Source organism: Oryctolagus cuniculus, chromosome 1 (genome assembly GCF_964237555.1).
Source record: "Oryctolagus cuniculus chromosome 1, mOryCun1.1, whole genome shotgun sequence".
Lineage (NCBI taxonomy): Eukaryota > Metazoa > Chordata > Mammalia > Lagomorpha > Leporidae > Oryctolagus > Oryctolagus cuniculus.
Window position 1 is genome coordinate 7,491,407 of NC_091432.1, and position 140,047 is coordinate 7,631,453.

Sequence of the window (140,047 nt, forward strand, 5' to 3'; positions counted from 1 at the left end):
TTACTGTCCTAAGCAGGGGGTCCACGCCGGGTCTGAGGCGGCCTTTTCCTCCGAAAAGATGCATTTTAGAGAGGGGACAAGAAAAAGCTGAGCTGATGGAGAAAGAACAGCCGGCAGACAGCATACTGCCCGCGACTATGGGGGTGGGGATGCGTGTGAGATTAATGGGGCATTTAGAAATACGCATAACTGAATTCTACGCATAGCCTAAAAGGGCTCCGTAGCAGAAAGTGTATTTGAAACCATTTAGTTTATTAATATTTCATTTTGTTATTTTTGTTTGTTTCTCCTGGACTGGATTGCCAAATTCAAAGCCTTCTCCTTACATCTGGTCAAAATGTTTGAAAGGATCATAATCCCTTTAAGGGGGTGGGGGAGTGTGTCCTGGACAGAAGAAAAATCAAGGCTGCAGGCTTTTTGTTGCTAAAGCAGCAATGGATGGCCCGAAGCGTAATCGCGGGGTCTGCGAATCCTGCAAAGATGCGACCTCAAGAAGGGTGAGGCGGTCAGCCTGGCGGCCATGGAGGGGAAAAGCAGACCAGAGAAAACCGAGATCGGGCTGCTGGGCACATCTGCCCTTGACAGTCCTTAAGGTCAGGGGTGTGGGGGGAGGGTGAAACAACCTCTTGGCTGGATCTTCCCCCAAATAACCTCATGATAGATATCTTACCCTGGCACTGCATCTGTCCATAATGCAGCGAAGTGTCCCTGGGATGACAAAGGGAAATCTGAGCCAATCTGATAACCGAGCCAGTTAGCCACCCATTCTGACACAGGCCTACCTTTAACAACATATTTAAGTGCTAGATGAGAAACGATGCTAAAACTCATGTGGTCTGGGTGGTCTCTTAAGACCATAATTTACATTAACTTTATTTAAAAAAAAAGATTTATTTATTTATTTGAAAGTCAGAGTTACACAGAGAGAGGAGAGGCAGAGAGAGAGAGAGAGAGAGAGGTCTTCCATCTGCTGGTTCACTCCCCAACTGGCTGCAATGGCTGGAGCAGCACAGCGCTGATCTGAAGCCAGGAGTTTCTTCCGGGTCTCCCATGCGGGTGCAGGGCCCAAGGACTTGGGCCATCTTCCACTGCTTTCCCAGGCCACAGCAGAGAGTTGGATTGGAAGTGGAGCAGCCAGGTCTCAAACCAGTGCCCAAATGGGATGCCGGTACTTCAAGGCCAGGGCGTTAACCCGCTGCACCACAGCGCTGGCCCCTAACATTAACTTCGTGCTAGGTCTTGAAATGGTCTTTCCTTCCTGCTTTCTCTTGCTTGCTCTATCTTGGTTCTTCTGTAGAATGTTCCATTTTTGTTCCATGAATATCTACTGACCATCTGCTGTATATTTGCTATTATCCACAGAATTTAGGAAGGACCCCCCAAAATACTTTGTTCGTCCTGTCTTCAATGAGCTTTCAAACTTGAGCATGGGGAGTACTCACATAAAGTCAAATAATACAAATTAAACAGCAATCAAAACCAATCTCATACAGCACAAAATCAGGAACTTTTGCTTACGTGGCCAGTGGCCTGTCTGAATTTGAGATGGGAAGGAACCCGTGTGGAAGGAGCTGTAGTGGCTCGGGAAGCTTTTATGCAGAAGCTCCAAGTTCAGAAGGGGTTTGGACTTGTAAGGAGGTTGTTAGAGGCTGGGAAGGGCACAGTGAAGTGGGCGTTGTTTTGTGCGTGTTCGCAAAAGGGCATCCTCCTGAGCCGAGGAATCCCGGACAGCCCCGTCTTCCTCCCAGCATGCAGTTCAGGCTGCCTGCCTGGCAGAACCTGTCCTAGGTTTGATGGCCTCTCGCCCCTCCCCTCCGCGGCTGCCTTGGGGCGACACAGACTGTGCAGCCATAGGTGGTGGCTGGAGGCTCTGAAGTGTGATCATGCGTGTGGTGTTCTGGGTGTTGGTTAGATCAGGTTGACTGGAATTCAAAGGCTCGAACTGAGAGAGAAGATATGGGGACAAGATATGAAATGGGTTAAATGCGTCGGGACTGAAGCAGTGAGGAGGTATGCATTTGGTGCCAAGGTTAATGACTGCATCCCACGTCAGAGTGCCTGGAAAAGTCCCTGCTTCGCTTCTGAGTCCAGATTTCTGCTAATGCACACACTGGGGAGCGGCGAGTAGATGGCTCGAGTAGTTGAGTCCTTGCCACCCATGGGGGAGACCTGGGATGCGATCTGGACTCCTGGCTTCAGCCTAAGTCTAGCCCTGTTTGTTGTGGGCATTTGGGGGAGTGAACCAGCAGATGGAAGATTTTTCTCTGTCTGCTTTCCAAATAAAATAAATAAAACATTTAAAAATAATTGGGGTCAGGTCGGCACCGTGGCTCACTAGGCTAATCCACCGCCTTGCGGCGCCGGCACACCGGGTTCTAGTCCCGGTTGGGGCGCCGGTTCTGTCCCGGTTGCCCCTCTTCCAGGCCAGCTCTCTGCTGTGGCCAGGGAGTGCAGTGGAGGATGGCCCAGGTGCTTGTGCCCTGCACCCCGTGGGAGACCAGGAGAAGTACCTGGCTCCTGCCGTCAGATCAGTGCGGTGCGCCGGCCGCAGCGTACCGGCCGCAGCAGCCACTGGAGGGTGAACCAACGGCAAAGGAAGACCTTTCTCTCTGTCTCTCTCTCACTGTCCACTCTGCCTGTCAAAAAAAAAAAAAAAAAAAATGGGGTCTCATCTTAAGGCTGATGGAGACTCAGTGAAAGTGTCAGGGCAGGGACCGGCTGAGGTGGCGTTTTCAAGCACTCACTGGGGCAGAGCCCCTTCCCAAGAGTTCCATTGAGCAGCCTCTCCTGTTGGCACTGTGCCTTTGGGGTCTGGTCTTTTCAGGCAATCTCCCACCTCAGCTTTTTTTTTTTTGACAGGCAGAGTGGACAGTGAGAGAGAGAGACAGAGAGAAAAGTCTTCCTTTTACCGTTGGTTCACCCTCAAATGGCTGCTGCGGCCGGTGTGCTGCGGCCAGCGCAACGCGCTGATCCGAAGCTGGGAGCCAGGTGCCTCCTCCTGGTCTCCCATGGGGTGCAGGGCCCAAGCACTTGGGCCATCCTCCACTGCACTCCCGGGCCACAGCAGAGAGCTGGCCTGGAAGAGGGGCAACCGGGACAGAATCCGGCGCCCCGACCGGGACTAGAACCAGGTGTGCCGGCGCCGCTAGGTGGAGGATTAGCCTATTGAGCCGCGGCGCCGGCCCACCTCAGCTTCTAAGCCATCTCAGGACCCTGCTTTTCCTTGATTTTTAGGGAAAAAAATGATAGACTGAAAAAACTAGAATACGTTCACATTTATGCACACATAGGTTTGCAAAATGTTCATGCAAGTGCATATTATGCAAAAACCATACAAGGATTTCAAGATTTTTGCACCAAAATAAACTAATCTTTTAATTCAATTTGAAGTACCCTTGTAATATGTGTATTTATGAGTACGCATGGATTTCAAAACTTTTTGCATCAAGCCAAATGTATGTTTTTAAAACATTTTACTGAAATGCAGTAGGCATACCAAAAATGCACATAAATGTGGGGCCGGCACCATGGCTCACTTTGTTAGTCCTCCGCCTGTGGCGCCGGCATCCCATATGGGCACCAGTTCTAGTCCTGGTTGCTCCTCTTCCAGTCCAGCTCTCTGCTGTGGCCCGGAGGGTAGTGGAGGATGGCCCAAGTGTTTGGGCCCTGCACCTGCTTGGGAGACTAGGAGGAAGCACCTGGCTCCTGGCTTCGGATTGGTGCAGCGTACCAACCGTGGTGGCCATTTTGGGGGGTGAACCAACAGAAGGAAGACTTTTCTTTCTGTCTCTCTGTCTCTCTCTCTCTCACTGTCTAACTCTCCCTGTCAAAAAAAGAAAAGAAAAAAACCTAATATCCCAACAGTCCTCACTATTCCGCCTCCATTACTTTTTTTTTTTTTTAAGATTTATTTATTTACTTGAAAGTCAGAGTTACGCAGAGAGAGAGAAGGAGAGGCAGAGAGAGAGGTATTCCATCTACTGGTTCACTTCCCAACTGGCAGCAACGGCTAGAGCTGCGCTGATTCGAAACCAGGAGCCAGGAGCTTCTTCCCAGTCTCCCACATGGGTGGGGCTTGGGCCATCTTCTACTGCCTTCCCAGGCCATAGCAGAGAGCTGGATCAGAAGTGGAGCATCCAGAACTTGAACTGGTGCCCTTGTGGGATGCCAGCACTGCAGGCCAGGGCTTTACCCCACTGTGCCACAATGCTGGCCACAGCGCTGGCCCCCCTCCATTACTTTTTAGTGTGGGGGAAAAAAAGAGTATATTGTCAGGGCCAGCGCAGTGGCATAGTGGGTAAAGCTGCCGCCTGCAGTGCTGGCATTCCATATGGGCGCCAGTTCGAGTTCCGGCTGCTCCACTTTTTATCCAGCTCTCTGCTATGGCCTGGGAAAGCAGAAGATGGCTCAGGTCTTGGGCCCCTGCACCGTGTGGAAGATCTTGAAGAGGCTTCTGGCTTTTGTTTCAGATTGGTGCAGCTCTGGCCGTTGCAGCCATCTAAGGAGTGAACCAGCAGATGGAAGACTCTCTCCCTCTCCCTCTGCCTCTAATATTATTTAAGTCAATCTTAAGAGAGTATATTGTCATTTACATGGTCTGATTCAGTTAAGCAATATTTATAACTGTAATTATATATATTAACTAACACAAATAAGAGAAAACAAGATATTTGTCTTTTTGGGTCTGGTTTATTTCATAAGGATCTAATTGCATCCATGTTGTTGCAAATGTCAGTTTCATTCTTCTCTATGTGTAAACTTATGTTTTAATTACATTTCCCATGAGCTTTTTTAAAAGGCCCATTTATTTATTTGAAAGGCAGAGTTACAGAGAGAGAGAGAGAGAGAGAGAGAGAGAGAGATCTTCTATCTGCTGGTTCACTCCCCAAATTGCTGCAATGGCCAGAGCTGGGCCAGGCTGAAGCCAGGAGCCAGAAGCTTCCTCCGTGGGTGCAGGGGCCCAAGCACATGGACCATTTTCCACTGCTTCTTCAGGAGCATTGGCAGGAAGCTGGATTGGAAATGGAGCAGCCAGGACTTGAACTGGCACCCATAGGGGATGCCGTCATTGAAACTGGTAGCTTTTACCCATAGCTGCCACAGTGCTGGGTAAAACCCTTGTATATTTGCAAAAGAATATACACTGTCATGTGCCACTTCACAGTGGGGATGTGTTCTGGGAAATGCATCCTTAGGTGATTCTGTCACATGTGAACTTCATAGCATGTACTTAGGAAAACCTAGCTAGTGTAGGTCAGTTACCCCATGTGGCCTTTTGATGCCATCAAGAGACACAGCAGGGGCCCACAGTGGGTTAAGTAGCTGCCTGCAACCCTAGTGTCCCATATGAGCACTGGTTTGAATCCCAGCTGCTCCACTTCCCAGCCAGCCCCCTGCTAATGTACCTGGGAAAGCAGTGAATGATAGTCCAAGTGCTTGGGTCCCTGCCACCCACATAGGAGACCTGGATGGAGTTAAGACTCCTGGATTTGGTCTGGCCCAGTACCAGCTGTTGTGGCCATTTGGGGAGTGAAAGAGTAGATGAAGATCCCTCTCTGTCTCTGTAACTCTGTCTTTCAAATAAATAAATAACAATAATTTTAAAAAAGTGAGATGTTTGAGGCTACTGCTAACATAACTTGGCATAATACTTTACAGTAAACATTTTTATAAGCAGAATCAGTCAAGTTACAATAAATAGTAGACACAAAAACCAGTAAGGTAGCCGTTAAGTAGCCAGTGCTACGTACTGTCCATGCCTGCATGCATTTGGCAGTGCAGTAGGCTTGCTCTCACCAGCATCACCACCAACATGCAAACACTGCATCACCCTTCCATGTCTCTTAACAGGCGTTTTTCAGCCCCACTATAATCTGATGGGACCACCTTCTCAGACGTGGTCTGTTGTCTGCAGTGTCGTTATGCACCGTATGGCTATACGATGAAGTTCTCTTTTGTTGTCAGCCTGTTCTGCCCCTACACACACACACACACACACACACACACACACACACACAGTCAGGACCTTTTTGTGGCAAATGCAACCCAAGGTGGATGTAGCAAATCTATATTCCCTTCCATCCTTTTTTAACACAATAGCATGCTACATGCATTGTTGTGCACGTAGCTTCTGTTCCTTTTACTGACCTTTTCTATTGTATTTTTGAAGCCTTTAACGGCTGTGCTGTTGGCTGGAATACTGATAATGAAGCAGCTGACCAGGTCTTCCATCTTGAACTGACTACATCACCACGTCACATTTCTAACTTGCTAACATCTATGAAGTGCTGTTATGTTTTTATAAATGAGGATACCAACTATTTTTTTAAAAAGTATTTGAAAAAAATGTATTTGAAAGGCATGGGCACACACACACACACAGATCTCGCCTCCACTGGTTCACTCCCTGAGGACCCACGGTGGGAACGCCATCCAGTTCTCCCCAGCATCTGAGCCATCACCTGGTGCCTCTCAGGGTGAGCATCAGCAGGAAGCTGACTGGAGGTGCAGCCAGGACTTGTACTCAAGCACTTTGATATGGGGACGAGGGAGTCCCAAGTAGCATCTCAACAGCTGTACTGGGTTGGCGCTGTCGCGTAGCGGGTAAAGCTGCTGCCTGCAGTGCCGGCATCCCATATAGGTGCCAGTTTGAGTCCTGGCTGCCTCTCTTCCAATCCAGCTCTCTGCTATGGCCTGGGAAAGCAGTAGAAGATGGCCCAAGTCCTTGGGCCCCTGCACCCGCGTGGGGGACCTGGAAGAAGCTCCTGGCTCCTGGCTTCCGATCAGCTCAGTTCCAGCCATTGTGGCTATTTGGGGAGTGAACCAGCAAATGGAAGACCTCTCTTTCTCTCTCTCTTTTTGCCTCTGCCTCTCTGTAACTCTGCCTTTCAAATAAAAATAAATCTTTAAAAAAAAAACCACAGCTGTACCAAAGACCCACCCCCTCATTACCCTGTTTCACACGCAAGAGAAATAAGATACAGATAACTAAGTGGTGCCTAAGGATGCAGTGCTTCAGCCTGTCCCCTTTCCACTGCCTGAACACCGATCCTGCACGTAGGAGGCCCGAAGGCTGAGCTGTGTTCCAGTACCGTCACGGGGTGGGGGTGGGGGGCTATTTACTTGGCTGTTTACCCCACTAGGCCGTGAATCTCTGAAGGACAGGAGTGTGTTTTTGTGTTTTCTGCAGCATTGTTGCCTTGCAGAGTGTCTGGCCCATAACAAGCGGCCTATTTTTGGAAAGCTCTGGGACCTGAGTCACAGTGGATGTCACTGCGGGAAACAATCTTGCAATTTTGGTGCCTCATAGAATACCTGAGTCTCTGGAGTATTTATGACTTTGTCTTTTCTGGAATGGAAACAATAATCACCAATTTTTGAGCACTAACTGTGTCCCAGTCAGCACGGCTGAACACTTACCTCTCATTTAGGCTACAAACACTGTGGGTGTTGCAATTTATTTTGCCGATGAAATGGGTTAAGAGGGATCAAACAAGTCCCCCAAAGTTGCACAGCCAGTGAGCCTCAGGGCCAAGATTCAAAGCCAGGCCCAGTCAGTTGGACGTCAAAGCCAGTGGTCTCAACTCCTCACATACGCCTGCGTGTCACCCACTTCTGAAGAGCCAAAGGCTGGCTCGACCTCTGACTCAATTCAGAATAAGACGGCTGAGGGCAGGCTGCAATAATGATCAATATTTAGCATTTTGAATGTTTTGATGGCCCTGGCTATCCAGGAAGGAAGGAACAACAAAAGATTTCTCATTCACATGGTGACGCTGTGACTGATCCTAAAATCCACCTATAATTTGCACTGTGTTGTTTACAATGCCAAGCATCAACAAGGTATGGGGAGGGCTGATATGCCAACATCGACCTTGACACTACCGTATGGAGACTGATGCAATGTAAGTACCTGCTCTTCTACTCCTGAGAGGATGGATTTCAGTGGTTACTTACTGGGAACACTTAAAATAGAACAGGGTATTCTGTTCTGCAGCAAACGTTTGACACTCAATATTAAAAGAACCAGAAAGTAGGGGCAGGTGTTCTGGGCAGTGGTCCAGTGCCACTTGGGATGCCAATGTCCCCTACGATTCTTCTGATTCCAGCTTCCTGTTAAAGCAATCCTTGGGAAGAAGGTGGTGATGGCTCAAGTGGCTGGGACCCTGCCACCCATGGGGGAGACCTGGGTTGAGTTCCTGGGTCCTGATTTTGGTCTAGCCCAACCCTGGATGTTTGGGCGTTTGGGGAGTAAACCAGTTTGATGGGAGATCTTGGTCTCTCTTTAAAACAAAAACAAAAACTAGAAGATGAGTGAGCAGTGTTGAGTGTAACAGATACCTTCTTCACTCACCAATCCAATACCTATCTGCGTCCCTACTGTCTGCCAGCAGGGTTTGAGGCACTGGAGACATAGCAGTGAACAAAGCTGACAAAAATTCTCACCTGTTAGGAACTTACATGCTCGCAGGGAGACACAAACAAGACACAGGACAGCGTAAGTCAGGAGCTAGGGAGAATTCTGGAGAACAGCGATGCAGGCAAGGGAGGGGGGAAGGCTGGGATGAGTGTGCAGTTTTACATTCTGCACGTTGTGCCGTCATTGTGACAAGCCCTTGGCCTTCGGTTCCTCCTGTCTCCCTGTGAGTATGCTGCAGCGCGCCCTGGACTCGCCTCACATCCTGCAGGTCCTGCCTTCTGCATACTCAGTGTGCAACCCCAGGGGCTGCTTGCCCTCACCCTCACTTCTAGTTTCTCTCTGGCCCAGGCTGGTTTAGCTCCAGACTTAACTTTAAAGCCTGCAAGAGAGTATTCAATCTTGAGAGTTGAAGGAGAGTCCTAAGGGTCAGGGGAGGAGAACTCGCACAAGATCTCTTGAGCTAGGATCACACGGGATTTTCCTTACCCCTGCCCTTCTAAGTCTTGCCAGCTGGGAAGTGAAAACCGGCCCAAGGGCTTGGCAAGGCCTAGAGGTAGCTGGATGGGGGTTCTGGGTAGGTCAGCATGGCCAAGGCAGAAGCAGAAGGAAGGAAGTGGAAGAACCGTTGAGTGGATAATGCAATGACGATGCCAAGAGGCAGTGGTGGGCGCAGACTGGGTGCCCTGCCTTCCCGTGGCTGCAGGAGCTACTCACCCACAGGACAGCCATTCTCAGCCCAACAAATCCAAAACGCAGTATTCTTCCGTTGTGGGAAATGACATTTTCCCCAGTCAAATGGGCAGTGAGAATTAAGAACGTTTCCCTTGTCCCGTACCGATCCGCCGTACAGTTTAAGTAAAAGTGTGCTTGAAAAAGCAGCTTCAAGCAAGCTCCTCCAAGCACGAGGAGTACAGAAGACGGCCCTGGCTCAGACGGGACAAAGCCGGCGGAAGGGGTCTCCCCGGAGGTCCTCCGTTTGCTCTCGGAGACGCTCGGCTAGGGACGGGACGACGGCGTGGTGACGATGCTGATGGTGGCAATGAAGTCACCTTTGTTTGTGATGTCAAAATCATCAAAAACCCAGTAACGTGCAACGTCACCCAGGGCCGAGGCCTCCCTTCTGCCGCCCACGGGCGGCCTCTGCCGGCGTTAAACACCGAATCCATCTCATACCCGGCCAGCCAGACTCCGAGGCCAGGGACCCCCAAGGCCTCCGCCCGGGGCCTGGTCTCTGCGCTAGGCGCCGGGCGGGGCCTTCCCTCCATCGCATGGCCTGCTGGGAGTTGTAGTCCAGTCATCGGAGCGCTCCAAACCCCGCCCCTCTGCTCCGCCTCCTCCTCGCCCGAGAAGCATGAGCCCAAAGGGGACCGCAGGTCGGGACCCCGAGAACGGGGGACTACAATTCCCAACAGGCCGCAGAACCCAGTACGCAGCCACAGGTAACCGGCGGCGCGCGCTCGCGCACGCGCACACGCGCTGGGCGGCAACAGGGCTCGGCCGCGTGCGCTTTCCCGCCCGGGTCAGCCCAGCGCTCGCCACGCCTCGGGCTGCCGTCGGGCCTGGCAGGCTCGCCCTGTGCTCGGCTCGCGCGTCCCTCCCTCGCCTTAGCCGCGTCTAGAGCCCAGGCCCCGCCCGTTTCCCGCCTCCAGGGCTTGGCTCGTTCCCGCCCCAGCCCGCCCCTCTCGTCTGCGCCCCTGCTGCTTGTGCTGAAAGCGGTGGCTCCATGTTGTCCCCTCAGCGAGCGGTAGCGGCTGCCTCGAGAGGAGCAGGTGAGGCGTCCAAGTGCCCCGGGACTCGCTCGCTGGCCGCCCCCGCCGCCGTGCTCGCCGAGGCTCCGAGGGCACCGCGCGCCCCTCGCCAGGAGTTGGGGGCCGGGGGCCGCCGGCGGGGCTCGGCCCGGCGGGCGCGGGGAGGAGCGGTCGCCCTCGGGGCGCGGGCCAGGGGCCCCGGGCGTGGAGTCCGCAGTGGTCGGCGCCGCGGAGCCCCGCCCTGGGCCGCCGCCGGGTCCCCGCCTGGCGCCGGGCGCGCCCTGGGGCCGCGGCTGCGGCGGCGGTAACGGGCCGGGCCGGAGCGGGGAGGTGGATGCGGTCTCCAAGGCCGCGACGCAGGGCCGCTTGGTGGTCTCCACCCCCTGCTCGTGACCTTGAAGCGTTGACAAGTAGCAGGAAAGTTGGTGTTGAGCCCGCGCTCAGCTCCCTGCAGGAGACGAAAGGACCGGCCCAAGTTGCCTTTGAGTAGAGTTGGTCCCGCGCGTCCTGGTCCCGCGCGCTGTTGTCTGCGTTCCCGAAGTCGGAGAACAGTCCTGGCGGAGGCTTTAACGCCGACCCCGGCAGGGTGCACGTACACAGTTCCGGCTGTCATGTGGCCGGGCTTCGTTCTGTGCAGCGTGTGCACTGTCGGAATCAACCAGAAGTTTCGGTGGCAGAATCTAAAGGCAGAAAGCAAAGGAACAGTGTTTGAAGAATGTGTTAGCAAAGGCGTCCTCGCATTTGAGCCGGAAGTAGTGGAATGTTTTGTGAAAGGTGGAAAACAAAAAAACAAAAAAACAAAAAAAAAAACTACCAGCAAAACCCCGACAGCCCGAAACCGCAGAGTTAGACGTTTGGGTTTGCTTTTGGGGAAGCAGATTTAAGAAGCAGGACCCGCGGAGTTCTCGTCTGTTTTAAGTTTAAACATTGCAGGCTGTGCACCCTCAGGCCCCACAGAAATGGGTTTGTGCTCTAGAACCCCCTGTTGCTACTTTGACACCTGAAGAGGAAACACTGGAGCGAAAGGACTGCCCGCCTGCGCGGGTCTGGTGCCACACGCTGTCTGATTAGCCACGGTTTACTGTCTCATTGTAGCACCAGGAAGTTAGGGACAACAGCCACAGGGGCTGTGGGCTGGCGTCGCTTTCTTAGTTTTGACCAAATATTTAGGACTTACTTAGGATAGGCTTTGAGAAACTGGCTTTCTGCTGGGCAGTGCATACCGGTTTTTTTTTTTTTTTTTTTGCTAACAATCAGAAGGTTATACACAAGACTCACTATTTAGAATGAAGTGACAGAACTGAATGAGCAAAATGTATAAAGGTCTACCTCCCCAGTTCCCCGGAGAGAGTCAATGGATCATACTCTTTAAGGTTCCTGTGAAGTGTGGGGGGAACCCTCTATGTGTGTGAACTGGAGAACTGCTTTAGAATTTACTGATAATAACTGGGGCGTGTCAGAAGTTCTCTGTCCTTGCATTTCCTATTAAGAGCGTTGAAGTAACACAACTGCATTTTAAAGCTTGCCTGAATTTTAAAATATCTTACTGAGTTATCTTCGAGACTGTAGGAGCATGTTACCTAAAGAATACCAAGGGGAAAAAGTGGGAGAAAAGCTTTTATTAAAAAAGAAAAGCAATTTTATCTCTGTTGCCTTCTAGCTGTGGTTCTCAGCTCTGTTGCACAATTGCCCAGAGGCATTTATTTATTTTAGTTTAAGAAAGTTTTTATTTTCATCATATTTGAAAGGCAGAGAGACAGAGGACAGCCCGAGAGACATGTCCCATCTGCTGGTTCACTTCCCGTGGGTCCGAAACAGCCAGGGCTGGGCCAGGTCAAAGCCAGGAGCCGGGAACTCAATCTGAGCGTCTCAACAAACACCTGGCCCCAGCCCGCCTGTGGTTGAGTCCCACTCACTGATTCATTCAAGGACCAGGCAGCAATTAAAATTTCCCAGTAATTGTATTTTGCATACTTAGATATAATCAGATATTACTATGTACTCAACTATGATCAGCACTTGGGCCATCATTGGCTGCTTTCCCAAGTGCAACAGCAGGGAGCTGATTGGAAGTGGAGCAGCCAGGACTCGAATCAGCACTCTGTTGTGGGATGTGGGTGTTGCAAGAAACAGCTCAACTCACCGTGCCACGACCACGGCCGACCGTGGCTGCAGCTGTGAATATTTCTGCTGAGAAATTGATACCCTTCTGTGTAAATTTTTCTTTTTGAAAAATATTTATTTTTAAAAGAGTTACAGAGAGAAAGGGAGATCTTTCATCTGCTGGTTCACTCCCCAGATGGCTGCAACAACTGGGGCTGGGCCAGGCTGAAAGCAGGAGCCAGGAGCTTCTTCCGGGTCTCCCACGTGGGTGGCAGGGATCCAAGCAGTTGGGCCATCTTCTACTGCTTTCCCAGGCCATCAGCAGGGGGCTGGATTAGCAGGAAAGCAGACAGGACCTGAACTGGCACCCATATGGAATGCTAGCGTCACAGGTGGTGACATAATCCGTTCTGCCACAATGCCAGCTCCCTTCTGTGTAGAAAAAAAAAAACACCTTTTATTTGCATGCATTTTGAATGTTACAAAATATTAAATATAATTCACAGCTAAAGTATATTTAAAAGTTAGGAGCTTGGCTTTACTAATACAGCAGGTGTATAGGAAAGGAGTGGAGTAAGTGTATTTATGCCCTGCAATGATAAAGCAGGAAAATACTAAATAGGAAAGCCTTGTTTAACTGGAATGCAGCAAATTAAAACCAGGTAATCAGATTGATTTTGGCGGTCTCACATTTAGGAAAGAGGTAAATCAAGTCACTATTGAACTCTTAAAGTGATTTTTTTTCTCTACCTGCGGGTGTAGTCAGGTATCATTTTTAGATTCAGCTTTGTTGCTTCATTTTCTGAGTCTTAAAGGCTGTTCCGTCGTAGTTGATCCTCATGAAGCACTACACAATTCTCAGTCAACAAAGAAAATGTGGTTCTTGTTGAGCTCTGAGTTAAGGCGTAAAGATTTTCTGCAGTAGATGACTTGGAAAAAAGCTTCCTCCTAAACCCTTTTATGAAATAGAATAGAATTTCCTCCCAATATTTTAATTAGTTGGGTTTAAGGAGTATTTTTAATTCTTTTTAAGCGTTCATTTTAGAGAGTGGGAGGTGTAGAGAGAGAGAGAGAGAGAGAGCAAGCATTTTTTTTTTTAAAGATTTATTTATTTATTTGAAAAACAGAGTTACAGAGAGGGAGGGAAAGATAGATCTTCCATTAGCTGGTTCATGCCCCAAGTGGCCTCAGTGGCTGGAGCTGGGCTAATCCAAAGACAGGAGCCAGGAGCTTCTCCCAGGTCTCCCACGTGAGTGCAGGGGCCCAAGGACTTGGCCATCCTCCGCTGCTTTCCCAAGCGCATTAGCAGGGAGCTGGATCAGAAGTGGAGAAGCTGGGACTCAAACTGGTGACCATATGGGATGCCAGTGCAGCAGGCGGTGGCTTTACCGCCACACCACAGTGCCAGCCCCACCGACACAACCTTAGACATATTTGTGTATCTGCCCCTGTGAGAACCAGAAGAGCCTAAAAGCACCACACCCTCTCCAGCGGTAGCCGCAGCGGGCACTTGCAGCGCTGGGAGGCTCAGTGTGCTCCCCCTGCCAGTGGTGATGTTTTCTTTGGCTGTGTGAATCGGAACGCTGAGGACTGCCAGCAGGAGGGAGGCATGGGAGTGGTCTGCCTCTGTTTTTGGGTGTGTTGCTGTTGCCCGTTAGAGAACGGGTGTTTCAGAGGCAGCTGGAAAACTCAGGTCATAGCTCTGCCCTGAGTCACACTGTCTGCTCGGCCGAGTGTTTCTGTAACTTGGCGAAGAACTCCGCACCGTAAGGAAGTGCACCAAGGCTGGCTGAACCCCAGTGGTCCTGAACCCACGGTGCTTTTTTGTCCCTGTTGAACATTTAGCAATGGCTGCAGGCATTTTTGGGTGTCACAGCCTGGGGCACACTCTACTGTTACCTAGTGGGTAGAAGCCTGGACTGCTGATAAATATCCTATAAGAAGGGCAGGGGCTGGCGCTGTGCTGTAGCGGGTAAAGCCGACGCCTGCAGTGCCGGAATACCATATGGGCACCGGTTCGAGTCCCTGCTGCTCCACTTCCGATCCAGCTCTCTGCTATGGCCTGGGAAAGCAAGGAAGATTTCCCAAGTTCTTGGGCCCCTGCACCTGTGTGAGAGACCTGGATGAAGCTCCTGGCTCCTGGCTTTGGATTGATGCAGCTCCAGCCGTTGTGGCCAACTGGAGAGTGGATGGAAGACCCCCCCCCCCGACCCCTCTCTCCGCCTCTCCTTCTCTCCCTGTGTAACTCTGATGTTCAAATAAATGAATAAATAAATCTTTAAAAAAAAAAGGAAGAGAGCCGGCGCCGTGGCTCAATAGGCTAATCCTCCACCTTGCGGCGCCAGCACACCGGGTTCTAGTCCCGGTTGGGGCGCCGGATTCTGTCCCGGTTGCCCCTCTTCCAGGCCAGCTCTCTGCTATGGCCAGGGAGTGCAGTGGAGGATGGCCCAGGTGCTTGGGCCCTGCACCCCATGGGAGACCAGGAAAAGCACCTGGATCCTGGCTCCTGCCATCGGATCAGCGCAGTGCGCCGGCTGCAGCGGTGGCCATTGGAGGGTGAACCAACGGCAAAGGAAGACCTTTCTCTCTCTGTCTCTCTCTCTCACTGTCCACTCTGCCTGTCAAAAATAAAAAAAAAAAAAAAAAAAGGAAGAAGAAGGGTAGCCCCTCAAAGCAGTTACCTGGCTTCAGCTGTCCAGGGTGCTGAGTGTGAGCGATATACACTGTCAAATTGATCCACTAAATTCTCTATGAGTTTATTGAAAGTAATTGTAACTGCTTCCAGTTAACTAGTTTCATTGAATTTATCACTGTTCAGGTGATTGTCTCAAATATTTGAGGAACATTTATTTAAACTTTTTCCTTTATTGATTTTTTTATTAACAAAGGCAGAGTGACAGAGAGAGAGAGCAGTCTTTGATTTACTGATTTACTCCCCAAATGGCCACAGTGGTTGGGACTGGGCCAGGCCAAAGCCCTGGGACTCCATTAGGGTCTCCCACATGGGTGTGGAAGGGGCCCAAGCACTTAGGCCGTCTTCTGCCGCTCTCTCAGGTGCATTAGCAAGGGGGCTGGATTGGAAGTAGAGCAGCTGGGACTTGAACTGGAACTTTGATATGGGATTCCAGCATCCCAGGCAGCAGTTTAACTCGCTGAGGCCACAAAGCCGGCCCCCATACCTCTTTCTTAAAAAAATAAAAAAAATTGAGAGGCAGAGAGAAGGCATGAGAGTGAGAGCAAGTGAGCTTGAGCCAAAGCAGACTGACTCCCCAAACGCCCGTCAGGCTGTGAAGCTGGGAACTGGGGACTCAATCCAGGTCTCACCTGGGTGCAGGAACTCAGTTCCTTGAGCCATCAAGTAATTGCCTCCTAGGGTCTGCATAGCCGGAAGTTGGGCTCAGGGGCCAGAGCCAGGAGTGGAACTCAGGCACGGGTTGTGGTCATCTTACGTCCTAGGCCAAATGCCTGTGCCTGTCCCTCCTTCTGGAATTTTTTTTTTTAATTTTTTTTAATTTTTGACAGGCAAAGTGGACAGTGAGAGAGAGAGACAGAGAGAAAGGACTTCCTTTACCATTGGTTCACCCCCCACTCAGTGGCCGCCGCGGCTGGTGTGCTGCGGCCGGCGCACCACACTGATCCAAAGCCAGGAGCCAGGTGCTTCCTCCTGGTCTCCCATTGGGGTGCAGGGCCCAAGCACTTGGGCCATCCTCCACTGCGCTTCCGGGCCACAGCAGAGAGCTGGACAGGAAGAGGAGAGACCGGGACAGAATCCGGTGCCCCGACCAGGACTAGAACCCGGTGTGCTGGCACTGCAGGCGGAGGATTAGCCTATTGAGCCACAGCGCTGGCCTGGAATGTTTTTATGGTAGAGCTTATTTCTTAGAGTTTTGTGCTCTGTAGGACTGAGAAGGCCGACTATGATTTAGTCGTCTCTCATCCACTTTTATTCATCCAGTGCAGCTCCTTTCTGTTCCTTTCAAAGACCTTCAAATGTGCAGCACTGAGAGTTCTAGGAAGAGTGTGTGTTGTAATACACACGGATCTCTTCAGATCCTTCCCTGTAATAGCTGGTTTACCTGTTAACCCTTCGACTTCATTCTTCAACTTGAGTCGTCTTGCCATTTTAATGCAGAGCTTGTCTGTAGGATGTGATTTCTGCAGTTTATTTGAGCAGGCATATTAAGTCTGTTGGTTAAGTGAGTCTGAATTAAGGTGTGTTGTGTCTTTCTACAAAGTTGAAATAATGTATATTTATGAGCTATTGACAGCAATGATTAGAAGTGGCAGTATGATACAGTATTTTTTTGCAGAGTGGACAGTGAGAGAGAGAGAAAGGTCTTCCTTTGCCGTTGGTTCACCCTCCTATGGCCGCCGCGGCCAGTGCACCGCGCTGATCCGAAGCCAGGAGCCAGGTGCTTCTCCTGGTCTCCCATGGGGTGCAGGGCCCAAGCACCTGGGCCATCCTCCACTGCCCTCCCGGGCCACAGCAGAGAGCTGGCCTGGAAGAGGGGCAACCGGGACAGAATCCGGCGCCCCGACCAGGACTAGAACCCGGTGTGCCGGTGCCGGAAGGCAGAGGATTAGCCTAGTGAGCTACGGCGCCGGCCCATACAGCATTTCTGGTACCTTTTTAAGTGTAGATTTTAAGTTCACTTGTGGATAACAGATGTGAGTAGTCAGGCCATTTTTAAAAAATGTGCAAAAATGTCACATCTGTCATTTGTGTATAAGTGAATGTGCTATGGCATTAATTGTGTTCTCCACATGCAACTCCAAAGGGAGAAGGCATGTCAGGGAGAAGGCATGCCAGGCTGCCACTAAAAGGTATTTCTACTGCCATCCGTGGAGCCCACATCTTTGGAGTTTGAGATTCCTGAGACTTGGTAGTAATTTCATTGCAGTCCGTGGGAGAGCCCTCCACCAAAGCAGAACCTACATCCCCAGAACCTTTTTGCAGGTCCTTATGGAACCAGTTACTTTAAAGGTTTTGTGATCATAAACTTTTTAAAAAAAAATTTTTTTTTTTAATTTTTGACAGGCAGAGTGGACAGTGAGAGAGAGAGAGAGACAGAGAGAAAGGTCTTCCTTTACCGTTGGTTCACCCTCCAATGGCCACTGCGGCCGGCGCACCAAGCTGGCGCACCGTGCTGATGTGATCATAAATTTTGACTTGCTCTTCAGCCAGTCCTCTGTGGCTAAGGGGAAGACTAGGCTACCCAGCAAGCTGCGCCAGTTTGGATACTTAGGGAATTTGCAGTTGTTTGAGAGTCATTGAAATTTTTAAAAAATTTTTTAAAAATTTTATTTATTTGAAAGGGTTAGGGAGAGAGGTAGAGCCAGAGAGAGGTCTTCCATCTGCTGGTTCACTCCCCAAATGACCACAGTGGCTGGAACTGTGCTGACCCAAACCCAGGAGCCTGGAGCTTCTTCCGGGTCTCACGTAGGTGTAGGGGCCCAAGAATTTGAACCATCTTCCACTGCTTCCCCAGGCCATAGCAGAGAGCTGGATCAGAAGTGGAGCAGCCGGGTCTCAAACCGGTGCCCATATGGGATGCCGGCAACTCAGGCCAGGACTTTAACCCACTGCACCACAGCACCGGCCCCATCACTGAATTTTAGAGCTAAAAAATAGCTTCTGGTTGATTTTGTAGAGGAGACAGACGTAGAGGTAAAATCTGGCTCGTGCTGTTACAGGTAGCAGGGTCCTGGGGTCTTTCCTGGTTGTTAGGGAAGGCCTGCCTCTCGTGCCTCAGCAGAAAAGTAACCTTAGCACCAAACAAGAGCGTAAGTCATGGAGGGAAGATGATGGCAGCTGGTGATCCACTGCATGTAGGCGGGCAGATTAGGGAAAGTGGGGAGGCCTGAGAGCGGTGGAGACCCTGAGAGGATCCGTTTCGGCAGGACTGCACGTAGGCTTATAAAGCGCTAGCCCCGGAACGGCTGCTGCAAGTCTGACTCATTTCACTGAGGAGGCTGAACAAAGACCAGACTTGCCCGGGACCCCGTTCAGTGGCAGAACTGGAACAGGAACAGGTCCGTGTTTCTGCACACGGTGCTCCTGGGGTGAGGTGATCGGGAACATCCGGGTGAATCTGTCCCTTAGGCAGTGGCACATTTGCATTAAACGCGGGTTAGAGAGTCTTGAGGTTGTGACATCAAAATAGAGGCCATAGTTGACGTTACAAGAATAAAGAGCTCTTTGAAGGAGTGTGCAGTAGAGCTTTGGCATGAACTCACAGAGGCTGACGGGAGACGGTGAAGAGGCTGAAAACCTGGAACAGGCACTGCACGGAGTCCCCAGGTTTTACGTTTGAAAGTGGGTGGCGGTTGTGTTTTGTCGCAGGGAGGCAGAGTTGAGTGAGAATCAGGAGTAGGGCTGTTGGATTTGGCAGGAGAGTGTCAACAGAGAGGGGAGAGGAAGGCAGATTGCAGCTGGTAAGAGGGAGTGAGTACACAGTGGAGGAAACACTCCGCTGGCCTTGTGGTGTGGCAGGTTAAGCTACCGCCTGCACTGCCCTTGCTGGCATCCCATAATGGAGTGCTGGTTCAGGTCCTGGCTTGCTTCTCATTTGATCCAGCTCCCTTGGGTACATGGGCTCCTGCCACCCATGTAGGAGACCCAAATGGTATTCCAGGCTCCTGAGTTTGGTGTAACCCAGCCCTGGCCTTTGTAGCCATTTGGGGACTGAACCAGCAAATGAAAGATCTTCTTTTTTTTTTTTTTTTTTTTTTTTAAGATTTTTTATTTATTTATTTGACAGGTAGAGTTACAGACAGTGAGAGAGAGACAGAGAGAAAGGTCTTCCTTCCGTTGGTTGGTTCACTCTCCAGTAGGCTGCAATGGCTGGAACCTCGCCGATCCGAAGCCAGGAGCCAGGTGCCTCCTCCTGGTCTCCTAACTGGGGTCTAACTGGGATTAGAACTGGTGCCCAGGGGCCGGGGCTGTGGCTCACTTCGCTAATCCTCCGCTTGTGGCGCCAGCATCCCATATGGGCGCTGGATTCTATTCCCGGCTGCTCCTCTTCCAGTCCAGCTCTCTGCTGTGGGCCGGGAAGGCAGTGGAGGATGGCCCAGGTGCTTGGGCCCTGCACCCATATGGGAGACCAGGAGGAAGTACCTGGCTCCTGGCTTTGGATCGGTGTAGCTCCAGCTGTAGCGGCCATTTGAGGGGTGAACCAACGGAAGGAAGACTTTTCTCTCTGTCTCTCTCTCTCACTGTCTAACTCTGTCAAAAAAAAAAAAAAAAAAAAAAAAAAAAGAACTGGCGCCCATATGGGATGCCGGTGCCACAGGTGGAGGATTAACCCAGTGTGCCATGGTGCAGGCCCCTTTCTCTCTCTCTCTCTCTCTCTCTCTCTCTCTTTTTAAGATTTATTTATTTGAGATTTGAGAGAGTTACAGACAGAGAAAGAGGTCTTCCACCCAATTGTTCACTTCTCAAATGGTTGCAATGGTAGGAGCTGGGCCAATCCAAAGTCAGGAGCCAGGAGCCTCCTCTGGGTCTCCCATGTGGATGCAGGGGCCCAAGCACTTGGGCTGTCTTCCACTGCTTTCCCAGACCATAAGCAGAGAGTTGGATTGGAAGCAGAGCAGCTGGGACTAGAACTGGCATCCATATGGGATGCCAGTGCTGTGGCTGAGGTACTTAACCTACTATGTCACAGCACCAGCCCTGGAAGAGCTCTTTCTCTGTCTCTCCCTCTCTGTCACTCTGCCTTTCAATAAAATATAATCTTTTTTAAAGACTTTTTTTTTTATTTTTTTGATAGGCAGAGTGGACAGTGAGAGAGAGACAGAGAGAAAGGTCTTCCTTTGCCGTTGGTTCACCCTCCAATGGCCACCGTGGCCGGCGCGCTGCAGCCGGTGCACCGCGCTGATCCGAAGCCAGGAGCCAGGTACTTCTCCTGGTCTCCCATTGGGTGCAGGGCCCAAGCACTTGGGCCATCCTCCACTGCACTCCGTGGCCACAGCAGAAAGCTGGCCTGGAAGAGGGGCAACCGGGACAGAATCCGGCGCCCCGACCGGGAATAGAACCTGGTGTGCCGGTGCCGGAAGGCGGAGGATTAGCCTAGTGAGCTGCGGTGCTGGTCTAAAGATTTTTTTAAAGATTTATTTATTTTTTACTTGGGAGTTAGAGTTACACAGAGAGAGGAGAGGCAGAGAGAGAGAGAGAGAGAGAGAGATATCTTCCATCCGATGGTTTACTCCCCAATTGGCCGCAACGGCCAGAACTGTGTCAGTCCGAAGCCAGGAGCCAGGAGCTTCTTCCGGGTCTCCCATGTGGGTGCAGGGGCCCAGGACTTGGGCCATCTTCTGCTATCCCAGGCCATAGCAGAGAGCTGGATTGGAAGTGGAGCAGCCAGAACTAGAACTGGCGTCCATATGGGATGCCGATGCTTCAGGTCGGGGCGTTAACTGCTGTGCCACAGCGCCGGCCCCATAAATCTTTTTTTTAAAGATTTATTTATTTTTATTTTAAAGTCAGAGTTACACAGAGAGAGGAGAGGCAGAGAGAGAGAGGTCTTTCATCCGATGGTTCACTCCCCAATTGGCCGCAATGGCCGGAACTGCGCCGATCTGAAGCCAGGAGCCAGGAGCTTCTTCCGGTTCTCCCACATGGATGTGGGGGCCCAAAGAATTGGGCCATCTTGTACTGCTTTCCCAGGCTACAGCAGAGAGCTGGGTCAGAAGTGGAGAGCCGGGTCTTGAAGCGGCGCCCATATGGGATGCCGGCGCTTCAGGCCAGGGCGTTAAGCCGCTGCACCATAGCACCAGCCCCAAAATATAATAAATCTTAAAAAAACAAAAAGCATTCATTTAAGGAGTTTGACAAAGGAAGAAGGAATGGGAGGGGAAGCGAAGAAACCAGTTTTATTGATATGCTTGTATTATATGTATTACTGGGTTTAGTGTTCACAATACTAGGAAATTATTCTTCCTGTGTTACATACTGGAGCTGAATGTGATAATTTCTCCTTAGGAACTCCCATTTTGGGTGATAAATTGTAATACAATATAATATTGTAGTATGTAGAATAATGTGTACAGAGTTCTGATAGAAACAGGAATGTGGGAAGGAGGAACTTTTTTTTTTTTTTTTTTGACAGGCAGAGTGGACAGTGAGAGAGAGAGAGACAGAGAGAAAGGTCTTCCTTTGCCGTTGGTTCACCCTCCAATGGCCGCCGCGGCCGGCGCGCTGCGGCCGGCGCACCGCGCTGATCCGATGGCAGGAGCCAGGAGCCAGGTGCTTTTCCTGGTCTCCCATGGGGTGCAGGGCCCAAGCACCTGGGCCATCCTCCACTGCACTCCCTGGCCACAGCAGAGAGCTGGCCTGGAAGAGGGGCAACCGGGACAGAATTCGGCGCCCCGACCGGGACTAGAACCCGGTGTGCCGGCGCTGCTAGGTGGAGGATTAGCCTAGTGAGCCGTGGCGCCGGCCCGGGAGGAGGAACTTTGAACCCTAGTGTGTGTTAGACACTGCTTTGAGATGGATGTTAGATTTATAAATGGAGACAAAAGTGGTTAGAAATGTGGATGTTTAGCACAGAGGTTAAGACAGCACTGGGTATACCTGCATCCCAGGTCAGAGTCCCTGGGTTCAAGTCCCAGCTCTGCACTGAAGTGCACCCTGGGAGGCAGCAGGTACTGGCTCAAATAGCTGGTTCCCTGCTGCTCTCGTGGGAGACCGGCACTGACTGGATCTTTGCCTGCAGTTGGGGAGTGAACAAGCAGATGGCCGATATCCCTCTTTCTTTCAAATAAATGTTTAAAAACAGATAGCCATTTTTTTTCATAGTCACACTGTGACTAAGCAGTTGACTTAGTTTATCTCTCGATTGATTGCCTACTGTGTGTGAACAGTGTGCTGGTAGCATGGGGGATGTAGCATTGGACAAAGAGACAGAGGCTCCTGTCCTCAGAGGAAGAATTCAGGCCTCGCCTTGTTTTGATGCCAGAGTTTTCTGTTTTTGTTTTTTCTTTTTAATGTCTCATGTAAATTGTAGGCCTGAGAGGACCGGGAAGGGCAGCCAGCACAAAGGGAGGGCTTCATCCGAGGGAGAGCGTTGGAAGGTGGCTGAGAGAGTGGGCGCCTGCAGTCCAGGGGAAGGGGCGTTGTGGATAGAGGGCAGGAGTGGCTGGGTAGTTTGTATGTTGACATTTCCGAATCAGGACTGGAAGGACCTGAATCCAGCTTTTCTCCCAGTAGAAAGGCCAGTGAGAATACATTTTCCTGTGAGGATGAGGAGGGTGGGGAATTAGGGGAAACAGATAGTGGGAGAATGGTGAATGAAAGGCTTTGATCTAAGAGAATGGAAATTTTATCTTTGCGTCATCTACAAAGAATCCATCAACTGTCTTTGGAAGCCTTTCCCATAGTTGCCGACATGATGTATTTATGTACTGTCACGGAGCGGAAGAGTTTAGGGATGAGGTGACAGTAGTAGCACTTGGGAATGGTGACGTGGCTGACGACATCCAAGTGGACGACCTTGAGCAAGGCTGCTACCAGCAAGGGAGAGGGCTCTAAACTGTGTTTTATTTTTTAATAGTTTATTTATGTGCATTTACTTGAAAGGCAGAGAGAGAAATCTTCCATCTGCTGGTTTATTCCCCAAGTGCCTGCAACAACCAGGGCTGAGCCAGGCCGAAGCCTGGAGCCTGGAACTCCGCCCAGGTCTGCCATGGCTGGGGCAGGGGCCAAGCACTTAAGCCATCATCTGCTGCCTCCCAGGATACAGTAGAAGGAAACTGAATGGGGTGAACCAAATGGTGGCTTAATATGCTGGGCCACCATGCTGGCCCTGGCCCTAAGGTTTGTTTTGAAGATTGATGTGTTTATTTATTTGATAGGTAGAGTGACACACACATACCCACATTCACACACACATGTCTGGTGCAGAGAGGGGAGAAAGAGAGAGATAGAGAGAGATTTTCTATTTATTGATTTACTCTCCCAATGGCTGTAACAGACAGGTCTGGACAGGCTGACACCAGGAATTCCCTCCTGGTCTCTTACATGGTGTCAGGGGCCCAAGCGCTTGAGCCATCTCCCACTGTGCATTAGCAGGAAGATGGATTGGAAGTGGAGTGGTGGAGACTTGATCTGGCACTCTGATATAGATTCCAGCATTGCAAGTGGTGGCTTAACCCACCATGCCACGATACTGGCCTCTGGCTCTAACGTTTTAATGAGGGGATCTAAGAGACTGGGGAGTCCGAAGTGTGTCGATAAATTAGCAAGAGACCTTTAAGTGGCATCTGGAAAATGTGTGGAAATGAACTTTTTACTTGGAAAATCAGTGAAAGAGTTCTGTGGTCTTTAGGAAGCAGAAGATAAACATGGGGTGATGGAAAGTGAGCAGCTCTGTGTTTGGATCAAGTTATTGGAAATGCACACAGTTTAGAAAATTTTTTCCATACATAAGCTCAAACCCAAAGGTCACTGTTAGTGAACAAGACTTTTTAAAAATCCTGTGGACACTGATAGCTGTGCTCATATCACTGGTGTGAAGAGACATTCAGGATCACTCAGCCCATCCAGTTTCCTCCTGTATTCCTGAGCGCCGAGCGGCAGGCGGAAAGGGAAGAAGAGAGAAGTTATGCCCTCATCTTGTTTCTTTTCAGCTGTCTTTGGTGGCCTTCAGCTGCTCTTGGAGTGGAATTCACTGTGCACAACCCTGTAGCTTTTTGTCACTGGATTATTCCACCTGCCCTGTAGCCCTTGTATCCTCCTCTTCCACGCTCGTGGGCCTGATCACGCGCCTGCTTCCTTGGGCCGGAGCCCCCAGCTAGAATACGGCAGAGAGCATTCATTTTGCAGCGTCTCACCGTGGGCCTGGTGTTCATCATTGCATGCGCACTGCTCGGTGGGCCTCAGTGAAATACGTGGAGACAGAAGGTGGACTTAATGGTGGAGACCTGGGAGACTGCTGCTGTGCTGGTTGCTAGGTTTGGCTGTGAATGAAAGAGGCATCAAATGAGCAATTTAAACAAAGTAGACATTTTTCTTTCTTGTAAAAGTGAACCAGTGGCAGTTCTGCTGCACAGAGTCCTAGCCCCTGCCTCTCTTGTTGCTCCAGGGTTCTAGGGCTGGCCCGGGGTGACTCACTCCCACTTCTACCGCCAGCCAGCAGGAAGAAGAAAAGTAGGGGGCCTGGAAGTTGCCTGTGTCATTTCTTTCACTTCCCATTGGTCAAAACTTAGTCACATGGGCAAACCCGAGCCATATGATTGGGTTGGACGTGTGTTCTACAGCAGAAGGGAAAGAGTAGAGCGACTGGCACTCGAATTGGCTGTCATGGGATGCCAGGGTTGTCCCCATTAATGTACTTATTACATTTAGCCTCTTTTTAAAGTAATAATCCATTACAACATTGGCATGGTGTTTTCTAGAATGCAATAATACACATAATTAAAATTTAAAAAGTGTTGGGGCCATTGTGGCATTGCTTAAGCCGATTGAAATGCTGGCATCTCATATGAGTGCTGGTTTGAGTCCTGGCCCTCCACTTAGAATCCAGCTCCCTATTAACGCACCTGGGAAAGCAGTGGAAGATGGCCCAAGTGCTCGGGCCCTTGCACCCACATGGGAGACCCAGATGGAATTCCAGGCTCCTGGCTTCCCTTAGAGCCATCCCTGCCTGTTGTGGCCGTTTGGGGAGTGAACTAGCGGATGGATGATCTCTGTATCTGCCTCTTCCTCTCCTCTAACTCTACTTTTCAAATAAAATAAGTAAATCTTTTAAAAAAAGACATTTAAAAAAATGTCCTTTTAACCATCTACCTGAAAACATCCCTGCTGATCCCAGTGGCATACATGTTTCGGGACATGGTGGGTGCTTTGCCTTGTTCCCTAACCCATCGGGGTTTTTTTGGTAAACTTTTCACAAATCCACAGCTACTACGTGGCCCTAAATTTGAAGAATTAGTATTTTTGTGCCTTTAATTCTGGTACGGAAGTACTAGTTACCTTTGGGCTCTAGAATTAATTGTTCCTAAAGTGCTGATTGAATTACTGAGTAATTGCAACAGAGTCCACGATGTGGTGCAGGGCGTTAAGCCTGCAACAGCCAGGGTGGGCCAGGCTGAAGCCAGGAGTCACGAACTCCATCTGGGTCTCCCACAGGAGAGGCAGTGACCCAAGTACTTGGGTGATCAGCTGCTACTTTCCCAGGCGCATGAGCAGGATGTTGGATTGGAAGAGGAGTACCTGGGACTTGATCCAGCCCTATGATATGGGATGCTGGCGTTGCAGGAGGTGGCTTTTTAACCCACTGTGCCTCAATGCTGGCCCTGTTTTCCTTACCTTTTTTTTCTTTTTTTTAAGATTTATTTACTTATTTGAAAGGCAGAGTTACAGAGATAGAGTGAACTCTTCCATCTGCCCGTTTGTTACCCAAGTGGCCATAATAGCCAGGGCTGGACCAGGCGGAAGCCAGGAGCCAGGAAGCTTCATCTGGGTCTCCCACGTGGGTGGAAGGGGCCCAAGCACTTGGGCTCTCTTCCATTGCTTTCCCCAGGCCTTTTGCAGGGAGCTGGATGGGACACAGAGCAGCCGGGACACGGACTGGCGCCCATATGGTATGCCGGCATCGCAGGTAGCAGCTTCTCTGGCTACCGCACCTTATTTACTGCCTAGGGCTGCTCTGAGGGTTCAAGAACGTGCCCATGTGGAAGGCTTGGCAGGTACCCTTTCTCCTGGTGAAAGAATGTTTCTACTTTAGGGCTGTTTTGAATAAAGCTGATGTGCGCATTGTGGTGTGCGTGTCTTTTGGTGCACATCTGCATTCAGTTCTCTTAGGTACATGCCCAGGAGTAGGATTGCCGGGTCACAGGTGTGTTTATCACCCAAGTTTTCCAAATGGCTGCCATGTTGTGTGCTCGTATCAGAATGTTTGAGATTCTCGTGTCTGCACATCTTCCCCCAGTGTCACTCTTATATTTTAGACATTCTGATGGGCAGCTACTGGTGTCTCATTGTGGTTTTCACTTACATTTCCCTGATAAATGACACAGATACGCTTTTTTATATGATTATTGACCGTTTGTTGGGCTGTTTTAGTGAAGTGTCTATTCATAGTTCTTTTGTGCATTAAACATTGGAGGGCTCATCTTTTTCTTAATGGATATCCAAATTGATTCTGGCTTTGAGTTTTTTGGAAATATATACTGTCAGTCTTTTCTCCTAACCTGTGGTTTGCATTTTTACTGTGGTATCTTTTAATGAATAGATTTTTTAATTTTAATGAAGTCTTATTTGTCATTTTCCCTCCCTTTTATAGTTAGTGCTTTTTTGCTCTCTTGAGGAAGTTTTTGCTCTCTCCACATGCACATGGCATTCTGATGCAGCAGGTTAAGCTGCAGCTTGCGACATGTGTGTCCCTTGTTAGAGGGCTGTTTTGAGTTGCAGCTACCCTGTTTCCAATCCAGCTCCCTGCTAATGTGCCTGGGAAGGCAGTGGAAGATGGCCCACGTACTTGGGCCTCTGCCACCTATGTGGGAGATGAGGATGGAGTTCCTGGTTCCTGGCTTCAGCCTGTCCTAGACCTGGCTGTTGGGACCATTTAGGGAGTCAGCCAGCACGTGGAAGGATCTCTCTGCCTCTCTGTCACTCTGCCTTTCAAATAAATGAATAAATAAATACTTAATATTTTCCCTCTATGTTAACATAGGTGATGCCATGGAGAGTGGAAAGCCTGGACCAGTGCAGGTTGTTTCGGTTCACAAAGAGCAGCATTCCTTTGAGCTAGAAGAAAAAGCCTTGGCCAGCATCCTCTTGCAGGACCACATCCGAGATCTCGATGTGGTGGTGGTGTCAGTGGCTGGCGCCTTCCGAAAGGGCAAGTCCTTCATTCTGGACTTCATGCTACGATACTTATATTCTCAGGTAAGGTAGAATTAATTTCATTGCAAATCAGAAACTTTATATCCCCCCAAAAAAGCAAAATAAGCTCATGGATTATCCTGGGTGTCCACAATTACTTAAGTTCAATAGGAGTTTCTTATTTCTCCTGCAGAAAGAAGGCGGCCATTCAAATTGGTTGGGTGACCCAGAAGAACCACTGACAGGCTTTTCATGGCGAGGGGGCTCTGACCCTGAAACCACGGGGATTCAGATCTGGAGTGAAGTTTTCACTGTGGAGAAGCCAGGTGGGAAGAAGGTAAGAATTTTCAGATCAACAGCAGAATCGGACCTTAAATGTGTATTGGGTGAACCTAATTAAAATAAAAAAAAAAAGATTTATTTATTTATATATTTATATAAAGGCAGTGTTACAGAGAGAAAGGGAGAGACAGAGAGGAGCTCTTCCATCCCTTAGTTCACACCCCAAATGACCACAATGGCTGCAGCTGGGCCTGGCTGAAGCCAGGAACCTAGAACTCCATGTGGGTATGGGGGCCCAAGGACTTGAGCCATCTTCTGCTTTCCCAGGTGCATTAGCAGGGATCTGGATCGGAAGTGGAGAAGCTGGGACTCAAACCGGCCCCCATGTGGGGTGTCAGCATTGCAGGCTGTGGCTAGAACCCTGTGCCACTGTGCCAGCTCCCCAAATTTTCTATTTGTTTCAAAGTCAGAATTTCAGAGAGAGAGAGGGAGAGACAGAGAGATCTTCCATTCACTGGTTTGTAGCTCAAATGGCCACAATGGCCAGGGCTGGACCAGGTCAAAGTCAGCAGCCAGGAACTTCATCTGGGTCTCCCACATGGATGCAGGGGCTCAAGCACTTGGGCCATCCTCTGCTGCTTTCCTGGGCACATTAGCAGGGAGCTGGATTGGAAGTGGAGCAGCCGAGACTTCTTTGTACATCTGGGATTCTGGCACTGCAGACAGTGGCTTAACCTGCTGTGCCACAGCTCTAGCTCACAGATTTTTTTTTTAATTGTTTCAAGGGCAGGGTTTAAAAATAATGCATGGATATAGTTTAAAAGGTCCTGTGGCCCTGGAAGTCCTCTAATGAAGAGTGGCTGTCATGCGTGCTATTCTTCCCTACTTCCTCTGATGTGGGTGCAGGGGCCCAGGCACTTGGGCCATCTTCCGCTGCTTTCCCAGGTGCAGTAGCAGAGAGCTGGGTTGGAAGTGGAGCAGCTAGGTCTCGAACTAGTGCACATATGGCATGCCAGTGTGGCAGGTGGTGGCTTTACCCACTAAGCCACAATGCCCACCCTTGTTAAACATGTTTGTTTGTTTTTCTTTAAATTTAGATTTATTTATTTATTATTTATTTGTAAGGATACAGAGAGAGAGAGAGAGAGAGAGGTCTTCCATCTGCTGGTTCACTCCCCAGATGGCAGCAGTGGCTGAGCTGCGCCGATCTGAAGCCAGGAGCCAGGAGCTTCTTCCAGGTCTCCCACAGGGGTACAGGGGCCCAAGGACTTGGGCCATCTTCTACTGCTTTCCCAGCCCATAGCAGAGAGCTGATTGGAAGTGGAGCAGCTGGGACTTGAACCAGCGCCCATATAGGATGCTGACACTGTAGGTGGCAGCTTTACCCGCTACGCCACAGCATTGGTCCCTTAAGCATGCTGTAACTCCATTTTTCCACAAACTTTTTGAAGTACCCTCACAGTATGTATGTCATACTGTGGGTTCCGGTTGAGATCATTGGAAAACCACTTAGAAGTGGAGTTGCTGGGTGTGTGAGTGCCCGTTTCCTCTTTTCTGAGGATGCCTGTTTCTAGCCTTTCTTGATAATGGCTATGGTGGTTTGCTGTTCAGCTCTGTCGCCAAGAATACCGTTTCCCCCGCTGTCCAGCACTGTATCTAAGCTTGCACATGACTCCTCTCCTGTAGGACTTTGCTTAGTATTTCCCTTGGTTCATCTACTTAGCCTCATTTTCCTACATAGCAATTACATGCCATGATTAGCTTTAAAAAATTGAGGTACAATTCACATATTGCAGAATTTAGAAATTTACAATCCAGCGATCTTGAGCGTACTCCTAACACTGTGCAAGTGTCACCGCCATCCGATTGCAGTCACTGCTGTTGCTCCCTTCTCCCAGCGTCCTATGACTGGGAACCTGTTTTCTTTTGCCACGCATCAGGGTGCCTAGTCTAGTCTAGACACTGCCTACAGGGAATCATGTAGTACATGATCTTTTTTTTTTTTTTTTTTTTGGCAGGCAGAGTTGGACAATGAGAGAGACAGAGACAGAGACAGAGACAGACAGACAGAGACAGAGAGAAATGTCTTCCTTTTTCTGTTGGTTCACCCCCCAAATGGCCACTGTGCCAGGAGCCAGGTGCTTCCTCCTGGTCTCCCATGCGGGTGCAGGGCCCAAGCACTTGGGCCATCCTCCACTGCCCTCCCAGGCCACAGCAGAGAGCTGGACTGGAAGAGGGGCAACCGGGACAGAATCCGACGCCCCAACCGGTATTAGAACCCGGTGTGCCGGCGCCGCAGGTGGAGGATTAGCCCAGTGAGCCGTGGCGCCGGCCATAGTACATGATCTTTTGTGTCTCCTGCTCCACTCAGCCAGGGTCCTGTGGCCCATCTATGACACAGCCTGCATCAGAACTTACCTCTCTATTATGGGTGAATAATGTTCTACTGTATAAGTTCACCTTTGCTATCCATCAGTTGGTAAATGTTTGGATTGTTTTCGGATTTTGGAGATTCTGAATAAGATCCCATACATATCCATGAGCAATTTTTGTGTATGCATATGCTCTCAGTTCTCTTGGGTATGTACTTAGGAGTGGAGTTTCTGGGTCAATGCAACTTCATGGCTAACCTTTCAAAAAACTGCCAGATCAGGACGGCACTGTGGAGTAGCTGGTGAAGCTGCCACCTGCAGTGCCGGCATCCCATATGGGCACTGGTTCGAGTACCGGCTGCTCCACTTCCAATCCAGGTCTTTGCTATGGCCTGGGAAAGCAGTAGAAGATGGTTCAAGTCCTTGGGCCCCTGCACCTGTGTGGGAGACCCAGAAGAAGCTCCTGGCTCCTGGCTTCGGATTGGCCCAGCTACAGCCAATGTGGCCATTTGGGGAGTAGTCAGCAGATAGAAGACCTCTCTCCCTCCCTCTCTCGCTCTCTCGCTCTCTCCCTCTCTCCCTCTCTCCCTCTCTGTTAATCTGCCTTTCAGATAAAATCTCCCAAGTGGCTGCAATGGCTGAAGCTGGGCTGATCTGAAGCCAGGAGTTTCTTCCAGTTTCCCATCTTTGCTACTTTCTCAGGCTCATTAGCAGGGAACTGGACCAGAAGCAGAGCAGCCGGGACTCTAACTAGCACCCGCAAGGGATACTGGTGCTACAGGCAGAGGCTCTACCTGCTACACTGCAGTGCCAGCCCCAAGTAAATAAATCTGTTTTACAAAATCTGTCAGATACCTTCTCAATCAGCTATACCAATCTGCGTTTTCACCAGCACTATACAAGGCTCCAGTCCCCACATCCTTGCCAATGCCTGATACTGTTTGTCTTTTTGATCACACCCAGCCTCGTAGGGATGAAATGATGTTTCATGTGGTTTTGATTTGCATTTGATAATAAGTTCCCTAATGATTAATGGTGTTGAGCATTTTTTCATTTATCTGTCTTCTCAGGAGAAATGATTCAAATTAAATCTATTTATATATAAAAATTTATTTATTTTAAAGTCAGAGTTAGAGAGACAGAGAGAGAGAGAGACAGAGACAGAGAGAGAACTCTTCCATCCACTGGTTCACTCCCCAAATGGCTGCAATGCCCCGAACTCGGGTCTCCTATATGGGTGTCAGGGGCCCAAATACTTGGGCCACTTTCTGCAGCTTTTTCCAGGCTCCTTAGAAGGGAGCTGGATTGGAAATGGAGCAGCCAGGACTTGAACTTGAGCTTGTATTGGATGCTGATGTTGCAGGTGGTGGCTTAACCTGCTGCACCACAATGCCAACCCCATTTAAATCTATTTTTTAGTTGGGTTATTTGTCCTTATTTTTGAGTTGTAAAAGTTCTTGCCGGTGCCGCGGTTCACTAGGCTAATCCTCCACCTTGTGGCGCCGGCACACCGGGTTCTAGTCCCGGTCGGGGCACCGGATTCTGTCTCGGTTGCCCCTCTTCCAGACCAGCTCTCTGCTGTGGCCAGGGAGTGCAGTGGAGGATGGCCCAAGTGCTTGGGCCCTGCACCCAATGGGAGACCAGGATAAGTACCTGGCTCCTGCCATCGGATCAGTGCAGCGTGCTGGCTGCAGCGCGCTGGCTGCGGCAACCATTGGAGGGTGAACCAACGGCAAAGGAAGACCTTTCTCTCTGTCTCTCTCTCTCTCACTGTCCACTCTGCCTGTCAAAAAAAGAAAAAAAAAAAAGAAAAAAAAAGTTTCTTTTTACATTCTGGATACTAGGCTGTTGCAGAAAATAATATTTTCTCCCATTTTGTGGGTTGCCTTTTGCTTTCTTGGTAGTGTCCTTTCAACTATGGAAGCTTTGAATTTTGGTGAAATGCAGTTTGTCTATTTTTCTTTGGTTTGTGTTTTAGGTGTCATATCTAAGATGACCTTTGCCTAAAATCCAAAATGACAAAGATACGCATGTATGTTTTCTTTTTAAAAATATTTACTTTATGTATTTGAAAGAGTTACAGAGAGGAGGAGAGAAAGGGGGGGGGGAGAGAGAGAAAGAGAAAGAGAAAGAGAAAGAGAAAGAGAAAGAGAAAGAGAAAGAAAATGAATCTTCCATCTGCTGGTTCACTCCCCAAACAACCACAGTGGCTGGGGCTGGGCCAGACCAAAGCTAGGAGCCTGGACCTCCATCTGGGTCTCTGATATGGGTGGCCAGAGCCCAAGCAAGTAAGCCATATTTTGCTGCCTTGCCAGGTGCATTAGCATGGAATTGGTTTGGAAGTGGAGCAGCCTGGACTTGAACCAGTGCCCATTTGGGATGCTGGCATTGCAGGTAGTGTCTTAACCCACTCTGCTACTATGTTGGCCCCTACACCTGTTTTCTTTTAAGGGTCTTATGGGAGCCAGTGCTGTGCATAGTAGGTTAAGCCTTTGTGGTGCTGGCATCTTATATGGGTGTGGGTTTGTGTCCTGGCTGCTCCTCTTCTGATCCAGCTCTCTACTTCTGGCTTGGAAAGCAGTGGAAGATGGCCAAGTGCTTGGGCACCTGTACCCCCATTGGAGACCTGGTGAAGCTCCTGGCTCCTGGCTTTGGATCAGCCCAGCTCCAGCCATTGCGGTCATTTGGAGAGTGAACCAATGGATGGAAGACCTCTCTCTCTCTCTGTCTCTTTCTCTCTGTAACTCTGCCTTTCAAGTAATAAAAAGTAAACCTTAAAAAAAAGAAAAAAGAAGATAAGTTACTCAGATGTAAAATTTTTTTTCAACATACAACTAGTCTTTAATAGTTCGCAGAATGGGTGCTAGAGTTGCAGCCCATTGACTTAAGCCACCACTTCTAATCTTGGCTTTGGCCTGGCCCAGCCACTGCTGTGTGGCCATTTGGGGAGTGCATCAGTAGATGAAAGATCTCTTTCTGTCTCTCTTTCTCTGTAACTCTGCCTCTCAAATAAATCTAAAAAGAAAAAAAGTTTTATGTCTTTACCTCTTGCATTTAGGCCTTTGATCTAGTTTGAGTTAATTTTTGCATATGGTATGAGGTAGGGATCCAGCATCATTCCTTTGCATGTGGAAATCCATTTGTCCCATCTGCGATGTCTTTTTCTTTTCTTTTTTTTTTAAGATTATTATTTATTTGAGAGATAGAGTTACAGACAGAGAGAGGGAGAGACAGAGAGAAAGGTCCTCCTTCCATTGGTTCACTCCCCAAATGGTCGCAACAGTGTTGATCCGAAGCCAGGAGCCAGGTGCTTTTTCCCAGTCTCCCATGAGGGTGCAGGGGCCCAAGCACTTGGGCCATCTTCTCCTGCTTTCCCAGGCCACAGCAGAGAGCTGGATTGGAAGAGGAGCATCCGGGACTTGAACCAGCACCCATATGGGATGCCAGCGCTGCAGGTGGAGGATTAACCTGTGCCATGGTGCTGGCCCCTGTGATTAGTCTTGATTACTCATTTTTACTAGTGTCCTTACCACAGTGGATAAAATACAGACAGGATAAAGTTTTCTATGTCTCTCATTAGTTTTCAATGTATTCAGGCTAGAAACTTTATTTGGTTTCAAAATGGTTTCTTTTCTGCATAAGACTGTCTTTTGCTTGAATTTTTATCGTATTCCTTCTACCACAATATTGGGTTAGGATATGAAAAAAAAAAAGGGGCTGGTGCTGTGGCACAGCAGGTAAAGCCGCCGCCTGCAGTGCCGCCATCCCATATGGGTGCCAGTTCAAGTCCTGGCTGCTCCTCTTCCCATCCAGCTCTCTACTATGGCCTGGAAAAGCAGTAGAAGATGGCCCAAGTCCTTGGGCCCCTGCACCCACGTGGGAGATCCGGAAGAATTTCCCTGGCTCTTGGCTTCGGATCGGCCTGGCTCCGGCTGTTGAGGCCATTTGGGGAGTAAACCAGTGGATGGAAGACCTCTCTATCTCTCTCCCTGCCTTTCCTCTCTGTGTAATTCTTTCAAATAAAAAATAAATCTTATAAAAAAAAAAGAAAATAAAAATAAATAATGTGATGAATGAGACCTGAATATAAACCATAGAAAGTTATGTTACAGTTTCTAAGAATAAGAATACCTTGTAATATTTTCATTTATGTTTGTTACCATAACAGAATGCTTTGACTCTGAAGTGCTTTGACTATGGCTCAGCAGAATTTCACAGAAAGCTTCCTTGCTGGCTTTTGCAGTAATACAGGTGTTAAAAAAGAATCAGGCACTCACTGATGAATTTACTTCTCTTTGTGACTGTATTAACCCTGTCTCGTCTTGGAACTGGGTACTTTATACACGAATTTGAAACTTATTTTTTAAATTATATGACTGAAGATCATAGCAAGTTGTATAAGGATAACAAGTTGTATAAGTGTGCACCTTATTTAACATTTTGCGTACATTGTTTTTAGAGTGGGAATGGATAGAGTCATCAGCTGTTTGGGCACCCTGAAGTTTGACAAAGCCCTGCTGTGTTCGGTGTAGGGCGGTGACAGCCTGGAGTCTCCTTGCTTTCATTTGGCATCTTTGTTGTGTCCTGCTATATCTTTTGTTGAAGTTGAAATAATTTTATCAAGCAAGCAGAAAACACCAGAAATCGGAGAAGTGAATGCAGCCTTACAGTTGTCCCCCTCTCCCAAATCCCAGCCTATAAATGTAAACTAAGTCAAATTAGTACTCAGAACTTGCTTTTTTTTTTTTTTTTTAAAGATTTATGTATTTATTTGAAAGTCAGAGTTACACAGAGAGAGGAGAGGAAGGGAGAGAGAGAGGTCTTCCATCTGTTGGTTCACTCCTCAGATGGCCGCAATGGCCTGAGCTGTGCCCATCCGAAGCCAGGAGCCAGGAGCTTTTTCTGGGTCTCCCACGTGGGTGCAGGGGCCCAAGGACTTGAGCCATCTTCTACTGCTTTCCCAGGCCATAGCAGAGAGCTGGACAGGAAGCGGAGCAGCCGGGTCTCGAACCAGAACCCATATGGGATGCCTGCGCTGTGCCACTTGCTTTTGAATGACAAAAGGCATGTAGGTGACTGGCTGGGTAGTGAGCTCACCGTTGGCAGCGAGTGGCTGTCTGGATTGCTGGGATGGTTTCCCCACTCCCACAGTGCTCCGTGCACCTCCGGCAAATCTCAGCAGGTCTGAGCAGGTGTCGGCTGCAAGGTGCTCTGGTCACAGCCTTTTCTGATAGAACCCACAAGCAGGAGCTTAAGGCTCCTACAGACGTTACCTGTACGTGTAGATTTCTCCTCACATTTCCCCCTTCTCACAGTAATGTCTTCTGCTTGTATTTTCCTGTGTTTCAGGTTGCCGTTGTTCTGATGGATACCCAGGGGGCATTTGACAGCCAGTCGACTGTGAAAGACTGTGCCACCATCTTTGCTCTGAGTACCATGACTAGTTCTGTCCAGGTAAAGTTACGTGACTTGGAAAAGTGTTTGCGAGGGGAATAAGCCAAAGCCAGATGCCGAGTTTCAGCTACTGTTCTGTTCACGAGCCCTGGGGTCAAATGTGAACGCTCTTTCTAGACTTCAGGAGGAAGTTACGCTCTTAGAAGCTCCAGAAGGAGCTGAACTGTCTTTCCACTTTGATCGTAATTATATATAAAATGCTCCAAGAAATGTGTGAAAAGTAAAAATAGAAATAAATCACATGGAAGTGTAGATTTGGAAAACTACTTAGAAAACTTAGGAATGTGATATTTTCTTTATTCTGTTTTTTAAGATTTATTTGAAAGGCAGAATTACAGAGAGAAAGGGAGAGATGGGCAAAGGGGGGGAGAGAGAGAGAGAGAGAGAGAGAGAGAGAGAGAGCACGCGTATGCGCGCACGCTTCTATCTTCTGGTTTACTCCCCACATGGCTGCAGTGGCTGGGGCTGGGCCCTGCTGAAGCCAGGAGCCTGAAACTCCATCCTGTCTCCCATGTGGGTGGCAGGGGTCCAAGTACTTGGGCCATCCTCCATTGCCTTCAGTAGGAAGCTGGATCTGAAATGGAGCAGCCTGCACTCTGGTGCTCTGCTACATTGCAGGCAGCCATTTAACCCACTAGGCTGCCGGGTCAGCCCCAGAAAACCATATTTTAAACTGTTAAGGAAGAGGGGCCGGCGCTGTGGCACAGCGGGTTAAATCCCTGGCCTGAAGTGCCGGCATCCCATATGGGCGCCGGTTCTAGTCCCGGCTGCTCCTCTTCCGATCCAGTTCTCTGCTATGGCCTGGGAAAGCAGTGGAAGATGGCCCAAGTCCTTGGGCCCCTGCACCCACATGGGAGACCCAGAAGACGTTCCTGGCTTCGGATCAGCACAGCTTCGGCTGTTGTGGCCATCTGGGGAGTGAACCAGCGGATGAAAGACCTCTCTCTCTCTGTCTCTACCTCTCTCTGTAACTCTGTCCTTCAAATAAATCTTTAAAAGAAAAGAAACAGAGCTCCTAAAACTCTTAAAAAAAAACTGTTAAGGAAGAATTTTGCAATTTCAACCTTTTGTACATAGTTTTCCAAGATACAGATAATGTGACTGTTACGTTTTCAAAGTAATGGTTCTAGTATGTTCTCATGTGCACGTCTTTCATTGTGCAGAGCTTCTATTCAGTGCCCTAGGCTTAATTCAGATGTCAGAAATCGGCCAGTCGTATCAATGTGGAATTTTGCTTTCTAGATCTACAATTTGTCCCAGAACATTCAGGAAGATGACCTTCAGCAGCTGCAGGTGTGTATGTCTCATCAGAATTGTAACACCGTACTATATAATTTTGAAAAGTTTTAAAGTTAAGAAAAAATTTAGAACCGAGTAGTTTTTATCAGGAGATTGAAATGTGGATGCAGGTTTCCGGTTCGTGGTAATCCCACGCTCGTTTTGCTGGTGTGGCGCTGGGGTGGTCAGAGAAGCCCTGACTGATTAGGGCAGATGGCAGAGACAGTGCAGGAGTAAGTCCTCGGATCTGTTGTTGGGGGTGCCGAGCAGCAGGAAGAAAGGCCCCGAGCTGGAGTGGCCTTCCCTTCAGGACCAGGGAACGGCGAGGAGGCCAGTGCGAGTGACGGAAGGGGCCAAGCGATGCAGTCGGAGCGGCGGGGAGGTCGGGACAGCACAGGGCTTGGAGCCGGGAAGGGTTGATGTTACCCCACATTCTGGCTGCTGTGTTTGGATTTTGGGGTGGCGGGTGGTAAGGGTGCGCTCAGGGAGACTGGTCATGGAGCTGTGGTGGTAAACCGGGGAGGTGAGGTAAGCGAGGAGGTGGGGATTGGTCAGAGGCCCGGAGAGCAGAATGTTCGTGGTACCTGAGGGCCCTTGTTATTGCTGTCACGTGACTTCCGTTCTCTGTAGCCCTGGTTCTCACCTGTTTGTCCTGCAAAACCCCTCAGAGGGAGCCCAGGGCTGGGTGCAGTCCTGCAGTGCTCCTGAGACCGCCTCTCCTGTGCACCCCCAGGAAACACATCGGCACCAAGTGACTGTGGCTGTCCTCACTGTAGGGGTTTCCTCGGCTTAGTGTATTTTGTATTCCTTTATTTTATTTTTAAAGATTTATTTATTTATTTGAAAGGCAGTATTTCAGAGAGAGAGAGAGAGAGAGAGGAAGGGACAGAGAATTCTTCCATCTGCCGGTTCACTCCCCAAATGGCTGCAATGGCCAGAGCTGGGCAGGTCTGAAGTCAGGAGCCAGGAGCTTCTTCAGGGTCTCCCACGTGGGTACAGGGGCCTGAGGACTTGCACCATTTTCTACTGTTTTCACAGGCCATTACCAGGGAGCTGGATTGGAAGTGGAGCAGCTGGGACTAGAACCAGCACCATGTGGGGTGCTGGCACTATAGGTGGCAGTTTTACCTGTGACACCAGTCCCTGTGTTCCTTTAAAAAAACCAAAGAAGGTGATTTTTAAGCTTTGGCCTCAGTGCTGCTCTAAGAGCAGTAGCTTGTACTCACCATCAGTGGTTCAGTGTCAGCCTCCTGGCGCAGCGGTTGAGAATGGTTGCCCCATGAAGCATTCCAGCAAAGCTTAGTTGGTCAGCGAGCCACGGAAATGTACCTTCTAAGCTCCTTCCTTTCACACATTGTTTGCGTGCCTACCCAGTGTGAGGAAGAGATCCCGGGTTAGAGTTGTCTGCAGTAGACACAGCTCTCACGTTCTCACCTCTCACCTGAGGTGCTGAATGGACAAGGGCCTGAAAACAACAGAAGTGGTTGGTCTCCCGGGTGTGAGGCCAGAAGCCGCACATAAAGGGGTCGACAGGCCGTGCTGTCTGAAGCCTGGGGGGTAAAATCTCTTCTTGCCACGGCCTGGCTTCTGGTAGCTGCTGGCACCTTTGGCCGTCCTCAGCTTGCAGTTGCAGCCCTCGGGGCTCCGCTTCTGTCTTCACAGGGCCACTGGCTTCCCTCCGTGTCGTTCTGTGTCATTCTCCTTTCTGTGTTTTTGTTTTCTTGTGAGGACGCCAGTCATGCTGGAGGAGGGCCCACCCCAGCGACCTTGTCTTCAACTCATGACGAGCATGTTTCCTTCCAAATAAGGTCTTGTTCTTGGGTGCTGGGTGTGAGGATGTCACCATATTTTTTTGCAGGAGACATTTCGCCCTAAACAGGTGGTAAGGAAATGATGACACAGTTACAGGATTTTCCTTTGATACTGTTCTCGAGAGCTCCACCCTCTGATTGCTCGTGTCTAAGCGTACCTTTCCCGTACTCGTTTCAGCACCAGCCTGTCCTGATTCTTTTTGTCCTCCACAGTCTCGTAGTTCTTGGAAGGATTCCCTCGTATGTGATCTTAGGATAGCTTTCCCACTGACCTTAGTGTTTCCAGTCTCTCCTCTCTAAGAACCATGTTTCACATTGTGGAGTCATCACTCTCTCTTTTAAAGATTTATTTATTTGAAAGGCAAAGTGATGGGGGGAGAGAGGGAAAGAGAGAGAGGGATAGAGAGAAAGAGAGAGAGATTGTCCATCAGCTGGTTCACTCCCCAAATGCTGCAATGACCAGGGCTGCACCAGGCTGAAGCCAGGAGCTAGGAGCTTCTTCCGGGTCTCCCAGATGGGCTCAGAGGCCCAAGTTCTTGGGCCAGCCTCCACTGTTTTCCCAGGCACATTGTCAGGGAGCTAGGTCAGAAATGGAGCAGACGGAGCAGCTGGGACTCGAACCCACATCCACATGGGATGCTGGCACTGCAGACAGCAGCTTAACCTGCTGCACCACAACACTAGCCCCTAGTTTAATAGTGGTGTTTTTTTTTTTTTTTTTTTTTTTTTTTTTTGCCAGGCAGAGTTAGACAGAGAGAGAGACAGAGAGAAAGGTCTTCCTTCCATTGATTCACCCCCAAAATGGCTGCTACGGCCGGTGCACTGTGGCTGGCGCGCTGCGCCGATCCGAAGCCAGGAGCCAGGTGCTTCCTCCTGGTCTCCCATGTGGGTGCAGGGCCCAAGCACCTGGGCCATCCTCCACTGCCTTCCCAGGCCACAGCAGAGAACTGAACTGGAAGAGGAGCAGCCGGAACAGAATCCAGCGTCCCAACTGGGACTAGAACCCGGGGTGCCGGTGCCACAGGTGGAGGATTAGCCAAGTGAGCCATGGCACCGGCCAGTTTAATAGTTTTTTAAAAAGAGGTTTTAGAATAAAATGCTTAAATTTGTGACTTCGGAGGTGGAACAGTTACGGGTGACAGAGTCCATGATGTGGAGATTGCCAGAGGTGACATGGCGAGGAGTTGCCAGGCAGGGATTGAGTGGCGGTGCCTTGGACAGAGGAGAAGCCTGGGGCTTGGTGGGTGAGAAGGCACAATGGTTGGCAGGAAGACGGCAGGAAGTGCGGGAAGGAGGTCATACAGAACAGCACAGACCCTACAGAGTAGGGCTTTTTACATCACAGTGGGGAAGGGTGGTGTAGAAGTGACAAAGGGAAGGACACAGTCACAGCCGCACTTTGTGGTCCTGAGATACAAGGATTCTGGGAGAGACTAACAGCCACTGCTTAAGATGTTAGCAAGGAAAATTGCTCCCTCAAGTTTTAGTCAAAGAGGTAGAAGCAGCGATCAGAGAAGTGGCTGGGAATATAGCAGAGTTTCTTCTCCGTCAGCCTGAAGTTGCAGATGTTATAGTGGGAGTATCTGGGGGCGGGGATGGGAGCTGGTGCATCACATGAGTGACAGTGCCATGGACTGCAGGGCTGGGGCGAGGGGTGTGGCTACCATTAGGGCATTCACTGGTGGAAACAGGGGCGATAGATGTGGTGGATTTGCGAACTGGAGGTTTACTCACGTTAAATGACTGGACTTCATGGCCAAAGGGCGTGTCTTAGTCGACAGGGCTGATGGCCGACCCAGCAACTGCATACTTACAAATGCTACAAAGGAGAATATGCTGTCTGTGTGTCTGGAAATCCACAAAAATCTTAAAAATTAACCTAGTTAGGTACCCATCACACATTACATATGTGAAAAGCAGGTTTTCTTTTGAACTTTACTTAAATTTATTATTTATTTGAAAGGAAGAGAGAGAGGGAGGGAGGAAGGGGGAGAGAGCGCGAGAGAGCGAGCGAGTGAGCGAGCTGTCTTCCATCCGCTGCTTCACTCCTCACATGCGTGCTGGGCCAGTGCTGGGCCAGGCTGAAGCCGGGAGCTTGGAAGTCAGTCCAGGTCTCCCGCAGGGGTGGCGGGCACTCAGCCCCTTTGACTACTTTGTCCTGCTGCTTCCCGGGGTCTGCATTACTGGGAAGCTGGAGTCAGGAGTGGGGCCAAGTACAAACCCAGCATCCTGATCTGGGATGTGAGCGTCCCAGGTGGTGCCTTAGCCGCCAGGCCAGTGTCCACCCCAGACTCGGCTCTCTGGTTCTCCACTCTTCACTCAGTTTCCTTCCCCTCATTCTTCCAATCATTGTATCACAAGTTTTGGTTAAAAAAAATCATGCTTCTGGCTGAAAAGCCCATGAGAGTATTTCAGGCATGGAAAGCCAAGACACTCTGGCAAAAAGATCTCTGGGAGTGAGATCCCAGTGGAAAGAACAGGTCTTCAAAGAGGGAGGTGCCTTTCTCTGAAGGGAGGAGAGAACCTCCACTTTGACTATGACCGTGTCTAAACAAGATAAGAGTCGGAGAACTCAAGGGGCTTCCATAGCCTTGGAAACTCATGACTGGAGCATAGGGAGATTACTGATGCCATAGACAGGAGTGTCAATTTGTAAAGTCAACAACAGGAGTCACTGTGTACTTACTCCTCATGTAGGATCTCTGTCCTTAATGTGCTGTACACTGAGGCTTAATGCTATAATGAGTACTCAAACAGTATATTTCACTTTGTGTTTCTATGGGGGTGCAAACGATTGAAATCTTTACTTAATGTACACTAAACTGATCTTCTGTAAAAAAAAAAAAAAAAAAGAAATTATCAATTCCCAACTTGACTCTCACTGGGATTAAACATGACAATAGGACTGATCTGATTTCATCATCATTTAAAAAAAATCATCTATTATTTTTCACTTTATGTTTCTGTGTGGGAGCAAACTGTTGAAATCCTTACTTAAGGTATACTAAGCTGATCTTCTGTATATTAAGATAATCGAAAATGAATCTTGATGTGAATGGAAGGGGAGAGGGAGTGGGAAAGGGGAGGGTTGTGGGTGGGAGGGACGGTATGGGGGGGGGAAGCCATTGTAACCCATGAGTCGTACTTTGGAAATTTATATTCATTAAATAAAAGATAAAAAATAAAAAAAAATCATGCTAACCGTATGGTACAGGTGTGTGTGTGTATGTGTGTGTGTGTCTGTGTGTGTGCATGTTCCTCACAGCTGAGGCTTATTGTGAGCTACGATTGCATTTCTTGAAATTACCTTTATTCCTTTTTCATTTCAGTTTAGGTTCCTATATGCTGGTCACTAGAGCATCTACAAACTGATAGCTCCTGACACTTCTCAGCTCTTAGTCCTTGAGGTTCTGCTGTGCTCTTCCGCTGCCATTGGAGCCTCTTCTAGGCTGGTGTGCAGCTGTCATCTCTGCCTCACTCTTTTTTTTTTTTTTTTTTTTTTTTGGCCAGATGTAGGTCTCTTTCTTTATTTGTAAAACAACAAAAGAAACTTTATTTTTTTATGCAGTTGTTTTTCTTTTTTTTTTGCCCCCCCCCCAAACCTTTTATTTAAGGAATACAAACTTCATGCATTTCATAAATACAACTTTAGGAATATAGTGATTCTTCCCACCATACCTGCCCTCCCTCCCATCCTCTCTCCCACCTCTTCTCCTCCCTCTCCCATTCCCAGTCCCATTCTCTAAGATCCATTTTTGATTAACTTTATACACAGAAGACCAACTCTATATTAAGTAAAGAGTTCCACAATTTGTGTACACACACACACACACACACACACACACACAACTGTTCCTCAACAGTCAGGACAAGGGCTGTTCAAAGTCATTGCATCTTGAAGTTAATTTCACTTTTTTTTTTTTTTTTTAGAAACTTAATTAACTTTAAGAAGTACCCAGGAATGATACATCTTTTGCGATCACTTAGATGTAATTATAATACAATTCTTTAAGGACAGAGGTCCTGCATTGGAAGTTAGTGTGCAGTGACTCGTTGTTAATTTAACACTTGGCCAGCGCCGCGGCTCACTAGGCTAATCCTCCGCCTTGCGGCGCCGGCACACCGGGTTCTAGTCCCGGTCGGGGCACCGGATTCTGTCTCGGTTGCCCCTCTTCCAGGCCAGCTCTCTGCTGTGGCCAGGGAGTGCAGTGGAGGATGGCCCAAGTGCTTGGGCCCTGCACCCCATGGGAGACCAGGAGAAGCACCTGGCTCCTGCCATCGGATCAGCGTGGTGCGCTGGCCGCAGCGCGCCGGCCGCGGCAGCCATTGGAGGGTGAACCAACGGCAAAAGGAAGACCTTTCTCTCTGTCTCTCTCTCTCTCACTGTCCACTCTGCCTGTCAAAATAAAAAAAAAAATTTAAGTTAACACTCTTATATATATCCCCTGAGGCTCTTGACATGAGCTGCCTAGACTATGGAAGCCTTTTGAATCCACAAACTCTATCAGTATTTAGACAAGGCCATAAGCAAAGTGGAAGTTTTCTCCTCCCTTCGGAGAAAAGTACCTCCTTCTTTGATGACCACTTCTTTCCACTGGGGTCTTACACACCGAGGTCCTTCATGTAGGACATTTTTGCCACAGTATCCTGGCTTTCCATGCCTGAAATGCCCTCTGGGCTTTTCAGCCAGACCAGAATGCCTTAAGGGCTGATTCTGAGGTCAGGGTGTTATATAAAGTGGTTGTCATTCTATGAGTCTGCTGTCTGCCATGCTCTTGCAGCAGCTTTTCACTTCATGCTTCAGTGGGATCCCACTTGTTCTTTTGTTTTTTCATGCCTTGTTCATTCTCATTCTCCAGTAGGTTCCTGAGAAAGGATGAATGGGAGATAACTCTTGCAGATCTTAGAATCTTTTTTTTTTTTAAGGTTTATTTATTTATTTGAAAGGCAGAGTTAGAGAGAAAGGGAGAGAGGGAGATCTTGCATCCTCCCCAAATGGCTACAATGGCCAGGGCTGGGCCAGGCTGAAGCCAGGAACCTGGAACTCCTTCTGAGTCTCCCACCTGGTTTCGGGGACCCAAGGACTTGGGATATCTTCTTCTGTTTTCCCAGACACATTAGGAAGTAGCTGGATTGGAAGTGGAGCAAAGACAGGAATGAGCACCCATACTGGCATCACAGGCAGCACTTAACCCACTGTGCCACAATGCTGCCCCCACCCCCCCCCCGAGAATATCTTAATATTACCTAAGAATTATTGAATGGAGATAATTTTCTGTTAGAGTCATAAAGGCACTGGGGCTGGTGTTGTGTCGTAGCCTGCGACACCATCATCCCATATGGGCGCCTGCTCTAGTCCCTGCTGTTCCATATCTGATCCAGTTCTTGGCTAATGTGCCTGGGGAGGCAGTGGAGGATGGCTCAAGTGCTTGGGCCCTTGCACCCATGTGGGAGACCTGGAAGAAGCTCCTGGCTCCTGGCTTTGGCCTGGCCCAGCCCAGGCTGTTGCGGCCATTTGGGGACTGAATCAGCAGATGGAAGATCTCTCTTGCTCTCAGTTTCTCCTCTCTCTTTCTGTAACTCTGCCTTTCAAATAAACAAAATAAATATTTAAAAAAAAGTTGTGAAGGCGTTGCCTCACTGTCTTCCAGCCTCCAAGTGTTGGTGCCAGAGTCCTGGATTATTGGATTCCAGAACCTTTTTACCCAACCGTTTTGTTTCTCTGAAGCCTATAAGATCTTGGCATGAAAAAAAAATTTTTTTTTTTTTTGACAGGCAGAGTGGACAGTGAGAGAGAGACAGAGAGAAAGGTCTTCCTTTTTCCGTTGGTTTATCCCCCGATGGCCACTGTGGCTGGCGCGCTGTGGCCAGCGCACCGCGCTGATCCAAAGCCAGGAGCCAGGTGCTTCTCCTGGTCTCCCATGGGGTGCAGGGCCCAAGCACTTGGGCCATCCTCCACTGCACTCCCTGGCTACAGCAGAGAGCTGGCCTGGAAGAGGAGCAGCCGGGACAGAATCCGGGGCCCCAACCGGGACTAGAACCCGGTGTGCCGGCGCCGCAGGCGGAGGATTAGCCTAGTGAGCCGCGGCACTGGCCAATAATGCATTTATACGTGGAGTTTTTCTCCATCCTTTGTAAATGCAAATCTGAAAGATGAGGTATTGTGAATTGCTTAAACTGAGATATAGTAACTGGATTATGTTAAAAAGCAACATATGGAGACTAAAATAGAGATCCTGGAAATTATAACAGCAAACATGGAAAATTCAGTGGAGGAAGAGTTAGAATATACGTTGGAGGAACTGGCATTGTGGTGCAGAGGGTAAAGCCGCTGTCTGTGGTGCCAGCATCGCATGTCAGAGTGCTGGTGTGCATCTAGGCCGCTGCGCTTTCAGTCCAGCTCCTGGATACTGTGCCTGGGAAAGCAGCAGAAGATGCCCAAGTACCTGGACTCCTGCCACCCCCATCGGAGACTTGGTGGAGTTCCTGGCTCCTGGCTTAGGCCTGGCCCAGCCCTGGAGTGGCTATTTGTGGCCATTTGGGGCATGAACCAGTGGATGGAAGATATCTAGACCTTCCACCCCCCTTAACTCTGCCTTCCAAATAAATAAAACAAATCTTATAATATATATATATATGTATATATATACACACACACACATTGGAGAAAATTTCCCTAGTAGGTTGAATGAAGATACAAAGAGTAGAAACTGGGAAGGAGGGAGGTAGTGAAGGAGAGAAAGAAGAAAAGAAAGAAAAGATGGGAGGAGGAAGAAGTGGAGGAGTGGGAGAGGCCACTTACACAAAAGGGAAAACAAGGTTTAACAGTTTACACACAGTAGTGTACAAGAGACCAGAGACAGTGCAGGGAAAGAAAATGACAGCGGTGGTACAAGATGAAGCTCTGGGTGCTGGTGTTATGGCGTAGAAGGTTCAGCCTCTGCCTGCAGTGCCTGCATCCCACATGGGCAACAGTTTGAGTCCTGGCTGCTCCACTTCCTGTCCCTCTCCCTGCTAATGCACCTGGGAAAAGCTGTGGAGGATGGCCCAAGTACTTGGGCCCCTGCACCCATGTGAGAGACCTGGGAGAAGCTCCTGGCTCCTGGCTTTGGCCTATCTCAACCCTAGCCATTTTGGTGATTTGGGGATTGAATGAGTGGATGGAAGATTCTTTCTCTCTCTCTTTCCTTCTTCTTGTCTCTCTGTATCTCTTCCTTTCAATTAAATAAATCCTTAAACAGATGCCCTTCAGTTTTTTTGTTTGTTTGTTTTTTCTGCCTGAGGCTTCCTCAAAGGTTTGTGGTCCATGGCTGTGCACATAGAGTGGGCCGCTAAGCAGTTGAGCTTTGGTAGAAGAGTGGCCTTGGGTCCTGGACTGGATCTCCGTGCGGCAGTGGGGCACGATTCTGAGGCTCGTCTGTTGCATTTGCAGACCTGGACTCTTGGGCTGTCAGCTGAAGGGAGCTAAGGTGTCTCCTGGTTCAGTCTCTGTACTTTGACTTAAGCACTTGCTTCCAGGAAGGTAGGGGACGTACTGCGAACCTCAGCTGAGTTTGGTATCTGGGGCTAGATTTTTTATGGTTTATCCTCCAGGTGTTGGGTAGGAAAGTAGGCGTCAGCCTGTGTGTGTGAGAGGGGCCGGAGGAACAAACACGGTAGTTCGTGCTGTTGGACGAGTGAAGGAACGAAGACGTGTGCCTTGGCAACAGCTGGGCAGTTACACATCGCAGATCCTGCTGTGTCCATAGTCTTGTGGGGGTTCCAGGGAATCCTCCCAGCCTGGCACCAGGGGGCTGTGTGGTCTGGTAACACTGCGCTCATGAAGGCCCTGGAGGAGCTTCCCCAATCTCACGCCCGGAACACCCTCCTCCACCCTGCAACACCTCATACGTGAAGTGGGGGGGAAGAAACGGCAGGGGCAGGTGTGCCCATACCCATCAGTAACCCGGACGGATGCAGACCGTGTGCTCAGTTCTTGGCCGAGGTGCCTCTCAGGTGTGTTCTCTTCCTTAAGCATCACTGGCTTGCTTCCTCACTTCCGAAATTCCTTTTTCTTAAGATTTATTTATTTCAAAGAGTTACACAGAAAGGGAGGGATGGAGGAGAGGGGAGAGAGGAGCGCGCGCGCGCGAGAGAATCTTCCATTTGCTGCTTCACTCCTCAAGTGGCTGCCAATGGCTGGGGCTAAGCCAGGCCGAAGCCAGGAACCAAGAGCTTCTTCTGGGTCTCCCACGTGGGTTCAGGGGCCCAAACACTTGAGGTATCTTTCACTGCTTTGCTCAGTTCCTTAGCAAGGAACTGGGTTGAAGTGGAGCAGCTGGGACTTGAACCTGGCTCCCATATGGGATGCTGGCATTGCATGCAGTGGCTTAACCTGTTACGCCATGACTCAGGCCCCTGAAACTCTTATGGGAAGACAGGAACCTTGGCTCGTGGCGTCCCTGGTAACACGGGCGGTCTACTTCCTGTCCGGGAGCAGGAAGCAGGTGGGATGAGGGTGGGGATCTGGCAGTGTTGGTGTGCTCTATAAAGACTTCCAGATACTTCCTTCATTCCAGCCCCTCTGCCGTGCCCCTCCTGCAAGGTAGCTGTGTGCTTGTGTTTTCTGAGCCTACCAGGGACTCTGCTGAGAGAATCTGTTAGTTTCCTGTTGGCTCCTGCTTCTCCCAGATTTCTTAGCAGTGTAGGAAAAGCCAAAACCCTGGGCAGTTGTCGTTTGTTTGCTTTCCATTCAGGATGTCTTTAATTGCTCTTGTGTGCCCTCACAGTGCTTGCCAGCCTCTCTGTCCTGTGAGTTTATAACTCCAAGCTTTGCTTCGTTATCGTTAGAGAGGCTCCATGAAGAAACAGAGGTGAACGTCCGTGTGAACCCTGGTCTTACAGAGGCCATTCCGTTGCGTCAGGGCCTAAACCAGTCTTGTGGGGGTTCCAGGGTTTAGTGATCCACTTTTTACGCAGATGTCTTCACTGAGGAGGAGCCGTTTGAGTAAAGACTAAGAGGTGACGCAGCTGGTCAGTAGGACATCAGGAGCCAGGCGGAGGCCCTGAGGCACAGTGCCCAGTGTTTGAGGATCTGCAGGGAGGCCCAGTGTGGCTGGATCACACTGTAGGACTGGCTTTTTAATCTGTTTTTTTAATTTTGTTATTTATTTCATTTAAAAGGCAGAGACAGAGAGAGAAAGATCTTTCCACCTGCTGGTTCACTCCCCAAATGCTCACAACAACCAGGGCTGGCCAGGCCAAAGCCAAGATCTTGGAACTCATCTGGGTCTCCCACGTGGATGGCTGACACCCCTTGAACCATCACCTGCTGTTTCCCATGGTGCACAGTAGCAGGAAGCTGGGATTGGGAACAGAGCAGGGACTCAAACCCAGGCAATGGAATATGAGATGCACAGGCCCCAAGCAGCAGAGGAATCCCTGTGCCAGACGCCTGCCCCAGGACTGGCCTTTGTCCTGGATGAGATTGCAAGGTTTTGAGTAGAAGCAGTGTGGGGCCTAACCATGCTGCTGTATCGAGAGTCGGCACGGAGGGCCCTTAGGAGGCTCCTGCAGTATGTCAGGCCTTGTGGAAGGAGCGTGCAGTTGGATTCTGGATTCGCTGGCAAACCGGGATGTGGGCTGTGCGAGGGCAGTAGCCAAGCGGATGTCGGGGTTCATGGTGCCTGTGGTGTTTAGAAGCTGAACTTATGTCTCATGGAAGCAGTGTCCAGTCTGTTAACCGAATACTTGGCTAAAGAATAACCACAGAGGCATTTAAGTAGTTTTGCGTTGCAAACCATCATTTTTTTTTTTTTTTTTTTATAGCTCTTCACAGAGTATGGCCGCCTGGCAATGGATGAAATTTTCCAGAAGCCTTTCCAGGTAAAACATTAACTCTGGGATTTAGTTCCCAGGCCAGATCTGGCCTGCCGCCTGTTTTCATATGAGCTATGGGTGAAGCATGGTTTTAATATTTTTAAACAGTTGAAAAAGCGGGAAAAAGAGAATAATACTTTATTGGATGTGTCAGTGATCCGAAACCGAGACGTCAGTGTCCGTCGCTGGGTTCTCATGGGGCTAAGCTGTGCCCATTGCATGTGTGGGAGTCCCGCCCGGGCTGTTTCTGCTCACCACCGCAGAGCTGAGCGGTGCTTATCACACAGCCCCTTACAGCAAGTGTGTGCTGACCCCAAAGATGAGCGGTGCTTTGAGGATGTGTTACTCCCTTTTTTAAAATTTATTTCAAAAATTTTTATTTATCTGTGAGTTAGAAGTTACAGAGAGAGGGAGAGACAGAAAGGTCTTCCATCTGCTGGTTCGTGCCCCAAATGGCCACCAGGGCCGAAGCTTGGCCGCTCTGGAGCCAGGAGCTTCCTCTGCTTCTCGTGTGCAGGTTCAGGGACCCAAGCTTGGCCACCTTCCACTGCTTTCCCAGGCCATCTGCAGGGAGCTGGCTCGGAAGTGGAGCAGCTGGGACTCGAACCTGGCCCATATAGGATGCTGGTGCTGCAGGCAGTGGCTCAGCCCACTTCGCCGCGGCATCAGCCCCATCCTTTTCCTCTTTGACGTTAACTTCGGGTCTGGTATTGTGACCCAGTGTGTGGGCTGCGCTGTCTTCTCTCTTGTCCTCTGCACTATGCGTTCTCACCCTCAGGGCCGAGCACCAAGCTGAGTATCTCCTCATCAGTGTCTTCCTTCTGCTCCTGTTAACCTGTGCGAACAAAAAGAACAGACTGGATACGCTGGCCTTACATTGGCTTGCACTTGTCCTTCCGGTGTTTGAAGTTTCTAAGCCATTACAAAGTAGGTAGATCCCGGGGCCGGCATTGTGGCAGAGTGGGTTGCCTGCTACCTACAACACTGGCATCCCCAGTGGGCATCAGTTCACTGCTCCACTTCCTATCCAGCTCCCTGCTGGTGTGTCTGGGGAAGCAGCAGAGGAGGGCCTAAGTGCTTGGGCCCCTGCCACCCAGGTGGGAGACACAGATGAAGCTCCTGGTCTTCAGTCTGGCCCAGCCCTGGCCGTTGGCAGCCACTCGAGGAGTGAACCAGCAGATGGAATATTCTCTTTCTGCCTCTCTCTCTCCCTCCTCATCTCCCCCCACATCCATGTAACTCTGCCTTCCAAACAATAATTTTTTTTAGATGTATGTTATTTATTTGAAAGGCAGAGTTCGGGGCCAGTGTTTTGGTGTAGCTGGTAAATCTGCCACCTGTGGTGCCGTATGGGCACCATTTGAATCCTTGCTGCTCCACTTTCAATGCAGCTCCCTGCTGGTGTGCATGGGAAAGCAGCGGAGGATGGCCCAAGTGCTTGGGCCCCTGCCTGCATGTGGGAGTCCTGAAAGATGCTCCTAGCTCCTGGCTTTGGACTGGGATATTTCTGTGTAACTCTTTCAAATAGATAAATCTTTAAAAAAAAAAAAGTGGGGGGTGGGGGAGGGAGGACGTGGAGAGAGAGAGATCTTCCATCTGCTGGTTTACTCTCCAAATGGCTGCAACGATCAGGGCTGGGCCAGGTCGAAGCCAGGAGCCAGGAGCTTTTTCCGGGTCTCCCACGTGGGTACAAGAACCCAGGTACTTGGGCATCTTCTGCTTTCCCAGGCTATTGGCAGGGAGCTGGATCAGAAGTGGAGCAGTGGGGACTCAAACTCATGCCATGTAGGATGCCACAGACGGTGGCTTTACTCGCTATACCACAACGCTGGCTCTCCAGGATAAATCTTAAAAAAAAAGAAAAAGAAAAAGCAGGGCAATCCTTTAGCACATTTCCCTGTCCCCTTGGAGGAAGCTGGCATCCTGCAGAGAAGTAATGCAGCTGTCCTGAAAATGCAGCCACGCACCATTACACTGTGCTCTGTTCTCTCCCTAAATAGACACTGATGTTTTTGGTTCGGGACTGGAGCTTCCCTTACGAATATGGCTATGGGCTGCAAGGGGGCATGGCGTTCCTGGAGAAGCGTTTGCAGGTGAGTGGGAGCTCGGCCTTCTGAGGAGTTAGCTGAGAGGCGCGCAGCTCGCTCATTTGCCTCTGGCTGTTGCTTTAAAACATGATTGGAAATGATGTTCGGTGTTTTAGATATGTATGAGTCTTAGCACAGACCAGTGTTATTTATTCATGGTATGTAACGCACAGGGAGTGTAGGGGAGAACTGTGGGCGGAAGCTCCCGAACGTTGAATATAACTTCCATTTCACATCGTAGACCAGGTCCTGTGTGTGCCTTTACAGTGTCATATTCAAATTCTTAGTTCTGTTGTTTTTATTCAAATTTCTTATTTGGTTTGGTGTGGACATAAACGGGTCCAGCCTGTTTCCCCCAAAATCAAAACACAGGACTCCTTTGTCAGTCACCTCCAACCGGTTAGGTCGTCCTTTCTGCACAAGCCTGCCCTTGTTCTCAGTGTTTGTGCAACATGCTCTGTTCAGAAACTTCGCTCCCTGTGTGCTTGCTGTGGGAGCCAAGCCAGGTCAGTCCCACGTGGACATTCGTGCGTCTCAGGGCTCTGTGTTTTCTCTTTGGCCGCCGTGGTGTCAGAGTTGGGGCGTCTTCCTTCCTTTGTTCTACTTCTGGTGGCCCCAGTGGAGGAAGCCAAATGGTCCTTGGTAAATGGTTGGTCTCCATTGCAGGTGAAGGAACACCAACACGAAGAAATTCAGAACGTCCGGAACCACATCCACTCGTGCTTCTCTGATGTCACCTGTTTCCTCTTACCACATCCGGGGCTGCAGGTGGCCACGAGCCCTGACTTTGATGGGAAATTGAAAGGTGCGTTAGCACGTGTTAAGCATGTGACTTGTTCTTTGGAATTAAATAATGACAGTGAGTGTCAATGACAAATCAAGCAATGCTTCACGGACACAGAGTGTCTCTTAGAACAGTATTTCACGTCTGGTTCGTATTTTGTTCCTCACTTACTGAGACTATCAGAGTTCGTTTACCTCAGTTTCTGTGTCTTAGAAATAGCCGTTGAGGGTCTTTCTGAGATACATGCTATAGTTACTGGTTTGTAAGCGATACAGGTGCTCAATAAAGGAAGACCAAACATTCAGTAAGATTAACTTCTGAGGACAGGCACCCGATGCGAGTTACTGCCGACCACCCGGGGCTGGGTCCCGCGCTGATGCCAGGAAGTGTTGATCTAGATGTAGTCACAGCTGGGACTCAGGGGCCCATTACCTCATTTTTGGTCCTTATTCACCGAGGCTGCGTCACCGAATAGCTGGCCCTCAGTTGACACACGTGTTAAACTGGGCACTTTGTTTACAAGCTCATCTGAGCTTCTTGGGCTCCCCGTAAAGTGGTGATAATCACAGCTGCCAATTTTAGAGCCCCTCAGGTCCTCACCCTGTGCTGTGCACCCAGGAGTTCCATGAAGTCAGTGTCACTTCCTTTATTCTAGAATTCACAAACGAGAAAAGTTAAATAACTCAGAGTGCTTGACTGAACGTGGTGGGGCAGAGCCTCATCCAGATGCCTCTGCCCCCAGAGCCGTGGCCTGGCAGAATTCAAGTTCTTCTGTTACTCGGGGCGCTCACCTGGAGGCTGTTTGGGTACCAGGGGAACTTGCCTTTCAAACTGGAAGGTTCTCGTAACCTAATTTTTTAAAGATGTATTTATTTATTTGAAAGAATTACAGAGAGAGGGAGAGACAGAGAGAGGTCTTCCATCTGCTGGTTCATTCTCCAGATGGCTGCAAAAGCAAGGTCTGGGCCAGGCCAAAGCCAGGGGTTTCTTCTGGGTCTCCTATATGGGTGTAGGGGCCCAAGCACTTGGGCCATCTTCCGCTGCTCTTCCCAGGCCATTAGCAGGGAGCTGGATGGGAAGTAGAGCAGCCTGGACACAAAGTGGCACCCACATGGGATGCCGGCATTGCAGGCAGCGGCTTTACCTGCTATGCCACAATGCCAGCCCCCAGAGTCTCATCTTAAATGTAAGATGCATCCTTTTCAATTTATTTGATCAAAGGAAATGAATGTCCTTGTTCAACTTTAGACTGGCATCCCAGCTGGTCTTAGCATTGCCAGAGCAGAATCGAGAGCCGTGCCCTTTACCTTCTGTGGGTTGCTCATGTGACCCTCTGAACTGGTTGGCAGCTGTCCTGAGGAGGAGACTTCCCGCACCTGTTACACAGGAACTGCGATCCAAGATCAGACCCGGCCTTGGCTGAGAAATCTGCCTCGGCAGCACTGGAGCCAGGACCTTTTACCTAAAAGGCAGCTGGGAGGGAATTTTCAGAGTTGAATTGGGAAAGAAGGCTTAGTGTGCATTTGTATGTATGTGTATAGATCTTATATTATTTTTAAATTTTATTTATTTTTTTGACGGGCAGAGTTAGAGACAGAGAGAAAGGTCTTCCTTCCGTTGGTTCACCCCCAAATGGCTGCTTCGGCCGGCGTGCTGTGCCAATCCGAAGGCAGGAGCCAGGTGCTTCTCCTGGTCTCCCATGCAGGTGCAGGGCCCAAGGACCTGGGCCATCCTCCACTGCCTTCCTGGGCCACAGCAGAGAGCTGGACTGGAGGAGGAGCAACTGGGACAGAATCCGGCGCCCCAACTGGGGCTAGAACCCGGGGTGCCGGCACTGCACGTGGAAGATTAGCCTAGTAAGCCGCGGCGCCGGCCAGATCTTATATTATTTTAGAGTTATAATGCCACGTTATTAGTTGCACTTTTACCAAACCTAAACTCGTATTTGGTCATCACTGGTAAGCAAAGTATCCAATAGAATTTATTTTTTTTTTAATTTTAAAATATTTATTTTTATTTGAAAGGCAGAATGAGAGCAAGAGAGAGAGAGAGGGAGACATAGATCCTCCATTCACTGGTCCACTCCCCAAATAACTGCAACAACTAGAGCCAGGCCAGGCCACATCCAGGAGCCGGGAGCTCCATCTGGGTCTCCTATGAGAGTGGCAGGGACCCAAGTGTTTGAACCATTACCTCTGCCTCCCCGGGCGCGTTAGCAGGAGCTGGATTGGAAACAGAGCATTGGCACTTGAACCCTGGCATTCTGATAGGGGATGTGAGTGCCTTAACTGTTGAGCCAAGTGCCTGCCCCTCTAAATGTTTCATAAACTCTATCCACATAGCCTGAAGGTGATTTTTTTTAAGATTGATTTATATGGGCACTGGTTCAAGTCCCAGTTGCTCCACTTCTGGTACAGCTCCCTGCTAATATGCCTGGGAAAACAGTGGAAAATGGCCTAATAACTTGGGCCCCTGCACCCACGTGGAAGACCTGGAAGTAGCTCCTGGCTCCTGGCTTCGGCCTGGCCCAACTCTGGCTGTCTGGCGTTCTGATATTAGATGCCGACATCCCAAGTGGTAGCTTAACTTGTGCCACAATGCTGGCCCTGGTTATGTGATTTTTAGATTTGGAGATAGATTTGTGTGTGTGTGTGTGTGTGTGTGTGTGTGTATTTTGGGGAAGATTGTAACCAAGATATGGAAGGGTTTTGAAGTGAAGAATCAATTGGAGGCTGGCCTGCAAACAGCAGGTGGCTTGTGAGTATTTGGCAAGTGCTGACTTGAGAACCACAGGTGCCTTGTTGTGGGAGACCTGTAAGTAGAGTTACATTTCTGTTCCATATACTTGGAAAAAGATACCATTAGCCTGAGAACGTTCAAGGCTGATCCATGAAAGGGCCTTAGTGTTGTCTCACAGAACACTTTGATTCGGTAAGAACTTTGTCCTGGGGGCATTTCTGCCGATGTCCCCCACACGCTTTCTAGGAATGGCTTCCGTGGTTCTGCTTTGCTTTAGGGGTTGACAGCTGAGAGAGGAACACGGGGCTCACGGTCCCTCTCCCGGCACAAGTGAGGCAACACTGCTGCCGTTTACTGCAGGTAGCCAGGACGTGAGCTGGTTTTTGAGCCGCAGCAGATTCGTCAGACACAGGGTGCCCGCCTCTGGCATGCAGCAGCTGACTTCTTCCTGGCTTCCTTGTGGAGGTCAGACTGGGGTCGCCTTTGACACCGTCACCACTTCACCCTGTCCCTGTCGTGATACGGCTCTTGTCTCCTCCGACTGAGAAGCTGTTCTTTCCATCCGGCCTTCTTAGACGTGTCTAGTGTAGGATCTGTCAGTCTTGGTAAAACGGCGCTCAGCAGCACCTGGACCTGCTGGCTCCTTGTGTGAGTGTTTCTGAAACGGCCTTTCAGTGTGATGAAAGTTGAAGCCAAAAAAAGCTCTGTGTTTTTTTCTTAAATAGACAGTACATTTCCGCATTTAAAATACCCCAAAGAATTAAAAGGTGTTCACTGAAATGTCTTTTCCATTTCTGTAGGCTTCCAGAGTTTCTTAGAATATGTGAACAAATATGAATTTATACAGAACCGCCTACTGTATACACTGTTTTATACTTTGCACAACAAAGTTACTAAGAATTGGTCCTTCTTTGTTGTTTTTAGTTTTACAGTTCTATTTTCATGGTATAATTAAATTTACGGAGTGCTGAAGGATTCTCACCTTGCTATGGGCTCCCACCCACTTCTTTTCAATTGTTGGTTGGGGGCCAAGGGAGACCTTAGATGATTCCACAAATCAGATTCCTCGTGCTGTAATCCTCCTGTGCCTTTGTAGTGGGGCCCGCTGATTCTGCCTTTGAGGAAAGAGATCTGTGTAACGGCTCCCAGGCCCTTGGTGGGAACCTGGTGCAACCTGCACACAATCTGCCAGTGTCCCTGAGAGATGACCCTTTCCATCTTGGGGCGGGCCGGGGGCCTCTGAGGCACTGATGGGAAATGCGCCTCGTGAGATACAGGTGATGTTACTTCTGAAAGAGAGAAAGCAACCAGATGAGCAGTAGTGATTCCAAACAGATTTGTAGGTAAGTGTGAGGTGTGCATAGCAAAGGCCTGAGACAACTGGAAGGGCTGACGATGATTGTTCTCATTCAACAAGTTACTGATTGATTGAGAGTCAGCGAGAGAGGGTGAGTGTATGTGCTTCTGTTCGTTAGTTCAGCCCCAAATGCCTGCAATGCTGGGTCTGGAGCCAGAAGCTGGGGACACGGTCCAGGAGCCCATCCATTGCAGCCATCCCTGCCGCCACCTAGTGTTAGTGTCAGCAGGAGGCAGGAATCAGGACCCAGAGCTGGGCTGTCCTGTTTGCGACGTGGGTGCCCCAGCCAGTGTCTTAACTGATAGGCTAAATGCTTACCTCTGATACTCAGAGTTTGAAGACCTCATTAGTCAAGTTCTTTAAAAATGAAATTTCTTTTTTTTTTTTTTTTTTTGACAGGCAGAGTGGACAGTGAGAGAGAGAGACAGAGAGAAAGGTCTTCCTTTGCCGTTGGTTCACCCTCCAATGGCCGCCGCGGCCGGCGCGCTGCGGCCGGCGCACCGCGCTGATCCGATGGCAGGAGCCAGGAGCCAGGTGCTTTTCCTGGTCTCCCATGGGGTGCAGGGCCCAAGCACCTGGGCCATCCTCCACTGCACTCCCTGGCCACAGCAGAGGGCTGGCCTGGAAGAGGGGCAACCGGGACAGAATCCGGCGCCCCGACCGGGACTAGAACCCGGTGTGCCGGCGCCGCTAGGCGGAGGATTAGCCTATTGAGCCGCGGCGCCGGCCAAAAATGAAATTTCTTGAAATACTAGGGTATCGACCAAACATCCCCAGAATGGAAACCAAGTATATTAGCATTTGTTACTATAGCAAAATCCTTGAGGCGGCTCACTCACACTGAGCTTGGTTTTTGAGCTTCAGAGGCCAATTGGCATGGGGCAGGCTTTCTGGCCAGGGACCCCTGGCGGATGGCAGGGCACAGAGAGAGGAAGGCTCACCAGGGTTCCACAGCAGCCCTCTTGCACGACTCAGGAGGTCACATGAGAGCTAGCTTCCTTTCCAGGGCAGTGCCCCCAGCGACCTGAGAACCTCCCGCTGGGCCCCGCCTCCTAAAGCTTCCACCGCCTCCCAGTAGCGCCACCCTCAGGACCAGTCTGCTAACACATGGGCCTTCGGGGGACGTTGAACAGCCAGACCATAGCACCCAGTGCAGATGTGCCCTGTGTTCTGCTCTGAGCCAGAGGGGATCTTAGAGGTCCTTATGCTTCAGCAGGGGAGGGGACAAGGATGCATGGAGGCAGAGCTGTGCCAGCAGTCTGGTCACAGCCAGAATGGGTCCGACATGTACGGTCTGGGACCCCACTGCCCTCACTTGGAGCTAAGGAATGTGGAAACAGCGGGGTGGGCACTGTGGTGCAGAGGGCTAGGCTGCTGCGCGGACACCTGCACTCCATGTTGCAGCGCTGGTTCAAGTCCCAGCCACTCTGCTTCTGATGAGCTCCCTGCTGGTGCACCTGGGAAGCTCAGGAACTTGGCCACCCACATAGGAGGCCAGGATAGACTTCCAGGCTCCTGGCTTCAGTGTGGCAAGTGTGGCCCAGCCCTGGCTGTTGCGGCCTTTTGGGGAGTGAGTCAATCTCTCTGTCTCTCTGCCTTTCAAACACATTTAATTTTAAAAAATAATATTTTTATTAACGTAAGGTAAACAAATTTCGTATCAAATGAATAGATCTTAAAAAATAACTAAATGGACTGTGAAGATTGTGTTGTATGCTCACCTGGGTAGACTAAGGCCGTCTGGCATGTTTCCTTCTTTATGGTCCTGTGAACAGATATTGCTGGTGAGTTCAAAGAGCAGTTGCAGACGCTGATCCCATATGTATTAAACCCCTCCAAGTTAATGGAAAAAGAGATCAACGGCTCGAAAGTTACCTGTCGGGGACTACTGGAGTATTTTAAGGTAACTACGGGTTTTAATTATTAAAATGTTGAATTTTTGGTAAAGCTGGTTTAGCTTGTAACCCATCTTGAATTTTAATATTTTCCTGGGTTGGGGGGAGATGGTGAGGCCGGATGAGAGACCCCAGTGTCCTTCCAGGCGTGGGCCACTGGGTGGCAGTACCGGTCTAAGAACCAAATGGATGTCTTTGCGCTCTCTCAGAGTAATTACTGTGGCTAAAGGAAGATTGTTCCTCAAGGAAGACGCAGTGCCAAGGAGGTGGTTAGGAGGTTGCTGTGAGTAGGAGCGGCACCTAGTCGTGACCCGACTGCCTCAAAGCCCACAGGTAGTGGTGAGGCCAGCGTGACGGGCCTCTGGTGGAATCCCAGCCTTCGTGGGCTTGTGCTGCTTGAGAACATTTTTAGTGAACTAAAAATGCTAACATGCACTTCCAAGGTGTGTTGTGTTTCCGCTAATTCCTGACTGTCGGTCTAGGTGTTTAGGAAAATGCAGTTGTATGGTCACTGTTTTCAAGATGGGAATAAAATTGAACAGAACCATAGTTTTCATAATCTTTTCAACGTTTGTATTCTAAGGCATATATCAAAATTTACCAAGGGGAAGATCTGCCTCACCCCAAGTCCATGCTGCAGGTAAGAGGCTCTCCGACATCCGGAATGACACCTGTCAGTTACATGCAGTAAGCGGGCGCCGCTGGCCTTGTCTCTGGACGTGGGGTGGCACCAGTTAAGAACAGAATGGCCCCTGCTCGCTGGGCCTGGTGCCCCACCAGACGCACTCTGGGGCACAGCCGTGCTTTCCCAGGCAGGACGCACCCAGCGTGGCAGACAGGCTGTGGCCTGCGTCTGTTGTCTGCTGACGCGCCTGGTCACTCATTCACTGAGCAGTTCTTTAACGTGTTTGACTAGACACTGTCATCTGGTTAACGCAGATAATCTCTGACTTTCTTATGACGAGCATAAGCACACTCATTGCCAAATGTCAGTTCCTTTAGTAGCAAAGCATTTTCACACAGGAGACGAGTGCCTGGGACTCACATTTCAAAGACGAAAATGTTCCTTTTTTTTTTTTTTTTTTTTTTTTTTTTTGATTCACAGCTATTTCTTACATTTAAAACCAGAGACAAGGAAATGCTATTTCCCTAGATTTTTAGAGGTTTATCCTGTGTTAACGAGTCTTACATATTAAAGAACAGATTTTAATTTGGTTGAAAATCTGGCAGAAAAGATATATTTTGTTTCATAAATTGAGCTATGTGAAAGTCTAAAAAGTAGCAGAAGGTTAACGAGAAAGGAAGAATGGAAGTGGGGTGAGAGATTTGTACTTGGGTATTTGTGGAGCATGTTCAAAGAGGAAGGGTTTATAGCTCACGCCTTCCTTTCCTAACAGGCCACTGCTGAAGCCAACAACTTAGCGGCGGCAGCCGCTGCCAAGGACGTGTATTACAACAACATGGAAGAGGTATGTGGGCAGGTGCCTGATCCTGAGGTGTCGCGATACCTGACCATGCGGCTGTCTTCCGAGGCCCAAACTTGATCTGACTTGACACTGCAGGGGGGCTGGTATTGTGGCACAGCGGGTTAAACCATCACTTGTGATGCCTGTTCGAGTCCAAGCTGCTTGGCTTCCAATCCAGCTGCTTGCTAATGCACCCAGGAAAGCAGCGGAAGATGCCCCAAGTACTTGGGCGCCTGCACCCACATGGGAGACCTGGATGGAGTTCTGGGTTCCTGGCTTTGGCCTTGCCCCAGCCCTGGCTCTTGCATTCATCTGGGGGAGTGAACCAGCAGATGAAAGAGCACTCTCTCTCTCTCTCTGTCTTTTCTCTCTCTCTAACTCTGCCTGTCAAATAAATAAATAAATAAGTATATATTTTTATTTGACAGGTAGAGTTGCAGACAGAGGGAGAGACAGAGAGAAAGGTCTTCCTTCTGTTGGTTCACCCCCCAAATGGCCGCTATAGCCGGTGTGTTGCACTGATCCGAAGCCAGGAGCCAGGTGCTTCCTCCTGGTCTCCCATACAGGTGCGGGGGCCCAAGCACTTGGGCCATCCTCCACTGCCTTTCCAGGCCACAGCAGAGAGCTGGGCTGGAAGAGGAGCAACCGACACTAGAACCCGGGGCCCATATGGGATGCCGGCGCTGCAGGCGGAGGATTAACCAAGTGAGCCACGGCGCTAAAAAAATAATTTTTTAAAAAAGTTATGAGGCAGCAAAGCTGTATTCAGGCCATTGTGATAACCAGGTCCTTCTGATCACCATTTCGTTTCTTTTTTTTAAAAATATATGTGTTTTACTTATTCTTTTTTATTTAAGGTATACAGGTTACATGTATTTGGTGTACACCAGTTTAGGAGTGTGGTGATGCTTCCCACGCTCCCACCCTTCCTCCTCCTTCCTCTCCTCATCCTCCTCTTTAATTTTTACAGTGATCTACTTTGAGTTTATTTTACACTCATGAGATTAACCCTACACTAAGTAAAGAGTTCAAGAAATAATAATAATTAAAAAAACACTGTTCAGGGCTGTAAACAGTCATCGAAGCTCAAAACGTCGATTTCACTCTTCTGATGGTCATTTCTTTCCGTTTCCGGGCCACGCTGAGCTCCTCACTCTGCTTACCCAAGTGCGCTCTGCAGAGGAGTGAGACCAGACTTCACTGGTCTCCGTCACCTTCTGAGAGTTAACTGACGCTTGCCGCAGCAGCTCAGTTGTGAGTGTGTCACCCACCTTTCCTAGCAGAGTGCTGGCTGGAGTGCTGGCTGCTCTGCTCCCATCCAGCTTCCTGCTGCTGTGCCCCTGGGAGGCAGCAGGTGGATGGCCCGAGTGCCTGGGTCCCTGCCACCCACATGGGAGACCTGGTTGGACAGTTCTGGGCTCCTGGCTTCAGTCTGGCCCAGCCCTGTTTGTCGTGAGCATTTGGGAGTGAACCAGAGAAGAAAGATCTCTCTTTGTCTTTCAAACAAAATGAAAATAAACAGTGAAAAAGTTTTTTTTTTTTTTTTTTTTTAAGATGTATTCATTTATTTGAAAGAGTTACAGAGAGGCAGAGGCAGAGAGAGGAGCTGGGCCGATCCGAAGCCAGGAACCAGGAGCCTCTTCTAGGTCTCCCACGTGGATGCAGGGGCCCAAGTACGTGGGCCACCTTCTACTGCTTTCCCAGGCCACAGCAGAGAGCTGGATGGGAAGTGGAGCAGCTGGGACTTGAACTGGTGCCTAATGGGATGCCGGCACTGCAGGCAGCAGCTTTACCTGCTACGCCACAGTGCCGGCCCCGAAGTGAACACAGTGATAAGAGATTAACGTCTGATACTTAAAGCCTTGTAACCTTTGAGAGTCTTCACCTGTTTTTGAAGGGACCTTCGCCATGCCGTGTCTCTGTTGCCTGCAGGTTTGTGGGGGCGAGAAGCCTTACCTGTCCCCTGACATTCTAGAGGAGAAGCACAGTGAGTTCAGACAGCTCGCTCTGGACCACTTCAGGAAGACCAAGAAGATGGGCGGGAAGGACTTCAGCCTGCGCTACCAGCAGGAGCTGGAGGAGGAGATCGGGGAGCTGTACGGCAGCTTCTGCAGGCACAACAGCAGCAAGAACGTCTTCAGCACCTTCCGCACGCCCGCCGTGCTCTTCGCGGGCATCGTGGCCCTCTACATCGCCTCGGGCCTCACCGGCTTCGTGGGCCTCGAGGTCGTGGCCCAGCTGTTCAACTGCATGGTCGGGCTGCTGCTGATAGCGCTGCTCACCTGGGGCTACATCCGGTACTCCGGCCAGTACCGCGAGCTGGGCGGAGCTATCGATGTGGGTGCGGCCTATGTGTTGGAGCAGGTGAGTGGTGTGGGGTGATGGTGGGCGGCCGGGTCAGCTTCTGTCGTGAAACATCTCGGAGTTTGGTAGCAAAGAGGGCATGAGAAACCTCCCTGGGCCGTTTTTAAACTTCCTTGGCTTTAGTCTGTTATCCTCTTTGGGATAGGAGTAGTTATTCCTGATGTTTTGTTTCCATGACTTAAAGTGGGCCTTTAGTATATAAAAAGTTTCAAATTAGAGTAGGGTGTCCCTCACAGGAAACCTATGGGTGCTTTTTTTTTTTTTTTAAAGATTTATGTATTTATTTGAAAGTCACAGTTACACAGAGAGAAAAGGACAGGCAGAGAGAGAGAGGCCTTCCATCCGCTGGTTCACTCCTCAGATGGCCACTATGGCCAGAGCTGGGCCAGTCTGAAGCCAGGAGCCAGGAGCTTCTTCCAGGTCTCCCACGCAGGTTCAGGGGCCCAAGCACTTGGACCATCTTCCACTGCTTTCCCAGGCCACAGCAGAGAGCTGGATCGGAAGTGGAGCAGCCAGGACTTGAACCGGCACCCAAATGGGATGCAGGCACTGCAGGCAGCGGCTTTACCTGCCACGCTACAGTGCTGGCCCTGTGCGTGCTCTTTAGACACAATTCCTGTGTGATTCGGCCTTCTCCTCTCCATGATCTTGCTTTGCTGAAAATCAAGAGTCCTGAAAAAAATATGAACTCAACAAGAGATGACATCTCCTTCATTTAAAATCTTCCAACAAGTCAGCGGCTCTTTGCAGAGGTCGTCTCCAGCTTTACAGATCTTTGAGACTAGCTCGTGTCTTTCTGAGTGACAGGAGCAGATCGGGTAGGCCCGTAGCGTGGTGAGCCAAAGGAGCTGGCCGCCCCGTCACAGGGCAGAGGGTCCTGGGGTTCCGGGTGGGCAGCTCCCGCAGCCTCCCCTCCCCCCGCGTTCTCCTCTCGTAAGCCATCGCTGGGGGAGGCGGAGGTGTGTGTCTCCAAGGACGGCTCGTGGTGCTGAGTTGTGTTGCATTAACTTAGGTGTGAATGTGTGGACTCTTGCAGGCTTCTTCTCACATTGGTAATTCCACTCAGGCTGCCATGAGGGAGGCCGTGGTCGGGCGGCCTTCCACGGAGAAGAAAGCGCAGTAGCATCGGAACGTGAGGACCCTGCGAGAGCCGCCTGCCGCCGCCAGCCCCTGCCGAGTCCTGGCTCCCGCCGCACCACGGGGCCTGGCCGAGGAGCCGAGGCTGTGAGACCCCTGGGCAGCGCGGACCTGTGGCGCTGTAATAAATGACCTGGCCTCCCTGTGGGTCCAGATCTTAGACGCTTCCATGTCTCCTGGCAGCCGTTCCTTTCGTGCTGTCACGGATCCAAGCCCGTCTCTGTTTTCTTAGTGTTCTCTGCTTTGTGCACTTTATGGGGGAAGAAGCTAAAGGAAACGATGGAAACGCCGCCGCTTCAGTGCCTGTGGGATTGAGCCTGCGCTGCCGCAGACGCTGCGGGGTGGGGGGCGCCTCGCGGAAGGTGCTGTCGGTGCAGCTTCAACTTCTTTTATACCTTACTCTTCTGTAAAAGTTTACAGAGCTGGGAAGAGCTTCCGAACTGCAGTCCCCAATCCTGATGCCCTTGCACTCAGAACACCGTGTCTATGATCTTAGAGAACCTGTTTGTCAGTGTGGGGAGAACCCCGTCATACGGAAATATCCCCGGAAGGTCGGTTCACGGGCAGCCTCACAGTTTAGCTGCAAAGTGCTCTTTTTGTTGTTGTTGTTCCTATAGCTTCTTTCTAGAAAAGAGGCGAATGTGCCTTGAAAAGCCAGGCTGGCTCATCCTAAATGGAAGGAGCCGGATCCCCTAAGAATAAAAAGCTGCGTTTAAGTGAGCCGTGTGACCTGTGGTCTGCGCGTGGCTTTGTGCCTTGGTCAGACTCCCGGGGAGCTTGGACACGCACGTGTGCGGCTCGCAGCTCTCACACACAGTGGCCATTTGAGAGGTTTTGTGTTTGAGTTCTGTGCAAGAATAGAGCTTTTTTAAGGATTCGAGGAAAGACATTACCAAATATTAGTGCCTTTAACTGATGTCCCAGTTCCTGTGGCTGAGCGGTAATTAGTGATTCAACGGCCTGTTTTACAGTCTTGACCCAAGGTGTTTATTTGCATCCTCCTATGCACCGTGTGGCCTTCCTGATAATGAAGCTGAAGTCGTCACTTTGATGCGGTCCCTCGGCCTTTATTTACTTTTGAATCGTCTCATGGCCTTGAAATCGCTTTGGCTTAATGAGGACCAAAGTCACCCACATGCAGGCAATGTCTCCACGCATCCACTAATTCTTTTTTATTTACCCTGATTGTATGATGAGGTTTTTGTCTGTCGGTGGCTTTTTCCTTTGATTTCTAATGATGAATTTTTGTGGATTTTCAACTTCCTCACACCCACCTTTAAGTATTTGTATAACCATTCAGGTGTGTGAGCCTTAATTTTTGTGGTAATTTTTGTTGTGGGTGGGAGATAGAAGGGCGTAGGCAAAATCGGAGTTGTCACTTTCACAGAGACGAGGTGTGAATGGAGAGTAGGGAAAAGGGAGCCTCCCAGAGGGTGTCTTCTGGTGGACGCTTCACCACTGCAGTATTTTGTAAGTCCCCCGATTAATTCCAAGCATATTATGTATTTTTTAAAAATTCTTACATGCTGTCTTGCCTGGAGGTTGTTACTATTTTGCTCACTTGCTATTAAAATTTTAGAAAACTTCCAGCGTGTTCTAAGCCGCTGCTTCTCGGTGGCGGGAGCTTTGACTGCAGGTTGAGAGCTGTTCGCGTTCTGGCCGTGTTCAGGTGGCCTCCCGTCCCTGCAGGCTCCGCTCACCAGGAGGCCTCGCGGTTAGACTTCCCATGCCTTCTCTGAGTAAGAGCATTGACTGCAGAGTAACTGTCAGAAGTCAGAACTTTAATAGTGAGACAGGGTAATGTGTCTGAAATTCATGCTAAGGTGAATTCTAATATGCACGTTCTAAAAAGCACGTTTGCTTTTTACAGTGATAACTGCGTGATTTAATGAAAGCTTGGGATTTAGTTCCTGTGTGGAGCCACCATTTCTGTTTTGGCTTTTAAAGGAATAACCTTGGCTGATTATCCAGCGAAGTCTTCGCTCCCCGTTCAGTTCCCTGTTCTGCCTCTAGAAAGCGTTTGCAGGGTTTCCTCTGGGACCTTTTTCCTGTGACAGTGATTAGGTCATTTGCATTCTCACGGCCACTGCTGGCTGTACACAGCCTTGGTGTCCAGGTTGAGATCTACCTGCTGCGTTCTTTGAGCTGTGAGTTTGCGCAGGAGTTCTGGCTGTGGTGCGGCGTGTGCTCCCCCCCGCCCCCAGCAGGCCCTCCCTCGCTGGTAATGTGCACATGTCCCTCCAGTGTGGATACGGAGCACCTTCCTCTGAACATAATAATCAAGGAGTTCCTCACAGTTTTTTTATTAAAATATCTCAGGACAAGTTGGTTGTTGCTAATTTTAAAAAGGACTTCCAAATTAGCTCCCTACCATAAAAATAATAGAATCAAACCTTTGGAGCTTGCGCTGAGGAATCTCTCTAGATTAATTCAAGGACAAGGCAAGGAGAAACCGCCATGAATAAGGATAAGCCATGTTCTCTGTTCTAACTCTGACCACGCTGGGTAGAAGTACCTGCGAATGTAGGTTCTGTTTCCCCACTCTTTCTCTCTTCTCTCACTCACTTTGGACACCACGTGCACGTACACACACACACACACACACACACTGCCGTGTGTTTGCTGTCAGCTTCCTCAGCAGGCCATGTGCAGTGTTCTTCCCAGCTTACACACACGGTGCCTTGAACAGGGTGAGTGTGGGTGAGTCTGTGTATGTGTGAGTTACAGAGAAACTGAGTAGGTTGATTCAAGTCCAGCGAAAGCAATAAAACCTAAGCAGCTTTACTTTTTTCCTAGCGTTTATTTTTAAAACTATGTAACTTACGTCAGTTTCCTCATGGAGCTATTGCCACATAATTGAGCATGGTTTGGGGTTCACATCTAAGGCGGCCAGCGTGGGCTGTGTCCTTCTGGCTTGGGTTCGAATCCAGCAGAGTCTCGGGGTCAGGGCGTCAGTCACGGAAGCACAGAGCCTCTGTTAAAGTGGCATCAGGAAGCCCCTTGTGAAAGACCACGGAACAGCGGTTGAATTTCTCCTTAGGTTCAGTCCACTGTGCTGTGTTTGGAGAATTGGCTCTGGTCGACCCCGGCGTTCGTGAGACCCGCCTAGGGAGCTTGTTAACCAAACAGAAGGGGAACTCCCAGCTTTGGTCCCAGAGGTTGCCTCGTCGGAGGTTCAGGGATTGGAGAGTCTGCTCGTGGCATGGGAAGCCCCAGGAGAGATGCCGCGCAGTGCTGTCTGGGCCACGGCTGCTGCCCAGTGCGGGAAGCGTCAGCGAGAGGTTGCACTGAGCGCGTAAGGACGTCTGAATCCAGAGGCTGTGTGGGCTCCCTGGGGCTTTCTCTAACCGTCACAGTGCCTTCCCTGGAGAACGAATGGGCGGTTACCCTGTTACTAACAGGTGTAATTGGAATTCCTAAGGTTTTGATAGCTGTATTTTTATTTTTCACTTAAAAAGCAAAATGTAGCACTGTGACTTGAAACCCTAAATCTTCCACACACAGGAAACCGTAAACCATAAATAAAAATAATGAACAGTAAAGAGGGGCAGGCTCATGACTTTGATAATTAGCGGCCTCAGGACCCCAGGTCCAGAATTTTCAAGCTGGACCTAGAGGTGGAGCGGTTTTGCAAGAAACTTCTCTGGGAAGGACTTTCACGGGCCAGAAATTCAGGTGTCTCACGGAGGGGAGGTTGCACGGATGCCCGGCGCGTTCTAACTTAGATCAGTAAGTGCTGTCCTGGATGTTTGCCTTAAAAGGAGTTCATATTAATCTGGAACATTCATAAACTTTCCTGGGGTTTCTCTTGTATTGTTTTTCTTTAAAAATGATTTATTAAAAATACTTTATGCTAAACCTTTGCCTTTGAATGGCTTTAAATTGTATAAACCGTGCAATGAGATGAGATGATGCCGCTAATGTACTTGAAGCATGTTTCTGTTTCACTTGTAGCTGCAAGGTTGTTTAACGGAATAAAGACCACAACACCATGCTGTCTGTGCCTGGTCTGTAGTGCAGGAGGGTCTGTGACATAGAACTGGGCTTGGCAGTGAATAGGATCTGAAAGGGGGTGGGCCACGCAGGGTCACAGGTAGTAGTAGTGGCACTGTGGCTCTCTCTGTCCCACATAACGACACTGCACCAGGGCGGGACCAGCATACCACCAGAGAAGGCTGTGCTGTCGGCAGGGTTGAGGAAAAGTGGGCACAGATCCTGTGACAGCACCAGGCACCCCGAGGACTTTGGCATCTGCAGTGCCTTCGTTTGCCCCTTGTGGAGCCAGCTGGCTCTGAGGGGAGCGGGAGGGGGGCAGCGGGGAGGCTGTGTTGGATTTCTCCGACGCTAGCAGCCAGGCGTGGCTCAGCCAGCCCTGCAGGATAAAGATTTCCTCCTCCCCAGTTTGAAGCACACAGAATGGGGTCTGCAGCCTTCGTCCGTCCCACCACCAGCCCCTGACCGTGCTCGGGTCGGGCCCTGTGCTCTGCTAGGTACTGCGTTTGAGTTCCTCACCATTCCTTGCAGGGGAGGGGCAGGCACGGTGGTCCACACGTAAGGAGTATGGTAAAGACAAAGATTCACAATTTGGGGACTAGCGGTGTTGACATCTCCATCAGCGTCAGTTGGAAAGCAAGGGCCAGGCTAGGGCTGTGGCCATGTACAACGGGAAAATGTCAAGTGAGCTACGAACCACGGCTTGTCTTTGGTTATTGTGTTGGAAATGTCTGGTCCAGCTTTAGCTTAATCAAAAAGAGCAGAAAAAGGAATTGTTGGGAAAAAGATTCCTGTGACTGGATGTCCAGGGGCAAACCTGACCTGTGCACGCGAGGAACTCGGCTCTCAGCAGGGCTCTTATCTCAAAGAGCAGGACCCAAATTATCTGTTGTTGCAGATGGGTGTCGTCCGTGCCCCGGGAAGGACAGGCACAGACGGTCCTGGACTTACAGCATTCCACTCTAACTCCCTGGAGGAAGGAGCTCTCCCCCTTACTGCCTGTTAAAAATGTGTGTGTCCACCCACCTACCCGTCCATCCATCCACCCACCCATCCATCCATCCATCCACTCATCCATCCACCCACCCACCCATCCATCCATCCACCCACCCATCCATCCATCCATCCACCCACCCATCCATCCATCCATCCACCCATCCATCCACCCACCCATCCATCCACCCACCCATCCATCCATCCACCCATCCACCCACCCATCCATCCATCCATCCATCCATCCACCCATCCATCCACCCACCCATCCATCCACCCACCCACCCATCCATCCACCCATCCACCCACCCACCCATCCATCCACCCACCCATCCATCCACCCACCCATCCATCCACCCACCCATCCATCCATCCACCCATCCATCCATCCACCCACCCATCCATCCACCCACCCACCCATCCACCCACCCACCCATCCATCCATCCATCCACCCATCCACCCATCCATCCATCCATCCATCCATCCATCCATCCATCCAGGTAAGCCTTCTGTTTGGTCTGGCTTGAGTCATGCTCCTTCCAAGGTCAACCCTGTAGCCCCGGGGCTTGGGCACCTTAACCAACCAGACCTAGGTCACAGGTGTTGAGCCAGGGTGATTGACAGCCCCACTAGAGCTGCACAGAGTTGCCAAATGAAAGACTGCTGGGCAGACCAAAACCATTGCCATCACCAGTTCCTCGGGTTAGCGGCAGAAAGACCTCTCATCTATTGGTTTGCTCCCTAAATACCTGTAACAGCCAGGGCTGGGTCGGGCTGAAGCTGGGAGCCAGGAACTCACGTAAGTAGCAGGAACCCAAGAACTTGAGCTATTGCTGCCTCCCAGGGTGCACTCTAGCAGGAAGCTGGAGTTCGCAGCACCGCTGGACTTCAAACCCAGTCACTCCGATATGGGATGAGGGTGTCCCAAGCAGCGTCTTAACCACTGCCCATACTGGCCATTTCACATTGGGGCTGAGAGCCTGGGACGTTTCCCAGGTTGCAGGTTCTGGAATGTTCCTTGAAGGGGCGGTATGATTGTCCTGCCCACTTATGCACCAGAAATGTCACACTGCAGATTGGTTCTGCCTTTCCAGTGGGATCTGAGGGATTTCAGAGAGGGGGCTTTGGAAGGAAGTTACACTTTACCCTTCTCACCCTTTCTCTGATACAAGGGCGCTTGCGCTTTTTTCTGGTCAGAGCAAACTGTCAAAGTTGGCATGCTCACAGATCCCGGCAGTGCGGGCTGCGCGGTGTGGACACCCCGTGTGCAGCCGGCTGGTGGAGCGCTTTCCCCGTGAGCAGGGCTCCATCTCAGAACTGCTTGCTGTTAAGCAGCCCAGACGCAGTTCGCCTGCTCTTCCCTCCCCCTTCCTCCTCCTCCTCCTCGTGTGTGTGTGTGTGTGTGTGTGTGTGTGTGTGTGTCCTGGTGCACAGCAATTTAGCCTTGCTCAGGCACTCCATCCTCGGAGAGTCCTGGGAGCATCCATTTTCCTCGGAAGGCAGAGACTGGAGATTGCAAACTTAAAACATCTTTGTCCCCCCCCCTGCACTCCCCACCACATCCCTGTCCCAACAAGAGCCGTGGGGGCTCCTTAGCTGCAGTCAGGTCGTAGTTGGAGCCCAGCGCGCTGCGCACCTGTCCACCCACCTAGAAGTGGGGGTGCCATCCAGGCTTTGGATGTGTCCTCCAAATTCTCTGTGTTGGCAAGTTAATCCCCAAAGTCCTAAATTAATGGCATCTGAGAGGCGGGGCCTGTGGCAGCTGACTGGGTCCTGAGTGCTCTATGATTAGATTACTCCATTGCTGGATCCACGGATGGACCGGTGTCTGGGGGAATGACCTGGTTATAGAAGTGACCTCTGTGGAACGGCAGGTTAAGCCGCCTCCTGTGATACTCAAATGAGTCTCACAGTTGCCTCATTTCTGATCCAGGTCCCTGATAATGCGCCTGGGAAAGCAGTGGAAGATGACCCAAGTGCTTGGGTCCCTGCCATCCTTACGGGAGACCTGGATGGCGTTCCAGGCTCCTGACTACATCCTGGCCTAGCCCCAGACATTGCAGTCATTTGGGGGAATGAACAGATGGACTATCTCCACCCCCTTCTCTTTCTCTGTAACTGTGCCTTTCAAATAAATAAATAAATCTTAGAAAAGAAAGCAGCGACCTCTGGCACGCCGGCCCTGCCTGGCCCCGTGGGGCCGTCCACAGTGTGATGATGCAGCACGCAGTTCCTCACGGGAGGCTGTGCAGATGCGGGCGCCAGCCTCCAGAACCGTGAGCCAGACCAGCCTCTCCTCTCTAGATCCCTGCGGGTCAGGCTCCTGTCAGAGCAGGGCTGAGGATGCTCTCGCTGGGGAGGGTGCCGGCGTCGTCTGGCAGTTTCTCCGGAAGTCCTGGGGCCTCTCCTTTGGCTCCTCTTTCTAAGAGGTGTATGAAAATATACAGCCTGCTCCTTTTGTTTCACTTTCTCTCTCTCTCACGGTGAGGGAGGTGACATCCGCTGGGGAGCAGAGGGGAGGAGAGGAGGACGTCAGTGTGGTTTGCTCAAGGCTGAGCCTTTCCATCCTGGGTCTGGGTGACCCTGCAGATTGTCCCGTGCTCGGTGTGCTCCACCGAGTGAGAACACAAAGCTCTGGTATTTATTTGTTCTGCCTCTGCCTCCTCTTCAGAGAATACCATGTGACAAGCACGTGTGCCTCTCCCCACGTTCACAACAGCCAACACAGCCAACATGTCCCAGATATTCAGCACTTTTAAAAGGGTTTTATTTATTTGAGGGGTAGAGTTACAGAGAGAGAAGTCTTCCATCGCTCCCCAAATAGGTGCAATGGCTGGAGCTGAAGCCAGGAGCCTCCTCTGGGTCTCCCACTTGGGTGCAGGGGCCTGAGCACTTAGGCCATCCCCACTGCCTTCCCAGGCTACCAGCAGAGAGCTGGATCGGAAGTGGTGCAGCCAGGACTTGAACCGGCACCCATACGGGATGCCAGCACAGCAGGCAGAAGCTTAGTCTATTATGCCTACTATGCACTTTTCAGCATCCTTTCATTTGTGGCTCTCCCTTGGGGGAACGCGTTCTTAGGCAGAACATAGTATCACCACCACCCCATTTTACAGATGATCAAATTGAGGCTCAGGGAGAGAACAACTAGCCAGTAGCAGGGCCAGGGTTTGGCACAAGCATCCCGACCCCGAGGCTCCGAGCCGGTATGGGAGCGGCAGGAGTGTGGAGGGGGAGGAGAGCTGTTGTACTGTGGAGTCAGGCCAGCGAGCAGCGTTCATCTACTCATTGCCGGAAGGTTTGGGGCTACCCGGTGGCTTCAGACCCAGTAGTTATAAGTACTTCCTGGGGCTGGTGTCATGGCCAGCAGGTTAAGCCACCACCTGTGTGACGTGGGCTTCCCAAATCAGCACCGGCGTGAGTCCTAGCTGTTCTACTGTGATCCAGCTCCCTGCTAATGAGCCTGGGAAAGCAGCAGAGGATGGCCCAAGTAATGGGGCCCCTGCACCCACAGTGAGAGAGCCAGATGGAAAAAATGGAAGAAAATAAATAAAAGTACTTCCTCAATGCTAGAATCCTCCTTTGCCTCTGAATGGTTTTATGTTTAATACAGTTTTGTAGGGGTGCTGTGGTCTGGGTATGAGTTTGGGTGTCCCCCAATGCTCACGTGGTAAACGTTTGGTTCTCCGAGTCTCACGTTAGTGGTACTGAGAAGGTAGAAGCTGGATCCGCCCGGATGTTTAGAGGGGGCCTTTGGGAGGTGACCACCCTTCCCAGCCCCCGCCCCTGCCCCCGCCCCATCACAGGCAACTCTGGCACAGTCATGCCACGTACCCCTCTGATGATCCACATTCCCACGTGAACGTGTGTTCACTCTCGTGGAAGTACACCCTGCCCTCCCCCCGGGGGGGCACCGTATGTAGGTCTCTGCTTTGAATTCTTAGCTGGGGGTGGGTGGGGGTGGGGCAGGCTCCAGGAATAAGAAGGGCACCCAGGCCTATCACCCTGAGAACTCAGCCCAGGTCTCCCCCGTGGGTGGCAGGGACCGGGTGACTTGAGCCATCATCTGCTGCCTCCCAGGGTGCGCTTGAACAGGAAGCTGGGATCCAAACCCAGGCGCTCCCAGATGGAATCAGACATGTGTGTAGGGGGTCTCAACCCTTACACCAAACGCCCGACCCCACCCACTTCTGTAACACAAATTGCCCTTGGCTTGGGAGCGCCAGCAGGTAATGAAAGACCCCAAGAAGCAGGAGTGACTTCTATACTCAACTGGACCAAGAATAGTAAGGAGAGAAGAAGCCATTAAATTCTGCGGGAGAGGCTTGAGAGACAAGAGTCGTTTTCACGGTTTCTCCTGGCCCAGCTCCGGGAGAACAGGGTGTGTTCAGGAGTATCTTCTTGCACCTGCTGTTTCTCAAGCCCCTGGGACAGCCAGCATGGCGGGCTGCTGTGTCCGGCTCCTTCCATTCGTCAGCCGGGCGCTCGCTCGCAGCAGGCGGGCAGAGCGCCCTGGGAATGCCCCTGCTGTGTGGCCTGGGCTCCGGGCCGGAGAGGGGAGGGGAGGGGCGCTGCGGGCAGGGCGGGGCGAGCCGCGGGCGGCCCGCTGTCCCCAGCGGCCTCCGGGGTAGGGGCCGGGCCAGCTCGCGCCGGCCGGGGCTCCGCGGCCACTCAGCCGGTGTCCGTCGCCGCGGTGGCCGCTCTGCCTCCCTCCGGAGTCCGGCAGGTGGGTGGGGCGGCTCCTTTCGGGGACACCAGGGAAAGGGGAGGCGCAGCAAGAGCCGCGCAAGGTGCCGGAGCGCTGCCGGGCGGGGCTGGGTAAACAAGCCGGGCGGGCGGCCTGCAAGCGGCGGCCGCGCTGGCGCGCACGGAGCCGGCGCCCTGCTCGCCCGCTCACCCGCCAGGGGTGGTCCGCCCGGGGCCAAGCGCAGGGCGGGCGCGGGGCCAGCGAGGAACCTGCGAGGAGAGGGAGGTGGTGGCTTCTGCGGGGCGCGGGGACGAACCTCGCGCGGGCTCCCCTCCTTGAGCCCCTGGTGTTGGGGTGGAGGGCGGGGGGACTCGGGTCGCTGCTCCCCGGTAGTGTCATCATGAGCCCCCGCTCCCCCGTGTCTCAGGTGTTTCTGCAGCGAGTGAAGCCAAGTCCACCCTGACCTGAGGGTCCACGTCGGGACGGAAGATGCGCGCACCCATCGTAAGTGCGGGTGCGGGTGGGGTGGGGGGCGTGTGTGGGTAGTGACCAGAAGTCCTGGAGCCCCGCAGAGAGCATCCTCGGGGCTGGGGGCACCGTCCACCCCTCCAGCACCTGCAGGACCTCAGGTGTCGGCTGTGGGTGGGAGGCCACGTGTTGGAACTGTTGCTGGGTCCTTGCAGGGGCGCAGGAGCAGGGGGCGAGGCCCCTCTGCTAAGGTCAAACCAGGACAGCAGACATTGTCAGAGGCTGGCTGTGCTGCCCCCGGGGCCTGGCTGCGGGTCTCCCCCCCCCCATCCCCACCCCGTGGTGTCAACTGACTCACCTCCTGACCACCCCAGCGGGCCCTCTTTCTGACCTGCTGTGCGGCTGGGAAATCCTGAAGAGGCTTGGCACAGGGCCGGGCTGGAGCGTGGCGGGACCCCAGCAGCAGAGCGATTTAGAGTACGGGTTTTGCATTTTGATCAAGCACAAGCGCAGGAGTGCTGGGAACAGCGTGGCGCGCCGGGCCATCCTGCAGAGCTTCCAGCAGTGTCTGGGGACAGTGGCATGGTTGACCTGCTCTGGTCTCGTTTACGTGGCAAAATTGTTCCCAGGAACAATCATGAAATGAAAGGTAGTGAATGTGCAGGAAAGAAAAAGTGGCAGGAACCCAGAGACTTGGGCCCTCATTGCTGCATCCCCGGGTGGGCTGCGGGGTCTGAGCTGCGGGGTCTGAGCTGACAGGTTAAATGCCTGTTCCGCAGGAGTGTGTTTTTGAGAAAAGGGAAGAAATGTATTCCTACCTATAGGTTGGTCGCAGTCATGAATCATTAGAATGCTACCATTTCTGTTTTGAACACTTGCAAAAAGTTGTCCGTGACTTTGTCAAGATGGATCTTTGCATATTCGTATTCAACAAGTAGAGTTAATTTGTCAGCCCACAGTTGGTTGAAGAATATTACTTATTAATTATAATTTTGAAAGCTGCGTTCACTTGAAGCAATAAAATGAAACAAAGCCTTAAGTGTTAGGATTGGTCTGGCAGAGATTTATGAAAATTCTGTTTCATAATAAATTCCAGACATTGCAACACTATCCACGTTTTTTTTTTTTAAATCAGTTCTAGCAGCTTTTAAATATTTCCACACTCACAACATTTTCACTAAGATGTCTGCACCAGAAAATTCACCCTAAGTTTTTATTTTACTTGGCAAAATTCCCCAAGTTTTTCTGCTTCTGCAAAAATCCGGGGAGAATGGCTGAATGACTGAACAGCACGGACAGTTCGTTAATCCTGGGCTTTGGAGGAAGGCAGCTCTCGGGAACACGAGACGAGCCAGCCTCTTCGATGTTGCTCTGGTTCCTCCTGGCGCTGGGAGACCCAGCTGTTCTGTCTTCTGTTTAAACACAGGGAAATGTAGGACTGCAGGGCGTGGGCTGGTCAACTGTATAGCTGAGCTGGAACCATTCTGAGCTGGGGAACTGACTGGAAACAGACGTGAGTGAATGAGGCTGAGTGGAAGTGGCTGACTGGATGATGGGTGCTGTTCTCTTTAACTTCCGTGGAAGACACCATTTTTAAAATAAAAAGAAGTAGACAGGAGTGTTTAACGCTAAGTGGAGACACCCTGGGAACGCAGACTTCCTGTGTCAGCCTGCCTGGTTCCAGCTTCCTGCTAGTGCAGACCCTGGGAGGCAGCAGCACTGGCTGGGGTCCCGGCCATCCACGTGGGTTGAAAGCGGCCGGCAGGTGCATTAACCGCAGCCAGGCTTCCGGTGGGTTCTGTTGCTTTTGTGTTTCCCACAGACAGCTCGCCCCTATTTGTCTGCTCTGGGGAGTGAGGCTCCCCCTGGGGTTCTTTGGGCTCTGCCAACCTTAGCTGTCACTCAGGTGCCTCCTGGAGGGGAGGGGGAGCTGGTGTGGGAGAGGCTGCGTGGACACAGCTCTGGTCCAGCCGTCCAGCCCGTGGCGCCACCTGGCCTGGCCCCTCCCTGCTGCAGGATTCCAGTGTGCTGGAATGAGCGGGCCTGGAGTTTGCCTTCCCTCCTCCCGCGACCTCAGCCTTGACCCTGGGGTGTGCAGAGCACCTGCTGCAGAGAAACAAACTGAAACTGAAACTGAAACTGGAGCTGCAGCCCAGGGAGATGGGGCTGGGAGTCCAGGCTCCTTCCTGTGCCCACTGCTTTCCCGGCTTCTGAGCTTGCTGGGCCTCTGGGACATCTCTGGACCCTTCCCAAGTAGCAGTGGGGGGTGGGGGCGGTCACCTCTGAGAGGCCGCCGCGGGGGAGGGGCTGGAGCAGGAAGCAGCGCGACCCCTCCCGGCCAGCACTTCTGCTGGGTGCTGAGGTCAGGGCTCACTGGTCCTTGGGCTCAGCACAGCCACCACGGAGGTCCCAGAGCAGGGCTGTGTTGGGGGAGGCAGCAGGGCCGGAGGTGTTGAGGAGGAGGGTGGGCTGGGCTCTGCTTCTGCACACTCAGGACTGACGCCTGTTCTTCCTGGGTTTCTTCTTCTCCTAAAACCTTGGCTGGGAGAGCTCGGCTCCCTGCTGGGGAAGTCACACCCGGGATTTCCTCTCAGAGGTGAAAGGGCCGAGCTGTGGCATTTCACAGGCGGCACGAAAGCGCTTGCTGTTTCTCTCTGGTTCTGGAGGCCCAGAGAACAGCCTGTCTCCATCCGGGTTTTGAAACGCCCGTGATGTCTCCAGCTGGGCCAGAGCCCCGAGACACCTCTCCAAATCCGCACTGGCGGCAGCTGCCCCAGAAACAGGGGCTGTAAGCACTGGCACCTACCAAAGCTCCCTGTGCCGGGCCCTGCGTGCCGTGCCGAGGGCTTTTTAGGGACGCTATCACCTTGTTTGCTCCTCGGGATGAGTTGGGGCTGTGATGACAGCGGAGGGCACGAGGCCCGGAGAAGCTGGGTGACGTGCCTGGGGCTGTGCAGTTAGGACATCACGGTGCTGCTCCTGCAGCTCGCGTCCATCCTGACGTAAAGCGGGCAGTGGTGCTCCTTGTTTTACTTGCTGTATTTTTTATGCTCCTGGGGTAATTCATAAAAACAAACAAAATCCCCAAGCCCCGAAAGGACAGATGGGGTGTGAGTGGGTTTGGAATCATCCTGAGTGGCCTTGAATGAAAAGAAAATGCTTGTTTAAAAATTATTTTATGTATTTGAAAGGCAGAGTGGGGGTGGGGAGACAGAGAGAGATCTTCCCTTTGCTGGTTCACTTCCCAACAGGCAGGTCTGGACCCAGCTGGAGCTGGAGCCAAGGACTCCATCTGGGTCTCCACGTGGGTGCAGGGGCCCAAACACTTGAGCCTTCTTGCATTAGCAGGGGGCTGGATCGTCAGTGGAGCAGCTGGAACTGGAACCAGTGCTCGGATGTGGGATGCCAGTGCTGCAGGCAGTGGCTTAACCTGTTGTGAAGCCACAACCCCGGCTACTTTTTGTTGTTTGTTTCAACCCTCAAGGAGAAAATGGCCCCTCGCCGTCTACCTGCTCAGTTTTTTTTTTTTTTTTTTTTTTTTTTTTAAACAGGCAGACAGGCAGAGTGGAGAGAGAGAGAGAGAGAGAGAGAGAAAGGTCTTCCTTTGCTGTTGGTTCACCCTCCAATGGCCACCAATGGCCACCACGGCCGGCGCACCACGCCGATGGCAGGAGCCAGGTGCTTCTTCTGGTCTTCCAAGCACTTGGGCCATCCTCCACTGCACTCCCTGGCCACAGCAGAGAGCTGGCCTGGAAGAGGGGCAACCGGGACAGGATCCAGTGCCCCGACCGGGACTAGAACCCGGTGTGCCAGCGCCGCTAGGCGGAGGATTAGCCTATTGAGGCGCGGCACCGTCTACCTGTTCAGTCTTATCCTCTCTTCCCTTCACCCTGCTGCTCTGGGGCTCCCACTCTGGGCTGCTCAGTAGAATCACCTGGGAACTTAAAAAAAATACCAGGTCTGGGCTCCGCCGCCCCAGGAGCGCCCTGAGGTTTCGGCTCCCTGCCTGCCTGTCTCTGTGCTCCCTGGAGGTTGACCCCTTCCCCGCCCGTCTCCCGCTTTGAGCGCAGAATGTGGGGTTTGGAGATCCCTGGGTCTCAGGTGGGACGCAGACTCCGGCACGGCCTCTTCCGTGTCGTCATCACTTCCTCTCCTCCCATTCTCTTGTCATCACTTCCTCTCCTCCCATTCTCTTGAACCCATTTCAGCCAGGCTTGTGTCTTGCAGGTCACCCGTGTTCCCCTTCCCCTGGCTGCTCCCCTGGGCGCCAGGCTCCTGCACAAGGCTGCTTCTCCATTCGGCTCCCTACGGGACAGTCTCGGGCCAGTGTGCCCGGGCGTGGGTGCCCAGCCCTCGCTCAGCTGCTCTGTGTGCAGCTGCCAGCCCTTCCCAGCCCCCTGGTTGTCCTGGCCCCAAACCTTGGGAGCATCTGACTGCTGTTTGCCGCACGCCCCCCTCATTCCGTCAGCACAGGGGTCGGCTGCCCCCTCCAAGTCCATCCAGAACCTGTTCCTTCTCATCAGCCCTGCTCCCAGCTGTCTGAGCCTCATCCCCGCTCTCCCCTCACCTCTTAACAGGTGTCTTACATCTCTTTGCGCCCTGCGTCCGATCTCTGAACAGCAGGCAGCAGGACCCTTCAAGCAGCCAGCTTAGATCAAGTCTCTCTCCCATGCTGCAGACCCGGCAGTGGCCCTGTCAATCAAAGCCAAAGGCTTCAGGTGCCTGTCAATCAAAGCCAAAGGCTTCAGGTGCTGCTGCTGCTCTTTGGGAGTGAACCAGCGGATGGAAGATCTCCCTCTCCCCCTCCCTTCCCCTCCCTCTCCCCTCCCTCTCCCCCTCCCTCCTCCCCTCCCCTCCCTCCCCCTCCTCCCCTTCCCCCCTCCCTCTCCCCTCCCCTTCCCCTCCCCTCCCCCTCCCTTCCCACCTCCCCTTCCCCTCCCCTTCCCCCTCCCTCTCCCCCTCCCCTCCCCCCTCCCCTCCCCCTCCCCCTCCTCCCTCTTCCCTCCCCTCCCTCCCTTCCCCCTCCCCTCCCCTTCCCTTCCCCTCCCTCCCCTTCCCCATCCCCATCCCTCCCCTCCCCTCCCCCTCCCTGTAACTCTGCCTTTGAAAATTCAAACTGTGTGTTTGAAAGCTTCATAAGACAATGTCAGGAAGCCCCATTTAGAAGCGCGTATTTCGGAAGAGGTGGAAAATACGGGCAAACAGAAGGAAGCGATTTGATCCCAAAGGCACTGCTGGCGCCAGCACCAAGGGCGGCCATGGGGCGCGGCCCGTGTCTTTCCCAGTCTTTCTACTTCGTTTGCTTTGTTTTCATTTTAAAATATTATACAGAGAGGAGGAGCAAGCGAGAGAAAGAGAGGGAGAGAGGGATCTCTCATCTGCTGGTTCACTACTCAGGTGTCCACAACAGCTGGCCTGGACCAGGCTGAAGCCAGGAGCTGCTTCTGGGTCTCCCACGCGGGTGCAGGGGCCCGAGCACTTGGACCATCCTCCACTGGCTTTCCCAGGAGCTGGATTGGAAGTGGAGCAGCCGGGACTTGAACTGGTGCCCATAAGCGATGCCACTGTTGCAGCCGGCGCCGGCGCCATGTGCTTTATTTTTAACACGATATGCATTGCATGGATTGTGCACAGTAATTGAACACAGTAATCTTGGTCAGGTCTTAGTTTTTTTTTTTTTTTTTTCCTCTTTCAAAATGAATACAGGCTTATTTAAAAAGATTTTAGGAAACTAGAACACAGTTACAAGTAGAATGAACACCCCACTGGGATTCAGTTTAATGGAATTCTAGTAACACATAATGCTCGCATTTTCCAATGAAAGGAGCTGCTAGTTTATCAACATGGGAGTCTTTTCCTTTTAATGATCACAATAATTCAATTGGTGCAGCATTCAAACAATAAAAAATAAAATCTGAATCCCAGCCACCCACAGTGTGTATCAGACAGCGGTTTTGTATATTTTCCTTAGGTCCTTAGAGGAGACTCCCAGAATTTTGTGGAAAGTAGAATTAAAAGACAGGTTTGTTTTGGTACCAATTTTTTTTTTTTTTTTTTTAAGAGAGAAAGATCTTCCTTTTTCCATTGGTTCACCCCCCAAGTGACTGCTACAGCCAGTGCACTGTGCTGATCTGAAGCCAGGAGCCAGGTGCTTCCTCCTGGTCTCCCATGCGGGTGCAGGGGCCCAAGTACTTGGGCCGTCCTCCACTGCCTTCCGGGGCCACAGCACAGAGCTGGACTGGAAGAGGAGCAACTGGGACAGAATCGGGCGCCCCAACCGGGACTAGAACCCTGGGGCGCCAGCGCCGCAGGCAGAGGATTAGCCCAGTGAGCCGCAGTGCCGACCCGGTACAAAATTTTTTTAAAAAGATTTATTTATTCATTTGAAAGTCAGAGTTCACACACACACACACACATACACACAGAGAAAGAGGTCTTCCATCCACTGGTTCACTCCCCAACTGGCCGTAATGGCCAGAGCTGCACTGATTCGAAGCCAGGAGCCAGGAGCTTCTTTGGGGTTTCCCACATGGGTACAGGGGCCCAAGAACCTGGGCCATTTTCCACTGCTTTCCCAGGCCACAGCAGAGAGCTGGATTGGAAGTGGAGCAGCCAGGACTCGAACCGGCGTCCATATGGGATGCTGGCACTATAGGCAGTGGCTTTACCTGCTGTGCCACAGCACCGGCCCCAGTACAAAATATTTTTAAAAATAGTGCATATGAGAAAACTTCTTACCAAAAACTGTACAGTTGAAATCCCTGCATGGTTTTTTCATAAAACACATTTTCTGTGAACTTTTTCCTTTTTATATTTTTCAAAAAATGTATTTATATGTTGATTTGGAAGGGGGAGAGAGAGAGAGAGAGACCCTACCTCCAATTCCCCAAATGGCTGTAATAGCTGGGGCTGGTTTAGACCAAAGGCTGGAGCCTGGAACTCTATCTTGATCTCCCACATAGGTGGCAGGGAGCCAAGTACTTGGGCCATCTTCTGCCACTTTCCCAGGGGCATTAGCAGGGAGCTGGATTGGAAGCAAAGTGGCCAGGACTGGAACTGGTGCCCATAGGTGTCGCAAGTGGTGGCTTAAGACACTGGGCTGCGATGCCAGCACCCATTCTGTGAACTTTTAAAGATGACTCATATTTTCAAAAAAAGCTTGCATCTGAGTAACTTATCTTCAGTTTTTTTAAAGATTGATTTTTATTTATTTGCAAGGCAGAGTTAGAGAGAGAGAGAGAGAGAGAGAGGAAGATGCAGGGAGAGGTCTTCCCTCCACTGGTTCACTCCCTAAATGGCCGCAATGGGTCACAGCTAGGCCAGGAGCCAGGAGCCTCCTCCGGGTCTCCCATGCAGGTGCAGGGCACAAGCAGTTGGGCCATCTTCTGCTGCTTTCCCAGGCAGGGAGCTGGATCAGAAGTGGAGCTGCTGGGACTTGAACCGGCACCCATAAGGGATGCTGGCACTGCAGGTGGAGGCTTTACCCGCTGCGCCACAGCACCGGCCCCGACTTCTACTTTCATTTTCCGTGAGCTTTCTGAAGTACCCTTATGCAATCCGTTTTACTTACATGTCTAAAAATGTATTTTCAGCACAAATGCAATGACAGTGTGTCTTGACTTGCTTTTCCTGTCACTTCCACGTCCGCTCTGTAAATTTGCCTTCTCCTAACTGCTGTGTCTGCGGCTGCGGGATTGTCTATTTCACTGGTCCTTACTGACGGCTGTGGGTTTTTTTTTTTTTTTTTCCAGTATGAATGTTGCAGGCCAGAAATAGCTCCTCCATGTGCTTGCTAAGGAAAATGGCTGCTGTACAGCTCTTTGTCACTCTGCTTTTGTGGGGGAGATAAAGACTTTTTGTTCTGGAATCCCGTGGGCGCACAGTCTCAGCTCTGCCACTGTCATTGCACGTGGTGCTGCGTGGGAGCAGCGGGGGGCCTGTGCTGGCTGGGCCGGGGTGGGGGCAGGGAGGCAGGCGGAGCCCCTTCCTGGAGGAGGCGGCTCTGGAAGGCCCCTCTGCTGACCCAAGCCTTGTTGCCAAACTCCTTCTGTGAAATGGGCTGCATGGCAAACACTGTAGGGTTGTTTTTTTTCCCCAATATTTATTTATTTATTTGAGACACAGAGTTAGAGAGAGAGAGAGAGAGAGAGAGATGTCTTCCATACACTGGTCCACTCCCCAGGTGGGCGCAACGGCTCAAGCTGGGCTGATCTGAAGCCAGGAGGCAGGAGGCAGGAGCCAGGAGCATCTTCTGGGTCTCCCATGTGGGTGCAGGGGCCCAAGCACGTGGGCCATATTCCGCTGCTTTCCCAGGCTATTAGCAGGGAGTTGGATTGGAAGAGGAGCAGCCGGGACATGAACTGGCGCCCATGTAGGATGCTGGCGCCGTAGCGCCGGCCCCAACACTGTAGGTTTTGCAGTCCGGATGGTCTTGGCCACCAGCTGCAGACAAAATGAAAATGTCAGAGCACTGCCGCTTTCCAGTGCAGCCTCACGGACGCTGACATTGGCATTTCAGCCAATTTCCGTGGGACACAAAGCATTCTCCTGCTTTGACTTTAGCCTTAACTATTAAAAAAAAATGTAGAAACCATTCTGAGATTGCAGAGGAAAACAAGCAATCTGGGCCTGGGCTGCCGCTTTTTCTGCTCCTGTGCTGAGAACGTGGGTTCGGCTGAGTGGACGACGCATCTGTGCCATCAGGGAGCCATTTTTCTTGCTGGATCTTAGGGGAGGGGCTGTCATGCTCCCCACAGGCCCTCCCTTTGTGTGGGTTTATTTGTTTCCTTGCATCACTTTGTTTCTTGTTGTTGCTTTTTAAGAATGAATCCCCCACCCCCAGCCCCACATGCTTCTTGGTGAGGTGTGGGGTTGTGTCACCATTTGTAACACATAGCCTCTATGTTTCTATTTATTTGAGAGGCAGAGTTAGAGAGAGGGGAGGGAGAGACAGAGAGAGAGCTTCCATCTACTGGGGAATGGCCGGAGCTGAGCCGATCTGAAGCCAAGAGCCAGAAGCTTTTTCCGGGTCTCCCATGTGGGTGCAGGTATCCCAGGATGTGGACCATCTTCTGCTGCTTTTCTAGCCATACAGCAGGGAGCTGGATCGGAAGAGGAGCAGCCTGGACAAGAACCGGCGCCCATATGGGATGCCAGCACCGCAGGCGGAGGCTTAGCCTACTGCACCACAGCATCAGCCCCTAGCCCTGTGTTTTAAAGATCATCCTTGCTTCTCATGAGAGTTAGGGCTCCATAAGTGAACCCCAACCTTTTTCATCATTTTAAAATATTTTCAGGGCCAGTGCTGTGGCCACCTGCAGAGCTGGCATCTTTTGTGGGTGCCAGTTTGAGTCCCAGCTGCTCCACCCCCAATCCAGCTCTCTGCTGTGGCCTGGGAAAGCAGCAGCAGATGCCCAAGTGCTTGGGCCCCTGCACCTGTGTGGGAGACCTGGAAGAAGCTCCTGGCTTTGGATCTGCCCAGTTCCAGCTGTTATGGCCATTTGGGAAGTAAACCAGTGAATGGAAGACCCCTCTCTCTCTCTCTGCCTCTGCCTCTCTAGTAAATAAATAAATCTTAAAAAAAAAAAAAGCTATGCATGGTTTCAAAATGAAAAACAAAAACAAAAAGCCCACTATTTTTTTCCACTTGTTAATCCGTTATGATTTATTAGCTGTACAGCAGTAGATCCTCCTCCCCAGTTTTCAGCCCCATTTCATATTTTATTACAGGTCTCGTGTTGGCATCCTAAAATAATGAAAAATATCACACAGTACAGCTGAGTACAAAATGCATCAACCTAGAGTCTGATAACTAACTGATGGCTCTCTTGACGAGCAATACACAGAAGAAAAAAAGTGTTTGAAATCAGCAAGACTGAGGCTCTCTAAAAAACACATTGTCAACGTGTGACAGTTCATGAACAATCATTTTTCAGTTGGTTTTGCTTCACATTATTATTTGTTTGTGAAGATCCAAAGTTTAAATTACTGACCTAGTGAGAATTTCTGGCCCAGCATGTCAGGACTGCTGTGACCCACTCATAGTCACCCTCTGGCTCTGACAGGGGATTCATAAAATGCAACGTTCTGCTACAAACATAGCAAAGAAAATGTCAATGGGAAATCATAACTGAAGGTTAATTGTACAGGCCCACTATTTTCTTACTAATGCTCAACTTAAACAAACAAAAAAAAGGTTTATTTGAGGGGCGGGTGCCTGGCCTGTGGTGCCGGCATCCCATGTGCGTCCCGACTGCTCCAATTCTGATTCAGCTGTGGCCTGGGAAGGCGGTGGAGGATGGTGCAAGTGCTTGAGCCCCTGCACCCATGTGGGAGACCTGGAAGAAGCTCCTGGCTCCTGGCTTTGGATTGGCCCAGCTCCAGTCGGTGTGGCCATCTGGGGAGTGAACCAGCGGATGGAAGATTTCTGTCTTTCCCTCTCTCTGTAACTATGCCTTTCAAATAAATAAAGTGCATCTTTGGGCCGGCGCCGCGGCTCACTAGGCTAATCCTCCGCCTTGTGGCGCCAGCACACCAGGTCTAGTCCCGGTCGGGGCGCCGGATTCTGTCCCGGTTGCCCCTTTTCCAGGCCAGCTCTCTGCTGTGGCCAGGGAGTGCAGTGGAGGATGGCCCAGGTGCTTGGGCCCTGCACCCCATGGGAGACCAGGAGAAGCACCTGGCTTCGGGTCGGTGCAGCGCACTGTAGCAGCCATTTGGGAGGTGAACCCTCAGAAGACCTTTCTCTCAGTCTCTCTCTCTCACTGTCTAACTGCCTGTCCAAAAAAAAAAAAAAAGACATCTTTAACAAAATTAGTTTCTTTACAAAAATTCAGGTGTAACTGCCATTTTTTATTGTAATCGACTGTTTTTCTTGGTCAGTTTGAGTTCTGATAAACACGCCGCACTGTAGAAGCCTGCCCAAAATCAAGACGTAGAACCCTATAGGATGTTAACCCGGAAGTCCCTCCTCCTGCCGGCCGGTCAGCACTGGTCAGTTCCCTGTACAGTAGCTGCACCTGTTCCAGTGACTTTCATAAAGCAGATGTACAGAAGGTAGTCTTTTGGGAATGAATTTTTTTCACTGTTTTTTTTTTTTTTCCCTCTCTGAACCGTTACAATATCTTAAGTTGTCTGCGATCGTTGTAATACTTTCCTTTCTTTTCCTTTGTTATGTCTCATGTGTCCTCCGTGTTACCCTGAGCCCTGGCTCCCATGTGCTGGGGCTGCCACTGCTGCTGACCTGACATCCTATCCCTGCAGTTCTCGTCTCGTCCTGCAATCCAGCCTCCCTAAGACCCCCTGACTCTGACCAGACGATTTGTCTTTTATTCTGGGAAACAAAAGGGATTCAGAAATCGTGTTCATTGTCCCGTGTTTTGAAATAGGTTCTCAGTAGGAAGTGGGCGCCCTCTTTGTAGAAGAAAAATGTTGCTTGTGTAATAGGAGAATGTGATTTGTCCATAAACCTCCCACGAAAAGATTTTTTTTCCTGCCACAGCTGGTGCTTGATTGTAGTTTTAATGTTGCTAAGAAGCAACTGCCGACCTGCCCATCAGCTGGGTTTCCTAGGCATTGCAGCGCTCTGATTGGCTCCTCCTACTGCCCATCACTGGTCCCTCAGGGGAGGCCTGCAGGCCCCTGGCATCCTTTCTCCTGGATGAAGGCGGTGCCTGTGAGAGCGGCAGACCACAGCCCCCACCCCATGCCCTTGCGGCCGTGAAGTGGAACCTGGGCAAGGGAGAGAGGGGCTCTGCGTGAGGGTGTTCTGCGGGTGGGCTTCCTGGCTCATTAAAGGAGACTTGAGGTGGGCCTGGGCCACGCACGGGGCCACCTCGGATTCTGCTCGTGGCCGAGGCGTCCCCACACCCAGCACCTCGCACGGCTGTGATAGTCCACGTGGGTGGTGTTGGATGGAAACCATCTGGGGCTCTCGGAAGCTGTTTCTCGCTCTGCCCTGTGCTCCTCTAATGGGGCGGGGCTCTGGGAGGCGTCACAGTGCACACCTGCACGTCTGCTCCCACACCCCGACGCGTGCACACACACAGGGTCACACCTGCACATGCACCCCCACGTGTGCTCACGTGTAGGCCCACACCTGCACATGCAGGCCCTTGCTCACTGCCACAGGCATGGATGCACACCTGCACAAGTCTCCCGCACCCCTGTGTGTGCTCTCACACTTGTCATGCACCCACACATTCAGGCCCCCACCTAGACTCTCACTGTGCACTCACACCGCCAGCTGGGAGGATGTGACTGCTGAGGCCGGCACCAGGTCTCTGTGGGCCTGAGGCCAGGTAGGGGAGTGTCCCTGGGGCACCCTCCGGGTCGGCAGCCTCCAGCGGTGTTGTCCAGGCGCCTGGGAATCGGCCAGCCTGAGCTGTGTGGGTATGTGCAGGGTTTTTCCCATCTCTGGGCCTTGATGTTCCCATCCATAAAAGGGGCTTCCTAACAGAGCCCCCATCACAGGATGCTCCGTGGGTTTGTTGAGCTCTGCCTGTGACACCCCTAGCAGAGCGCTTGGCTCAGAGTAAGAGCTCGGTAAGTGTTCCCAGGAACAGCAGCAGTGAGGCAGAGCCTCTGGCCCACGAAGAGCCCCGTAGACCTGCACTTTGCGAATTGCAAGGCCTGCAGGGGCCCCAGGCCTGGCGTGGGCCCGCAGGGGTGGAGCAGCACGGCGCTGGCAGACACAGGCCCTGCCACGCTGCCCTGCCCGCCGGAGCCCTGCCCTGCTTCCCGGCTCTCGCAGCCTCTGACAGCCCTGTTCTTGCCTTTGCAGCCAGAGCCCAAGCCCGGAGACCTGATCGAGATTTTCCGCCCGTTCTACAGACACTGGGCCATCTACGTTGGCGATGGATATGTGGTCCACTTGGCCCCACCAAGTAAGAGTGCCCGAGGCCTCCCCTGGGCTGGGCCCAGTGGGTGGGCGGGGAGGGGGCTGGTGAGTTATGGGTGATGGTGACCCCACATTCTCCTTGCTCCCCGAGTAGGGGTTTGCTCCTTGGGTTATGAGAAGCCTGTCTGGAGTGGGGCAGTGGCACCCACACTCTGCCCCTTGGCACCCAGGGGGTTCTTGTAGGGGCCGAGAGGGGGCTGTTCACGGGTTTGTACAGCCCACGTTCAACTCCTTGCACAAAACTCCCAGAGGGAACACACGTGTCTGGGAAAACAGACTTGGTTTCTTATTTTTTTTTTTTAACATTTTTATTCATAGAAAGACAACAGATTTCATGCATTTCAAAGGTACAGTTCTAAGATGATAATCATACTCCCTCCCTCAACCCCTCTCCTTCATTCCTTCTTTTTTTTTCCTTTAATTTTTGCAAAGACCAACTTCCAGTCCACTCTATAATCCCAGGCTTACTGCCTCACCAACCATAATATTCAACAAGTAAAAGGTAGAAAGACCACAGTTCCACAGGAGTGTAGACAAGGGCTGAAAAACAACAATCAAATCACAAGGTGTCCGTGTCATTGCCATACAGTTTTTGGTATTCTATATTAGCTGCCACATATCAGAGAAAACACAGGCTTTGTTTTTTTCTTTTTAAAGATTTATTAATTTATTTATTTGAAAGGCACAGTTACAGAGAGGCAGAGGCAGAAAGAGAGGTCCTCCATCTGCTGGTTCACTCCCCAAATGGCCACGATGGCTGGAGCTGGGCTGATCTGAAGCAGGAGCCGGGAGCTTCCTCCTATTCTCCCAAGTGGGTGCAGGGGCCCAAGGACTTGGGGCATCTTCTGCTGCTTTCCCAGGCCATAGCAGAGAGCTGGATCAGAAGTGGAGCAGTGGGGACTCGAACCGGCACCCTTATGGTACTGTAGGCGGTGGCTTTACCCGTTATGCCACAGTGCTGGTCCCCAAACTTGGTTCTGAACCCAGTTTTTACTCAACACACTTAGCCTTTCTTTATTTTCCTTGAAATATTTATTTATTTAGTTGAAAAGCAGAGGTATATAGAGAGATAGAGACAGGGACAGACAGAGACATAGAACTTTGATCCCCTGGTTCACTCCCCAAATGGCCATGATAGCTGAAGCTGGGCCAGGCCAAAGCTAGGAGCCAGGAGCTTCCTCCGGGCCTCCCTCATGGGTACAGGGGCCACCCTCCGCTGCTTTCCCAGGCTTATTAGCAGGGAGTTGGATCAGAAGTGGAGCAGCCAGGTCTCGAACCAACAGTCTGATAGGGGATGCCAGGGTTGCAGGCGGCGGCTTGGCCCACTCTGCCACAATGCTGGCCTCGGCCTTGGTTTCTTTATTTGTAAACTGAGGCTGAGAATACTCAACACAGAATTCCTTGCTCTTTTCCTGAAACTTTTTACTAAACTGGGGTCTAACACAAATGTAAAGAATTTATCAATAAAGCAAAGGTATGGTCAGTGAGTTTCTCACATCCGTGTGACAAAGATCTAGAACATTCCCCCAGCCTAAAAGCCTCCCACGACCTCTCCTGAAGCCCCCCATGCCAGCGTCTCTGGCTGCAGATCTGTTCTGCCTCTTCTAGAACTTTGTGGAGGAGGAACCACACAGTCTGTGCTTTTGTTTCCGACTTCTTCCATGCCACGTGGCACCCATGAGAGCCGGCCGAGCTGCTGGGAGCAGTGGCCGTGAGTTGCTTTCTGTTTTATGAATGTGCCTCATGTTTTTTGTTTTTTTGGTTTTTGTTTTTTTTTTTTTTTTTTTTTTTTGTTCTTCTGAAATCAGGTTGGTTCCGGTTTTGGCTACTATGCACAGAGCTGTGAGTCATAGTGTTCCTGGGCTGCTGACCCAAGGCCTCCCCCTCCCCCAATCCCGTCCTTACAGAGAAATTGGAGGAGCTAAGTAGATGTCATCTTCCCCACCCCCAGTAACCCAACCACCCAGCTCTGCAGCCCGGCCCCGGGGGCAGCTCAGGCCTCTCACTCCGCTATCGAGGCCGGCGGAGCTTCCCCGGCAGGAATCTGGAGTCAGGAAGGGAGCAGGGTTTCGAACCCAGGCACTCTGACGTGGGATGTGGACATCTCAGCCACCAGGCAGAACACCCGCCCTGGCCGCCTCCCCGACCCTCACAGCTCTCTGTGCGGGAGGGGCTGTTACTGTCCGCATCCTACGAGGAGTCAGTGTTGAGGAGCTGTCCAGGGTCGCGTGCTGTTTGTGGTACCCAAACCCCAGGAGTTTGACTGCGGGTTCTGTGCTTTTCTGCCCAGCCGGACATTTCCCGAGATCCATCCGTTGTTTGCCACACCCACGTCTTTCCTCTGACTGTATACTTAACGTTGTCTTTAAGAGACTAACTTTAAAACATGAAATAATGAGCCGGCGCCATGGCTCACTAAGCTAATCCTTCGCCTTGTGGCGCCGGCACACCGGGTTCTAGTCCCGGTCGGGGCGCCGGATTCTGTCCCGGTTGCTCCTCTTCCAGGCCAGCTCTCTGCTGTGGCCAGGGAGTGCAGTGGAGGATGGCCCAAGTGCTTGGGCCCTGCACCCCATGGGAGACCAGGATAAGCACCTGGCTCCTGCCATCGGATCAGCACAGTGCGCCGCCGCAGTGCGCCGGCTGCGGCGGCCATTGGAGGGTGAACCAATGGTAAAGGAAGACCTTTCTCTCTGTCTCTCTCTCTCACTGTCCACTCTGCCTGTCAAAAAAAAAAAAACAACAACAACAACAACAACAACAACAACAACCATGAAATAACGGTGTTCAAAGGAACTTCAAATTCCTATGTCGACAGGTGTTTGTGCATCAACTTCAGTGGCCCGCGGAGTTAAGGGACATGGACAGACCCCTTAGTCGGTCAGGGCCCGGGCCTGAGCCTCTGGTGGCCCGTGTGTGTTGCAACCCCAGTGGGGTGGCCCCTGGGGCACAGAGTGGAAGGAAGCCCTCGCTCCCAGGAGTTGACTCAGCATCTGCCCGGCCCTGGAGTTGGTGTCGCCTTGACACTCCTGGCGACTGCGTGGTTTGCCTGAGCCCTGGCCCCGTTAGCCGCTCCACAGGCCCTCCCACCCCCTCTCCGTCCCACCTCCTACTCCCTCTCCCATCCCATTCAGCAAGCCCCTTCTTACAATGCTTCCTGGACTCCTGGGTCCCCTCTTGCCTGCACACTCACATTTGCAGTCACCACACCCAACACATGCGCCCACCCTGCACCGTGCAGGCTGGCTGGGTTGGGGGGGATGCCCGCTCTCCGTGTTGGCACAGCTTCCCTCACTGCCATCCTGGTCCTCCTGGTGGACCCAGATTCCTGTTCTTCAAGGTCACTTCATTTCTCGACGTGGGCCAGGGCTGCCACTGTGCCCCGGGGCATCCTTAGCATCCCCCCACCCCGGGGGCGGGGCCGGTGGTGGGGTTTCAGTCCCTTTGCTCCAGCTGCCTTCTCTGTGGCTCTCAGCTTTGTGCAGTCCAGGAGCTGTGGCCCTGATGGCATCACGACCTCCCAGGATGACGAGTGCGCGCACGGCTCGCGTCTGCGCCATCCAGAGGGCCACTTAGGTGTCAGGGGGTGCAGGAGCCCAGCTCCTCTAGGTGAAACAAGTCAGACTGAATCATGGACCTTCCCTACCAGAAATGGAAACCGGGGCCCTAAGCCACGCAGCCGTGTTTCTGACCCTTGGCTCTCACGTCTTGTACATCCCCTTGGCATGTTGTCAAGGGCGGATGCCCGGCTGGGAGCCGGCTCTGAGCCCCTGTGGCCCCGCCCAGGACCCATCTCTCTGTTTCCCCTTGGTGGCTCTGCAGGTGAGGTCGCTGGGGCAGGTGCGGCCAGCATCATGTCTGCTCTGACCGACAAGGCCATTGTGAAGAAGGAGCTGCTGTATGACGTGGCCGGGAGAGACAAGTACCAGGTCAATAACAAGCATGATGACAAGTACACCCCGCTGCCTGCCAGCAAAATCATCCAGCGGGCAGAGGAGCTGGTGGGCCAGGAGGTGCTGTACAAGCTGACCAGTGAGAACTGCGAGCACTTCGTGAACGAGCTGCGCTACGGAGTCCCCCGCAGCGACCAGGTGCGTGCCCAGCCCGGTCCCCTGTCCAGGACCAGACCGTTTCAAATCAGGGTAGTAGAGGTGGGATTCCTCCTGCCCTGGAGGATGAGACAGTGGGGTGGGGACAAGGGTGTGGAGACAGGCAAGTCAGCAACGCGCATCAGTGAGGTCAGGACGGAGGACAAAGTGGGAGTGCAGCCAGGGCAGGCAGACCTGTCCCTGCGTCTTCCCTGGCCACGGGGCTCTGAGATGCCTCCTTCCCACAGCCCTGTGGCCGGGTTTTAGTATGCCCACTTTACAGATGGGGAAACCGAGGCTCACAGAGCTCAAGTGACTTGTCTGTGGCCGCTCATGTCGTCAAACAGATCTCTGTGGCGTGTCCAGGCCTGCTCCCCCTCTCCCGCTCGGGTCACCTGCAGCTGGGCTGAGGGCACAGGTGGGATTTGACGCCAGGTGTGTTTGACAGTCTCATCGTGCCCACATCCAGGTGTGACTCCCAGAGACCCAGGGATGTGGTGCTGCTCATGTGCTTGGCTTGATTTGGCCACGCCCCCTCTCTTCTTGGAGTCTCTTTTTCTCCTACCCATTCTCTGCACTTCTTCCTCTCCCTTCCTCTTCCTCTTCTCCTCCCTCCTCTTCCTCTTCTTCAACACTGGAAATATTATTTTGTGTCTGTTGTTGATGCAAAAGAATATGATTCCTGTCCCCCACCCAGGAAGGATGAGCTTCAGATTTGTCAGGTTGTCTATTACTGAGTCTTTAATGTTTTTTGAGATTGACTTCTTCTCTCTTGATCAGTGTTGTCAAGAACGTGGGCTCCTAGGGTCAGGCAGACCTGGGCTGGATCTTGGCTCTGCCTTTAGCCAGCTGTGATAGTCAGCTTTTGCTTACTACAATGGAATACCTAAGCAAACTGCTTAGGAAGAATGAGGTTGATTTTGACTCAATGCTTTGGGTGCCATTGGTTTGGCCATCTGGTGAGGCCACAGGACTGCTGTCTTGGGGCCTGGGTGGAGGAGAGAGTGTGGCCAGGCCCCGCTGGGCTTTTATAACCAACCCATCTGTGAGAGCACCTCCCGTGACCTCGCGTCAGCTCCACTGCCCAGACATCAGCACTGGATCAAGTTTCCACCCTCTCAGCCCTCTCCACCGATGACCTTGGGATTGAGGTGGGAGTCACAGGCTATTCAGAAATGACCCTGGGAGATCTAGCTATGTTCCTGAAACTTTGACAAAGTACAAATGATAACATCAGTCTTGGAGGGTTGCCATGGGGATTGAGGGAGAGCTTACTACACAGACCCTCATGTCTGTTGTTCAGTTCTTGTTTCCTCTGTGATGAGATGTTGGCTATCTTCCAATGAGTAGCCTCTTTTTTTTTTCTTCAACCAATTAGGTTGTTATCATTCAACAGCCATTTATAGATAAGAAAAATGTGACCATTTGCTTATTTATTTATTTGAAAGCATTTAGTAGCAAGTGCCTACCTAAGTAGCCAAGGAAAGAGCAGTGTTGCCAGTGTTTGCTGAAGCTCCCGGAGTCTCTGGGTCCCTCTCCAGCTCTGGTTTCCTCAGAGTTTGTAAGAGTCTCCCCTGGGGAAGTTGGTGGGCAGTGCCTGGAGAGGGACTTCATCAGTGTCTGTGTCACATCAGGCAGCAAGGGGAGGAAGAGCCTGGAGATGATGGCGCAGGCACACCTGTCTGTTGGGGACAATGGCCTTCGGAACACTTGTCTCTTGAGTGACACCCGATGGAGCGTGGCTGCCACCTGGTGTCTCCCTTCTCTAGCATCCTGGAGATTCCTTCCGGGTCGTGCCTTTGACCGGGTGTGTATCCTCTGGAGCTCCCAGCCTTTCCTTCTGGTTTGCAGCCTTGCTTGGGTGGACGACTTCCCTTGCTGGTTTGCTAAGGAATGCTTGCATGTCTTTATCTTACCCTTGCATTTGATTGATGGTTTGCCGGAGTATGGAATTCTAGGTTGGAAGAATTCTATTTTTCAGATTTTTGAAGGCACTGCTTCATTGTTGTCTGACTTTGGTACTGTGGCAGGAAAATCCGAGGTTGCTCTGATTTCTGACCTCTTGTATGCGACACCTTTTCTTTCCAGAAGCTTCTAGAATCCTCCCTTTATCCTCAGTGTTCTAAAATTTCACTGTGCTATACACCATGTAGGTTTCTTTTCTAAGAAAATGCTGCCTATTTATTTAATTTATTTGAAAGGCAGAAAGCGGTAGATAAAGAGATAGCAAAAGAGACGGAGATAATCTTGCAACTACTGGTTCATTCCCTAAATGCCTGCGATAGGTGGGCCTGGGCTAGGTCAGAGCAAGGCATGTGGAGCTCAGTCGGGGTCCCCGTGTGGTTGGCAGGGCCCTCATCACCTGAGCCACCATTGCTGCCTCCCAGCAGAGAGCTGGAACCAAGTAGACCTCAGCCTTGAACCCAGCCACTCTGCCCAGGCTGCGGGTGTCCCAGGCAGTGTCTTTTTTTTTTTTTTTTAAAGATTTACTTATTTATTTGAAAGTCGGAGTTACACGGAGAGAGGAGAGGTAGAGATAGAGAGGTCTTCCATCCGCTGGTTTACTCCTCAGATGGCCACAATGGCCAGAGCTGTGCCGATCTGAAGCCAGGAGCTTCTTCCGGGTTTGGGCCATCTTCTACTGCTTTCCCAGGCCATAGCAGAGAGCTGGATCGGAAGTGGAGCAGCCAGGTCTTGAACCGGCGCCACTATGGGATGCCAGCGCTTCAGGCCAGGGCGTTAACCCGCTGCGCCACAGCGCCGGCCTCCCAGGCAGTGTCTTAACACCAAGGCTACATGCTCCCCCCAGTGTGTGTCTGCTTTCAGTTCTGGGGGATTTTCCAGTTTCTCTTCTCCCTCTCTGACTGCCAGTATTAGGAGCTTGTCTGAGACTGCTCTTCTGCTTCTCTTGTTTTCTCTCTCCTGTTTCCTGTTAGGTATCTTTTTACATAAGAAAACTAGCATTTATTGTAAGATGTACCAGCAGTTTTCCTTTAAGGATGAGCAGTGTCAGGATCAGCATAAAGAAAAGCATCTTCAGGCCGGCGCCGCGGCTCACTAGGCTAATCCTCCGCCTTGTGGTGCTGGCACACCGGGTTCTAGTCCCGGTCGGGGCTCCGGATTCTGTCCCGGTTGCCCCTCTTCCAGGCCAGCTCTCTGCTATGGCCCGGGAGTGCAGTGGAGGATGGCCCAAGTGCTTGGGCCCTGCACCTGCATGGGAGACCAGGAGAAGCACCTGGCTCCTGCCATCGGATCAGCACGGTGTGCTGGCCGTGGCGGCCATTGGAGGGTGAACCAATGGCAAAGGAAGACCTTTCTCTCTCTCTCTCTCTCTCACTGTCCACTCTGCCTGTCAAAAAGAAAAGAAAAGAAAAGAAAAGAAAAGCACCTTCAGCCTTCACCCTTGGTACCACTGTCTCACAGCCAAGGTCCGACACACTCCTGGTGTCTACTTCAGGCACATGAATGCCACCTACAGACTCTAATCCAGCCTTAGGAAGCAGCGAGACACGCTGTGAAACTCAGGGTGCTGCACCAGGACTATCTGGCAGATACACAAAATAGGAGGGAACCTCCAAGATTCGTGGAACAATTAAAGATAAGTTTATTTTGGTGGAAGACATTTTTGAAATCCCTGCATAGTTTTTCCGTGGAATGCATTTCTCATGAGCGCTTTGAAGCCCCCTCAGATGCATGGGGTGCGAATTTTTTTGCATGCAAGATACTTTGATTCCATTTTCTACAAACTTTCTAAAGTGGTCTTGTGTATCATAGTTATCTTATTTTTAGTTATTGTTTTCTTTTTAAAGAAGTTTTATTTAACCATTTGAAAGAGTTACAGAGAGAGAGTGAGGGACGGAGAGAGAGGAGAAAGATCTTCCATCTACTGGTTCACTCCCCAAATGGCTACAATGGCCAGCATTGGACCAGGCTGGAGCCAGCAGCCAGGAGCTTCTTCTGGGTCCCCCACATAGCTGCAGGGGCCAAAGCACTTGGAATGTCCTCCATTGCTTTCCCAGGAGCATTAGCAGGGAGCTGGATTGGAAGTGGAGCAGCAGAGACTTGAACTGGTGCCCATAAGGGATGCCAGTGGCACAGGCAGCATATTTACCCACTACGCCACAATCCTGGCCCCATAGATATAGTTATATTTTAATAAGCGTTTTGTAAAGAAGCCTTCACACCGAATCGTACTGGGGAAAAAGCAACCAGAAAGCACACTCACAGTGAAGTCTAGTCGCTGTCAGATAAAATAGTAAGATAACTAGAACATGAAGATGTGGCCAGTGGCAAGACACAAATGACACAAATCTGGATAACCATGGGGCATTATTTTTAGCTTACTGTCAATGAAGCCCAGTTCCTATATAAATATTTTGTAAGCTTGCTCGGTCCAAATGCAGGTGCTTTCGGGGGAAGACTGCTGCTCCCTCGGTCTGTAATCCCCCCGGACACGGCTAGAGGGTAAGCCCGGTCTGTTCCCCAGACACAGCTCGGACTGTAGTAAACGGAGAAGCAGCCGCGGAGGACCCACAGCCGGCGTCTGCATCTTGGTAGAATCCAGTTTGCCTGCTTTGGAAACGTCAGGTTTCTTAGCGTTTCTAATGACAGACAGTTTGTCGGGTGCAGGACACACAGCGCGTACCTGTTGTCAGGATTGAAAGTGCCGTCCCATCGCACGGTGGCTGGGCTGGTCTCTGCAGGTGTAGCCCTAACTCCTGCATGGGCCGTTTTCCCATGCATTGCACTGCTGGGGTAACCAGAGCCCACTGTCTTGTATTGAACACGCTCTTTGTGCACAAAGCATGACCACAAACAGCGGGGCTATTTGTGTCTTCCTTGACAAAGCATCTTCTGTAATGGAGCCGTTGCATTAGCATTTGCCCTCCATCATCCCGCCTCCCTGCCAGAGAGCTTAGCAGGGCCACCACTCCACACCAGCCGCGTTCCGCAGGTTCCCCAGCCAGTTCACCCCCCACAGTCATGGCTGCCGAGCCTCAGATCTGCTTATTCATTCGTCCATTTATTATTTGAGAAGGCCAGAGGAGGAGGGAGAGAGAGCGAGAGCAAGAGCGAGGGAGCTCTCCCTCTGTTGTCCACTCCCCACATGCCTGCAGCAGCTGGGCCAGGCCAGAGCCAGGAGCTGGAACTTCAGGACAAGTCTCCCCGTGGGCGTGGGCGGCAGGGACCCTGCTGCCTCCCAGATGTGCACTGGCAGGAAGCTGGAAGTTCGAGCCAGGGCCTGGTGCTCTGATGTGCGAGGTGCTGTGGTAACTGCTGGACCAGATGCCACCTTCCGGGAGGAAGGGTTAAAGACTGGCGACTAGCAGACCTCAGGCCGGAGGCCCCGCCCAGATTTTTGTCATTGTGAGTTTCGTTCTGGTAGTTAACAACAGTGCTGGCCATCTGTGCTGTTAGGTATCCTGACACATATATGACCCAGTTAAGTCTGAGCAACGCCAAGATGTGTATATTAATAAATAAATAAATATATGTATATATATGTAAATATTGACCATTGAAGACAGGCCTATGCATTCTCTCCACATTGGTCAGCTGGGAGTTTTGGCAGCATTCTGCTTAGAGTAGTTCATTTATTAGAGAGAGAGAGAGAGAGAAACTCCCCAAATGCCTGCAATGGCTAGGGCTGGGATGGGCTGAAACTGGGAACTGGAATCTCAAGTCAGGTCTCCTGTACAGATGGCCAGAACACAATTACTTGAGCCCTCACTGCTGTCTTCCAGGGTCTACACGAGCAGGGAGCTGGAGTGAGGAGCCAGGCAGTGCGGTGTGGGATGTGGGCATCTTAACCGGGGACTTAGCCGCCAGGCTCAGTGCCTGTTTCTGGGACGGGATTTCTTGATTTGTGTTCGTGACTCTCTTTCATGCCTTCAGTGGGAGGCAGTGCAGTTTTGCTGATTTGGGGCCTCTGGCTTTCACTGGGAACAGTTGCTGTAAAGCGAGGAGGGGTTTCTCCCTCCCTCTGCATTGTCACAGGAATGGATGGCCCCAGGATTGAGCCCTGGATAATTCTAGAAATAGGAAGAAGTCACGCTGTCCCGCCACTGGTGCTGACCTACGTCACTCCTATCCAGTTTTGTTTCAGGGTTGCTGCTGTGCCTGATACAACGCGCAGGGCTGAGCCGGTGGATGGCGGGCCGCGCTGGTGAAGAGACTGGGAAGGAAGGTGGGGGAAGGTGCGGGATACCGGAGAGGGGCTTTGCAGAGGGAAGGGGGCTTACAGTTTGGAGGTGCACAGTCCACAGTCAGGGGACCCCACTGGCTCAGGCATCTGGTGAAGCTGGAGAAGGTGGCAGAGGGAAGTGGGAAGGGACAGACAGAGAGAGCAAGTAGAGAGAGAGGGAGCACTCTTGGCTTACATAACCAACCTTCTGGTGAGAACCACCTTCAGGAACCTAAAGACCTCTCTGGAATCGCACCTCTCAGATGCCATGATTAGATCAAGGGTCCACCCTACCCATTAATATTAGTAATCCATTAACTGTTAACACAAGACTTGGCGGTTTAAATGTCTGCCTGAGTCCGGGAGGTGAATCCTATTACGGGGTGAACTCTCTGCTGTGAGTTAAGGTACCACTTGGGACACTTGGGTCCCGGCTGCTCCACTTCCAATCTAGCTTCCTGCTAATGGCCTGGGAGGCAGCAGGTGATGGCCCAAGTCCTGAGGCCCCTGCCACCATGTGGGAGACTTGGATGGATTCTCTGGCTCATGGCTTTGGCCTGGCCCACTGGCTGTTATAGGGATTTGGGGAGTGAACCAATGGATGGAAGATCTGTCTCTCTCTGTCTCTCCTTCTCCCTCTGTCCACTCTGCATTTCAGATAAATAAATAGAAAAGAAAGAAAAGAAAATTCTGTTTAAACCATAACAGGTGCAGTGGACTTTAAAAGCCCAAGTGCAGACTAGGGGAACAGAGCTTTGTGCTGGGAATGGTCCAAACGCTGGTGCATGCCCGGCACACACTCATGCCAGCTCCTACCACAGTGGATCTGAAACTCTTCATGGTGCTTGGGCTTAGGTCCATGGCTGCTGTGTTGCAGACTGCCAGAGAGACCCTCCAGTTGGACATTAAAGACGTCTTGTGACTTGCCTCTGAAAGACCCGTTATGCCAGGTGTGGTTACTGAAAGACAGCGTGGTAAAATCAGCAGGCACATCCCTAGAATCTGAAACACTGATGGTCACGCTGGCTGCGTGTTCGGGCACTTGAGATAAACCCAGCTTGAAGCTCAGAGGCCAAAGGAAAGGGGAATCTGAGCTCTTTCTGTGTGACCCTCGTTTCTTTCCCCTGCTTGATTGGAAAGGCAGAGAGACAGAAAGAGAGAGGGACAGAGATCTATCACCTAGTGGCTCGCTCTCCAACAACGAGGGTTGGCCTGGCCCAAAGCCAGGAGCCAGGAACTCCACTCAGCTCTCCCGTGTGGGTGGCAGGGGCCCAGGGACTTGAGCCATCATCTGCTGCCTCCCAGGGTGTGCATTAGCGGGAAGCTGGACTGGAAGCGGAGAGCTGGGACTCAAACCAGGCTCTCAGATGTGGGAGGTGCGTCCCACACACTGGGTTAGCGGCTGCGCTGGTTGTGCCAACGCCTGTCCCTGACCCTCTTAGCTGAGACCCGCCCGCCGCTGGACAAAGCCAAAATAGCAGGGCAGTTCTGGCGGTTGCCCGGGTACCTGTGCCAGCGCGGTGGCCGGCACTGTGCGGGAGCAGTGTTTCCTGTGCTGTTTGCTGGGCTGCGTGGCTGCTTGTCTTCCTCAGCTGTGGAATGGCTCCGGCGCCATTGTCGTGCCTTTTGTTTTCTAAGCAGTTAGTGAGTAGGGCAGGATTTTGTATCAGGTTCCTGGGGTTACCAACCTAGCCTCTCTGTTTCTTTGTCTTTTTTGTTCTCTCTCTTGAAAACTCTTTAAAACTCAGTGTTTTAGTTTCTTAAAGTAACACTACACAATTTGAAAAGATAACCAGGACTCAAGCTCCTAACGCAATGCAGGGTTCCCTTCTCTGCCACTCTGTTCTTCTCAGAACTCACTCCACTAGATGGCTATTTTAGTCACTTACTGTTGTACGCAGCTATTGCCAAGTTTCTAAATAATAGATTTCTAAAAATAATAGTAACAATAAAATTACTAAAAAATACTATTCCTTATTAATACATTTTAGATATGCTTTTTTGTCTTTTTGTTATGGTGAATGAAAGTTACACTTAAAAATTGTTTTCATTTTACTAGAAAGGCAGAGAGAGAGAGAGAGAGAGAGAGAGAGAGAGAGAGAAATCTCCTATCTGCTGATTCCCTGCCCAGATGCCCACCACAGCTGAGGCTGGGCCAGGCCAGGGGGCTGGAACTCCATCTGGGTTTCCCGTGTGGCTGGGTAGGACTCAGGTTCCGGAGCCGTCATCTGCGGCTTCCTAGTGAGTGCTGGATCAGAAGCAGAGGAGCTAGGACTCGAACCCAGGCCCTGGTGTCTGGGATGCAAGTGCCCCAAGCTGGGTGTTAACTGCTGGTCCGGATGCCCGCCCCTGAGGGTTACACTCAGTACTACCCTCTTCCCCGTTCTCTCAGCACAACTTTAGAGGATACTTTTTATTAAGTTAGTCTTTGGTGTTTGCGTTCTGTCTACACAAGTTTTACTCACAGCTGGGTGCCGTGATGTATTAGGGTAGTTGCCTTTCTAGGGGTTCTTTTTTCTTGATGATAATTAGCTCTTTTCATTGCTTAATTTTCTCTGTACCTATTGCCGCATCTTCCCACACTGTCTCAGCTCTTGGACCCCCATCTTTCAAAGCCAGCAATGACCAGTTGCATCTTTCTCACGTTGCATCACGGTGACACGTCTGTTCTGCCTGTTGCCTTCTGTCTTTTAAAGAACTTTGTGATTACCTTGGGCCCACTCGGGTAGCTCAGGATCATGTCCCTGTTTCAAGGGTGACGTAATTCGTGCCCTGGAGTGCATTTGCGTCCTCAGCTCCCCTCGCCATGTGGACGTCTGTTGGGGGGGAGCTATGATGTAGCCCGGCAGTTACTGTCTGTGGTGCCCTGGTGCCCAGTGGTCTTTCTGAGCCTGGCTTTCACCGTTCCTGGGGGGAGAGTGCGTTCTATTTCTGTCTTATTACGGAACACCCATCCTCTGTAGCCCATGTCTTACCTGTTTCGGTGACTTGAAAATGGAGCACGTGAAGTACATTTTTGGAGACCTCGTGTTTCTGCGTTGTCTTAACATTTCCTGTGTCACCTGATTTGATAGCTGGAGCACAGAATGTTGGGTGGAGACAGCTTCACTCCAGAAGTCTGGGGGCGTCGCCCGTTGTCCTCTCGCTTCCTGTGTTGCTTCTGAGTCTGAGCCACTGTGGTCTCTCACCTCTTCATGGTTTCCTGGCACAGGGCACAGGAAAAAGCTATCTAGACAAACAGAAACGTCCCAGAGACGGAAACAACTTCTGAAAAACCATCTTGTTGTGCTGTCTTTCTTTGTTCTAGAATTTCATGGTAATGTGCTTTGGTGCAGGTCTACATGGGCCTCAGGACACCATTTCAGTCTGAAGCATACATGCTTGGGTTCTAGTGAGTTTCATGCATTATTTTTCTCTTGATTCTTCTCTTGTGTCCCTTCCTGGAATGTCTGTTATGCCAGTGTTGGACTGTTTGGATTATTCCATACTTTTGAAATTTCCATTTTATTGTGAAAGGCAGAGAGCCGAATACAGAGAGTTCTGGCATCTGCTGCTTTACTCCCAAGAGGCCTGCAACAGCAGGCTGGGCCAAGCGGAAGCTGGGGCCTAGAACTCAACCCGATTTCTCCCATGGGTGCAGGGCCCAACTCCTTGAGCCACTGCCTCCTGCCTCTCAGGATGTGCGTTATAAGGAAGCGGGGTCTATTCCCTACTTTTTGATCTTTGTTTTTCTATATCTTTACCTTTTTACTACTCCTTCTGAGAGATATCCTAAACTTGATCTTTTTTTTTTTTTTTAAGATTTATTTATTTATTTGAAAGAGTTACAATGAGAGAGAGGGAGAGACAGAGAGAGAGGTCATCCATCCACTGGTTCACTCCCCAAATAGCTGCAATGGCTGGAGCTGGGCTGATCGGAAGCCAGAAGCTTCTTTCGAGTCCCCCATGTGGATGCAGGGGCCCAAGCACTTAGGCCCTCCTCTGCTGCTTTCCCAAGCCATAAGCAGGGAGCTGGATTGGAAGTGGAGAAGCCAGGACTCAAACTGGTGCCCATATGGGATGCCAGCATCACAGGTGGCGGCTTTACCTCCTACACCATGGTGCTGGCCCCTCAGCTTTATCTTTCGACCTTTCTATTGAGTTTGTCATTTCCATCATAAGTTTATTTTCTATGGGCTGTTTTTGTTTTCCCAATATTCTATTTCTTATAGTACCACTTTCATATTCATCGGATGCAACATGTTCTGTTTTTCTCTCCTGATGGTTTTTCAGAAGTTGCTTCCATCTCTGGGCCGTTTATGTTTGTCTAGATAGCTTTTTCCTGTGCCCTGCTGTTTGTCTTCACTTTTGGAAGCTTTCCTTGGCAGTCTCTGGTCTTGGTTGTAAGCTCACCATCAAGGGTGAGCGGCTTGCTGCTGAATGAGGCCCTTGAGTGGGTGGGGGCCAGGGCGGTGTGTTAACCTCGTGTCACTGTGAAGTGCTCTGTGTGGGCTCTTTTTTTAAAATATTTATTTATTTATTTGAAAGACAGAATTAGAGAGAGGCAGAGGCAGAGAGAGAGAGAGAGAGAGGTCTTCCATCTACTGATTCACTTCCCCAATTGGCCCCAATGGCCAGAGCTGTGCTGATCCAAAGCCAGGAGCCAGGAGCTTCTTCTGGGTCTCCCAAGTGGGTGCAGGGGCCCAAGGACTTGGGCCATCCTCTTCTGCTTTCCCAGGCCGTAGCAGAGAGCTGGATTGCAAGTGGAGGAGCCGGGACTTGAACCGGTGTCCATATGGGATGCCTGCACTGCAGGCGGTGGCTTTACCTGCTATGCCACAGCGGCACCACAAGGCGGAGGATTAGCTCATTGAGCCGCGGCGCCGGCCCTTAGTTGGGTTTTAGTTGCTTCTTAAAGTTGTGTGGGCTCTTTAAGAACTCCTGTCACTGGTCTCTTTTGTGCTGGCTGGTCAGATTACCCAGAGGAGTCTTTCAGGCTCTTTTGTGGAAAGTGGATTCCTGGGAATGCAGAGGGGTCGGAGGTCTGGGAGTCTCCCAGGTTTGTGTTGCAGACTTGAGGATTTGGCCTCTTAGACGCCAACCCTCGAGAGGCGAGAGTTGACGTGAGGGTATCAGGTTATTCAAGAGGCCGGCAGCCTGGGGAGATGGTGGACCTTTGTTGCAAAGACCATCTCGGATTCTCAAGTTCACAGGAGAACGTTTCATAGGCGGGAGAAGCCTCGAAGGGCTCTAAGAAGGATACTGAACTTTGCTGGGGGGTGGGGGTGGGGACGGATTCCCACAGTCAGCGCTGATGAGCATCCTGGAACTGGCCACGTGGGAACGGTTTGACCTTGGGCTTGGCCATTTGCAGAAGGAGGAAGTCCTATAATTGTAGCCAACTTCCCTGAGGTCACTTCATGGAATTCTTAAGCAAGCATTATTTAGCTGTGAAGTTAAACAAGTCTGATCAGTTGCAGATCGCTGTTAGCTGTTGTTAAGTAAAACTGAGTCACGGCAGTTTTGGTTCCATCTACAGTCTCTTGATTCCTTGTTTGCGATAGGATACTCAAGTCTGCACACTTCCTTCTTGAAATCTAGGCTCGCTCCTCAATGTACTCTTTTTGTTTAAAAAAAGATTTATTTATTTATTTGAAAGGCAGAGTTACAGAGAGAGAGAGAGAGAGAGAGAGAGACAGAGAGAGAGACAGAGACAGAGAGAGAGGTCTTCCATCCACTGGTTCACTCCCCAGATGGCCACAACAGCCAGAGCTGCGCTGATCCGAATCTGGGAGCCAGGAGCTTCTTCCAGGTCCCCTATGCGGGTGCAGGGGCTCAAGGACTTGGCCCGTCTTCTACTCTTGCCATAGCAGAGAGCTGGATCGGAAGTGGAGCAGCCGGGACTCAAACTGGCGCCCATATGGGATGCTAGCAGTGCAGGAAGCAGCTTTACCTGCTACGCCACAGCGCCGGCCCTCAATGTACTCTTTTACCCTCTCCAGAGAATACATTTCCATTTATCCAGTGAGGTCAGGAGGGGGTCCAAGGACCTAGCAAAAGCTCTTTCTCCTTCTGTCCCGTTTCCGCACGTACCTGGAGTTGTATAATTAGTGTCCATCAAAGCATTGTACTCTGGTGTCCTAGGGTTTAGGGCTGTCTGCGTCCTTGTGGAATTAGCCTACAACAAATGCCTTCTTTTACTTTTAGTTGGGTATTTATTTATTTATTTATTTATTTTGACAGGCAGAGTGGACAGTGTGAGAGAGAGACAGAGAGAAAGGTCTTCCTTGTGCCATTGGTTCACCTTCCAATGGCCGCCGCAGCCGGTGCACTGTGACCGGCGCACTGCGCTGATCTGAAAGCAGGAGCCAGGTGCTTCTCCTGGTCTCCCATGGGGTGCAGGGCACAAGCACTTGGGCCATCCTCCACTGCCTTCCTGGGCCACAGCAGAGAACTGGCCTGGAAGAGGGGCAACTGGGACAGAATCTGGTGTGCTGGTGCCGCAAGGCGGAGGATTAGCCTATTGAGCCGTGGTGCCAGCCCTTAATTGGGTTTTAGTTGCTTCTTAAAGTTGAGGGGACCTTACTTTTTATTTTTTCTTTTGATATTATTTGAGAGGCAGAGTGGTGGGCAAGGAGACAGAGAAAGAGAGGAAAGAGAGGAGTGAGAAAAGGGGGGGAGAAAGAAAGAAAGGAAGAGGGAGAGAGAGAGAAAGAAAGAGAAAGAAAGAAAGAAGAAAGAAAGAGGAAGAAAGAGAGAAAAGAAGGAAGGAAGGAAGGAAGGAAGGAAGGAAGGAAGGAAGGAAGGAAGGAAGGAAGGAAGGATGGATGTTCCAACTGCTGGTTCACTCCCCAAATGGCTGCAACAGCCAGATCTGGGCCAGACTGAAGCCAGGAGGTAGGACTTTCATCTGGGTCTCCTGCGCAGGTGGCAGGGGTCCAAGCACCAAGCATGTGAGCCATTTCGCTGTTTCCTTCCCAGGTGCACTAGCAGGAAGCTGGATCAGAGACAGAGTAGCCAGGACTTGAACTGGCGCTCTGAGATGGGCGGCATCCCAAGTGGAGGCTTAACTTGTACCAGGAGGGAGCAACAGTTGATGTGTTCCACTTTTGTCATGAAATTCACTGTTACTTTTGCAACACCTTTAAAAAAACAAAACAAAACAAACTGAAAGCAAAATAAATCAGTTATCCTAATAACTCAAAGTCTAACATCACTATTTTTCATCGTTGAGTCATTTAAGGAACCCACAGAGGGCACCTCCTTGCCTGCACTGATGCCCAAGATAGGGAAAGAGCTTGCTCCCACGGGCCTACAGGTTCCTGAGTCCTGGTAACACTTCCTCCCTGATGTCTCCCTTGCTTCAAGCTGCCCGGTGGCCTGCCAGGCCCTCCATCACCTGGCATCCTCTCTCTGTCCTTTCACGGCCACCCACCCACACTCCTGGCCGGATGGCTCCCTTTTCTAATTCTTTTCCCACGCTGCCCTGCCCTTCCCGGCTGACCCCTGAGTTTGGTCAGGTAGGCAGAGGGGCGGGCAAGGCTCCCTGTGTGCAGTGTCCTCCCGGAGTGTGTGGCCTGTTCTGATTCCTCCCCCGTCTCATCGGCCCTCTTCTCTGTTGCAGGTCAGAGACGTGGTCATGGCTGCAGGCGTGGCAGGAGTGGGCTTGGCAGCCATGGGCCTGATCGGGGTCATGTTCTCAAGAAACAAGCGACAGAAGCAATAAGCTGCGGGGCCGGTCGTATCGGCAGTGACTTTATACACGGGAGGAGGGGTGTTGCGGGCTGGTTCTTGTTTTGACAGAGTTTGGAGCTTGGTTTGTGCATCACATTCTACTATACAATGAGGCTTATTTTCCCAGAATAAAATAAAGCACACAAGGGGGAGAAGTTTATTGGAGGACACGCAGCAACAGCTGTCTGGGGTGACGTCTGTGTGGGTGGGGGACCGCTGGGCTGCACCCGGGGCCGCCCTTCCCGTCTCTCACTTTCCCTGAGGGACGGGCCATCTGCGGTGGCGCTCAGAGCCCAGCTGCAGCGACCCCAAGGGAAGGGCGCTGCTCCAGGGCAGGACGCTTGCAGGCAGCAGGCGAGGCGAGGGGCCTGACGCGAAGCCCCCAATGCGATCAGCCTGCCCGGGGCTCCTGGCCAGGATGAACAAGTGCCCGACCATGCCCCAGGGCGGCAGCCAGCTCTCAGGAGTGAGTGGATGACAAAGAATCCTCAGCCCAGAGGGATCCAGCTTCCGCTGAGCTTGCTAAACCGCCCTTCTCTTCCTCCGCTCTGCCCTGTGCCTTCCGCCGCCTCCGGACTCCCGCTTCCTGCCATGGCCTGTCCCACCTGCTGTCATCTTCCGGTGCTCAGCGCCATCTTCCTGTGGGTTCCAGCGGCTCCCGGCGCCAAGTTCCCGAGAGACAATCTGATTGGCTGAGCTCACCACATAGCTCCGCCTACCCACTGGCGGCCATTGATCAGGTGACCTTCCCTAAGCCAATCAGAACCTGGCTATTGGCCCAGGGTCACATGGTACAAAGAGCGCACCAGACCTTAGTGGGAAGTGGGTGCGGCTGGCCCTCTGATGTCCACTGAGCCCTCACGGGGGCAGTCGGGACAAGGCACCAGCTTCCGTGGCTGCTCCCACTCCCGGGGCCTGGATCTAAGTGACCTTTTTTTTTTTTTTTGCCGGGGACTTCCATGAGTTCCTTAGAAATTCTCCTTTGGCGCTGTTGCTGCCCCAGGCCGATGTCCTACCTGGCTGTGAATGAGTCCTCGGTCCGTCCTTGCTGCCTGGGACCCCTCCTGCCCACTGGAGCCCTGAATGGGGTGTACAAAGGGCGCCATGCCAGCGCCGCCTTCCGGCCTGGCCCTCAGCCAGTGCAGGAGTGACCCGTGCCTAGCCGTGGCCCAGGGTTAGCACAGCAGCTTTCTTCCAGGGCGGTCCCCTTTGTCCTGCAGTTCCGTGGATGTGGCTCCCACGCTGGCTCTTGGCACCCAGACCTGAGGGACACGGGCCAGGCACAAGGGGAGGTGGGGCTGTTACGCACTGTCAGGTGGCTTAGGGCAGGGGACACAAATAATGTAAATAAACCTCCAGAGTAATTTCGGAGAAAGAAGGAATGAGAGAAACCAACCCGGGAAAGCAAAAACAGAACACTTGGTCCAATTAAACAAAAACAGCACCGGAGGAAAATTACATTTTCACACAGGACGTGTCGTGTAGAAATAACAACATGGAGGAATTCATTCCAAATACATTGGCAATCACAGTAAGAATAAATGGACCCCATAACAAAGTAAAAGACAGATTCGGCACTGGCTTAAGAAACTGTTGCAGAGAACGTGGGTCGCAGCCAACATGCCTAAAGTACAAGGACACAAAGACGGAAGTGAAAGCCTGGGCTGTCCATGGGGATTGGGCAGATGACTTTAAAGTGTGTGGTGGAGACCTGGTGGTTTACGGAAACTGTCCTAGATCAGGAAAGTGTTAGGCCGGAAGAACAACATGAAAAACAAGTGTAAATTATAAAAAGCAATATATATATAATTATAAATCATAAATGCGATTTGAGGTAATTGGGAAATTTTGAGTGCGAGTGGAGTATTAATATTGAGGAATTATTAATTTTATTGAAACCTAATAACAATGGTGTTAGACTTAGGTAAAAAGATGTCCTGATAAAAATATTGATGAAGGGGGCCAGTGCCGTGGCTCACTTGGTTAATCCTCCACATGCAGCGATGGCATCCCATATGGGCACCGGATTCTAGTCCCGGTTGCTTCTCTTCCAGTCCAGCTCTCTACTGTGGCCCGGGAGGGCAGTGGAGGATGGCCCAAGTGCTTGGGCCCTGCACCCGCATGGGAGACCAGGAGGAAGCACCTGGCTCCTGGCTTCGGATCGGCGCAGCACGCTGGCCGTAGTGGCCATTTGGGGAGTAAACCAATGGAAGGAAGACCTTTTCTCTCTCTCTCTCACTGTCTAACTCCATATGTCAAATAAAAAAAATTGATGCAGATAAAGCAAAAATGGCAAAATAGTATCTTAAATTGAGGTACATTGTTTTGGGGGTTTAATCATTGCACTGGGTTTTCTTTATTTTTTTTATTTCTGGTTTTCTTCATTTTTTAAGATTTATTATATTTATTTGAAAGAGAGAGAGAGAAAGGTCTTCTATCTGATGTTTTACTTCCCAAATGGCCACAATGGCCAAGGCAGGGCCAGGCTAAAGCCAGGAGCCAGGAGCTTCTTTAGGGTCTCCCATGTGGGTGCAGGGGTGCAAGCACTTGGGCCATCTTCCACTGCTTTCCCAGGTGCATTAACAGGGATCTGGACAGGAGGAGCATCTGGGACTTGAACCTGTGTCCACATGGATTCTGGCATTGCAGGCAGCAGTTTAACCCACTGCACTACAATGCCAGCCCTGTACTGGATTTTCTAGTACTTTCTGTATGTCAAAATTTTAAAGCAAACATCTTTAATAATATCTAAATTTGAATTTGAAAGTTTAAATAAAATAGCACTGTTGAGTCTACTTCAATACATCAAATAATACTATTAAACAATTAAATATTAAGATATGCTAGGCAAATATTAACAAGTGAAAGCTGGTATACTGAAACCTGAAAATACAGGCTTTAGGCAAAAATTATCACTGGACAAAGAGGATAAAAATTCCCGATAAAAATTTCAACTCACTGGAAATATCTAATAGTTGTAAATTTGCATCTAATGGCAGTCCCAAAATAGATAAAAATGTTTACCACTGGCAAGGAGACACCATCATAATTGGACCCCTAAACACACCTCTGTTTGGAACTGATGAACCAAGGAAATACAAAAGTCAGTTAAGATGCAGAAAATTTGAAAAACTTAACCATATCGGTCAGCTTTCTGTTGCTGTAATGAAACAGCTGAGACAGCTAACGTTATTAAAAGGAAAGCGTTACTGAGCTCTGTGGTGGAGGTTCAATGCCAGTATCAGGTGGCTCCATTGGTTGGGCTGTCTGGTGGTGACAGAGAATGACCGTGTGGAGCATGAGCGGGGGAGGGGGGGAGGAACACAGTCATTCAGGAACACAGGAAGTCCAGAGAGGGTGGGCGGAAACTTAGGTTTTTCCTAACAGCCTTGAAGGAAGATTGCCCTACCCCCACCCCACTCTGCTGGGAGCACACCATCAACGACTTGAGGATCTCCCACTAGGCCTCACCTGTAAAGGTTCCACCACCTCCCAAGAGCGCCACCCTGGGGACCAAGCAAGCCTTTAACACATGGGGGACTCGGGGGACTTCAACATCCAAACCAAAACCCTTCTTGACAAATGAATTTCATGGACATATATAATAGCGGAACACAAAGATTCTTTTCAACCACCCACAGTCGTGCATTTATTTTTATTTATTTATTTATTTATTTATTTTTTTGACAGGCAGAGTGGACAGTGAGAGAGACAGGGAGAAAGGTCTTCCTTTACCATTGGTTCACCCTCCAATGGCACCTGCGGCCGGCGCACCTCGCTGATCCGAAGCCAGGAGCCAGGTACTTCTCCTGGTCTCCCATGGGGTGCAGGGCCCAAGCACTTGGGCCATTCTCCACTGCCTTCCCGGGCCACAGCAGAGAGCTGGCCTGGAAGAGGGGCAACCGGGACATAATCTGGTGCCCCGACTGGGACTAGAACCTGGTGTGCCGGCGCCGCTAGGCAGAGGATTAGCCTAGTGAGCCGCGGCGCTGGCCATCGTGCATTTATGAAGAGGGACTACATCCTGGGCCTCACACAGTCTCAACAGATTTCAGGGCATCAGTAACAAAAAGGTCATCGTCTCTAACCCCAGCGCGGTTACGTTAGGAATCCTGTAGCAGGCAGCTAGAAAACCTCGATACTTTCAGAAATGTTAGATTGTGCTGCGAGACAACTCATCTAGCAAGAAGACGAGGAAGCAAGCGTAATGAAAATTACATAATATTTAGAACTGAATGACGACAAAAAAAGCAGATGTAAATATTTGGACTGAGCAGCTGAAGGGATGCTCAGAAAAAAAACTGTAGCATAAACCCTTAAATTAAGAAAGGAAAAAGTCCAAATTAGTGAGTTAATCATCCGATTTTTTTTAAAAAAGATTATTTATTTGAAAGACAAGGTTACAGAGAGAGAGAGAAGGAGACACGGAGACACGCGCGTGCACACACACACACACACACACACACAGGTCTTCCATCCACTGGTTCACTCCCTGAATGGCTACAATGGCCAGAGTTGGGCTGGCCTGAAGCTAGGAGCCAAAAACCTCCCCTGGGCCTCCCACATGGTGCAGGGGCCCAAGCCCTTGGCCGTCTTCCACTGCTTTCCCTGCACGTTAGCAGGGAGCTGGATCCGAAGTGGAGCAGCCAGGACACAAACTGGAGCCCAGATGGGATGCCAGTGTTTTGGGTGGTGGCTCTACCTGCTACACCACAGTGCTAGCTCCCAAGCATCCACTTTAAGAAGCTAGAAAAGGAGAGGGGCAAGTGTTATGGTGCTGCAGGTTCATCTGCCCCTTGGGATGCCTGCACCCCTTAGCAGAATGCTGGTTCAAGTTCTGGCTCCTCATGTCCCATCCAGCTTCCTGAGGGTGTGCCTGAAAGGCAGCAGGGGATGGGTCAGAGGACTTGGGTCCCTGCCATTGATGGGTTCCTGGCTTCAGCTTGGCCCAGCCTTGGCTGCTGCAGGCATTTGAGGCGTGAATCAGCAAATGGAAGATTCTCTCTCTTGCTCACTCTGCCTTACAAATAAATAAAAAGAAATATTTAAAGAAGAAAAATAGAGGGGGCTGGCGCCGTGGCTCACTAGGTTAATTCTCTGCCTACAGTGCCGGTGTCCCATATGGGTGCTGGGTTCTAGTCCCGGTTGCTCCTCTTCCAGTCCAGCTCTCTGCTGTGGCCTGGGAGTGCAGAGGAGGATGGCTCAAGTGCTTGGGCCCTGCACCTGCATGGGAGACCAGGAGAAGTACCTGGCTCCTGGCTCCTGGCTTCAGATCCGCGCAGCACCGGCTGTGGTGGCCATTTGGGGAGTAAACCAATGGAAGGGAGACCTTTCTTTCTGTCTCTCTCTCTCACTGTAACTCTACCTGTCAAATAAAAAAAAAAAAAAAAAGAAAAATAGAAGGAAAAAAATAAAAAGATATGAGCAAATCAGATGAAGCAAAATGGGTATATATAAGAGAGAACCCCCAAGAAAACCCTTCTGGAGTAAAGAAAGGAGGCAGAACTGAAATCGGAGAAGACCCCCTAAAGTTTACACTGAAATGTGTCCCCTTAAAGTTCCATAGAAATGCTATCCGGGGTGCCACATGTGCTACCGGAATTTAGGGTGCCTTACGATTTCACCACGGGCTTATTACTAAATCCCCGATATTCATAAGCCCGAGAGGGTTTTGCCTAATATTTAGAGAAGAATTCTAAATACCGGCACAGATAAACGAGGCAGCACGGTACGTTTTAAGCTTTTATTTAGTAAGAAAGATGCGTAGGAGAGTGAGAGCTTTATTTAGGGGAGAGAGGTGAATAGGGGTTCATACCAAGCACCAGGAACCAGCCACGTGGAAGAGCATCTAGGCCAGGAAGCCTAGAGCACATGGCCCGAAGGCCATGGGCCCTGGAGGCGCGGGGCTACAGCAAGCCCCCTTCCTAGCACGAGGCCAGGGAAACAGAGCTGGCCGGGCCACACCGTGGCCCAGCTTTTAACCCACTTCCAAAGGGGAGTGGTCAATTAACCTGATTGGCTGGTGGGCACCCAGGTGTGGCCAGGTAGGGGAATGAGGCCACACAGGGCCGTGGCAAAGGCATCAGGTAGGGGCATGAGGTCACACAGGGGCGTGGTCTTCCAGTTCACAAATCTGATCAATTTTAACCTATATGCCTGCCTACTTCAGAACTACAGATGATAAGGAGATGAAGCAAGCAATGAGAAAGATTAATAAAAACTTTATGACAAAAAATTGCAAAGTCTTGATGAATTGACACTTTATGAAAAATATTTGCAATATTGAACCCAAAGTAAATAAAAAAATCTAAGCAGGCCTATAACTTCTAGGAATTATATTGGAAGTTAAAAAAATTTATCCACAAAGAAGTAGCATGGCCAGGTGGTTATTTTATTTTATTTTATTATCAAAAAAGATTTTATTTATTTATTTGAGAGGTAGTGTTACAGACAATGAGAGGGAGAGACAGAGAGAAAGGTCTTCCTTCCATTGGTTCACTTCCCAGATGGCTGCAATGGCCGGAGCTACGCCGATCCGAAGCCAGGGGCCAGGTGCTTCTTCCTGGTCTCCCACGTGGGTGCAGGGGCCCAAGGACTTGGGCCATCTTCTACTGCTTTCCCAGGCCACAGCAGAGAGCTGGATTGGAGGAGGGGCAGCCGGGACTAGAACTGGCGCCCATATGGGATGCTGGTGCCGCAGGTGGAGGATTAACCTACTGCGCCATGGCACTGGCTCCTTTTTTTTAGTCAATCTTTTTATTTATTTATTTTTCTTAACTTTTATTTAATAAATAAAATTTCCAAAGTGCAACTTTTTTTTTTTTAATTTGACGGGCAGAGTTAGACAGTGAGAGAGAGAGAGACAGAGAGAAAGGTCTTCCTTCTGCTGGTTCAACCCCCAAATGGCTGCTAAAGCTGGCGCGCTGCGCCGATCTAAAGCCAGGAGCCAGGTGCTTCCTGCTGGTCTCCCATGCAAGTGCAGGGCCCAAGCACTTGGGCCATCCTCCACTGCCTTCCTGGGCCACAGTAGAGAGCTGGACTGGAAGAGGAGCAACTGGGACTAGAACCCCACGCCCATATGGGACACTGGCGCTGCAGGCGGAGGATTAACCAAGTGAGCCACTGCAATGGCCCCCAAAGTACAACTTTTGAATTATGGTGGCTTTTCCCTCTCCCATCCCATTCTTCATCAAGATTCATTTTCAATTATCTTTATATACAGAAGATCAACTTAGTATATACTAAGTAAAGATTTCAACAGACTGCACCCACAAAGACACACAAAGGTTAGAGTACTGTTTGGGTAGTAGTTTTACCATTAATTTGCATAGTACAACTCATTAAGGACAGAGGTCCTACACGGGGAGCAGGTGCACAGTGACTCCCGTTGTTGATTTAATAATTGACACTCTTATTTATGATGTCAGTAATCACCTGGGGCTCTTGTCATGAGCTGCCAAGCCTATGGAAGCCTCTTGAGTTCACCAACTCTGATTTTGTTTAGACAAGGTCATATTCAAATTGGTTCTCTCCTCCCTTCAGAAAAAGGTAGCTCCTTCTTTGATGGCCCGTTCTTTCCACTGGGATCTCATTCACAGAGATCTTTCATTTAGATTTTTTTTTTTTTTGCCACAATGTCTTGGCTTTCCATGCCTGTGAAACTCTCATGGGGTTTTTAGCCAGATCTGAATGCCTTAAGGGCTGATTCTGAGGCCAGAGTGCTGTTTAGGGCATTTGCCATTCTATGAGTCTGCTATGTATCCTGCTTCCCATGTAGGATCATTCTCTCCTTTTTAATTTGATAAATTATTATTTGCCAACACTGGTCTTATTTATGTAATCCCTTTGACACTTAATCCTGTCTTTTTGATCAATTATGAACTTAAACTGGTCACTTTCACAAGTAAGATGGCCCTGGTACATGCCACCTTGATGGGATTGAACTGGAATCCCCTGGCACATTTCTAGCTCTACCATTAGGCCAGGGGTGGTTTTCTAGGTGAGCTTATAAGTAAGTTTCAAGCTACAGACGAGTGAGTCCATTCCAGAGGAGCTATTGGGGTACATTGAAGAACCTTATAGAAGGAGAGAGACATGTTACTCACGGATAGAAAGCCTCAGTAGTATAAATATGTCAGTTTCTTTCTAAGCTCATCCAGAGATTCAATGAGATTGCCGACCAAATCCCAGCAGGGTCTTCCCTGGAGTTGGCAACCAGATTATTCTAAAATGAGCATGGAGAAGTCCAGACAGGGTCAGCTATGTCACGAAGAGAGAAGGGACACCGAGCAAGCAGCCTTGTCCACCAAATAGTGAAGCTGATTGCAAATTACTGTCATGATCAAGGTGGTGTATTTTCAAAGTACAAAATTTCTTTTTGTTTTATTTGAAAAGCAGAGAGAGAGAGAGAGAGAGAGAGAGAGACTTTCCATCTTCTGGTTCACTCCCTAAATGCCTACAGCAGCCAGGGCTGGGCCAAGCTGAAGCCAGGACAGGAATTCCATCTGGGTGGCAGAGACCCAAGCACTTTGGCCCTCTTCCACTGCCTTCCCAGGGTCTGCATTAGCAGGAATGCGGATCAGAAGCAGAGCCAAAACTCAAACCAATATGGCTGCAGGGCTCCCAAGCAGCATTTTAAGTGTCTGCCCCAACCAAGGTGGTGTGTTTTTGATGCAGCAATAATGAAACTGACCTTTGGAACGGAGTAGAATTTCCAAAACAGAACCACCCATAAGTGAAACCACAGTTTACAGCACACGTGGCACTCAGATCAGTGGGGCAAGAGTGAACTCTTCAGGGACTGGCTGGGTCATAGAAATGTTAGATTTTGGGGGCCTCTTTGTGTCTGAGGCCATTACTCGGTTCTGCTGTAGCATCATAAAAGCAGCCATGGACAGGAAGTGAACAGGTGGTCGTGTCCTTGCAGTGATAAAACTACATACACGGGGCTGGCGCCGCGGCTCACTAGGCTAATCCTCCGCCTAGCGGCGCCGGCACACCGGGTTCTAGTCCCGGTCGGGGCACTGGATTCTTTCCTGGTTGCCCCTCTTCCAGACCAGCTCTCTGCTGTGGCCCGGGAAGGCAGTGGAGGATGGCCCAAGTGCTTGGGCCCTGCACCCCATGGGAGACCAGGAGAAGCACCTGGCTCCTGCCATCGGATCAGTGCGATGCACCAGCCGAAGGTGCCATTGGAGGGTGAACCAAAGGTAAAGGAAGACCTTTCTCTCTGTCTCTCTCTCTCACTGTCCACTCTGCCTGCCAAAACAAAAACAAAAACAAAAACAAAAAAACACCAAAAAAAAAACCACCTACATACACGGAGATGTGAATTTTGTATACTTTCCATGGGTCATCAATTCTTAATTTTCTCTTTCTCAGCCATTGAACATGCACAGACTATTCTGAACGGGGCTGCTCACAACGAGGGAAGAGGCTGGTTTTGGTCTGTGGCCATTGTTGGCTGAGCTGTATCCCAAAAATACTATCAGACGATGGCAGAACCACAGGGACTTTGCACAGGAAATGCCAGGCTGGGGAAGGCTTCCAGACTTAACCTGTGCAAGATAAAAATACACAGTTCTGTAAGCAAATACAGGAGGATGTCTTTATGCCTTGTTCTAGTGCATGTGCGCGCACACACACACACACACAGAATTTATGCAAATTTCCAGCGAGAGTAAACCCCACGGCTCACTTCCTCCCCAGGGCTTTTTTCTGGGGGAGGAAAGCCCCTTCGGGCAGCTTTCCCGGGAACCTCTCCTCCGCTCTTTGCAATACGGCCTTTCTGGTTCAGAAGCTTCCTCTCGCTGAGCCACAGCGGCCCGAGCTGTCTCTGTCCACTTCAATAAAATGTGGCTAAAAATCACCTTCTTTGCGCATCGGCCTCTGACCTGGCCGCCGATCCAGATTCCTGGGGTTCACTCTCAGCTGGAACATCTTGGGGCCATGGCTGCCACGTTCCCTTGACTGCATGACGGGTGAGTGTGAGAAGGCGGTCACCCCCGTTTTCTCCTTCCTCCTGTCATCTCTGATCTCCTTCCAGAACAGGGGTCTGGGGGTGAGTGGCTGGGGGAAAAGCTGGGGCTGACGGAAGGGGCTCGGGCCGAGGCTTACTTCCCAATGCAGGCCTGTAACATCTGGCTTAAGGTCAGGCGGATGCCCACTGGGGCCGACTGGCTGGGGCCCTTGGCAGGCTCAGGATTGGGGAGTAAGGGAGGGGGATGGCCAAGGGCTGCCTTAGCCCGCTTCAGTCCAAGGGAGCAGAACTGGGGCGCCTTCCTCTCCCCAGTGGGCAGTACAAAACCTCCATCACCTCCCTGCTGGGATCCGTCCTTGGAAACTGTGCTTTCCATTGCCAAGCCTTACAAAAAAGGCCCTGGGCCAGAAGTAAGCCCAGCCTTACCCAGCCTCCATCTCCAGGCTCTGTCAGCATATGTTATCATTCCCAACTTAAAGATCCAGTATAGGGGCCAGCGCTGTGGCGTAGCGGGTAAAGCTGCCACCTGCAGTGCCAGCATCCCATATGGGCGCCAATTCGAGACCCAGCTGCTCCACTTCCAATCCAGCTCTCTGCTATGGCCTTGGAAAGCAGTGGAGGATGGCCCAAGTCCTTGGGCTCCTGCACCCGCATGGGAAGACCCGGAGGAAGCTCCTGGCTCCTGGCTTTGGATCGGCACAGCTCTGCCCGTTGCAGCCAATTGGGGAGCGAATCAGCGGATGGAGGACCTCTCTCTCTCTCTTTCTGCCTCTCCTTCTCTCTCTGTGTAACTCTGAATTTCAAATAAATAAGTAAATCTTTACAAAAAAATATTCCAGGGAAAAGGAAAGAGACTCTGCCTCTTCATAAAAAAATTTGCTTTGTAACTTGCCAAACTTGTCTTGTAATTGGGTTCAAAGGGTCTGGCCAAAATATCAATGGGTGGTCAGAGTTCAATTGACACAACCTTTAGGTGTATTTTGCAAAATTAAATTTTAATTTAAGCCTATGAAAGACAACAATGATGCTTTACTCTAACACCCCTATACCTCAGTACACCCTGAGATAAGTGAGAAGTGGCCACGTAACAGATCTCTGGTTTATGTTCCCATTTTCCAGCTAGAGTGTTTTAGGGAAAGAAATGGCAGTGAGTTCTATGTATGCAAAGTGAGCCAATACTGAGAGTGGTTCAGAAAAATTATGTTAATCCAAATGCCTTATGTGGCTTCTGTGGCTCTTTGATTTGCTTTAAATTTTTTTAAAAAGATTTATTCATTTGAAAGAGTTACAGAGATGGAGAGAGAAAGAGAGAGAGAGAGAGAGAGAGAGAGAGAAATCTTCCATCTGCTGGGTCACCCTCCAGATGATTGCAATGGCCTGGGTTGGAACAGACTGAAGCCAGAGGCAGAAGCTTCATCGGGGTCTCCCACGTGAGTGGCAGGGGCCTAAGCACTTGTGCCAAGCTCTGCTGCTTCTCTCAGGCCATTAGCTGGATCCGAAGTGGAGCAGCCAGGACCCAAATCAGTGCCCATAGGGGATGTAGGTGGTGGCTTTACCCACCATACTACAGTGCTGGCTCCCTTACATTTTTTTTTGAACAGAGATAAAGACGTTTTCCAAGTTGTTAGCATATGTTAGTGCCAGCGTTTGCTGGTCAGGGTGATGTGGGAGAGGCAGGGTTCTATTTTGATCTAGGTCCTTGCCTTCTGCTTAGCATTCTAAGCACAGGTACAGCTGTGGTGCACAGAGTGGTAGTCATTCAAAAGGTGAGAAAGCGCACGCGCACACGCACGTGGGGTAGTTGAGGAGGGCAGTGGGCCAGAGGGGCGAGGGGCTGGGGGAAGGGAAGCAGAGGGTGGCAGCAGCTCAGCACCTCCTGAGTCTTGGTCTGAAGAAAGAGGGCGGGAGCACCTTCCAGCGCCTCCTTTGTAGGTAACACGCTCATCCGGGAGTCTGACGGTACCTCCAAAAAGTGCCACGCGGCGCTTCAGGTACGTGTTTACCAGGAGACTTCTCCCCCGAGCCCAGATGACCACAAAGCACTCTGGGAAAGGGGGCATTCATTTCGATGAACAAGTAGAATTCCGTGGTCCAGGGCCTCATGGTTTGTGGCCTCCAGCTCAGCTAAGCCACCTTATCCCATGCCAAGGGGATGTGATGTTTTCCCTTATCAGTTATGTAAAATCATAAAAGTATGACTTTGACCTAAGAACAAATAATTCAGTTAAACGTACAGCATTCCTCGTGTTCTCTTATTGAACACAGTGAACCAGCCTTTAGACAAAAAACGCTTTAAAATAACTTTAAAATAACTGTGCTTGCCCAATATCTCAGTTCTTTAAGTCATCTGGTACAGATGCTAAGTAGAAGCTGATTGAGATAAATGTCTCTAAATACAAATATGTTGGAAGTGAACGAATAGTGTGTTTTCCTAAGAACTTAGCTTAGGCTTTTGTCTTTGTCGCAAGAAAGAATTTAGACGTGAGAGTGGTGATGAGCAAGAGGGCGAGGTTTGTGGGGTGGGGCCTCCTCCGGATGGATGGGCCTCTCTGTGGGCAGGATCTGGGAGAGGACGCCTGGCTCACGTTTGACTGTGGTTTCTAGGGAATGGGGTCCCTTTCTTCCTTCCGTTTCTTCTTCTGTCCTCTCCCTCCTGCCGCACAAAGGATTCGCTGTGTAGGAATGAGGTAACATCCTCCCAAGGTTTTCCCACCTAGTGTTACCACACTGGGTAGCCCCACCTGGCACAGGGCAGAAGCCATCCCCTGGGGGAAGGCTGGGACCACCTACGGAGCTACTGGGGTACGGGCAGAACTTTGTAGGGTGGAATACTGGGCTGCTTGTAAGGTGTGCTTCCAAGGCTGCTGCGTCCCTCACTCACAAGTAGGCTAAGGTCTGACCTCCCATCAATCTCAGCAGTGTAACCTCCCCTCCCCTGCCTTACCTGCCCTGCACCACTCCACCGCTTCACCTCCCCACCCCCTTGCATTGTTGTGTGAGTTTAGATTGTGTTTCCCAAAGTGGCTCAAACTGGGGGAGGAAACTTTGCATGACAGATATAAAAGGAACTAAACTTCTGAGAGCCCTGCCTGCTTCCACCGACTGCTCATGCGCTCTAGAGGGGTGGGAATAAACACCTTGCTTTCTGCTTCCTTCCTGTTTCTGAGTCCATCCTTTGGTGGGTGGGTGGTCTCAGGTGGGCTTATTCCCCACAAATACTCTTAGCACCTTAAATTCTCTGAAAAAGAGAATATTGGGGTTTATTAACATTTAAGCTTGCTTGCTTTCTTTTTTAAGCATTTATTTTTTATTTATTTATTTTTTTTGACAGGCATAGTGGACAGTGAGAGAGAGAGACAGAGAGAAAGGTCTTCCTTTGCCGTTGGTTCACCCTCCAATGGCCGCAGCGGCCGGCGCACCCAACTGATCCGATGGCAGGAGCCAGGTGCTTCTCTTGGTCTCCCATGGGGTGCAGGGCCCAAGGACTTGGGCCATCCTCCACTGCACTCCCTGGCCACAGCAGAGAGCTGGTCTGGAAGAGGGGCAACCGGGACAGAATCCGGCGCCCCGACCGGGACTAGAACCCGGTGTGCCGGCGCCGCAAGGCGGAGGATTAGCCTAGTGAGCCGCGGCGCTGGCTTAAGCATTTATTTGTTTGAAAGTTGGAGTTACAGAGAGAGAGGACACACACACACACACACACACACAGAGGGAGGGAGAGAGAGAGAGAGAGAGAGCGAGCGAGCTTTCATCTGCTGCTTCACTCTGCATGTGGCTGCAATGGCCAGGGCTGTGCCAGGATGAAGCCAGGAGCCAGGATCCTCATCTAGGTCCCCCATTTAGGACCTGTAGGTGGCAGGGCCCAAGCACTCGGGCCATCTTCTGCTGCTTTCCCCAGGCCATTAGCAGGGGGTGGATTGGAAGTGGAGCAGCTGGGACTCACACTGGCACCCGTATGTGATAGGGGTGCCACAGGCAGCGGCTTCACCTGCTATACCACAACACTGGTGTCAACACTCAGGTTTTCATAAATTTTCTTTTTTTTTTTTTAATTTATTTATTTGAAAGGCAGAGTTACAGAGAGGCAGATAGAGAGAGAGAGAGAGAGAGAGAAGAGAGAAGGTCTTCCATCTGTTGGTTCACTCCCCAGATGGCTGCAAAGGCCAGAGCTAGGCCAATCTGAAGCCAGGAGCCAGGAGCTTCTTCCAGGTCTTCCATGTGGGTGCAGAGGCCCAAGGATTTGGGCCATCTTCTACTGTTTTCCCAGGCTACAGAAGAGAAGTGGATCAGAAGAGGAACAGCTGGGACCCAAACTGGTGTCCATATGGGATGCTGGCACTGCAGGTGGCAGCTTTAGTTGCTGGGCCACATCACTGGCCCTGGTTTTTTTTTTTTTTTTTTTTTTTTTCAACAGGCAGAGTTAGTGAGAGAGAGTGTCATAGAGAAAGGTCTTTCTTTCATTGGTTCAACCCCCAAAGGGCCGCTACGGCTGGTGTGCTGCGGTGATCTGAAGCCAGGAACCAGGTACTTCTTCCTGGTCTCCCGTGCGGGCGCAGGGCCCAAGCACTTGGGCCATCCTCCACTGCCTTTCTGGGCCACAGCAGAGAGCTGGACTGGAAGAGGAGCAACCGGGACAGAACCAGCGCCCCAACTGGGACTAGAACCCAGAGTGCCGGTGGCGCAGGTGGAGGATTAGCCTAGTGAGCCACGGCACCGGCCTGGCCCTGGTTTTAATAAATTTTCTATGGTGACAAATAATTCAAGTCTGCTTGAAAGTAACTCTGGTTGGAATTTGAATTGCTCTTTTATGTTGAAAATTTTTTTCTGAATTTAGAGATTTTTTTTCAAGGATTATTTCAGGATGTAAATGTAAAAAATCAACAGATGGGGAAAAATAAACAACAAAAAAGAAAGCTGCAAGCATGAGAATGTGTTCTTGGTAGAAAGCTTGAAAAGAAAAAGAAATTTGGATTAAAAAAGACATTGGTCACAAAGATATCTCTCCTAGAGTAAAACAACTGATGTTTTATAAGAAGACAGAGAAACTACATAGGATAAATCACTGAGGGAATATAAGAAGGCTATACAAAGCTTGTGGAAAATAAATCTGGTGTGAGATTAGTTTGGTTGAGATTAAAATAAATTTATTTATATGCATTTCTAAAGATTGAGCATTATTATCAAAGATAAACTAACATAAAATTAAAATCTGATCTGTTAAAGCAGTGAAATTTTTGAATATATATATATATTGCTATGTTAGTAAACACCTAACGCAATATGGTTCTTAAGGTTTAAAATCTGTTTTTGTAAAAATGACAGCATCTCCTTTTTTTTTTTTTATCTTTTATTTAATGAATATAAATTTCCAAAGTACGACTCATGGGTTACAATGGCTTCCCCCCCCATACCGTCCCTCCCACCCACAACCCTCCCCTTTCCCACTCCCTCTCCCCTTCCATTCACATCAAGATTCATTTTCGATTATCTTAATATACAGAAGATCAGCTTAGTATACCTTAAGTAAGGATTTCAACAGTTTGACAGCATCTCCTTTTAATGGTTTCTGTTTAGTTGATTACTCTCTTGTCAATTTTCTTTCTTTTACTTTTTATTTATTTTTAAAGATTTGCCTAACTGTTTACTTGAAAGTCAGAGTTACACAGAAAGAGAGGAGAAGCAGAGAGAGAGAGAGAGAGAGAGAGTGAGAGAGAGAGAGAGAGAGAGAGAGAGAATCCGCTGGTTCACTCCCCAGATGGCTGCAATGGCTGGAGTTGTGCTGATTCGAAGTCAGGAGCCAGGAGCCTCCTCCGGGTCTCCCAAGTGGGTGCAGGGGCCCAAGCACTTGGGCCATCTTCTACTGCTTTCCCAGGCCATAGCAGAGAGCTGGATTGGAAGTGGAGCAGCCGGGTCTTGAACCAGCGCCCGTATGGGATGCCGGCATTTCAGGCCAGGCTTTAACCCGCTACGCCACAGTGCCAGCCCCTCTCTTGTCAGTTTTCTAGTCAGGTCCTTTAAGCTCTTTTTGCTTATGACTTTGTTTAATTGTTCCAAGTTATGGGGATGATTTCATGTACTAACTCTTACTGTCAGTGGAGGCGAGAGGAATAGGCTTTTGTCTTCATTCAAGAAAGAATACAGACGTGAGACGGAGAGGAGTGGGAAGCAAGGTAGTAAGGTTTAATGGGGTAGGGTATCTGTCAGAACGGATGGGCACCTCTCCAGACAGAATCCGAGAGAGAGTGCCCTGTCACTCAGACTGGGGAAAGCAGGGTCCCATGGTTAAAGGAGAGAACGCACCTGGCAGGCCAGGCAGGCAACTCAGCAGGGAGCTGAGAGCGGAGAGTGTGGTCTGTATTCAGACTGCGGCTTATGAGGGAGCAGGGTCCAGTCCCCTCCACCTCCCCTTGACTTTCCTTCCCCTCCTCCTTCTCTTCCAGTACACAAGGCTGGCTGAGTGTGAATCAAGTCCCAGAGTCCCAAGGTTTTTTTTTTTTTTTTTTTTTTTTTTTTTCATTTGTCAGGTAGAGTTATAGACAGTGAGAGAGAGAGAGAGAGAGAGAGAGACAGAGAGAAAGGCCTTCCTTCTGTTGGTTCACTCCCCAAATGGCCACTATGGCTGGCGCTGCGCCCATCCAAAGCCAGGAGCCAGGTGCTTCTCCTGGTCTCCCATGGGGTGCAGGGCCCAAGCACTTGGGCCATCCTCCACTGCCCTCCCGGGCCACAGCAGAGAGCTGGACTGGAAGAGGGGCAACTGGGACTAGAACCTGGATCCCAGATGGGATGCCCGTGCCGAGGCAGTGGATTAGCCAAGTGAACCACTGCGCTGGCCCCGTGTCCCAAGGTTTTATTACCCAGGTTAGCTCACCAGGCACAGGGCAGAGATTCCCCTAGGGTGACTTCCCTGGGAGGAGACTGTGAAGGTTTTATTGTCCGGTTAAGTTATCAGTCTGGGTAACTCATTTGATGCAGTTAGAGGACTTTCCTGGGGGCTTTCTTTGGGAAAAAGGCTGGAGTCACTCCCAGAGTTATCAGGGTGTGGGAGGACCTTGTAGTTAAAATACCACTGTGCTTCTGAGGCTGATAAAGTCCGATGCGTTCCTTTCCTCTCCAAGGTACCTTGTTTTCCTTAGGCCCCTCTTACACCCATAGACTACTTCCTACCTACATTCCCCCCTCAGGAGAAGTTACCCATACTGTTATGGGGGATAGAATGGACGAAGGTCTCAATTTCTTCCGGCTGCCCTATGGGCATAGAGCTGCTTATGGGTATTTTTATCTTGCTATCTTTCCTATGGTGTTTGAGGGTGGCCTTGGACAACAGCGTCCTGTCTGGTCTAGAGGACTGGTCATCTCTTCTGGTGGGAAAGCCTGGAAACTCTGCCTCACAGCCACCTGAAGCTGGGCAAATTGTATCCTGTTTGAAACAAAACGAACAAAGCATTAAAACATATGATCCAAAGAGAAGCAGTTAGGGTGTTGGAGCTACAGGGCCAATGAGGGACACTGGCCAGATACCAGCCTTGTCCAGTCTGGTCCTGGAGCTGTCTGGCCTTACCCAAGAAATGATGAATGTGGTTTTTGTATCTGTCCAGTTGGACTGACCACCCCGTCTTCCAGAGAAAAAGCCCATTTTTGGAGCATGGCACAGACACCCCCTTGGGCAGCAGTTAGCAGTCCAGGGCTGGCCTGTTTTGAAGGATTAGATTTAGCAACTCCAGGACTGGGCTCTAGGCAGTCTTTTTTTTTATTATTTTATTTTATTTTATTTTTTTTTGACAGGCAGAGTGGACAGTGAGAGAGAGAGACAGAGAGAAAGGTCTTCCTTTGCTGTTGGTTCACCCTCTAATGGCTCTGCTGTGGCCCGGGAGTGCAGTGGAGGATGGCTCAAGTACTTGGGCCCTGCACCCCATGGGAGATCTAGGCAGTCTTTAACTGGGCAGAAACTGCATTTTGTTTTTTCCCCAAAGGAGGGGGCCCCATTTTGGCTCCTTCTTGAAGGCCTTATTTAGCAGCCTTGCTATTTCCCCTAGGGACCCCTAACCTGTGAGAGAAATGGCGGGGGGGGGGGGGCTGCAGTAGCATTGTGAGGATAGGAAGCTGCTCCGTGGCCTGTGCCCTCTCTGGGGCTGCTCTTCTCTCCCCAGTGGGAGAAGATGCCTGGTAGCTACTTTCTGCTAAGGAGGTAAGGGTGTTAGTTAATGCACAGGACCAGAGTCCTGGGGGAAGCAGACTAGTACCTCACCTATATACCGGATTACTTTTGCACCCCCTCCAAGAGATAGGTCCTTTAAGTCCTCAGGGAGGGCCTGTCCAGATTGGTGCAGGCTGACTCTGAAACCCTATGCAGAACAGTCCAAGTTAGCTGTTACTTTGTGCCCTGTTAACCCCCTTAAAGGCAAATAAGAACTGACAGGAGGGGACTTTAGGCTTAACAACAATCAGGTGGGCTCTAAGGCCTGGCCAAGTATGTGTGAAGCCCAGACCTAGGTATCTCTTCACGTGGGGTCCTGGAAGAGTCATTACAAGGGAAGTGTGAACCTCCTTAGGGAAGGCATGCCCACTGATTCCCGCTATCTGGCTGGGGTGGGGGGAGGGCTGGCTCAAACAGGAGATCAGTACAGAATAGACAGTGTCTCTAAAAGGAACTTTACAGGTCCTGTCTGCAGTGTCACTGACCTCAGGTGCCCCGCCTAGCAGTGGTTACTATGGAAACCAGGTGGCGGGAAGGGCTTTCTTAGGCCAACAGGGACTGTGGTTTGACCTGGGAAGTCCTTTGACCCCAGGCAGTTCCATTTCCAGTGTCCTGGCTTTTGGCAGAGCTGTCAGGGCTGTTGGGAAGCCAGCTTTTTTTTTTTTTTTTTTGCCCAGAGCCCTGGCTTTCCACATCAGAAGCAGGTGCCATCTGGACGTAGACTGATCTTGCTGGGTCTCCTTGTTGGCAGTTCATTGCCTAAAGCAGCTGTTGGCCTGCCACCTATCCCGCTGCCTAGCTCGCTCCTCTTCCTCCTGGTCTCCGTTGAACAGACCACAGAGGCAGCCCTTAGGATGTCAGCCAAGGGGCTGCTCAGTCCCCTCCCTAATTTTTTTCTTTTTTCTTTTTTTTTAAAATATTTATTTATTTACTTGAAAGTCAGAGTTACACAGATTAAGGAGAGGCGGAGAGAGAGAGAGAGAGAGAGGAGAGAGAGAGATATCTTCCATCTGATGGTTCACTCCCCAGATGGCTGCAACAGCCGGAGCTGTGCTGATCTGAAGCCAGGAGCCTCCTACGGGTCTCCCACGTGGGTGCAGGGGCCCAAGGAATTGGACCATCTTCTACTGCTTTCCCAGGCCATAGCAGAGAGCTGGATCAGAAGTGGAGCAGCCGGGACTGAACCGGTGCCCATATGGGATGCCAGCACTACAGGCGGCTTTACCCGCTATGCCACAGCGCCAGCCCCCTCCCCCCTTTTATTTTTATTTATATTTACTTATTTGAGAGGCAGAGTTACAGACAGTGAGAGTGGGATACAGAGAGAAAGGGAGACAGAGAGAAAAGTCTTCCGTCCACTGGTTCAATCCCCAATTGGCCGCAATGGCAGGAGCTGAGCCAATCCGAAGCCAGGAGCCAGTATCCTCTTCTGGGTCTCCCACGCGTGTGTAGGGGCCCAAACACTTGGGCCATCCTCCACTGCTTTCCCAGGCCATAGCAAGAGCTTGATTGGAAGTGGAGCAGCCGGATCTCAAACCGGCACCCATATGGGATGCCAGCGCTTCAGGCCAGGGCATTAACCCGCTGCGCCACAGCACAGGCCCCAGAATTTTGTTCTTTTTATACACCCTGAGTTACATACATATATATACACACAGATTCACACACATGAAGGAACTTTGAAAAGTTCCTGGAAAAATGAAATTATAAGATAAGTAGGGGACGGATGTTTGACACAATGATTAAGCCACTACTTGGGACACCTGTATCCAATATTGGAGCTTGAGTTCAAGGCCTAGTTCTGCTTCTGATTCCCTCTTCCTGATGTGGGTGATCCTTTGGGACTGCCTGCCGTGCCCATGTGGGAGGTTGGGCGGGACCCCACAGCCTGGCTGCTGGCAGGCGGCAGGAGCTCCAGGCCCGTTTCTCCCACCCGCCTTCCTGTTGGAAGCCTTGTGGCTGTGCCTTTACAATTGATAAACAGAGAGCCGATAAGCAGCTCCCGCATTCCACATGTGGGCCGGTTGCACAAAGGAGCCCAGGGGACCTGCGTGGCCTACGTGACCTATAAGGTCAGGGGTCCTTTGGCACGCTGCCCCTTCTGCCCTATAGAATTGCTGTAACTACCCCAGGTTTTTCCTCCCCCCCCCCCATAAAGCTCTGTGCCTGATTGCTCATAAATGGACACGTGCATCGGGCCTGTCTCTGGTGTTTCTTGTCGAGAGATGTCATCGTTCTTCCGGCCCGACAGCTGTGGGTCCCACACACAGAGGCCTCATCCTGATAATTTGCAACCTGAGAGGCAGTGGGTGATGACCCAGATACTTGGGGTCCTTGCCACCCCCATGGGGAAACCTGATTGAATTCCAGGCTCCTGGATTTGGCCTGGCGCAGCCCTGGCTGTTGAGGGCAATTTGGGAGTGAATCAGCTGATGGGAGATCTCCATTTCTTTGTCTCTGTTTCTCTGCCTTTCAAATAAAAAGAGATGAATCATTTTGGTGCAAAATTCTTGAAATCCATGTATGGGTTTATCATAATACACATTTTCCATAAACATTCTGAAGACAGATATCTATCAATCATCTGTGTACTGATCATCTATTATATCTGTCTAATCATCTGATCCATGTATCTATCTTACCTAGGTATGTATGTCTATGTCCAATCATCTGATTTATGCATCTGTCTTGTCATCTAGGTATAGATGTACTTAACTAGTTCTATCATTTCTATCTCTGTCTTTATTCCTCGAAGTCCCCCCATCTACCCGCTGCAAGCCAGAGACCCAGCAGGTCTGAGTTCAGCACCTGAGAACCAGAGAAAGAGAAGTGAGAGTTCCAGCTCAAGCAGCAAGGCGGAAACGGGGTCAAGGCCTCCTTCCTCGGCTTCTGCTCTGGTCGGGTCCTCAGCGCATTGGGCGGTGCCGTCTGTGTTAATGTCGATCCACTGAGTCAAGTGCAGAGCTCAGGGGAAAACTTCGTTCTTTCTTTCGGGCACACCCAGAAGTATTTACTCTGGGATTACGTGGCCCAGTGGAATTGACACATGAATCACCACAGCTGCTGTTAACATTGTGTGACACAGGGCTTTTGTGAGATGTTGATCTTTTTCAGGTCTGGAGCCTGGTACAGCAGATTAAACTGCTGCTTGTGATGCCGGCATCCCATATCAGCTCCACTTGCCATCCAGCTTCCGCTGGTGTGCCTGGGAAGGCAGCAGAGGATGGCCCAAGCACTTGGGCTACTACTACCCATGTGGGAAACTGGGATGGAGTTTCTGGCCCTTGGCTTCAACCTGGTCCAGCCCTGGCTGTGGGATCATTTGGGTAGTAAACCAGTAGATGGAAGATTTCTCTGTCTCTCCCTCTGTTTCTGTTTGACTTTTCAAGTAAAGATATAAATAAATTTTAAAGAAGATAAGAGTCACTTTTTTTTTTTTTTTTTGACAGGCAGAGTGGACAGTGAGAGAGACAGAGAGAAAGGTCTTCCTTTTTCGGTTGGTTCACCCCCCAATGGCTGCTGCAACCGGCGCACCGCCCTGATCCGAAGCCAGGAGCCAAGTGCTTCTCCTGGTCTCCCATGCAGGTGCAGGGCCCAAGGACTTGGGCCATCCTCCACTGCAGTCCCGGACTGGAAGAGGGGCAACCGGGACAGAATCCGGCGCCCCGACCGGGACTAGAACCTGGTGTGCCGGTGCCGCAGGCGGAGGATTAGCCTATTGAGCCACGGCGCTGGCCGAGAGTCACTTCTATTTCATCAGCCAGGTGGTTGGTACATACATGTTCTATTGTTTCTTATATCTTATACGTATGTTACAAATATTCTTCTACAGAAGATTTAATAAAACTCACTAAAGAGGATATGAAAGTACTCCAAAAATTCTTGAAAATTGCACTAAAAGAGAGCGGGCATTTCCATGGATACGGTGGAGACTCCTGGTGTGCTCCGAGGAGTTCCTTGGGAATACCAAGGCACTGAGTGCATTGCCTGTAGGGAAGGGAATTGGATGCTTGGGGCCAGCGGAGGGGAGCATGGGATCCCCATCTTCCTTTTACAGTCTTGTCTTCAATTAAAAACAATACATGACCAACATACACACATTCCAGGCTGTGGTCCTAGGGTTCACCTCCGGTCTGGGTGTGTGGCTGCCCTGGCCGCACTCTCCACCCAGGCGGGCTGCATGGACAGGAGGGGGACAAGCAGAAGTCCCTGCCCTCGACCTGTAGACTCCTCTACTGCAAGGCTCCTGGGCTTCATTTCCTACCACTCTGAATACACTGGATTGGGTGGGTGGGGGTCCCAGCACCGGAACCACCACACTTCCTCCCGTTTCTGCCTGGCACAATTGGGTTAGTCACTGTGCCAGTCCCACCTGACATCTCTGCAGGGGACAGCACCCAGCTGAGTCCCCCTGCTCAGGGAGATAGGGCTGGGACGTCGTGGCGAGGGGATGACACGGACAAACTGAGATCGCTTGGCTGGAGGTGACCATCACCAAGTGGCAGGGGGCTGTGGCCCCTGGGGACAGAGGGAGGCAGGTGGGTCAAGCCCACTCCCTGCCTCCAGAAAGAAGGCGAGCACTGCATTGGGGTGTGTCCCTCTGGGGCCCCCAGGAGGATGGAGTGGAGGGGGAGCAGCGTGGTTGTGAGGGCAGCTGGCCAGCAGGGATGCCCTAGGTCCTGCGTGGTTTCAGTTTCAGTTTCAGTTCTAGTTCCAGCCAGTCTGCCCCTCACATTAAGTTTTTTTCCAAGAGCCTGAAAAGGTAGGTTGTGGGGCCCTGGTTTTCCCACCCATGCACCCCGTCTCCGGGCTCACCCACCACCCTGTCCTGTCCAGTTTGCCCTGGGAATGTTAGCTGTGAGTGGCCATCAGGAGAGGGGAGCTTTTTGGGGGTCTGGCCGGGGAGCCGTGTTTCGGTGGCTGGTCCAAAAGCAGCCTCGGCACAGCCAGGCACTCGTGGCTTTGGGCTCTGACTGCTCTAGAGCGAGTGCTTCTGGGCCCCAGGGTGGGGGAGGCGGGGGCCAGGCTCGCTCTGTTTGTCATGGGGTGGGATTGTGCCTGTGATAAATTGTCTCCTCTTTCCCCATCAGCTGTGGAGCTGATGGAAGCGAGGAGGCAGGAGGCAGCAAAGGGTTAACCGGGGCAGGTGGGAAAAGCAAGTTCCAGCTGTCTCTGTTCCTCCGTTTCTCCATCTCTGCCTCCCTTACCCTCCTCTGCCTTGGGACAGGAGACAGAGACGGGCTGGTGTCAGCTTAACCTGCTACGCCCTTTTGCCAGCCCCAGCTTGGTGATTTTTGACTGTGTACCCGATCATGTTGGCACCGATTCCTCGACTCGCCCTCTTGAATTCCAGTTTCTTCTCTTTCCCGCTTGTTTCCATGCCCACGCCTTGCCTTTGTTTGATGATCAAATATTTATGTGAACCTTGACCTTGGTTTTGAAGCATTTACATCTTGACAGGTTGAGAGGGGAAAATGAAACTTTACCACCAATAAAAGGCTGGGACTCTGGGCGGCCACACACAGAGCGCCTTGAAGAAGGATGGCTTCGGTAAGTCCCCAGACAGCCCCAACCCTGGTAGGGGCTATTCTGAGCGTTTTCTGGTCGGTTGACAGCTCTGGCACAGAGGTGGCAAGGAGACAGCTGAGGCCTCTGGGTCCAGCACCCTCAGACCAGTGGGCACAGAACCCCGGCCCCGGGGACGTGAGTCCTGAGGTATCTTTATCTCAGCTGCTGTGTGGGCTTTGGGTCCCCGAAGGCCAAGGGACCATCTGCCTGGGTCTGAGTTTGTATTTGTGCAAGTGCTCCTCTGGCCACACTCCCTGTGGCTCCCTGGGCCTCCTGTGGGGTGGGGGTGGGGGTGGGGGTAGAGGGCTGAGTAGGGTGGGCTCAGTGGCCCCACTGTGCTCTGAGCTCCGGCCTGGCATGAGCTGGTGGCCTGGAGGAGTGGTTTTTGCTGGCCTCAGGGTGGTCCAGAAATAGATCCCCATGGGGAAAGTGCAGCGTGCCTCTCGCTTAAGCAAACTCCAGAACACTGCCCCACTAGCAACTGCGGATACACCTGCCGTCCCTCGGCCCAATTCTGGCCTGGAGCCCAGTCTTCCGCAGCCCCAGACTTGCCTGGGATGGTGTGGGATTGCTAAGGGCACAAACATAGGAAGCATTTCTTCTTTGTTTTTAAAGACTTACTTATTTTTATTTGGAAGGCAGGGAGAGAGAGAGAGAGAGAGAGAGAGAGAGAACGAGAGCTCTTTTATCTGTTGGTTTATTTTCTAGATGCTAACAGCCAGGGCTGGGTCAGGCTGAAGGCAGGAGTCAGGAACTCCATCCAGGTCTCCCACATGGGTGGTGGGAGCCCAAGCACTCGGGCCATCGACCGCTGCCTTCCCGAGCACAGTAGGAGGAAAGCTGCATTGGAAGCAGGGAGCTGGGACTTGAACCGGACACCCTGATATGGGATGTGGGTGTCCTAAGAGATGGCTTAAGCCACTGCACCACAATGCTCACCCCATCCACAATCATTTAGACTTAAGTTTTAACCTTGTTTGTACCTCCCTGAGACTCGGTCTTCTCATCGGTTAAGTGGGTAATCATATCCTTGCTCGGGAGAGTGAGGGGTATGCGGATCCAGCGTTCCACTCCATGTTTGGTGCTGTGGACTTTGCAAGCTGGGACTCTAACTCACAGGACTTACGCAGGCCGACGCATGTGACAAGCGGTCGTTACTGAGGCATTTTGGGCGTTGTGGGCTGATACAAACACGTTGGGTGTCGCTCCTCCGCTCGCGGAGGAAGGGCACCGGACCCTGTTTTCTTTCCCCTGTCCTTCCCGGATTTGCTGCCGCTCCCGGGAGCCCCGCCATGTTGCGGGAGACGGACCCTGCTCCCCACAGTTGGGTACCTCAGGCGCCTTCACACCCAGCTCGTGTGCACACCTGCTAATGTGATCGCTCACACACACCATCCTTTTCATCTCCTCGACCCTGGAGCGTGCTTTTCTAGCCCAGCAGCCCTGGCGCGTGCTGGGGTCTCCCTGGTTTCCTGCAGGCAATGAACACATGGAGGCTGCAATCCGGGCCAGGATTCCTTGCAGGTCAGATTCTAGAATGTTCTCTTCGACAGTTCACCCTTACCCATCTCTGCTTTTTCTATTGTAGTCCTCGCCGACACCAAAAGTTGGAGATCTGATTGAGATTTTTCGCTTCGGCTACTCGCACTGGGCCATCTACGTGGGAAACGGCTACGTGGTCCATTTGGCTCCCCCAAGTAAGGATGGGTTCCCTTTCTAAGCACACGGGTGGAGACCACGAGTCTGAACAGAGGCACGGTTATGTGATGGTCCTCTCTGCCTGGCAGAGCAGGCACTCGATAATTTGCTGAATGAATCTACTCTTCCCTGCTAGGTGATTCAACGGCCGCCCGTTCTTATCAGAAAGTGGGTGGAGAGATGGTTGTTGGCCTTTATTCCATTGTGGGGGGGTGGCTCAGCCCCAAGCATCCCTCTCTCCCTAGTGAGCATCCCGCTGTGTGCCCAATCCCATACATCGGTTCCTCTGGAGGTGCAAGCCAGAGCCAGTAACAGTCATTCCCTCCAAGTTGTTTACCCCTGGCTGGCTGTGGAGTGTGATGGGAGGAGTGTGGGACTCCCAGCTCTCCAGAACACTTGGGAATCCTGGCTGCTGTGTGGACTGCGTGACCCGAGCGTGCGGCTTCACCTCGCTGCGGTCAGCTGTACTCTCTGCAGGGCAGGGGTGAGACTCCCTTCCTCCCAGGCACAGGTGCAGGGCTGGCCTCTCTTGCTGAAGCATCATGGCTTTGAGGAGCATGCAGGAACTCGGTGAAATGAACCAGATACACCTGCTACCGTGGACTGCTGCACGGCCAGTGTAGACACACACATACAGGTGTAAAAGAGATGAAGTCATTTCACGGTAGAGAAATTTAAGAGGTTTACTGCACATGGGAAGGAATAGCTCAGGAACCAGGGGACTTCAACCTGAAATGGTGAGAAGCCTGGCCTTGGAGCAGGCGTAGCTCAGTTTACAAAGCACGAAGGAGAAAGTACAAGGGGTCTTCAAAAGGTTAAGGGCAAAATAGGATGAAGAAGATTTGAGTCCATGCATAGTTTCTTCATGATTTGTGCTTTGCGGCCGGTGCCGCAGCTCACTAGGCTAATCCTCCGCCTGCGGCGCTGGCACACCGGGTTCTAGTTCCTGTCGGGGCGCCAGATTCTGTCCCGGTTGTTCCTCTTCCAGTCTAGCTCTCTGCTGTGGCCCAGGAGGGCAGTGGAGGGTGGCCCAAGTGCTTGGGCCCTGCACCTGCATGGGAGACCAGGAGGAAGCACCTGGCTCCTGGCTTCGGATCAGCATGGTGCACCGGCCACAGCGCGCCAGCCACGGCAGCCATTGGAGGGTGAACCAACGGCAAAGGAAGATCTTTCTCTCTGTCTTTCTCACTGTCCACTCTGCCTGTCAAAAAAAAAAAAAAAAAAAAAAAAAAAACAAATGGGCTTTGCATGAACCTTTTGAGGACTCCCCATCCATTGTTGCCTGGTTTGTTTGGGTACTGGAGACTTACACTCCCCTAAGGAAGTGCCCGCCTCCGGGAGTTTGCTTGTAGCTGATTGGCTGCAAGCTGCGGAAGTTCACAGTCACGTGAGGGGAGCTTTGGTTTTGTGTATGGACAGAGCTAGCGTTTTGGGAGAAATCAGGGTAAACAGTTAGGTTATGTGGCTGTGGATGTTTGGTTTATAGCCACACTGTGGCCTCCATTTTGGTTAACAGATACTCAAATTTATTTTTCTTCAAGTTAAACCTATTGAGGGATAATTTACAAATAGTAAGTCAACTTTTTAGTGCACAATTCTTTAATTTCTTTTAAAAAAGATTTATTTGTTTATTTGAAAGGCAGAGTTACAGAGAGGCATAAGTAGAGAGAGAGAGATTGTCTATCCACTGGTTCACTCCTCAAATGCCCGGAGCTGGGCCTATCTGAAGCCAGGTCTCCCACTGGAGTGCAGGGGCCCAAGGACTTGGGCCATCTTCCAGTGCTTTCCCAGGCCATAGCAGAGAGCTGGATTGGAGGTGGAACAGCTGGGTCTCGAACTGATGCCCATGTTGGGTGCCGGACAACAGGAAATGCCTTTACCCACTTTGCCAGAGCGCTGGCCCAAGGTCTCTGAGTTTTGACAAATGTGTATAATCACGTAACCATCACCACAAGACAGATACAGAAGAGTCCCCTTGTGTTCTGTCTGGTTGAACTGATGACTGGAATTGTCCTAGAAGTGGTGGTGAGTTCCTGCATGGGACTGCCCCAAATCCTCACCAGATGGGGTCAGCTGGATTCCAAAGGCAGATGCGATTGATAAACAAAGGCTGATGAATTTAAAGCATTTATTAGGGAAACTTACCAAGGTGTGTGGGGGGAGCTGGAGCATCCTGGGATGGACTACGAGAGAGAAGATATTCTACTCAGGATGTCTGTAACCAGGGGGTTAGATTACGGAAGTCAGTAGAAATCATTCATTTAGGAGCAGACACACACACACACACACACACACACACACACACCCCATCTCCAGCTACCAGTTCACTCCTCAGATACCCACAACAATGATGAAGCCATCAATCATCTGGGAGGGCAGACGGACCCAGCATGTATGAGGGACACAGCTCTCAGGAAGCCCACTCGATCTCTGGCCCAGGGTCTTCGTTGGCACCTTGGTTCTGCTTCCCAGGTAGTCTGGGTGAGGCTTAGGAGGCAGGCGTCCCCAGGAATGACAAACCAGAGAGCGTAGAGCTGGGGGTCATGGCCCTCACCTGGCTGGGTTCCTTTGATCTGTGAGTGACAGAGCCAGTGGGGCCCCAGGGGAGAAGGGGCTTGCTTGCAGATACAGAGTGACTGAGCGGGGTTCCCAGGTCACACCTCTGTCTGGCTCAGTACTTGCCGTACTATTTCCAACCGCCCCCTCCCCTGCAGGTACTCCCACGGTGCTGGCTAGGGAGCCGAGTGCCTTTTTCTAGGCCAGTGACGGGGACCTGGTTGTCTTCTGTCTCGATGTCTGGCTCCTACAGAGACAATGTGGACTCACCTGGTCCTTTAAAACCCATTACCTTGGCCTTGGATGTGAAGAAACCAGAGATCGGGGACCCCTGGTGACTTCCCAGAAGGCTTGGGTGTGACCTGTTCTTGAGTTTGAGGCCAGGCAGGATGGACAGGTCCTTGTGGGTGGGGCCGAGGGCAGTGAGGCTGCCTGCTGGAAGCTGCGGGGGGTCCTGGTGACCCTTCTCTGATTGAACTGCTGTTTTCGGCAGGTGAAATCGCGGGAGCTGGGGCATCCAGTATCCTGTCCACCGTGGCTGAAACAGCCATAGTGAAGAAGGAACTGCTGTCCAAGGTGGCTGGGGGAGACAGGTACCGGATCAATAACAAACACGATGACAAGTACCCGCCGCTGCCTGCCAACAAGATCGTGAAGCAGGCAGAGGAGTGGGTGGGGCGCAAGGTGCGCTACTCACTGATCCACGACAACTGTGAGCACTTCGTGAACGAGCTGCGCTACAGGGTCTCCCGCAGCGACCAGGTGGGTCCTCATCCAGGGTCCCCTTCCCCAGGAGCCAGAGCACTCCCTCAGTGACAGCGGCTGGCCACCTGCTGTGGCTGGTCTGGGATGGCAATAGGGCACGTGGACGAAATTGTGGAGATGGGATTCTCGCTGGCCAAGGAAGGGATTGGCAGACGTAGCAAGGCCATGTCCCGGTAGTGGTCTGTTTCTATGTATTTATTTCATAGATGGGCACAGGCTGGATCCCACCCCCTGGGCTAAAGTTTACCAACTCCTGCTCTAAAGTCACTTGCAAAACTGGGAGACTCCTCATCTGTTTTTAGTTGGCATCAGCTGCTTAAAAAAAATCCGAGAAATTTGCAAAAGATGGGATTTTTGGCAGATTGCACCTTGCGTGCACACTTCATGCATGAGCTCTCTTTACACCTGGGGTTGCACATTCAGCTTGCTCAACCAATGAAAAATGACTCCCGCCTGTTTTACATAGGACTCATCTCCTAGTTATTAAGGAGCAGGAGAGGTGGTGGAAAGGAGAACCCTAGGATGGAGCTACCGAGGGGCTGCCAGGCTGTTCTGGGCCCTGGAGCGGGAACTGCTCCGGTGCCTGGCGGTGGCCCTGCTGGTGGGGCCTCCCCTCCTGGGAGCTGAGCAGGCTGGACCTGTTTCTGGACCAAGGGGTGGTGTGCTTGGTGGGGGTGGGGCAGGGGCTGTGGGTGGGCTTGCGTTAAAGGCAACTCCAGAGGCTGTGCCTTTCCCCGAGGATTGGTCTGGGAAACCCTGGTTTTTGGGGATGGTTGACCCTCCACTGTCCTTCCAAGGGTTAGAGCTCAAGGGGGTATGGCGCCCTGGGGAGCAGGTGTCACCTGTTTATTTATTGCTTCCAGTGGCTGAGGCTGTGTCCCTCAGACAACCCCAGCCCCCACCACTGTCTCCCACAGTGCAAGCGTCTTTCTCAGGGACCTGTGCAGGGTCATCCTCACAAGGCTGCCGCTGGCTTGGCTGTGCTGGCTCAGACCACGGCGTTGAATTTTCTCACATCCCTGCTTCTGCTGAGCCCAGGCTCCTCCCCTCTCCCCTCCCTTCTTCCGCCTCTGCCCCAATCAGAGCGCAGCTCAGCCCTTTCTTCTCCTGCCCATAGTGTGACCCATGTGTCTTTACAGGGCCAGGGCCAGGCAGGTCTTTGCTGAACTGCAGGCTGTGGGTGTGAGTGTTCCTGGTCAGCACCCTGGCACTGAGCGTGAGCCCCTCTCTCTTCCACCTAAGGTCACGGACACGGTCACAACAGTGGCTGTGGCATCGGGTGTCTTGGCAGTTCTGGGCATCTTCGGGATGGCACTTGCCAGAAGCAAGCGGGAAAGGCAGTAACTTCGAGGCATTGCCCTGAGATGCGTCCACTGTGAGGGGATCACGCTTAGCCGACGGGAGTGGGGCTTGCTTTGTTGATTTCACTCTGTTTCGTGATCCTGACTGCTTATTGAGGAGGAATGCAGCTCCATGTGAATTCTGCTAGACACCGTTGCACCACGTCATGGACTCCATCGCTTGGTCCTAGCCCCCCCACCCTTTTATATTTTGAAGCCCCGCCTCCCACGTGGCGCACTGAAGAAGTGACTTTTGGATCAAGCAGATCTGGAGGGAAACCAGCTCCTCTGGTTGGAGTTGTGTGACTCTGGCGAGTGGCTGAGGGAGCTGGGACGACCGTGCACCCCGAGGACGTGGCTGGCGGTTCTGTGTCCCCGAGCGCCGGAATACCGAGCGGTCGTTCCCCTCAGGTGGGGTGGTCTCGGCCTGAACAGAGCAGCAGGAGAAGCTGTGTTCAGCTTGCTGTTGCGCAGGGGGCTTTTGATAAGCCGGGCGCAGAGCCCAGGCCCCTGTCCTGGGGCTTGTCCCGCTACGTTGCACTGTCTTGACTGCCCCCTGCTTCTTCCCTGACCTTGGGCTCAAGGGCCAGGCCCAATCAATGCTTCGTTTAGATCTTGGCAGGGACTAAGACCACCCTGCTGGCGCTCAGGAGAGGAAACCCTCAAGAATGGAATGTTGCCGTGCTGATTACTGCAAACCAAAGGCATCCGGGAACTTCCTTGTCTGCCTAGAGACTGGTTCCTCCCCTCGTCAACCACAGAAAACTGGCTTGGAGGACTGGAAAGAGAAGAAGCACAACAGCTCGTGCAGGGAGACGTTGGTGTCTGCAGGCACCTGCCATGGTGCGCACCCCTGTCTGAGGGTTTTATCTGCACCTAACTCCTTCTCACATCCCACACTCTGCCACCGCCTCTTCCACCCCAAGAAGTCCCAAGCTCCTATTTCTTTCTTTTTTTTTAGATAAATCTTTTAAATTCCTGTTAAAAAGTATACATATTTAGGGCATACCCTGTTTTGCTATGTCTATTTATATAATGTTCCAATCAGGATATGCATGTCTGCCTCCTCAAACATTTGTTGTTTCTTTCTGGTGACATATACGGCACGCACCTATTACCCACAGCCATCCCACTGGCCATGGAACGCCAGGACTCACTTCTCCTACTTAGACCTGTTGATCAGCTTTGCCACATCCTCCGTCCCCCACTCTTCCCAACCTCCGGCAACCCCCATTCTACCCTCAGCTTCTTTGAGATCCACTTCTAAAGACTGAACAGAGAAGGGAGATCACGCAGCTTTTGTCTTTATGCCTGGCTCATTTCATGTAACCTAATCATCTAATGTGGTCATGAATAACAAGATTTTGTTCTTTCTTATGGCTGACTAGTTTCCTTGTGTACATAGGAGAGGTTGCAGAAAGTTCATGGAATAGTGGAATTAAGAAATCACGTGGGGGGCCGGGGAAGCTGGGTTACAGGATGCTGAGGTTGGTATCAGGAGATCCGCACATCCCACGCCCGGGAGACAGTTTGCCAGCTACATTAAAAAACCAAGCAAAAAACTCGGTACCAGGGAAAGAGTTAGCACATGTTGCTCCCCCTCTTCGTGGAGGAACGACACAGGACCCTGCGCTGTTCTTTCGTCTGCTCGGCCCTCCCCGGGTTTGCTGCTGGTTCTTCCCGGGTTGGCTACCGTCCCTCCACCTCTGTGGAAGGGCGGTTCCCCCTGCCACTTTCCCCACTTCCGAGGGGGAGCGGCACACCGCCGGCCGGCTCTCTCGGGGGCTGCACAGGTGTTCCCCTTAGATGTTCCCCTTAGATGTTCCTGGTGCATGCCGTCTCTCTCCTCCTTTATAGTCCTCCTCCGCCAATCCCAACTCAGCTGCCCACACGCCGAGCACGCTGCTCTCCTCCAATCAGGAGCAGGTCCTGCTGTTTATTGGCTGAACTGGAGGCAGCTGTGTAGAAGCTGTTTTCTTCTCTCCCAGCGCCATATTGTGGGAGAGCAGATGCATAGAATAAGTCTTAATTCCAGTAACAGTCTAGTCCGAGTTGCTCCCCACAAGCACATTCTCTGGACTGCACACTTCTGCTCCAAATAAAGCACTGACTCTCTGCGGACTCTGGCTGCTGTTGTTCACATGTGAGAGGAGACGTTGATGAGAATCTGAATGATACAGAACAGGAAGATGTGACTGTCGACGGTGCAAAATTGGCTTGACCCGTGGACTTCGAGTCTTTCCGTGGGGCGGTCCTGCCAGCTTCGCCCAGCGGCAGAGCCTGCTTGATGTGGACATTCTTATCTCATCATTCAACGTGCACACAATTTGAAGCATTTGAGCATGAAAACAAATTCTAGATTAGCCCAGGTTCTGCCACTGGGGCGTATAATGTCTTGGAAAGAAACATTGTTCCTTCATTCGTGTTGATGGGTAGCCAGGCTTCCCCAGTGGTCACTTAATGAGTTTCAGCTAACTGGAGATGACGATAGAACACAAAAATTCAGGCCTGTCTGGATGATTTTTCTATGTATTTTTTTTTTCCGTTGTCCTGCTCAAATCAAATTAAATACTCAAAAGCCACACAATTGTATCATTTTATAATATTTTGTAGTCAAATATAACATTGTCATCTTTGTTAATATGTAGTTGCTCTCAGTTTCTTGCAAATTATGAGAACAAATTTACAGAAAATGGTTTCTTTGAATACAAGGTCCACCACACAATGAATGAGCCCATGTTAGGAAGAGTTTACCCTCGTAAAATCTTTAAAGTTGATTCTGCGACATTATTACAAAAGTAGTGCATGAAGAGAAAGAATCTAGCTTTTTCTCTTCTCCAGTAATGAATGTTTGCCTTTCATTAAAAAGCAAACCCAGTGTGATGGGTGGGTGTTCAGCAGAGTGGTGAAGATGCCATTCGGGACGCCACATCCCACATGAAGGTGCCTGGGTTTGAATCCCAGCTTTGCTTCCTGCTACGGTGCTCCCTGGGAGGCAGCAGGGGACGGCTCTAGTACGTGGGTCCCTGACATCCACACAGGGGACCTAGGTAGATAGAGTTCTGGGCTCCTGGCTGTGGCCTCGCCAAGTCTTGGCCATTGCAGCCATTTGAGGAGTGAACCAGTGGGTCAGAGCCCTTTCTTGGTCTGTGTCTCTGTTCTCTTTTGCCTTTCAAACAAATGGAAAAGCAATGAAAATGAAAAAAACACATGGCTGGCAGCCTTGAGAGCTCCCCTGCTCCTCCTGTGCCCTGGCTGTCCCAGACCCCAGCCCCCTCGAGGACACGCTCAAGCCCCGCCCTGGTCCTGGGCACCTCGTCTTCTCCAGTCTCCCCGGGCTGTCCTCGGGGACACCGCCAGCATCACATTGCTGCGCCGACTTCTCGGTTTTCTGGTTCCAAACCAGCTCCTCCCCCATCATCCCGAGGGGTCCTCATCCGTCCAATCGCTGAGCCCAGGGGCCCCGAGGCTCTGTCACGTGGCAGTAATAGTCAGACTACAGAAAGGGACACCTGAGCTTTGAATCCTGCTTCTGCTACTTAGAAGCTGTGTTTTGGTTGCGGGTCAGGGGACTGCCATTGCAGCGTAACAGGTAAAGCTGCTACCTGTGCTGCTGCCATCCCATATAGGGGCCGGTTTGTGTCCTGGCTGCTCTATGGCCAATCCAGCTCCCTGCTAACGGCCTGGGAAAAGCAGTGGAAGATGGCCCAAGTATTTGGGTCCTTGTACCCACATGGGGCCTTCAGAGAACTGTCCGGGTCCTTGCTCCACACCCAGACTGTCCCCCTGACCCACAGCAGGGTAGGTCTCAGAGGTGGGTCCTGGGGTGGGCATTTGGCCCAGCAGTTGAGATGCCCACATCTGATAGAGTGCTTGGGTTCAAGTCCAAGCTCTGCTCCCAATTTCAGCTCCCATCTAATGTGCATGCCTTGTGGGGTGGACAGGAGGAGGCTGGTCTGGGAGACCGTGAGTGTGTTCTGTGTACACGTGGAGGATGCAGGTGCACGTGTTCCTGAGGGTGGGGACACCAAGGCTGTGTGCACGAGTGGCTTGGCTGAGGTTGGGAGCTACACTGGATGGGGGAGGGGGAGTCTTGACCCCTCTGCCCTTTGCAGACCCCTTGGCTCCTCATCACCCTCCTGCCCCGTGCCTGTCCATGGCCTCGCCGGGCACTTCTTCCATGACCCTGCCCCCACCTGGTATCTGGACAGCCATCCCTTGGAGAGGACGGGCTGGGAGACAGGACCTGGCAGCATCCTGCTGGGACCTGACCTTGCAGTGGGTCTAGAGGGGCCAATGGCTCCCAGCATGGAGCGGGGCTGCTGCATCACAGAGCAGGGCTCTGCCGGGCACTTGTCCCAGGATAACCACAACCCTCCCAACAGTCCAGGGGAAGGCGCAATGGTCCCATTGCACAGGTGGGGAAATGGAGGATCTGAGAGGCAGAGGGACCGGTCTAGCATAGCTCAGCTGGGCAGACACAGCGGGGCTCTGCCTGCCTCCTCCCAGGACCCCCTCACTCATCCTTCCTCTTCTGCCTCTGTCCCTCCCAGGGCACTGCAGCTTCTGCTTTGAGGGTTTTTCCAGTGTTCTCCGTCTTTGTGCCTGTGCTCCGTGGACAGCACCCTCCTCCGGCCCTCATCCCGGCCTGTCCAGCCAGACAAGCTCTGTGCACGTGGGCCTCTCCCTCGTGCCGATATCCAGGCACAAAACCCAGACCCGTGGGTCAGAAGCGGCTCCAGGGGGCCCACGCTGTGGCAAAGCAGTGAAGTGGCCACCTGCCGTGCCTGCACCCATCGGGCTTTATTAGGGGACCACGAGGGAATTCTAAAGCAGGGTCAGGACACTGTCACGGCTGCCAGTGGCCCACCTGGGGAAGGAAACGGCTCTGGTTAGCAGAGCCCTGGTTTGCTTGGGCAGCAGTACGTCTCCTCCCAACACCAGGTGACGGACGCCCACGGGGCCGCTCCCCAGGAACCTGTGGCTGCCCTCCCAGGATCAGCTCTTTTCCAGGCCACGCCTGAGCCCAGCTCTTCCCTTTCAGCTGCTGCACTGCCCGGAGCTTCTGCAGATCTGCACACGTGGCTGATGGCAGGGGAGGCGCACACATGTCATTTTTCTAAAGATTTTATTTGAGGGGTCGGCGCTGTGACACAGGGGGTTAATGCCCTGGCCTGAAGCACCAGCATCCCATAAGGGCACGGATTCAAGTCCTGGCTGCTCCTCTTCCAATCCAGCTCTCTGCTATGGCCTGGGGTAGCAGTAGAGGATGGCCCAAGTCCTTGGGCCCCTGCACCCATGTGGGAGACCCAGAAGAAGCTCCTGCCTCCTGACTCCTGATCAGCACAGCTCTGGCCGTTGCGGCCATCTAGGGAGTGAACCAGTGGTTGGAAGATCTCTCTCTGTCTCTATTTCTCTCTGTAACTCTGTCTTTCAAATAAATATTATAAATCTTTAAAAAAATTTATTTGAAAGGCAGTTAGAGAGAGAGAGAGAGAGAGAGAAACTTCTGTCTACTGTCTCATTCCCCAGAAGACCAGGGCTGCACTAGGATGGAGCCAGGAGTTTCGTCCTTGTCTCCCACGCGGGTGCAGGGGCCTAAGCACTTGGCCATATTCACTGCCGTTCCCAGGCTGTTATCAGGGAGCTGGATGGGAAGTGGAGCAGCCGGGACCTGAACCAGCACCCATATGGGATGCTGGCCTCCCAGGCGGCAGCCCCACCCTCCATGGCCTGACCCTGGCCCCCATGGCATTTCTTAAGTTAGGACAAATGCCATGGGGAAGGAGGAGAGAGAACGGCCTGTTTGGGGTTGAGGAGCAACGGAACCCCAGTCAGCAGCAGAGGCAGACAATGTGGGGGACCCCTCACTTTCCAGAGACCTGGGGCTCCCTCCCCAGCTGCGTCTGGAGAGCAGGGCCCCTGGCTCCAGCAGGTGCAGCTCCTGGAGACCCCTCCCCAGCTCCCTCCCACGTGCAGGGCTGTGGACCCCGCTGTGCCACCCTCAGAGAGGAGGCCCGCTCTGCCCTGCAGACCTCAGAGTCCAGCAAGATAAAAAACAACCAGGCTTTTAAATGGCACCGTCGGCCAAGCAGCAGTGGGAGACTCCCGGGCACCTCCCGGGCCAAGGCGGCGCCTGGGACCCCACGGCTCACAGGGCAGCTTCTATTCCAAGGACAGGAATTTCACTTTTGGTTTCCTTTCGATCCTATTCATAGAAACTTAAATGGGAATCATTTCTAAAGGGAAGCCAGCCCTTATCAACTGGGTGTTTCCCGGAAATGGGAAGATGGCCGCCGGCCTGCACCACTGCCTCACTGGTGGTTGAAGCCACCATAGCAGCAGCCGCAGGAGCCCTGCCTTCCTGTCCCCACTTGAGGAGCCGAATGTCTCTCCTAACCGGCCCCCTGGACAGCTGTTCCCACCCCGGGAAGGGCAGGACTCAGAGGCAGGGAGAGGCCAGTGCCCCCAGGACGTGGTCCTGTAACCATCCACAGCAAGCAATGAGAAGAAGCCAGGGACTCAGCCAGGGGCTGCTTCAGCCATGGACATGCCCTGGAGACCATGGGTGCTGTAGACCACGTGGGGCCCAGAGCTCGTGGCCCTATCAGGCTGCATTTGGCTGCAAGAAGCAGTACTATACCAAAGGGGCTTCAGCAGTCTCAGGTGTTGGAAGACAAGGAGGAGTTTGGTTCAGCAGCTTGTCAAGGCCACCAAGGACCCAGGCTTCTTCTGTCATGTGGCTCCTGTGAACAGTGTGGCCCCGCACCGCCCACTATGGCCACAGCAGCCTCAAGTGGCTCATTTCACCCAGCAAAGGCCAAAAGGAGTGGTGGCGGGTGCTTCCCGTTGATCGTTGCTTTTTTCAGGGAGTAGAATTTTTCCCATAATCCCCTGGCTGGTGGACTCCCACCTTTCATTGGCCAGAACCAGTGACATTTCTACCCTAAGCC

General features: G+C 51.2%; 3 protein-coding genes across 8 annotated transcripts; all 3 read left to right on the forward strand.

Annotated features, from left to right (window-relative positions):
- Window positions 1-9,518: 9,518 nt before the first annotated feature.
- Window positions 9,519-65,970, forward strand: ATL3 (atlastin GTPase 3). Of its 3 annotated transcripts, none has more exons than XM_008274336.4 (13): window positions 9,519-9,858; window positions 26,943-27,157; window positions 27,288-27,431; window positions 35,098-35,202; window positions 36,445-36,495; window positions 48,099-48,155; window positions 50,150-50,242; window positions 50,903-51,041; window positions 56,892-57,019; window positions 57,595-57,651; window positions 58,409-58,480; window positions 60,410-60,841; window positions 61,878-65,970. In XM_008274336.4, exons 1-13 carry the CDS (start codon window positions 9,771-9,773, stop codon window positions 61,962-61,964), a joined length of 1,668 nt encoding a protein of 555 aa, XP_008272558.3. In that variant the 5' UTR covers window positions 9,519-9,770; the 3' UTR covers window positions 61,965-65,970. The 3 variants fall into 3 exon arrangements, with proteins under 3 accessions (XP_008272558.3, XP_051689047.1, XP_051689048.1); XM_051833087.2 differs by lacking the exon at window positions 9,519-9,858 and adding an exon at window positions 10,069-10,188; XM_051833088.2 differs by lacking the exon at window positions 9,519-9,858 and adding an exon at window positions 10,069-10,188 and having other exon boundaries at window positions 61,908-65,970.
- A 5,583-nt stretch (window positions 65,971-71,553) lies between these two features.
- Window positions 71,554-103,143, forward strand: PLAAT3 (phospholipase A and acyltransferase 3). 4 transcript variants are annotated; one of them, XM_008274337.4, is made up of 6 exons: window positions 71,554-71,691; window positions 72,080-72,156; window positions 84,899-85,001; window positions 88,835-89,103; window positions 95,196-95,287; window positions 102,888-103,143. In XM_008274337.4, the coding sequence occupies exons 2-5, from the start codon at window positions 72,142-72,144 to the stop codon at window positions 95,268-95,270; spliced, it is 462 nt and encodes a 153-aa protein (XP_008272559.1). In that variant the 5' UTR covers window positions 71,554-71,691; window positions 72,080-72,141; the 3' UTR covers window positions 95,271-95,287; window positions 102,888-103,143. The 4 variants fall into 4 exon arrangements, with proteins under 4 accessions (XP_008272559.1, XP_002721032.1, XP_069925387.1 ...); XM_070069290.1 differs by lacking the exon at window positions 71,554-71,691 and adding an exon at window positions 71,834-71,937; XM_002720986.5 differs by lacking the exon at window positions 95,196-95,287.
- A 22,722-nt stretch (window positions 103,144-125,865) lies between these two features.
- LOC100344012 (phospholipase A and acyltransferase 2) lies at window positions 125,866-134,471 on the forward strand. Its single transcript, XM_002720987.5, has 5 exons — window positions 125,866-125,929; window positions 126,628-126,717; window positions 128,324-128,432; window positions 131,483-131,751; window positions 132,997-134,471. Exons 2-5 carry the CDS (start codon window positions 126,709-126,711, stop codon window positions 133,096-133,098), a joined length of 489 nt encoding a protein of 162 aa, XP_002721033.2. The 5' UTR covers window positions 125,866-125,929; window positions 126,628-126,708; the 3' UTR covers window positions 133,099-134,471.
- The last annotated feature ends 5,576 nt before the right edge of the window (window positions 134,472-140,047 follow it).

Bases quoted from the DNA above. Each gene is read 5' to 3' on its own strand.
- ATL3 (XM_008274336.4), top strand. From the start codon at position 9,771: ATGAGCCCAAAGGGGACCGCAGGTCGGGACCCCGAGAACGGGGGACTA. The intron at 57,020-57,594 runs GTAACTACGGGT...TTGTATTCTAAG, and splicing joins GACTACTGGAGTATTTTAAG to GCATATATCAAAATTTACCA. The intron at 58,481-60,409 runs GTATGTGGGCAG...TGTTGCCTGCAG, and splicing joins ATTACAACAACATGGAAGAG to GTTTGTGGGGGCGAGAAGCC.
- PLAAT3 (XM_002720986.5), top strand. The intron at 85,002-88,834 runs GTAAGAGTGCCC...GTGGCTCTGCAG, and splicing joins GGTCCACTTGGCCCCACCAA to GTGAGGTCGCTGGGGCAGGT. The intron at 89,104-102,887 runs GTGCGTGCCCAG...TCTCTGTTGCAG, and splicing joins GAGTCCCCCGCAGCGACCAG to GTCAGAGACGTGGTCATGGC.
- LOC100344012 (XM_002720987.5), top strand. The intron at 128,433-131,482 runs GTAAGGATGGGT...TGTTTTCGGCAG, and splicing joins GGTCCATTTGGCTCCCCCAA to GTGAAATCGCGGGAGCTGGG. The intron at 131,752-132,996 runs GTGGGTCCTCAT...CTTCCACCTAAG, and splicing joins GGGTCTCCCGCAGCGACCAG to GTCACGGACACGGTCACAAC.